The sequence below is a fragment of the Battus philenor genome, unplaced genomic scaffold (genome assembly GCF_028537555.1).
Source record: "Battus philenor isolate CCGP_79_NKW_IND1 unplaced genomic scaffold, ilBatPhil1.0.hap1 SCAF_30, whole genome shotgun sequence".
In the NCBI taxonomy this organism is placed as follows: domain Eukaryota; kingdom Metazoa; phylum Arthropoda; class Insecta; order Lepidoptera; family Papilionidae; genus Battus; species Battus philenor.
Genome location: NW_027181694.1, coordinates 1,548,624 through 1,676,585, shown reverse-complemented (window position 1 = coordinate 1,676,585; position 127,962 = coordinate 1,548,624). Strand labels below are relative to the sequence as shown.

Here is a 127,962-nt window from a genome sequence, read left to right as displayed (position 1 = left end):
TAAATAATAAAGTAAGGAAATAATCAAATGATGATGAAATGCTAAAATCAAATAAAAAATAATAATTATAATAAAATATTTAAATAATCAAGGTCGCAAATAATTAAATAATTATGAAATGATTAAATAAAAAAATAATAATCTCGCAAGTAATGATAATAAAAATTAAAATGTATCTACCGTCTACACCGGACTGCTCTGTGCGAGAAATTTGCACAGCAGACCAGCTATTGCAACAGTTTCAAATTCACAACCGCAATACGTTCAGACATTTCCATAAATTATACATATTCTATATATGTTTTTGTGTGTCTATTCTAACATATGTTTTTTTAATAAGAAATCCATATAAATAAGATGTTTTACAAATATGATACAGTACGTAAAACTGAGTGAACAAACAACTCTTTCTCCTATTCTTCGCAATTCACTCTGGTCTGGGTGAAGTAAGAACATTTAAGATAGCGATGAATATTTTTATTTTGCATTTTCAGGGTCTTTATCCTTTATGAGGATTTTAGTCTCCCACCACAAGGACCTTTCAAATATTAATGATAAAATAATCAATAGAAATAAACTATTACAATAATCATTAACTAATTATTGTCTTATATAAATCCAAAGATCTCAAATGGTTGTGGTCATTGTGAAATTCCTTACTCTCTCTCTCACTCTTGATCTCTTCCACACTCTCTATTTTACCCTTTCTCTATCCCTCTCACTTTCTATTTTCACTCTTTCTCTCTCTCTCTTTATCTTTATTCAGCCAGGACATCGCGAGATATCATATATTATAGTGAAACCGAGCGTGTCATATAAAATTTCACATTAAATAATAATTTCATCAAATGGTCTTTTACTATTTAGTTCTTCTCATAAATATCAAATTTAAAATCAATATTAAAATTATATTATTGTATCCAAGAATACTATACTGATGTTAATGCGTGGAATTAAATGTTGTCGATGCTTCAGGAAGCTAATTATTGTCGCGCGCTCTTTATAAAACTATATTTGTAAAGAGCAACTGTTGAGTTTCTCGCCGGCGCTCAGCAGAACTGCCTTCTGTGCTGATGATAGCTTCTACATATAGGGATAATTAATTTTTACTTTCTTTATACCATGTACTTCCAGAAGTACTTGGCCTATGGCATTATAATTGAAATAATAAATTAATGTAACATATTTCAGAGCAGTCACTTTATATACCAATAAGCATAAGTAACCTTTTTTTATATTTTTTTTTACAATTATCTTGAATTATAATTTTGAATTTCTTATAGAAACTTTTTATACAATAATAAAATACAATTGGGATAGTACTTTTTGTTTTGCACGCCTTTCTAAGGATCTGTAAAGTATTTTCTTTGACAAAGAGGTGAATGTAGTGTACAATATAATTGGGGGTGATGGAAAGGTGGTCTATGTTCAACAGGCGTCGTCCAGGTGAAGAAGATAAACGACTTTTGTTTGTGTATGTTATGAAGAAACAAGGAAGAACTGGCAGTTTAGTGTAATTAATTTCGGAAAAAGGAAAAAAATAAATAAAACCCAATAAATTTTATTTTAAATTTTTATTTCTCATATCATCCTTAATTACTATATGTCATATGTATGTTTTATAACTATATTAAATGCTATAGGTAGGTACAGGGTATATCATTTATGCCTAGGTATAATTTCATTTCATTGATAACTTTTTTTTATTATTATTATTTTAAAATATGTTCAAATTAACGTTCCTAATGATAGACGTTTTGGAGGGTAATCACATAATTTCGCATCAATTTAAGACGTTCTTTGAAAAAAGAAAAACAAATTTTTCAAAGCGATGATTCGAATTGCGAATGAGTTTATGTTATTTGCGATAAAAGTTTTCGAACGCAACTGACAGCGGCTGTCAATGTCAACGTCATACCAAATGTCATTTCCCTCCAAAACCCCGTATCCCGACCGACACCGGTCAACGGAAACGTGTGATAAAAAACCGATACAGATAACAACAGATCAAACTCAACAGACAAGCGAAGACCTTACAACTTTAATATTCTTAAAACACTATTTCATTTAATTCTATGTCTTCCTACTAAATTTATGCGAGCATACTAACGAAAAAAATCAAATCAAAATCTAACGGGGGTTTTAAAAAAAATTGGACTTAACGCTCGGCCGCCATGTTCAGGAAGATATTTAAAAAAAAAAACAAGTGACAGACAGAAACGTCATCCACGGCCAGTCTAATAGTATGAAATAGTTCTCGACATCTTAAATATATCACATCATGATGTTATATATACCAAGTAAGGTAAGGGATAGTCATTAATTTTCAATAGAAATACAAAAAATGGTGGTATTACCATTAAATCACTAACACTTTGTGGTCGATTTGTAAGTTCGTAACATCACATTGTTTGTTTTAAAAATAAAAGCTCCGATTTTGTGTGTAAGCGCTGAGACCGGAAGGGTGCGGCGCCAGAACAGATATGACGTCTTACCTACGACTACGTGTTGACAACATTCATGGACGGTAGAAAAAAGGAATGGGAACACTGCATGAACATAATTCGATTATCTGTGGACTCGGCGGGAACTGTCACTGTCACTGTCACTGTCACCTTGACATTTACATATCGACAGCACAGATAATCTATGTCTCGACGCGCAGCTAAAATGGGAGAAATCGGATGTAAACATAACAAAGCGAGATGTATATGCGACAAAAATTAAAAATAAATTTTTCTAATGTTAGTGTCACTATTATATGGACCACTAGCCCGTTTACGTCTTCGTACCTATCCGATAAACTAAAACGAAATACATCAAACTAGCGGTACGAGAAAATAAAATTCATCTACACATCTCTATTGCATAATTATTGCTGTGTTTCTGCGATCTACGAAATAGAAATCACACTTTGTATTGAATACAACCGATAATCGAAATAAAAAATAATTACACTTTAACAACCGAAAGTTTATTGTAACATCCTGTAACTGTACGACAAGTGTCATTATTCGTAACAGAATGTAACATTCGGATGTCAAACCATGCCCGTCGTAGAAATGAACATTAAGTTGATTGTAACACCAATAAGCATAATGTAACACCCATAAATAGAATGTAACCTGAAATAAAACAACGAGTAAAATTAAACACACGTAAGTAAAATACATCAATCGTAAGCCGAATGTAACATACATAAGTAGAATGTAACATCAATAATGCAATATCCGATGTCAAATGTAATATCGATATGTACAAAATCGGTAAGTCAAATGTAACAATGATATTAGAATATCGGTGATCACAAAGGCGATTTCTATTTCGTTAACGATCGCAGTGTTATAAAGATATATCTATCGAACGAAACGGTCATCTAAGGAGACATAACACGAGGGCCGTACGACACTCCACAACACTAACACACTCACGAACACAACGCGAAGTAATCGGATTCTCTATAAGATACCGTGGAAAGACTTCCACGCTTTTACACCTCTCAAAAAATATGTCGTTTAATATTTTTTTTTCTCATCCGTTTTACAAAAAACAAAGGTCACATCTAGCACATCGGCTTCATCGATCTACTACAAAACATCAAAAATCTAGCTTTCTTCTATAAACAAAAAATATTTCTACTAGACGATCTGAACATAAAACACATTTAATACAACACGCATACTACAGTTTACAGTTTCACGGCCCTGAAAGTATACACATCACATGAATATTTTACATATATTTATCGGTTATTTATATACGGGTGCAACACTATCGCACGATGCACCGCACTATTATAAAAAAAAATTGTGTCAAACTGACAGATGTCATCGTGTACGCGGCCATCTTGTCATTCAATCAACTTGTACAGAAATAAACCACATTATATGTGTGCTAAACATAAAAGTAATCTTATGTATCTCAGAGGCAAATATGGTCATAGATGAAGGAATAAAAAATTCCGGAATTACACCACATTATAATATACATTATAATTAGTCGTGGCAATATAGGCATGTATTGAATTATATTTGTCAATTTAGCAATGTAACTATATATGGAGCAGTAACTGCATTGCAAAATCGCATTATTATCGAAATACCTTCCACCGGTTTTGCTTCCACTTTTACAGTGCAAACATTCAAGGAGTGGAACAACGTGGTGTTAATGTTTCAGGCGAGAAAGAGGTCCAAAACTTCGCCTGTACACGATAAAAAAATGTTGTACACAAATATTTTGTAAACATCAAAATTATTGAGGGTAGATTTATTTTAGACGAATATAATGGGATTCCCCGTAACTTTGTTCTAATGACAAAAATAAATATGTAATGAATGTATTTCAGTACATCTCTGATACGTTTAATCTACTTTATGTGTAAGTATCAGTTTAGGATACATTAAGCCAGGGGTATCAAACTAAAAGGATAACTTGGATCAAATAAAGAACACTTATCTTTAGGTGGAACGTAAAAAGATCAATGTTTATTGCAACCAATACTTTTATTTTACTCTGAGACTTGACATCTTGGAGAAATTTGGTGAAGAATTTTGACTGAAATTTCTTTTAAAATTTAAATCGATTTAAAAAATTCTGAAACGAATATAATTGTTATCCTAAACGCATGCATGAAATTTATGTATCTTTGAAGACTTGTGAAAAAATTTTCAAAAAAGAAATCCAAATTAAAATAGCACAGATTCACAATATCTGTTAATGTTGTTTTAAATAAAAAAAAGTATATGAATAATGACCGGGCCGCGAGTTCGACACACCTGCTTCAATTATTTAGCAAAACAACCTGTTATAGCCGCTGAGATATGCAATATACATATTTTTATTTATACAATGACATTTTAAAATTACTTCTCGTGTACTCGGGTTAAATTTTTGCTTTCCTATGATTTCTCTACTGAACTTTGTTGACCCAATTCCAACATGCTTAGAGATTTAAAACCTCATACTCGCGGACTGGGTCAGTGGGGCAGCTACTAAACAACATTCAGGGCCGAAAAACCTAATTTAGAATCGCTCTTAGAGGATTATATTCTTAATTCTGAACAATTGGTGTTATTGTTTACATCAGAAAGTCTGTACATACTGTACGATATATACTGAAACAACTAAACACTTTGGCACGCTTATACTCAAAATGGAACATTCGAATTTATGTAAAACGTTTTCATATTTAGGCGTGGTACACATTAGCGATAAATTTTGAAGGCCGGTTGAAATTTGACAAAATAATCAAGAACGTTTTACTAATGTAATCAATAAGTAATCTGTCTTTAAATTTCCGGGCGTTAGGAAGGCAGGTAAATTTTTTCCTAGGTTGGTAGAACTGTCTATAACATTTGACAAGCGTCTGTTTGATCTCTGAATTAGAAAAAAGTGACTTCGCACGGTAGAATCGATACATTGACAAATATAATCGACAACCACACGACATATATACACTATGGTGTACATATATGTTACTGTGTTCAAAAAGTAAGATGAAATTGTCATTTAAAATTCCCGGGCATTAGGAAGGCAGGTAAATTTTTTCCTAGGTTGGTAGAACTGTCTATAATATTTGACAAGCGTCTGTTTGATCTCTGAATTAGAAAAAAGAGACATCGCACGGTAGAATCGATACATTGACAAATATAATCGATAACCACACGACATATATATACACTATGATGTACATATATGTTACTGTGTTCAAAAAGTAAATTGAAATTGTCATTTAAAACTCTCGGGCATTAGGAAGGCAGGTAAATTTTTTCCTTGTCTGGTAGGACTGTCTAAAACATTTGGCAAGTGTGTATTTGATCTTCAAATTAGAAAAAAGAGACATCGCACAGTAGAATCGATACATTGACAAATATAATCGATAACCACACGACCTATATATACACTATGATGTACATATATGTTACTGTGTTCAAAAAGTAAGATGAAATTGTCATTTAAAACTCTCGGGCATTAGGAAGGCAGGTAAATTTTTTCCTAAAGGTTTGTCAAATGGTTTAACTATCACAGAGTTAGTTGTTCAACCATCGTATTCGTCTGATTTGATTCTGCGCTACTTCTGGATATTCAGCAAACTCAAAAAACCATATTGAGGTGATAAAAACCGTTTCTAAGGCCTTGAAGGTTATACCGGAAAAAGACTATTCCGAATGTTTCCAGGACTGAAAAAAACTTTGGTTAACGTGCGTTTTATAAACGAGGGTTACTTTTAAGGTGATGAAATTGATTTAGGAGAATAAATAAAGAATTTACAACTTATTGATCACAGTAAAATATTTCAGAATGCGAAATGTTTTAGGCTCTCTTTGCTGACGAATAAATGTTTGGTTTAAACTAACAGTTTTTAACTGTACTTCTATGCCAGTTAAAACAATTCTTCGTCTTTAGAAAGAGTTCAAAAATCATCATTGTTACTTTAATATGGTAAAAATGAGAAACCACGTAATCAGACAGACACATTATCCATTTGATTATAGTTTTCCGATAGATCGCATTTGATATTATAACAAATAAATAATTATATTCCTTCGGAAGATCACTTAGTTTTACTTAATTGACTTTCGATGCTACAATATAGGCACAAGTGCTAAAACTCGCCCCGAAACGGCCAATCAAAATTATGTTTTTAATTTTTTTTCTAAATAATCGAATGTACCATTTTGAACACTACGATATAGAGAAAAATCTTAAATAAAAATATAACGAGTATAACTTTGGCGTTGTACAACGCTATGTCTTGCTGGCCACGATCATTTTCGCGCTAATTCAAATATCGAACGCCGCATTCGGACGCCATCTTTGTTTCAAAACGCAATGACAGCGATGACATTACTGGCTGCGTTCGAATTTAATTCGTCGTTCGATATTTGAATTCGTGCGGGAATGATTTAAAAATAAAAGTCAAAATTTTCCGTAACCATTATCGACAAGGCATATAGAAATCGTGTATAGAAAAAAGTATCTTCCGTCATCCGTCGAATCTTATAATTATTTTCAAGGATTAATACATTTGGTGTTTTCGTTATAAGGACCTTTTTATTTAAAAATTATCTTTACACATACCAATGGGTCGAAATGACACAAAAACAAAACGAACAACGGACTTAAAATATATAAAATGAAAAACACCCAAAAATTCAATAACCTACCTATCTAAACGATGCACGTTATTTTGCACAATATTTTTTTGTTATTAATTGTATATATAATTTTAATTTTAAATATATCTCGTAATTTATCTAACTAATACGTACAACCATTTTATAATGGCCGACGTTAAAAACTAGCCTGTGTTTTATATCTAAACAGCAGAACTGTATTTTTCTTTAGTCTAAAATGTCGCGTCTATGTATATATGAAGGAAGATAGCAATGTTAAAAGTCTCTTTCGACTTCTGGGTCGCCACGGCGATGAATATCTCGCGTGTCCGTTGAAATCAACGCCGGCTTATCTCTAAACGTGTACATAACTTATTGTATCTATTACAAGCAATACAGGCATTAATAATTAATAATTCTAATTCTATATTTAATGTCGCCTATAATTAAATTTGACTATCTAGACACTGTCGTACATGTTTCTGTGATATTCCGACGATGGGTGGTGCTATCTTGGATTTCGTTCAAATCGATATGGAAGTTAATCCCGTCGTTCAATAGAATCTTATCGAGCCGAGAGAACCGCTCAGCTTCCAAAAATCTTCACCAGAATACCCTTCGCTATTGACTCGATGACCAAAATTGACTTATCAATTCGATTCCTTACACGAAAATCAAATAGTATGTAGTCGTTATATATATATATATATATAAATATCTTATAATAATCTCTAACGATATGTCTCACAAGTTTTTTTCACATCTACCTGCCGAAAATAAATCCGCTAAAGAGAAACGAACGCACTACAACAGACAAACAATAATTTAGTTTTTCACAATATAACATATAAAATACATCATTTACAAAATATATAGAGCAATAGACACGAAAGCGTATAAACGCTTCGACGTGAAAAAGTTTTCAAAAAAGACGGTCTAGAGCGACACCATCGCATTTAGATTACATCCGGCGACCGCGGCCTCGAAGTAAACGCGTTGTTACAATACGCTTACATGTAACAAGAACGTTACAATCCACCAAATAAAGAAATAAGTACGTTGTAACATAACAGAAGAATTACACACACATTCGTATTTCGACTAGCTACAGTAAAAGATTATATGCTTCCTTAATATCTATGCAATAAATATTTTTTCTTTTCACTTACACCATAAATATATCTAATATTTTACTAAGTTTTTTGGTAATTATTTTTTTTTATTTGCCGCGAATTTCCATTTTAAGTGTTCTTTTACATTTAGACACAACCATTTTTTTTGTTATATAACAGTATTTAATAAGTGATTTGTGAGTTTTTTTTTTAAAATGTCATTCAGGCGTCTGATTTTGGCATTTTCTCGTCACTGGAAACTTAAACGTATATAGAGAGAGAGGTGAAACAGAAATTCCGGTGATCTAGAAATTTCATTGTATATTTTGCATTTTGCACTATACTTATAATTAATGTATTATACGTACCTAGCATTCTCTTCGGATATAAAATTGTCTTAAAAAAACATCTCACTCAGTGATGTCACCCATCCTAATTGTCGTCTAGGGCTACTAAACATGTTTCCAAAATACTACATTTTTTTTCCCCCACTAAACTTATTCTACACTTGTGCTTTCTGATGTTTTTGGTACGATCACGGTAACCTTACCCGTCTAACTCAATCCGCCAAAGCCTTCGCTTAAATATCCTTAACCTATTCGCTTATTCTTTTATTAACCTTACATCGAATAACTATATATGTTCTAAAAGTTACTTTTCTTATCTGAATCGCATATATTCTCGTAAGCGGCGGTAGAAATAAATATTTACTTCGTTCAGAATGACTCACATTTTGCTTCTTCCTCCGAAAAGATACAATGACCTAGTTGTGGTCGACAGAAGCCTACGATAAGTTATCTATACTTAGCTAACACCGCGCCCGATACGTGGCCCAACGTCTCAGCTTTTCAACAAAAAATATCTCACATGTATTTGTCAATTAATAATATATAATTAAAAACAATATTTAAAAAAAGTAAATTAAAAATTAATTCTCCGATTAAAATTATTTGTAAATTATAAGCAATGTGTAACCAAACATAAGTTCAATGTTTGTTACATAAAAATAACATTAAAATATTAATAACATTATAAAAAAACATCATGGCAATAGCCCGAACAACGATCACAAGTAAGGAGATTGAAGCAAAAGTGTGAATAAGTCAAATGTAACAAAAGAAACAAGTAGAAGAATGATATTGTAACCAAAAAAAAGGGTAGAAAGTAAGTCAAGTGTAACAGAGAGAATAGTTAGTAGAAAATTGTGCGGGAATGTGAAAAGGCTTTAAGAACACTTCAGATCCACTCCTTTTGCAGACAGCAGCAGGGGAGCTCGGGCGGGGGGGCGCGTTGCCCTCACACCAGGAGGCTTGGAGTCAACCACTCATCCTCTGCGATCTATAAACAGAAAGACAATTTAAAATACAATCGAACAAGATAGAATACACAACTCAACGGACAATGGTGGAGTATATATTAGAGATTTGTCTATTGGATCCTTGAGTTGCTTATAAGTTCCATTGGCGGTCGCTCAGTGACCCATAGAAAAATCAGAGATAAGTAAATCCTTGGACGAATGGAATTAACCAAGAATGCAAGTTGAAATTGCTGTTGGTAGGCCATAAAAGCTGAACAGATAACCGCTTGGTGCTTAGGATTTTGGAGAGGAGACCATGGATTGGCAAGTGCAGTGTAAAATGTCCATACACAGTGTAGACTTCATTCAGCTTCTAGCAGCTTCCAATTTATCCTATTGAAAATCCATAGATAAAACCCATGTCCACCTGTGGACCAATAGCTAAAATGAAGATGACTGATCATCAATATATTAAAAAAAGAGTGTTTGTTTGATGATAAACAGATCATGGTAAACGTTAAGGTAATTTAGAGAGTAGAAGAGTATCTTCTTTAAATTCTCATTCGAAGAAAAGATGTACATTAGTTTTATACTCACTTGTAACACAAAGATGTTACAAGAGAGTAACGTACAGTAGACTATACTTACAGGTTGCACTTGGAAATGCTGAACGGGGTAGTGGAGGACTTGCGGGGGCTGGGACATCGCGGCCACACCGCCCACGGATCCCACGCCGCCTACGCCTCCGCCCAGCGCCCACGGCAGCTGCACGCCGCCCATGCTGAAACATCACGAATCAAAGGAATTAAATTTCTTCGTAAAGTTAAAGGTGCTGGATCCTGCGCTGCTTGCATCCAATGAGTTCTCCCAACCTTAACTATATCATCGGTCTACCCAGGGGTAATAATCAGGGACATTTCTGGGACGGGCCTTCAAAGGAGGATCGATAGAATCAATTAAAATTTGGTTAGGTAGGAATAGGTTGCAATTAGATCGGACTGCCCGGCGTGGCAGTCGGAGCGGCGGATCCTGGCGGACGAGATCGGGCAGGACCTTTCCTTGTCAGCAGTCGTGTCGGCGATGCTAAGCGGGTCATCGGCGTGGAGAGCCGTGGCCTCTTTCTGTGAGACCGTCATGGTCCAGAAGGAGGCAGCCGAACGGGATCGGCAGAGGTCGGCGAAGCTAGTGGGAGTTTAGGGTGGGGGCCCTAAACTCCCACTAGCTTCGGCGACTCTGAGGCGGACGATGGTTCGACGTGGTCTCGAACCATCGTGATAGCACCACGAGGGTTTCGGGGGTAGCGTATCCACGTATACCCCGGGACGGGCTTTCGAAAAATAGCACGGCGCGAGGGAAGACCGCGTGGCGATCCCTTATCGGGAGATACCGCGGTCCCCCCTATAGCGCAAAGGGCAACCGGGGGAGGTTTTAGTGGGTAGGAATCCCACATACCCCTGTCCTCTCCCCAGAGGCGGGGCATCTTGAACGTCCGGAAGATTTCCGCCCCCGGATAAAAAAGGTAACAAACAATGTACTAGCGATACTTCTCAACATTGCATGGATTCACAATGCGGGTGCTGGAACTATTGCAGGGAGAGACACCGGGTACGATGTTATTGATGAGTGTATATTCGGGTATAAAAGTAATTATCATTTTACCCCATGTATTGTTGCTGGTAGCCGGCGAACTGTCCGGCGTACGAGTATCCCTGAACACCCTGAACTCCTTGGAGAAACCCTCCGAGCTGCTGAGGGTAGGTGTTGTACCAGTAAGACGCTGGTGGTACTCCTCCTGCAGTGTAGGCGGCGCCAAATGGACTGTAGGCTGTTCCTCCGAGCTGGAATAGAACCATCTTGGTTATAAAATGCGAACATATTTACTGAAAAAAAAAATTTAGTATATTGTTACAAAGCACGAGTTATAGAACCTTCTAAACAATAAACACTGAACCCTAGGATCAAGAAGTGCCGTAAACACGCGTGACCTTGAAGTCATTTATAGATTTTTGTGTACGGTTCTCGGAAATTCTAACCGAGTACTATCTCTAACTTACTAGAACCTTCTCTGTAGTACTTGCACGTGTAATCCCCATGTCATCGGTTCAGTGTTGTTTTCCTAGTTATAAGATTAAGCATAAGTCATAATAAATAAATATATTCTTTAAAAACGTAATCAACTTATTTACTATGTAAACCTAACAGGTAACTTAAATATTTAAACAATGCTTTTCTTGAAGCGGAGCGTAGAATGTCTTCCTACAAGATCAACGATTTATGGAACAACATGTTCACTGTTGGACATAATTTCCAGTGGGACTGTTCTCCTACCAGTCCCTGATATACTCGTATAGATACTAGCTGATCCCGCAAACGTTGTTTTGCAAAAAAAATAAAGTTTTTAATTAACAAATGTAAGATAAGGGTTGATCGTAGAGGGATGAAAATTTTAGGGTATTTTTGTATGCTGTATCATAATAAAATAAAAACCAAAAAAATTGTCTAAAAAATTAAAAATAAAATTTAGGGGTGGACCTCCCTTATCACTTAGGGGTATGGAAAATAGATAGTAGCCGATTCTCAGACATACTGAATACGCATGTAAAATTTAGTAAAAATCGGTCAAGCCGTTTCGGAAGAGTTCAAGTTCGAACACCGTGACACAAGAATTTTATATATTAGAAGATTCAAGGCTCCAACGGATATTTGTTCAGCTTCCTATGTAGCCTTCACACTGTCACTTCAACTTACTAATCCAGAGGCTCTATCAGTTTCTTTCCTTTGCCTATCACCTTATTACTGATTAGACTCCGAGAACTCGCGATCATATCCCATATTGATTTAATTTGTAGAATGCCACAATAAGAAAGTTCACTTTGATTCAAGTTTCTATTAAAATCGGCATCTTTCTATAAATGGATATTTTATGCTAACTATATTTATAATAACACAAATACATAAATTATCTAAATAAATAAAATACAAAATAATGTTTTTGAACTTTAATTATAAATTAATTAAATACAAAGTAACAAGCAAATGAAAACAAATTCTAGAATTAAAATCGTAAATGAGAACACACTGAATAATTATGACGTAATTAATTTGATCAAGTCAAAAGTAGCAGAGTCATTGTAAAAGCAAATTTAACATTTCAAAGTGATTTCTTTCAGATGCTAATTATTATGGTTCCTCCGGCGATGTTTATAAAGGAAAATAAATAATTCCATTAGATAATACGATGTAAAATCAAACTTAATTAACTGTTATCTTTAGATATGATAAAGGCATCTTGATAAAATGGAACGTTTGAAGAGGTTTATTAACTTTAATTATAAATCGTTTTCTACAAGTATCAAGATGTTTTAGGAAGTTTCATTCTCATGTTCTCTCACGGTTAGGTAACTTCTTGGTCTTCCCCGTTCCCTAAATACCATACGTATAAAACAGAGTAGGAACAGAAACAAGAAATGAAATAAAAAAGCATGTAAACGATTAAAAAAAAAAAGAAATGTATGACAAATTATGTATAGAATTGTTATGTATTAATAATGATAAAAATAAAATAAATAAATAAAATAATATAATAAAATAAACGTACCTAGCCACCTTAGAGTAAGAAGATGACGGAAGAAAGGCGAGGAAAGAAAGAAGGTATAAAAGAGTAAAACGAAAGATTTTGTGAAGGACGAAACTAAAGAATGGAAGATATTGTGACGCGTGAAAGAGAGTGATAAATAAAGAAAATACTGAAAAAGGTATTGAATAATAAAGTCCCTGATCCCAATAAGTTAGGGGTACGAGAGGCCCCCAATAGCGGGGGCCATAAAAAGAATACCGCTGACGGGTAATTTCTAGACGGTTCGACGCCTGGTGGGGAAGTGAGGTAGACAAACAATAAGGGAATATAAAGGACAAGTCTTTATTGTAGTCTGCGAGCTGAGGTTAGGTTTTTTCTTGTTTAGGTTAAGTCAGGTTTTAACTATTCAGCTGGTTGCGTTCTACGAGAGCGTGGTGAAGAAGGCCGCCAAGCGGGATCAGAGAGGAATGATCCTGCTCATAGACATCTCCTGGTATCCCCTGCCTGTTGGATCGCAGGATTTGACAGTGGGGGCCTTCGTCCAGTCAATGTAAACCTGTCAAGAGCAGCAATAAATGATCCCATGTTGCTGTGGTACTGCGAGGATGCCGGGGGAGGTTCGACTTCCCCCTGGGATGTCTTGACATACAGCAGATGACCACCAATGGGGTTTCAGTGGGTAGGAATCTAACTTTACCCTTACCTCCCCCCTGAAGCAGGGTTTCTTGAACATCGAGAAGATTTCCCCCTGGACATCATAAAAAAGGTTCCAACTCTTGCAACTTACTTGTCCTTGAGCTTGTGCGTTGTTCGGATCCCCTGACTCCTTACCCCAGGAGCACTTCACCAGCTGTCCATTCACATCCGTGTTGTGGACAGCCACTATAGCATGAGTGGCGCTCTCCTTGGTGGAGAATCTGAAACATGTTTGTATGTTAACATAAATACAATGTAGGTTGTAGCGTTCTAGTTAGAACACTACGTATTTTTGGCCCCTAGATCTTTAACACTTTTTCATCATTGTATCGGCATATAGATGCCCACTGCTGGGCATAGGCTTCCAGCAAAGATTGCCATAACGATCGGTATTCCCCGTATCCAGCGTCTTTACACAGCCTTGACTAGGCAGTAAGATAAAGCCTTCTGGATAAAGCCAAATTTTCAAGACCCTATGAAACAACAGAGAAGAATCGTCGCGATGGCGATGGTCATTACACTCATAGTTCAGGAGATGTGATTAGACCCTGGTCCAGCTCTGGAGATGATTCGTCTGGTTGACCAGGATGGCCGTGTGGATTGAAGATAAAATAATTTTTCACTAATCACTTTAGTTATGTTTGATGTTTAACCGTCAATTCGATGTAATGTCACGAGAAATTAAGAACGAAAAGATTGTTTTGTTACGTTGCTTATAATAAAATATATACATTTAAAAAACTTTAAGTTAAACGGTTTTTTGATACCCATATTGTGGTGGCTGTGGAAAAATATGTACCTAGTCCGCCATATTGAAACGGCGTCCATCTTGAATTTTAAATTTTGACATAATCATCGTGTTTTACTAGTGTAGCCCTTTCATTTGATACCAATATTGAGGGGGTTAAAGAAAAATACGTGATCCGCCATTATGTATCGGCGGCCATCTTAGATTTATAATGTTATTGATTTTATTATATTGTATTGTCATCTAAATTAAATGTGTGTACCAAATTACAGATCAATCTGACGACGGGAAGGTGCTTAAATTTCAATTTCTAATTTTGATCCAAATAAATTCCGTACGGGACGAACTAAATAAAACTGTTTAATAATGAACACATGTGTCCGGAAACGTCGCCATTATAGTTACATATATATATCAGGAAGTATACTTAGAGGTATCTATGTATATATATCTCTAAAATATGCCGAAGTTATGTAACTTATTGTAATATCAACATCAACGTTTCGGGAGTAAGATGTCCACTATTGGACAACCCCCCCCCCCCCCCCCTACATTACCACTAGGACCGCTTGAAAACAGGCTCCAGTGTCTTTCGATAACTGTAACAATGTAATGTATATTACCTGATGAAAGCATATCCTTTATCCTTGAAGACCCTTATCTCCTGGATGGTGCCGAAGGGCTGGAAGGTCTTCTGCATGAGCTCTTCGGTGAGTCCAGTGGTGAGGCCGCCGCAGTACACGGTGCAGTTGGTTGGAGAGCTCTGGTTGTACACTTCATCGAAGGTCAAGGGCTTGGAGTTCACTGGAATTGGAGTAATGATTGTTATTTTAAACATCTGTACAGTACCCGGATATAAATATTGTACATCGACATCTGGAAAGAGATAATATGCTAATTTCGGCTTGGTAGAGCATCTATCTCTGTCCCACACTACCTATGTGACGTTTTGTCAGTCGTATTTCGTGCAACAGAGATAACGGACATTACAACTTTAACATGGACTTAACACGTTTAAGTTTGAGGTTGCTAAACCATGTAAACCTGTCTTTATCAAAATGTGTTTTAACATATGTGGGACGGAAATATTTTACAAAATTACGTATATACAAAGTAATTAAAAATTATATAAAATCAATTTCAATGATAGGCAACAACACCTAAAGAGTTTTTATAATAAATATTACAACATTAAGTAAACTATTTATCCTGTATTCCTTAATCTAAATTTTAATAAGTGAATATTTATTCAACTGGACTGTCAGTTGGATGCAGGTACAGATCTGGCATTCATTACACGCCTAACGACTCCCATTTGTCATTTAAAAATAGAAAAATTGGGCTTTTTGCTTTTCATTGGCTTGGCGTTTAAAAAACTAACAAACGTGTGGAACGTTTGTTAAGTTTTTTAAATACCAAGCGTCCTACAGTTTAAAAATATATTTTTTATATTATTTTCTATACACCTAATGATACCGTGCATGATTGTTTAGTGCTTATAACGTTCTCTATTGGTAGTATAATACAACTAACACTGATAATCACTGTGTATATGTGATAGCCTACTACTAGATGGCGCTATTATAAAATAGTGTCATGTTATATTTACAATGAAACATTTTAACAACCAAAATATTTGCACCTTTACTTACAAGTCGACATTTATATTATTGTTATGAACTTGAATTTTTATTGATATTTCATTTCAAGAAACCTTCCGGACTATAAATGAAATAAACTTGGAAAAAAACTTAATTATACTAGTGGTACCGGAAAGTAATGTCGCTTTTCTAAGTTAAATTCACACGACTGCATTTTTAACAAGTATTTATTTCCAATCAACAATATATTCACCTTCGTTATGAACAACCTTCTGCTGTCTAGTATACAAATCAATGCCGGAGCGTTCAATCAATCGGTTTTTCTGTAAAATACGTCGACAAAGACGACATTACTTTCCGGTCTCACTGATAGATTGCTAATTACAAGATTCCATTGTTATATTATTTACGCAATACTTTTACAGATTTTTATTATTAAGTTTATAAAAATAAAGAAGAAATGTGACAAAACTAGACAAGTCACAGCTATATCTATCGATTCATTTTCATAATTGTTTTGGTAAGATCCATTACCGCACTCGTTATAATGTATATTATATTAACATACACCAATACCTCACTTTGCGTCGTGGTTATGTTTCAAAAAAACACGACGCAAATTGAAACGCCGCAAAGTGAATTAAGATTTTCTATAGTAAACCATGTAAACATCGAAGATAGCTTCCAGGGTTGCGAAAATATATCTTTTTGAAAAGAAAATTGACCAAAGTAAACATTTAAAAAACAAAAATAATATAACTCTGCCAATAAATAAATAAGAAAAATATATACCTTTTTTGTAACCAGGAAAAACACGTAAATATTTGTATAAATTTATTATTCTCTCTTTTAAAAAAAAGCACAAAACACTACATTACAACACACTACGTAATTGAAACTGAACTCTAAAATTAACAAAACAAAGTGAAAATAAAACTGTATTAAAATTGCGTTGATTTTTAGTTAGAAAGGGAATCCTTGAGTTTTGATGTCATGGCGCAATTAGAAACAAGTGTTGCCATCTTTAAAAAAAAAAAGAAAATTTCCAACAAAAAATTAAAGACTCGAACCCAAAACAACGCAACCTCGAAAATCTAACGACGCACAGTGAAAATTAGTACTAATTAAGCAGCGACGCAACAAAGCGAGGTATTGGTGTACAAGTTATAAGAAGGTTCATTAAATGCTTTCTCACAACGCAATAATTAATTATTCCAGCATTTTTAATTCTTAGTGTACTTTTAGTGTTGGTCATTGCATAAAATAATTTAAATTAGTTCCTAAATTTTGCAACAACTCGGAACTGTCAATGACGCCATTTGCAATTTGCAAGAAAAGTTTTATAATATGTCATATGCTTGATTACTTTTTTAAGTGTGTAATAATCTTAAACAGATGAAGAAATTAAATAAAAATACACCAATCCCCCGATTTACACGGTACTCGTTTTACACGGTTTTACAAATAAGTTTTTTTTTTGTTTTAATAACCGATTTTATTACCATCTCTCACAATGTAAATATTTCTGCTTCAAACATCGAATCGGCACAAATAACTTCGAGTGATGAAAGTGAAATCGGACCTCGAAGTGATTCGAATCGAATCCGAAAAAAAGAATGAGAGTAATTTCTTTTTTGTTCTTCTGTTTAATGTATTGCAAATAAATAAAAAAAACAGTGTCTCCGTAATATATTTAATATTTTAACTTGTCAATGCATTTTTTTTATTTCTGTGTACACTTAAAATAATTGAAAAAAATCATAACTATTAAATAGCAAAATCATACATTATCTGCAAGTTTTTCGATTTACATGGTTTTGACATAAAAAATATAATTTTCGATTTACACGTTTTTCTCAGGAACGTATCTACCGTGTAAATTAGGGGATAGGTGTATATACTATAGTTATTTGTGAATATAATACCGTTTCATCTTATAGGCGCGAAAGTGTGTTGTAAAAATTTAATTTAATAATAAATCCAGTTTTTCGGCATAGCCGTTATGTTGGTATAAACTAAATCTTTTTTTAACCTTAAATAGCATTATATATAGCAGTATAACAGCAATATAGCTAATTTTGACCAACCGAGCGTTACGTATAATACGAAAAATAGAACCTAAAAAATTTCGCTTCATTTTATTAAATATTAAATTAAACACTGCTCGCGCCATGGATCATACATTTCGTAATAAGCTATAGTTCTTCTGTGGTATTCTATATATCCCGTAACAAGATATCCATTGTTGAAGTTCTCTTTGAAACTGTTTAAATTTAACTACATTACCCGGCGATAAATATTGCACATCGACTTTTGGAAAGAGACAATCGGCTAATTTCGGTTCTGGTTATCCTCTACTATGGTAAAACGGGTACCATTTATATATTTAATTATTTTTCACTGAAGTATTGTCACTATCTCTCATCCTTCTAAATATCTTCTATTCATTTCTCTTTTTTTCTCTACACGATATCTTGTATTCTTTCTCTTACGTTTCGTTTTGTACATCGCCTTTTTTGCAGGATACTACATTTACATATTAACTTCTTTTTACTTTTTACATTTATTTATTTGCCTTAGTTTAATATTGTTTTGTTTTCTTATTATCTATATCACAGTTTATTTTTATTCGACTTTCGAAATTATAACAGTATATTATCACTTTCATTTCATTTTTTGTTTTATTTAAATTATTTCAATTATATCCAATGCAGCTATGCTCTATGGCTCGGAATGCTGGACTGTAAGTCAGAGACACGAGCAAACACTTCATGTCAATGAGATGAAGATGCTTAGATGGTCGCGTGGCGTCACTAGAATGGACAGAATACGGAACGAATATATCAGAGGTTCGTTTAAGGTAGCTCCGATCTCCAGCAAATTACAGGAAAATAGATTGCGATGGTATGGCCACATTCAACGAAAACCAGATGACCAAAAACTGCCTGAAGCCTCCCAGAATTCCCAAGAGGGAGAGGGCGTCCAAAAGCTACGTGGTGGTCTAATATCGGAAAGGAACTGTAAACCCTTCAACTTGATGCAGAGACAACCCAGGATAGAGTGGCCTGGCGCAAATTGATAAGGAGACCCGATCCCAAATAAAGGGAAAAGGGAAGGTAGAAGAAGATTTCAATTATACCCCATGTTTATTATCTTTTCCTGTGACCTTCATACAGATGTTTAAGAAGATCTGGTGACTTTCCTTACTGTTCACAAGTGAGGCTATGGTTACCTTCTCGACCCTTCTTTGCAACCGAAACTGGTAATCCGTTCTTTTCGCGCTAAATATGGTATCTCCACATAAATTACCACTAGGACTCTAAGGACGTCTTTTACAAGGACTATTCTTCAATTTATGACTGGATTTCTTACACCGTGCTTGTCGGTCTGTGAACCTTAGGTAGCGTTAAAAATCAGGGAGGAGACAATAGCCTCCCTGATAGGCGAAAAAGAAACTAGGAAAGAATTCCTCGCATGTTGCAAGAAAACAGTTAAAAACGTTATACGAAAAAATAAAAATCCAAATATACAATAAGAAATGTGATAAATTAAAACTCAAATGTGATATATAATGTATTATAGAAAATAAGTAAAAATGTAAAATAAAAATGTAAAAAGAAAAGAGGAAAGAATGATAGATGAACAGAGCAAAAGGGTAAGAAAGTAGAAATATAGCATGAAAGATAGATAATAGACCGAAAGAGAAAGTAAAATATGAAAGAAGAGAGAGAAAATAAAAAATCATGTGAAAAATTAAATTGCAAATAAAGTCCCTGTCCCACCATAAATAGGGGTACGAGAGGCCCCCAATAGCGGGGGTCATAAAAAAAAGAACCTTAAGTAGCTGCAGGTAGCTAGACCTTGGCGACCACATAGGCTTATTAATATGGACTGCCACTGCTGCCCAAATGACATTAGATTTCGTAGGTTTAAGGTGGCAGGGGACTTAGTGTGTCTAGTTTAAATCCTTTTTTAAAATGGCGAAATTCGAGGAGTCCTGGAGAAGCATTGACTCGTACCGAAAACTACTATTCTACTAGATTGAGAGCATCTCAATGTCTGATTAAATTGTCAATTTAATTCCTTTCCTTTTTGATTTGACGTCTTTGAATCTATTGTAACTTACGCCTGTGTTGAGCGATTTTTTAAATCCGCCCATTTTAATAGAGCTTTATCTAATATATAAAATTCTCGTGTCACGGTGTTCGAACTTGAACTCCTCCGAAACGGCTTGACCGATTTTTACCAAATTTTACATGCGTGTTCAGTATGTCTGAGAATCGGCTACTATCTATTTTCTATACCCCTAAGTGATAAAGGTTGTTCACACTTAAAATTTTTTTTTATTTTTTTAACGAAATTTTTTGTTTTTATTTTTTTATGATACAGCATACAAGAATACATACAATCATAAATTTTCACTCCTCTACGATCAACCCTTATTTTTAAATTGAAAATTAAAAATATTTTTTTTGCAAAACAACGTTTGCGGGATCAGCTAGTGTTTCTATATAATTTAACTAAACCATTCTAGATATACAATTGGTGACCGTACTATGCAGTTAAGAACAAGGTCGGCTGCAGCTCGTGTAGCGCCCGTGTGCAATGAAACCCTGGCGCCACCTAGCCCTGACCCTCCCCCCCCTCCCGTGGCTATAACTATCAACTTTGCCGTCGTAACAAGAAAGTTTTTTATATCCCAACAAGCTATTTTATAAGTATGTATAGCTTACAGTATGGTATTAGTTACGGCCTTGCTTCTTATGACGGCAGAATGACACTCATTGTTTTTATGCCTGTAGCACATCTCTGTTGCGAAACTAAGCGGCGAACCGCGATTGTTCATGTTTCTTGTGTTTTAAGTTTTATGGACAGCGAAATAGAAGTGAAATGTATCGAATTTCTATTTCGCTGCGATCAAATAAGGTTTATTTCGAGATGAAACAAAATGTTCGAAAAAGAAGCCGCTGCTGCCTTGGCTGGCTACTTCTGTCATATCATTGTTGTACTACGCTAGTATAGTTTCTCTATAGTTGTACCATGATGGTGCAAGACGATGCTCTGAGCGCCGCGGCGCCCCCTGAGATGGCGCCTGTGTGCATTGCACACCCTGCACTATATGTTAAGCCGCCTCTGGTTAAGAATATAAAAACCTATTTAATATAAAAACCAGTGGCGTAGCTAGGGGGTGGCGAGCGGGGCGGCCGCACCAGGCACCACAAGTAGGGGGGGCACCAAAGTAGAAAATAATTTTTTTGATTTTTTTTTGGAATGATGAATAATGAAATGTTTATTTTTGTGCTAAAAAAGTTGTAAATTAAAATGAACATTTAAAAAAAGTAAACGGTTACAAATTATAATACACACAGTGTTTAAGCCTTTCATTCGCAAAACACATAAAGCGTTTTTTAAAAGGGCCTAAATGACAAAATAATAAATTATTACACTATTGCAAGATTATTTAATGATAAATAGATTAAATAATCTTGCAATAATGTCAATAGAACATGAAGTAGTCGACACTATTGATATGTGATTAATGACTTTGCAAGCCAAAAAGCGAGGAATGTTCGTTTTTAAATTTTCCCAATAAATTTTATTAAGATCTAATGTTATTTTATATATATTTATTATTATTTTGAACCAAAAAAATATATTAACTACATTCTGTTTTGAATTTTGAAATTATTTAGACTCTTTATGAGGGGGGGGGGGGGGCGTCACCAAGCCCCAATCTGCCCCAGGCCCCAAATACCATAGCTACGCCACTGATAAAAACCTACCTATTTTCAAGAAAAAGGTTAAGAACCATTTACTAGACCTATAATTATCTATCTCTTAGTTCATTTCTTTTTCTTCTTGCTTCTTTCTGAGGCAAGTGCGATCGAACCAATACTGATCGAAGTCAGTTAGATGTTTTTATTTATTATTGTATTATATTTATAACATGTATTAAACCTTTTTTATTATAAGTATATATGTTATATACGTTTGTATGTATGACTATGTATGTTTATGTATATTTATTTGTTTGTGAACATGTATTTTTTTTGTACACGTGAACTACCCTTTATAAGTACTATTATCTTTTCCTTACTATGGTTGTCTGTAAGAGATTGCCTTGTGTGATAAGACCGCCCATTGTACTTTTCTGTTTATTATTGTATCTGTATATTATGTATCTTATCGTGTACAATAAAGAATATTAAATAAATAAATAAAAATGAAAAAAGAAAATGTATAAAAATATAGAAGTGCAATTCATATATACGCAAATATATAAATAACTGGACTCGTCGACTGAAATGAAAAACATAACGGCGTGGGATTACAACTCAATGAATATATCGCGTCGTGTTCAGGGTTGTCGCGCGCTAGATTGAAAATATGTAATCGCGTTTTTAAAAATTTATTTATATATGATATAACCTGATTAATTATCATCATCTCAGCTGTAAAACGTCTGTGGTGGTGAAATTAAATAAACGAATGCGATTGAGAAGATCCTAATTTATTGTTCACACAACCACTATACAAAGGTAGGCGCGTCGAAGCGAGAGTTTATTAGGGCGTGCTTGCGTGTGCGCAGATGTGCCGTCGAACCCAGAGTGCGCACGCGCCGAGCGACCGTGGATCCGGGCTGCTAGCTTACGTCAATGCGCTAGGGCGCGCATGTTGCCGCCGCGGACAGGACAGTCCGATATAGTGGGACTGTCCGCCATACGTCCATCACTGCACACCGATTGGAATGTACATCCATCATCTTCTGTCTTCACCAGATTGACTTCCCAAGCGGTTGTCTGTACGTTGCGACTTGATTATTGTCACTTCAACTTGTACCGGACTATTCTTGTTACTTTCTTTTACTAACCTAACCATTATTATATCTATCAGGGTATCTAATATCAGTCATATAGAACCACAATGAAACCTTAGAGGCAACTTTAAAGTAGCAGGATCATTAATTCGCAGCACAGACACAAAACGCACACGAGATCTATAAGAACAGATGGCTTGACTTTTGTCTAACTCACCGCGTTCTGCGTGTCATATAGTTAAACAGATATCTAGAAGCTAATGTAGACATATGTTCATAACAAAACGGAATATATATATATATATATATATACACACACATAATTATATATATACATATATATATATATATAACAAAGCAACCAATATATATATATATATATATATTGGTTGCACGCTCAAAGACACTTTGAGAATTTTTTTTTGTAATTTATTATTTCTTACCTCCACCAAATTAAACTTCGGTTAAATTTAAACCATAAAATAAACAAAAACAGTAAAACAACTTAGAGAGTTCTGTTATAACAAAGTTTCGTTTGAGTTATTTGTTGTTCTCAATGTAATGCTTTTACTTGCGAAATTATTTAGAATTGTTACTTGATAGTTTTTAAAGTCGATTTCCTAGATTTTATAATTTCTACTGGTGTGATACGCGCTTACACAGAATTGTGTATACATACACACAGACACACACATATATATATATATATACGTATGTATATATGTGTGTGTACACATATATAATGGATTCAGGCGTTACTTTGCGGAAGTCTATCCTAAGTAAGAAAAGGACCAATATATAGTTACTTCCACTATGTAGCAGTAGTCGTACAGTAAAGTGGACATATAAGCAAAAATTTGATTACTTAATTCACGAGATAAAATGAAATTAAAAATATTTAACGATCTTCAAAAACTTATATGATATAAAACTTAACAAAAAGGTAACTTAGACCAAAAAAAATTAACAAAAAATGGTGAAACGTAATCAAATTTTGGCTTCATCAAAGTTCATTCTATTAACTTCTTAAAATAATCTTGATTTAACTTGTTTCATTCACACACTAATAACTGCTGTAAATGTTCAATGGCTAATAACAGATGTGGTTCCAAACTTTTGGAATATATATATATATATATATATATATATATAAACATACACACTTAAAATAAGTGAACAACAAGTAGAATACACCATATACAAAAATCAATTGTTTCAGAAATAATAAACAACTTAATGATAATATAACAAAAAACTTATAAAATTTATATTTCTATTAGGACCTTGAATAAGTTCTCGCTGTTTTTTGAAAGATGGCGTTGCGGCACTCTGTGCCTGGAATTTCGTACGGTAACAAATCACCAAAGTAGTGCTATATGTAACCTTATATAATATATATTTTACTATACTTATATAATATACTTTATATAATATATATTAAGATTAATCATTGTTTACAACACATTGATCTGTCGCATTCCAATAGGAAATAATGTCATATATTACAGATTGATAAATTTATACAGGGTGATCGGAAATAAGTGAAAAATATTTTCGCCGGCAAATGATCTATACATTCATTTAAAGCATATATCACATTTGATATTTATTGAATTTTACGACCATTTATTTAGATTTATGGGAAAGTTATCACAAATTTTGCTAACTAAACCAACCGTATTTTATATATAAATTAAAACTAAAAATAAGATTTTAAAAGTACTTTAGCTGTGATGGATTGTGGTTGTGGGGTTTATTGACTAGAATAGTTTGTGTAACTTTTAGCTAAATAAATATAAATAATACAAACACACTAGTACAGTGATTCCCAAAGTGGTCTATATCGACCCCTAGGGGTCTATGACAACCTGCGAAGGGTCTACGTCAGCAAAAAAAAATTTGGGGGTCCATGAAATGAAAATGGGGGTCCACAGACTGGACATCATTAACCGAGGAGGTTTAAAATTAACCCTTACAAAATTGACGCCAAATGTTGATAATTTATTATTAAAGCATCAGGTTCATCGTCGCTAAAATATTGAATTATTGCTTATGTTATTTTATTTATAGTTTATTTTATATTTATTTAATGTTACGTATATTTTACATAACAGATACAAAATTTTATTTTGAGTAGTTTTAATTTAAGTTCAATCAATAAATATATAAATTAACATGTTTTTTTACTTTAAGTTTTTAACACTAAACTTCACTACAGTTAGAAGTTTACAGGAAATCAATATCAGGTAAGTAGGGGGTCTACCCAACACGGAAAAACATGGCAAGGGGTCTACGACACAAAAAAGTTTGGGGAACTCTGCACTAGTATGTTTATAACTGGCAACCCTAACACATGCAGCTCGTAAAAAATAATTATATGCTTACATTGAAATATCCAGAGCGGCATTTAATCTTTTAATTACGCAGTCATTAATTTGCTGTTAATTAGCAGGGTTCGGAGAGAAGTGGGTCTGTTTTCCAGTGGGCGAGTGGGGGGAGTCAGAGGGGGAGAGTGGGAGTAAGTGGAAGGGGGATACGTGGCCGTGCGTATCGCACTACAATAATAAACCATTACGGTGGTTAAGTTTATTCAACAATAAATTTATTTTCAAACACATATACAGGGTGATTATTTGTCAGAAAAAGTTTTGAAAAAAAAATGTAAATAATAAAATAATAATAATAAAAAAAAATGTAGGAAGGCGATGAAAGCAAGAAGGAATGAAAGAACAAAATGAAAGATTGTGAAGGAAATGAGGTAAGAATAAAAGAAATTGAGAAGTATGACAGTGAGTGAAGAATAAAGATGAAAAATGAAAAACTTATTTGCAAACAAAGACCCTGATCCCAACTAATTAGGGGTACGAGAGGCCTCCAATAGCGGGGGCCATTTAAAAAGAAAAAACTTTTACTCCTACTTACAATCACCCTGTATAATTTATCGACGAGTGATAGCCCAAGTCGAGGTCCTCTCGTGAAGGTCCAAGAAATCACTCTATGGTACGTCTAATGAAGTGATATGAGAGCTTGAGGGCCTGAACCAAGGCACCTTCAAGGAGTTCTTTTTTTTATGGCTCCCGTTATTGGGAGCCTCTCGTACCCCCTATCTGGTGTGGGACAGGGTCTTTTTGTTTACATTTATTTTATTTTTTCACATACATTTTTTTTATTTTCTTTCTCTTCTTTCATACTTCATGTTATCTGTCGTTCATTTCTCTCTTTCCATAATTCCACTATCTTTCTCTTTCGCTCTGTATCGCCTTTCATTCATTCCTCATTAGTTTTACATTTTCTTATATTCTATCCTTCAAGGAGTTCTGTGTTACACAGTAAACCGTTAGTGGTGGGGAGCCGGTCTAAGCCTCTGTCAGAATATGTTGCCTTCAAGTCTTCATGTGTGGGTCATAATGAACCAAGGCTCTTTCAGGAACTTTGCTACCTTACCGCCTTGAATTAGCAAAATCTTATATGCTCCTTATTCATTATCACATGCCAAGATTAGATTTGTATAAACAGATTAAAGATGACGAAGAACTTTACATTTATTGTCGTTTTTGGAATATGGTATAAATGTACCAGGGGGTTTAGCTGAACTAAATTTTCCTTGCGGTCTTTTATAAGAAAACATCAGAGAACTTTTTATTTAATGTGGTCAATTATGTACGAAAATCAAATAAAGTTATGTAAAAAATTGTTAAAGACATCTTTGAATATGTGAGAATACATTTTGAAATGCGTCGGAAATACACCAAATATTTTGACTCTCGGTGGTTTCTCACCCAAATCCTCTCGTAGCGGGTGCTTTTGTTACTCCCCCTGTACCTCAGTAACGGACAAGAGAACGTTCCCAAGACGAACACACACCACACCACACCTGTTGCAGACACTCACAACATTGCAATTGCTGATCACACACCACCAGCAACCACTTCACCTGCGACATTTCATCACCCACCGTTACTCAACACGCCACAACACCCGTTCTTAAGGGGCTGGCTGCCCGCTCTATGACCGCGAGCTGCATGGGCGGGGGGTCCCAGGTCTCGGGGTAAATCCAGTCTGGCTAAGCTGATCTAAGTTGGCGTCATGTCCAATACAAACAAGACTGATCAAACCGAACTGCATGGGCGAACCAAGTTTGGATCCGGATCTATCCTTGGCCCGCCTGTGATCCACGCTGCCGTCCCAAGCATATATACAACATCAACACTTAGCTCTACTATCCTTAGATTGCCGAGTGGTCCACGCTGCCGTCAACACTTAACTCCTCATTCAGTACACTTCAGTAACACTGACCAGAGTAAGACCTCGTAAGTTCTGCCGGCCAGCTGGGTCGCGCTGGGTTTGTGTCCTCGTGGGCTGCCTGGGTTGGCCTTGCGGCCACTACCTTTGTGACTACCTCGTCTCCCCGCCGAGTACTGATACGGGTTCGGAAACTCGAATCTTGTAAATTTTATATAGTTCACGGATCCCTTCGTTTCGTGAACTCACCGATGAAGCTGTAAAAGCCGGCCTAACAGCACAAACTTCACACGAGACTATAGACAGCTCTACTCGGGTAGAGCGGTTCATTACGTGCATCATCTTACAACTGAAACGCGTCTCTCCAGCTTAAGTTTTATTTTAAGTTCACGGACCCTTTTAGTTCCGATGAAGCTGTAAAAGCCGCAAGGCTAACAGCACAAACTTCACACGAGACTATAGACAGCTCTACTCGGGTAGAGCGGTTCATTACGTGCATCATCTTACAACTGAAACGCGTCTCTCCAGCTTAAGTTTTATTTTAAGTTCACGGACCCTTTTAGTTCCGATGAAGCTGTAAAAGCCGCAAGGCTAACAGCACAAACTTCACACGAGACTATAGACAGCTCTACTCGGGTAGAGCGGTTCATTACGTGCATCATCTTACAACTGAAACGCGTCTCTCCAGCTTAAGTTTTATTTTAAGTTCACGGACCCTTTTAGTTCCGATGAAGCTGTAAAAGCCGCAAGGCTAACAGCACAAACTTCACACGAGACTATAGACAGCTCTACTCGGGTAGAGCGGTTCATTACGTGCATCATCTTACAACTGAAACGCGTCTCTCCAGCTTAAGTTTTATTTTAAGTTCACGGACCCTTTTAGTTCCGATGAAGCTGTAAAAGCCGCAAGGCTAACAGCACAAACTTCACACGAGACTATAGACAGCTCTACTCGGGTAGAGCGGTTCATTACGTGCATCATCTTACAACTGAAACGCGTCTCTCCAGCTTAAGTTTTATTTTAAGTTCACGGACCCTTTTAGTTCCGATGAAGCTGTAAAAGCCGCAAGGCTAACAGCACAAACTTCACACGAGACTATAGACAGCTCTACTCGGGTAGAGCGGTTCATTACGTGCATCATCTTACAACTGAAACGCGTCTCTCCAGCTTAAGTTTTATTTTAAGTTCACGGACCCTTTTAGTTCCGATGAAGCTGTAAAAGCCGCAAGGCTAACAGCACAAACTTCACACGAGACTATAGACAGCTCTACTCGGGTAGAGCGGTTCATTACGTGCATCATCTTACAACTGAAACGCGTCTCTCCAGCTTAAGTTTTATTTTAAGTTCACGGACCCTTTTAGTTCCGATGAAGCTGTAAAAGCCGCAAGGCTAACAGCACAAACTTCACACGAGACTATAGACAGCTCTACTCGGGTAGAGCGGTTCATTACGTGCATCATCTTACAACTGAAACGCGTCTCTCCAGCTTAAGTTTTATTTTAAGTTCACGGACCCTTTTAGTTCCGATGAAGCTGTAAAAGCCGCAAGGCTAACAGCACAAACTTCACACGAGACTATAGACAGCTCTACTCGGGTAGAGCGGTTCATTACGTGCATCATCTTACAACTGAAACGCGTCTCTCCAGCTTAAGTTTTATTTTAAGTTCACGGACCCTTTTAGTTCCGATGAAGCTGTAAAAGCCGCAAGGCTAACAGCACAAACTTCACACGAGACTATAGACAGCTCTACTCGGGTAGAGCGGTTCACTACGTGCGTCATCTTACAACTGAAACGCGTCTCTCCAGCTTAAGTTTTATTTTTAAGTTCACGGACCCTTTTAGTTCCGATGAAGCTGTAAAAGCCGCAAGGCTAACAGCACAAACTTCACACGAGACTATAGACAGCTCTACTCGGGTAGAGCGGTTCATTACGTGCATCATCTTACAACTGAAACGCGTCTCTCCAGCTTAAGTTTTATTTTAAGTTCACGGACCCTTTTAGTTCCGATGAAGCTGTAAAAGCCGCAAGGCTAACAGCACAAACTTCACACGAGACTATAGACAGCTCTACTCGGGTAGAGCGGTTCATTACGTGCATCATCTTACAACTGAAACGCGTCTCTCCAGCTTAAGTTTTATTTTAAGTTCACGGACCCTTTTAGTTCCGATGAAGCTGTAAAAGCCGCAAGGCTAACAGCACAAACTTCACACGAGACTATAGACAGCTCTACTCGGGTAGAGCGGTTCATTACGTGCATCATCTTACAACTGAAACGCGTCTCTCCAGCTTAAGTTTTATTTTAAGTTCACGGACCCTTTTAGTTCCGATGAAGCTGTAAAAGCCGCAAGGCTAACAGCACAAACTTCACACGAGACTATAGACAGCTCTACTCGGGTAGAGCGGTTCACTACGTGCGTCATCTTACAACTGAAACGCGTCTCTCCAGCTTAAGTTTTATTTTTAAGTTCACGGACACTTTAAGTTCCGATTAAGCTGTAAAAGCCGCAAGGCTAACAGCACAAACTTCACACGAGACTAAAGACAGCTCTACTCGGGTAGAGCGGTTCACTACGTGCATCATCTTACAACTGAAACGCGTCTCTCCAGCTTAAGTTTTGTTTTTAAGTTCACGGACTCTTTAAGTTCCGATTAAGCTGTAAAAGCCGCAAGGCTAACAGCACAAACTTCACAAGAGACTAAAGACAGCTCTACTCGGGTAGAGCGGTTCACTACGTGCATCATCTTACAACTGAAACGCGTCTCTCCAGCTTAAGTTTTATTTTTAAGTTCACGGACTCCTTAAGTTCCGATTAAGCTGTAAAAGCGCCCGGGCTAACAGCATCAACTTCAATCGAAACAAACAAACAAACAACAACAAATAATTCCTGCTATTGACAATAAAAAAAAAATTAAAAAATTATTTATGATGTCTGTTATATGTCCATTGCTGAATATCTTACCTTAAGTCAAAGTTAAAATGTTTTTATTATACGCGATCATTACAATAATTTATAATCTTCAGTTTAAAATTAAAATTTATGTTGGCATGTAGCGCCATCTATTGGGAACAACTGACAACAAACTCGCAAAGGTTTGCTATTTTTTTTAAGATTAAGGCATTACTTAATTTTTTATTGTAAAAATAAAGCCTCTGATATTGATTCTATCTTTATTGATCTATGGTCGTAAAAATAAACATTATTTTTTTATTACAAATTTAAAAATTACAATAATTTGGCAGTACACATGTACGTTTTTAAACTATTTAATTATTGTAAAACTTTTATGTTAATTTTGATTTTATTATTTTATATTGTTTGAAAATATTAACAATAATTTTTGTGTCTTATTATAATTTAATAATTCTAATTATAATTTTTAAATGAATTATTTATTACACCAACATACAACAAAATATATAGATACGTCATGTTATATAGTAGTGATCATAAAGAATAAGGTTACATAATATAAGTCGGTAGGTTATATTATTAGTTAAGTAATAAAAAATTATACTGTTGAGATGTTATAATATAAGCAAGAAGAAAAGTCAGTATACAGAATACCACCTATATCTCAGAACAGATAGGTCATAGACCATCATGCGAGTCAATTGAAAAAAAAAAAAAAATAAACAAAGTAAAAATGTTTAACGTTTTTTGTCTAAAGCGAAATGGGAAAAATGACTAGAATTTTTTTATGTATACATATAAATATATATTTAAGTTATGGTATTATTCCCTTGAAACACCTGATTACACGTAAAAACTAATAAATTTCATTACTAAATTCTAACATATACTTTCTACATTAATTTAACTAAAAGATCTTATAATTAAAAAAAAGTCTTACTGGCTACACCCCAACCGTAACTAGGATTTAAAAAATTATATACAAAAAAGGTTGAGTATATAATGTACACTACACCTCGGTTTAATAAAAAAAAATATGAAAGAATAGGTTTTTTTTCTGTTAGAGAATAACAAATACAGACACCAGACTTCTGGTTTTTTAATTATAAATTTCATAATTATATAAGTACATTATTAGAAAATTCTACCAAATAATTATAATGTGTACCACCTATTTATCAACATTTAATTTAACCCTTAAATTGATGAATTTTATTTAAAAATATATCACTTGCAGATAAGTACACTACAATGCAGGGAAAATCGTAATTATATATATATATATATGTATATATAAATGTGTAATATTTTTATACATACTTATTAAAAAAAACCTTATGTTACAGATATACAAATACAACACTGCATTTACAGTTCACTATTGTATTCAAAATGGTACATTGAAGTTTTTCATCATTATGATTTGATCATGATTAAATGAAGAATAGAGTACACTATGACTAGAGAGTATATTATAATCTGCTAGAAGCATATAGTATTGGGCACCGTTCAGCACATATGAGTGCGAACAGTAAGCAAAAATTTATATGCGGGTGCTGTTAGACTCGAAAGTCCACAGCTTTAGACAAACTACCCGCCTGCGTCGCCGACTATGCCATTCCGCTCCGGCTATCAAACGATAGCATGTTTTAATATACAACTAGCGCCACCTATTAACAGACGATTGTAGTTACGACAATTTAGTGACAATTTTCCCGACAGATGGCGCTTTCTGAAATGCGTTCAAAAATGATTTTATTCAATCTGACCAATATATTTGTAAATGCAAGTATATTAGCGAAGTAATATTTATTGATTTTTTTAAATATATATTTCAACACATATCATTTACAGTAGTCAATGAATGCATTTCCTAATTTAATATAATTATTAAAATATTTTAACATAAAGCTGCGATCATTATAAATAAAACTATTCTAATAAGAACTTACAATAAACATAAACGTTTTTTTCGGTACCCCTTTCACAAATATCTATTGTTATTATTATCTATATTGATTTTCATTACTTACCTAACCTAAAAAGAATTATACGATGTAAAGTTTTTTAACAAATTTACTGTTTTTTTTTAAAGTTATTCGTATAATTACTAACATTGACACTCACAATTCTAAATAAATATATTAATTTTGAACATAAATATTCCTGGTTTATTGTTAGTTTTTTTACAGATTAATTGTCTGTCAAAAGCCCTTTGTCAATAACTTTAAAGTTTTTTTACCTATTTACAATTAGCTTGTATAGTGATCACTTTAGAAAATGTTACATTAATTTATTATTTAAATTGTAATGCAACTGGCTAATTATTTCTGACAGTACAGTCTGTAACGACAGGTAATTATTTTATACATCAATACCTCGCTTTGCGTCGTTTCCTTTTGTGTTTTACACAAGATAAAATATTTAATTTAACAAGATAAAATATTTAATATATTACGGAAACACTATTTATTTATTTATAGTAATCAAAATTATGCACTCATTTATAATTTTCGAATATGTAAAATTAAATCTTTCTGAAACTGTGAAACTTTCACTCATATACAATTTTCCGTAGATAAAACTTTAATTTTATACAAAGAAATACAGACACAGTGTGCGTGTGCAGCAAGTCAGCACATAAGCTCGGGATTCCCCGTGAAATGTGTACACAGCACACGTGTTCAATCACAGTAGCATTTAGAGTGCGATTAAAATAATAAAAAAACTTATTTGGAAAACCGTGTAAAAGCGAAAACGTGTAAAACAAGTACCGTGTCAATCGAGGGATAGGTATATATATATATATATATATATATATATATATATATATATATATATATAAATATATATATATATATATATATATTTATATAGATATCTTTGATATATACTAAAGCGATGAACATATAAATGTGATTAATCGTATCAATTTAAAGACAACAATGTTTGACGTAGAGAGTTAGTCCAAATGACTTATATATTCTTCTTATATGAATCATTAGGTAACTAGTAAGGCTCCCACGGCTGGACATAGAAGTTCAAAATTAATTTAAAAAATATATATATATATAAATATTTATAGATTTATACCACCTACCACATATGTATATGACATGTAACAGTTGATTTAAAATTTACTATAATTAAGATTGAATTGGTCCCTGATGAGGTAAGAGGTATGGGTGTAAGTGTTGTAGAGGGAATTAGGAGGCAAGAGGGGATATCTTCGCAACGAATAACGCGGGAAGGTATTAGACCCGAGGTGGAATTTATGATTGAAGAATTAAAGCCTCAAGGGATATCCCGTACGCTGTTATAACGTTTAATATCAGACGAACTGTTTAGACGTTATTCGGTAAATTCTAGAATCTAATACAGAGTTCCCCAAACTTTTTTGTGTCGTAGACCCCTTGCCGTATTTTTCCGTGTTGGGTAGACCCCCTACTTACCTGATATTGATTTCCTGTAAATTTCTAACTGTAGTGAAGTTTAATGTTAAAAACTTAAAGTAAAAACACATGTTAGGTTATGAAAATGTATTGCGACCACAAAGCGAATACCAACATCCTACAACTTACACAATTTTATAAACATATATAATAATTTTTTTACTTCATAGGTACTTTTATAAATAATGTAAATGTTTTGATATTATAATATAGTATGATGTAAGTAAATAGGTACTATCAGTGTATGTGTTGACTCCCATTTTCATTTCATGGATCCCTAAAATTTTTTTCGCTGACGTAGACCCCTTGCAGGTTGTCATAGACCCCTAGGGGTGAATATAGACCACTTTGGGAATCACTGATCTACTAGAAGGTATCATGATATGAACGAAGGCATCTTTAGAGGCTTTTGTTAACTTTGACAATAAACAAACAAAAAACCAATGATTAAAAAAATCATAATAATTAGTTGATTTCAAAACCGTTTTAACCCTTTCATTACCGCAGTACGTTCCGCCGAAGTGACGCTACTGAACCGTGCATGTGCGCCGCGAATTGCACATTGCATGGCGGTAGGCTGATGTTAGAATTTTCTCATTTGTGTTACATATTTAAAGATTTCACTGGTATATTAATTAAAAAAACAAGTTAGGATAATTCTTAGTAATTTATTTGGCCGTGATAAATCTTAAAACAGGGATCATACACATAAGCCCGCATTATAAGGTGGATGCAAGCTAACTCCGGCGCTGGTAACGAAAGGGTCAAATCAGTGATTCCCAAAGTAATCTATATCGACCCCTAGGGTCTATGACAACCTGCAAGGGGTCTACGTCAGCGAAAAAAATTTTAGGGATCCATGAAATGAAAATGGGAGTCAACACATACACTGATAGTACCTATTTACTTACATCATACTATATTATAATATGAAAACATTTACATTATTTATAAAAATACCTATGAAGTAAAAAAATTATTATATATGTTTATAAAATTGTGTAAGTTGTAGGATGTTGGTATTCGCTTTGTGGTCGCAATATATTTTCATAACATAGCATTTGTTTTTACTTTAAGATTTTAACACTAAACTTCACTACAGTTAGAAATTTACAGGAAATCAATATCAGGTAAGTAGGGGGTCTACCCAACACGGAAAAACATGGCAAGGGGTCTACGACACAAAAAAGTTTAAGGAACTCTGGGTTAAATAGTTTATGATAGTTAAACATTAACATGCAAAAACGTACCAAAATTCGGAATTATAAAACGTAATTGTAAAGGCACGGACGCTAATGTCTGTGGAATATAAATCCTAACATTAAAAAATGATTTTAACAGTATATATATGTGTTAAGACAAGGTTGAAACTAAATGCGATCAATTATTCGTTAAAAAAGTCACTTACGAAATGCAATATATATATATTAATCTTTTTTCTACTGTTTTGAAAACATCTTCAAACTCACCGAGAAATTTAATTTCCTATATTTAAATTAAACATGCATCTCATTGTTATTCTTTTTAGGATTTAAATTCGTAGTCGTTTTTATATTCTGACATTCAGTTTTATTTTAATTCAAGTACAGAAGGTTAGTTTTAAGACAAGTCTAAAACCTATTTTAAAGAAAATAAGGCTTACGTAATATAAAATGCACGCTGTTCAAACTAAAGCCTATCGCTTGTGAAATAGGGGCGTAGTGGCAGTCTGTTTTCAACGCATATATTATTGGTGTATAATGTGGTAAGAAATACATACGAATCTAAGAAATACAGGCCCCAAGCCCATCCTGTATAGATCTGCACACATAAACAAAATATAACTCAACACACATACACATATATGAACGTCATTTCGTACGAAACAATCAAGAATATATACATACACGGCGATATATATTGCACATCGACCTTTGGAAAGAGGCAATCGGCTAATTTCACGTTAAAGACAGCTCTACCAGAGTGGGACAGCAGCGTGGACCATGAACAAAGGAAGGTTCCGGATCTTCTTCGGTTCGCCCAATCTGTATCAATTCAGGGTCAGGAGGTAGCTATCTAATACGGATCGTGTGTTGTGGTGCATAGTTTCTTCTATTGTATATAACACAAAATCCTTTGTTGTTGGCGCTAGCAGTATTGTGTGGCGCGTGTTTTGTGGGAACTCTATGGTGGATGTGAGGAAAACGAAGAAAATTTTGTATTAATACATATTAATACGTAGCTCTACACGCCGCGGGTATATGATTAGAGGCAATATTATGGCACCTTCAGCGGCGCATCGAAAAGGTGAATTCCACTGAAATATAATTATACATTTACTTCAATATAAATACGGGCGAAGCTCGAATGAATGATTCATAAACGTACTGGCCTTGACAGAAATAAAGCCTACTCCATACTAGGCTTTACCCCCTTCTTAGTCAAACAAGTAAGCTGTCTCTCAAACACAAACTCCTGTATAAGAGCTGAGTAAGATCCGTGTTCTCTTACGCAAGTGTCTTCGCCGATGCGCAAGCGCACATACTTCAACCCCTACAGACGTTGCAGAACAGGAAGCAATTTCTAACAGACGACTATATGTAAATAGTAGAGAGATATATAAGACACACACACATACACGCACGCACGTACACGCACACGCCCACGCACACACGCACACACACACGCATAGTTTAGTGTACCTTTTGTTTTTTTGTGAAACTTTCCGCTTAATAATAATAAGCTAATTTGGTGCAATACTTAAAAATAAATGTCTTTTATTGTGATAATTAAATCAATGTAATATTTATATATATATATATATACAAATTCTTACCTCTATATTCATATATAAATACACATATATATATACATATATATTTACATATATATATATATATATATATGTGTGTGTAAGTAGAGGTAAGTATTTGTATCTGTTTCATAACTTTAGGTATCCGGGCACCGTATTCGTTCGTCCAAAATTTACTTTGATCCGTTCATCTCCTTGTGAATACTAAATGTAAAAGGATATAGCCGGAAGCATGACGGGTTTAATCTTGACAAATCGATCTTAAAGGTACGAGCGAGAAATACCTTGCACTTACAAAGATCATGAATTTAATTCTAGGTTTTCATTAATACACAAATACCTCACTTTGCGTCGTGGTTACGTTCCAAAAAAACACGACGCAAATTGAAACGACGCAAAGTGAATTAAGATTTTCTATAGCAAACCATGTAAAGATCGAAGATAGGTTCCACTCTGTCAATAAATAAATTTGAATAATATGTGCCTTTTTGTAACCAGAAACAACACGTAAAAATTTATATAAACTTATTATTCTCTTTTAAAAAAAGCACAACACACTACATTTCAACACTACGTAATTGAAACTGAACTCCAAAATTAACAAAACAAAGTGAATATAAAACTGAATTCAAATTGCGTTGATTTTTAGTTAGAAAGGGAATCCCCGAGTTTTGATGGCATGGCGCAATTAGAAATAAAAGTGTTGCCATCTTTCAGAAATTTTCAAAAAAAATTAATGATTTGAGCCCAAAACAACGCAACCTCTAAAATCTAACGACGCACAGTGAAAATTAGTACTAATTAAGCAGCGACGCAACTTCGAAAAAAAATGCAAAATGAAACGACGCAAAGCGAGGTATTGATGTATTCAAATTTAGGACAATATTTTGTACATTTATAATAATCATAATAAATTTTTAAAAAAAGTGTCGTTCATAGTTTATTTACAAGACATCGTGACAAATTGTCTGTATCAAAATTTTGACTGCAAAAAATCTCTGATTCATTTATAATAAACCGAGTCAGATTTATTAATAAAACTTCGCAAAATATTATTGGACTATCATTTACAAAATTCAAAACGCATTAAAAATAAATTGATGCAAAAGTCTTATTATTCAATAAACGAATATTTAAATGACAAGAATCCTTGGCAGTGATGTCGCTTGTTTAGATTTCATTTAGGCTATATCTAAGTGTATATGTATATATATACATCTGTGTTAAACTTTATTATTAGACGTGTTGTTGTGGAGTTTCTTCCTGCTTCTTCTCCACAACTATAACACCTTACAAAGCAGAGAAGAATCAATAATAAAATACATAATAAGTTGACGAACAATTAGGGTTCTGTTAAAAGTTCCAAATTTGAATAATTTAATTTAATTTTATTTTAATGATATTTATCATATAATTAAAGAATTAAAAGAAATCTATTTTATTACACTTGGATCTTTTAAATGATTTTAACTAGACCAGTGACTCCCAAAGTGGTCTATATCGGTCTATGGCCTATACCTGCAAGGGGTCTACGTCAGCGAAAAAAAATTTAGGGGTCCACGATAGTGGATCTCTACACATACACTGATAGTACCTATTTACTTACATCAGACTATCTTATAATACCAAAACATTTACATTATTTATAAAAGTACCTATGACGTATATATTTTATTTTTAGATTATGTTTATTTAATGTTACGTATATTTTACATAAGGGATACAAAATTTTATTTTGAGTAGTTTTAATTTAAATTCAATTAATAAATGTCTAAATTAACATGTGTTTTTACTTTAAGTTTTTAACACTAAACTTCACTACAGTTCGAAATTTACAGGAAATCAATATCAGGTAAGTAGGGGGCTACCCAACACGAAAAACCATGGCAAGGGGTCTACGACACAAAAAAGTTTGAGGAACTCTGAACTAGACAATGAAACTCTTAGCCACAGTATAAACGATATTATAAAAGTGATCATAAAAGATCATCTGTGTTTGCTTGGCTCTTGTTAGATCAGGTTTTTTTTTTGTATGGCTCATTCAATTCTTAACTTTTGTGAATTCGAATTATAAATTTAAATATTTTCGAAACCGTTACGCAATAGAATAAGAAAGGGACAGCATTAGCTTTCTTATTCATGCGGGTATCACATGAGATAGAAGAATAAGGCGCTTTCTCAATCAAAGCGTATTTAAATGTCAATAATTCGCCTGCACTTGCACGTTGGATGCTCTAGATACAATACTCGAAGGTTACATGATCGACGGTTTAAAATTCAAAAGTACATTTGATTTATTGTCTAAATCAGGGCTTCTTAAACTTTTGTCATTCACGACCCCATATATGATTGCTAGTTTCTTGACGACCCCCTACAAATATAAAAAAAAATAAGTTAATATTTTTCCATGATTTATTTATTAGGTAACAATAAACATATACATATGAAAATATATAGTTAAAGAATTAGTTTTGAAACATACAAAATTCTAAAATTAAAAATTGCACAAAAAATTATAAAATTGTATTTATATTAGTTTAAAAACCTTCAACAAATGCGCGTGTTTAGACGCTGCATGTCCACTGTATTCCACCAACTCTAGTGATGTTATAAAATGGTATATATAATCATTTGACATTAAAATCTCTCGACCCCAGAATTTTGCCTCGCGACCCATAGTTTAAGAAGCCCTGGTCTAAATATATAACACTAGCACATCGTATTGTACGTGGAACAATTAGCAAATGTTCAACAAGGTACATCTTATTGAAGCTATTGACCTATGCGTATCAATACCGGATTGCAATTCGACTTATGAACCTAATACAATCACCTGAGCATGCCACAGATCGGAACCGAACCTGAGATTAGTATCAGCTTATTGTTACACAGCATCAAGTGAATCGGAAATGCCTGTGTTAGCAACAGTAATTTGATTGAAACACTATTTATTGCACACGTTAGGATATATGTATATTTACATATATATATACACAGACACATATATATGTCCCTGTTGAGTCTTTATTAATGCTTACGAACAACTAGCGCCATCTTATATGTTTATAAAATGTTTAATGTAATCAGGCGTTATCTTGCAGAAGTCCATCCTAAGTAAGAAAAGTACCAATATTTAGCCACTTCCGCACATGCAGTTAACATTTATCAGCGGGCTGGCGGGCGGTGCACTTTGTTGCATGACTACCACTGCATGTGCGGAAGTGGCAAAATATTGGTCCTTTTCTTATTTATCAGATGTGTTTATATATATATGAAGCGCAATGTAGAAGTAATTGAATGGGGCCTACGGATTAGTGATGCTCATTTGTCACGGTTATATGCGAACCGAATGCCGCGCAAGACTATGGACTGAATCTAGGGGATTTCCCTACAAGCATTCCATTTTTAAAATGTCTCAATCGTAGACAATTGATATGCTTTCTGACTTTTGGCCATTTTTTCATTGGCTTTTCTTTAATGCTTAAATGCACTATTATATATATACACACACATATATATATATATATATATATATATATATATATATATATAATAGTGTAGTTTTATTTTTTATAGGGGTCAATGCTACTTCAACTCTCTTCTTTGAAAACGTCACGTCTCTCTTTTGATGACTTAAACAAATCCTTCACATGTGTATGTCTATATATAGTTACATAACATATCTCGGACGTTCCTTTTCTTAATTTTAAAATTAAAATTTAAAAACAAAATAATAGATGAATCTTATTAAAATTCAATACATTCAATAGTTTTTAGTTGATCAAAATATAACTTGTTGATATTATAATGTACACATCAAACATTGCCAAATTTATTATATATATATATATATATATAGCTTTACAGCTTTTATATCTATTTGCAGTCATCCTGTATAAAGTGATCAGTATGAAATTTGTTATATTCATTTACTTCTTCCATTGAAATGTGACAGGCTGCTGAGTTTTGGTAGTACAAAGTCTGTAAGAACAGATAATAAACAATAGTTAATATGTAGTTATATGATTTATGACACGACCCCTTCTAACTATATATTACATTTAAATTATTATCTGTTTTATATTCCAGTAACAAATACTTTGTAGGTAATTGTCAGCAAATTTATAGCATAGTATAGTTTTAATATTTATTAATAGTTTGAAAGCCTTAAATTTGTGTAGATATAAAATAAATAAATGTTTATCACATCAGCCGAAACACCCGTTGCTTATCTTCCAAAGATCGCCACGACGACATTTTTTGCGGTTTATTTAATTATAATCTAAGTTATTCTATTCTATACCGATATCACATTGACTTAGAAAATGAATGAAAAAAGAAGATTACCATAAATGAAGTTATACTTCTAGAGCAGTGATTCCCAAAGTGGTCTATATCGACCCCTAGGGGTCTATGACAACCTGCAAGAGGTCTACGTCAGCGAAAAAAAATTTGGGGGTCCATGAAATGAAAATAGGGGTCCACGATAGTGGATCTCAACACATACACTGATAGTACCTATTTACTTACATCATACTATCTTATAATATCAAAACATTTACATTATTTATAAAAGTACCTATGAAGTAAAAAAATTATTATATATGTTTATAAAATTGTGTTGTAGGATGTCGGTATTCGCTTTGTGATCGCAATACATTTTGAACTTGTAAAAACCTGAGAGTCGCAGTCTCAGAGCTTCGCTACCTTGCACTGACTTGTTCAATTCGACACTATATAAATACGAATGTGGGACCAACAAATAAATTTACAGGAAATCAATATCAGGTAAGTAGGGGGTCTACCGAACACGGAAAAACATGACAAGGTGTCTACGACACAAAAAAGTTTGGGGAACTCTGGTGTAATGTCATATTTAAATACATATATATAAAAGAAACACATCTCATATTGTCAGACTCTTAAATATAACCTCTCATTTAAAATAAATTACAATATGTATTTACAAAGTTACAGAAATATTGATTTTTTTAAATTTAATTCTACCGATCAATATTTATCATTTCAGCTGTAAAATACGACACATAAAAGTTTGGGGAACTCTGTTCTAGAGTTTCCTAGATACTTACGTTCGTTCTTGGGCGCCGGAGGTTTCCTCGTCGCCCAATTAGTGCGGATGGAACGAGACCCCAGCCACTGGCCATTCATGGCTGTAATTGCAGATTCAGCCTCCTGAAACAAGACTTCTGTTTAGTGAAAGGATACATCCTGCAATACATACATTATTAACACGTTGAACGCCAGACTAAAAACCATGTTTAGTTCAGTGGGCCGCGACGGACACCATGTGACTGCCATCATGTTGGGTCCGAGAGGCCGCGTCGGACACCATTTGACTGCCATCATGTTAGGTCCAAGAGGCCGCGTCGGACACCATGTGACTGCCATCATGCTGGGTCCAAGAGGTCGCGTCGGACACCATGTGACTGCCATCATGTTGGGTCCAAGAGGCCGCGTCGTACACCATGTGACTGCCATCATGCTGGGTCCAAGAGGTCGCGTCGGACACCATGTGACTGCCATCATGTTGGGTCCAAGAGGCCGCGTCGGACACCATGTGACTGCCATCATGTTGGGTCCAAGAGGCCGCGTCGGACACCATGTGACTGCCATCATGTTAGGTCCAAGAGGCCGCGTCGGACACCATGTGACTGCCATCATGTTGGGTCCAAGAGGCCGTGTCGGACACCATGTGACTGCCATCATCTTGGGTCCAAGAGGCCGCGTCGGACACCATGTGACTGCCATCATGCTGGGTCCAAGAGGTCGCGTCGGACACCATGTGACTGCCATCATGGTGGGTCCAAGAGGCCGCGTCGGACACCATGTGACTGCCATCATGGTGGGTCCAAGAGGCCGCGTCGGACACCATGTGACTGCCATCATGTTGGGTCCAAGAGGCCGCGTCGGACACCATGTGACTGCCATCATGTTGGGTCCAAGAGGCCGCGTCGGACACCATGTGACTGCCATCATGTTGGGTCCAAGAGGCCGCGTCGGACACCATGTGACTGCCATCATGTTGGGTCCAAGAGGCCGCGTCGGACACCATGTGACTGCCATCATGTTGGGTCCAAGAGGCCGTGTCGGACACCATGTGACTGCCATCATGTTGGGTCCAAGAGGCCGCGTCGGACACCATGTGACTGCCATCATGTTGGGTCCAAGAGGCCGCGTCGGACACCATGTGACTGCCATCATGTTGGGTCCAAGAGGCCGCGTCGGACACCATGTGACTGCCATCATGTTAGGTCCAAGAGGCCGCGTCGGACACCATGTGACTGCCATCATGTTGGGTCCAAGAGGCCGTGTCGGACACCATGTGACTGCCATCATCTTGGGTCTAAGAGGCCGCGTCGGACACCATGTGACTGCCATCATGCTGGGTCCAAGAGGTCGCGTCGGACACCATGTGACTGCCATCATGGTGGGTCCAAGAGGCCGCGTCGGACACCATGTGACTGCCATCATGTTGGGTCCAAGAGGCCGCGTCGGACACCATGTGACTGCCATCATGTTGGGTCCAAGAGGCCGCGTCGGACACCATGTGACTGCCATCATGCTGGGTCCAAGAGGTCGCGTCGGACACCATGTGACTGCCATCATGTTGGGTCCAAGAGGCCGCGTCGGACACCATGTGACTGCCATCATGTTGGGTCCAAGAGGCCGCGTCGGACACCATGTGACTGCCATCATGTTGGGTCCAAGAGGCCGCGTCGGACACCATGTGACTGCCATCATGTTGGGTCCAAGAGGCCGCGTCGGACACCATGTGACTGCCATCATGTTGGGTCCAAGAGGCCGCGTCGGACACCATGTGACTGCCATCATGTTGGGTCCAAGAGGCCGCGTCGGACACCATGTGACTGCCATCATGTTGGGTCCAAGAGGCCGCGTCGGACACCATGTGACTGCTATCATGTTAGGTCCAAGAGGCCGCGTCGGACACCATGTGACTGCCATCATGCTGGGTCCAAGAGGTCGCGTCGGACACCATGTGACTGCCATCATGTTGGGTCCAAGAGGCCGCGTCGGACACCATGTGACTGCCATCATGTTGGGTCCAAGAGGCCGCGTCGGACACCATGTGACTGCCATCATGTTGGGTCCAAGAGGCCGCGTCGGACACCATGTGACTGCCATCATGTTGGGTCCAAGAGGCCGCGTCGGACACCATGTGACTGCCATCATGTTGGGTCCAAGAGGCCGCGTCGGACACCATGTGACTGCCATCATGTTGGGTCCAAGAGGCCGCGTCGGACACCATGTGACTGCCATCATGTTGGGTCCAAGAGGCCGCGTCGGACACCATGTGACTGCTATCATGTTGGGTCCAAGAGGCCGCGTCGGACACCATGTGACTGCCATCATGTTAGGTCCAAGAGGCCGCGTCGGACACCATGTGACTGCCATCATGTTGGGTCCAAGAGGCCGCGTCGGACACCATGTGACTGCCATCATGTTGGGTCCAAGAGGCCGCGTCGGACACCATGTGACTGCCATCATGCTGGGTCCAAGAGGTCGCGTCGGACACCATGTGACTGCCATCATGGTGGGTCCAAGAGGCCGCGTCGGACACCATGTGACTGCCATCATGTTGGGTCCAAGAGGCCGCGTCGGACACCATGTGACTGCCATCATGTTGGGTCCAAGAGGCCGTGTCGGACACCATGTGACTGCCATCATGTTGGGTCCAAGAGGCCGCGTCGGACACCATGTGACTGCCATCATGTTGGGTCCAAGAGGCCGCGTCGGACACCATGTGACTGCCATCATGTTGGGTCCAAGAGGCCGCGTCGGACACCATGTGTCCGCATGCCCTCGATCACTTCAGAACCCTCTAGGGAGCCAACGGACAATGTTTCGACTGTTCATACCAAGGCATGTGACCCGCGCAGCCCCGCAGGAAAATAATGGGTAAATCGCTGTTTCCGTAAGTCGCCCATTATTTTAATGGTTTTACTGACAATATTTGCAAAAAAACACCCTGGCGATTTTTTGACGATTCTCGATTTAATGGTGTGGCCCCAGGGGACAGTATGCTGTAGGACACATGGTGTCCGCCATGGCGTTCAACGTGTTAAAGCGAATGACGTCATCTATATCGATCTTTCTAGAACGTTAAAAGTGTTTCCAATTTATATAATAAACATTACAACAGTATAAATAAATATACATAATATATATAAAACAAAGCCTATACGAAAGAGTAAATATATGTTTCATTAAAACGTGTCATGCAAACACAATTTACTGTTCCCTGGAGAAACAAACATACTTAAAGACCGCAGAATTCACGTGTACACATATATAATAAAGTTCCACGAAATATCTCAGACGTTTCTTTTCTTACTTATTATTAAATAAATATTATTAAAGCATTCAACAGTTTTTAGTTATGGGATCGTGAACACGCGTCCCGTTAGAAGTTATTAATAAATATTTGTGTACGGTTCTCGGAAATTCTAACCGAGTACTATCTCGAACTTACTAGAACCTTATCCGTAGTATAAATAGGTGTACTCCCCACGTCGACAGTTCAGTGTTGTTTTTCGAGTTATAAGATTAAGATCTACGATCAGTGATACAAAGTGACTATTTGTTAAGTTATTTGAACAGTGATTTCTTGAGCGATTTGGAAGCGAAGTTTGGACTGAGCGAAAGTATATTTTGTGCTGAAGAAGGGTGACCATGTGATTTGTGAATAAAGGACTCCTTGTGAACCAGTGGTGTTTCATTTCGAGTCAGAACCCACAGTATGTAACAATATTAAAAATTGTTAAATTTCATATAAAAAGAGCGACTGTAGTTTCTGGTCAGCTAACATACCTTCTTGTAATGATAAAACAATTTTCAATTTAAAAGTGCGTGTTAGTGTCTATTAAACATGTTTTATATTTTAATGTAATCCAGTCAACGAAGTAATTAGGAATAAATTCTTAGAGAAGAGCAGCGGTAGAGTATTGAGACATGTGATCGTAGGTAGCGGATTCGATTACTGAGATATCTTAAATAATATTAACAGCATTTATATAGGATTGCCACAGCTCTTGTCTTGTCTCTGCGGGCAAGTTTCCGCAACTAAAGAAGGAACACCAGGAACATCACAATGAAATCAGGCGTTACCTTGGGGAAGTCCAACCTAAGTAAGAAAAGGACCAATATTTAGCCACTTCTGCACATGCAGTGGTAGTCGTGCAACAAAGTGCACCGCCCGCCAGCCCGCTGATAAATGCGTATGCGGCAAACAATGCAAATTACACAACTGCCACCGTTAAATCATTTAACACGTGTTTCACCCCTCCACGGGGCATCTTCATGAGTTATGTTACACCGATTAGTGCCAAACACCGTGTGAGATATTAATTATATATGTCGGAGTGATATATTAAAACTGTGATACATATATCTACAAGAAAAAAATCGTACAAAAATCTGTGATAAATTGTAATAAAATAGACCAAACTGCAGCGATTGAGGGTTGATGAATAGAATAGAATAGAAGAAAAAGACAGATACAATTGTAGAGTGAAACAACGTTAAGACAGATAATGTGATGTATGATAGAAGAGTATGGAAATATAAACTGAAATGTGAAAAAAACAGAAAAAAAACACAACAAAAATATTTCTTACAAAGTCCACAGGGACATATAGCAAACAATATTTTTTTGTGTTTTTATCTGTGTGAAAACTTTCCGAAACATCTTAAATTTATTTTTTGTCTATTTTGGAATGCAACAGGCCATTAACTTCTGATATAAATAAAAATAAATAATTTTATTTAGCAATCCGAGTTTTGAAAACGATTTTTCTTATTATATTATCATAATGTTATTTATTATTTCTGAAATCATTGATCTTTGGATAGTGTGTTCACCCCTTTAAAGCTGTTACACCTAAAACCTCGTGCTGTCGTTATGGGGGATATACCGTAATCGCCACGATTGGTAGGCAGGTTGGCGATTAGTGTGGTATTATGGTACGCAGAGAACTCTGTTGCCCTTCCTATGGAAACTTGGCATTGGCAATTATATATTAGGGGGACCGGAAAGTAATGTTAACGGCAAAAGGTTGTTGATGAAGGTGAATATATTGTTGATTAGAAATAAAAACTTGTTAAAAATGTAGTCGTGTGAATTTAACTTGAGAAAGCGACATTACTTTCCGATCCTCGTAATGTAATAATTGTACAAAGTGTGAATTATATATAAGACTGTAACCAAAAATGGATTGTTGGACATTCCCCTGTACAGGGTGTGTCAGAGAGAGGACGAGACCGCTGCCTATGTACTATAGTGTATTGGGGTAGCACACTATAGGGCATGGTTGCACAGACTTATTAAGACTAGGGGCCACTCGGGCAAATCATGAACTGATGGCGGGCCGGCCGCCAGAAGTATAGGTAATTAAGAAAAAAAATTATAATAATATAATTCAATATTTTTCAAATGTACGAGAGTATTATTTTTGCCGTCGGCGGGCCACCAGTATTCGACCAGCGGGCCGCGGTCTGTGCATCCATGCTATAGACATTAAGGAGCTGCTAGGATTTCTCAAGGAGTTGGGTTGGCGTGAGTGCAATGGTTGGATGGATAAGACAAAAATCCCAGAATTAAAATCGCGACCTACGATCTTAAGTCCCGCTGCTTACACCTATATTATATAGTTAAATGTAAATAAGATTATATTACAAATATAAGTCACAAGGTTTCATATCAAAATGCGATGGACCTTTTTCTTCGACCTATTTCGGTAGTTGGCCGTTGATAAAGAAAATCGAGATTTATTTAAAAATGAACGCATCCGTAATCGTGTTCGATTTTTAAATTTGAAAATGTACTGCGAATGTTTCGGATTATTGACATAGGTGTCAAATCTTTAGGTTTGAATGTGTATATCAGTGATTCCCAAAGTGGTCTATGTCGACCCCTAGGGGTCTATGACAACCTGCAAGGGGTTTACGTCAGCGAAAAAAAAATTTGGGGGTCTAAGAAATGCAAATGGGGGTCTACGATAGTGGATCTCAACACATACACTGATAGTACCTATTTACTTACATCATACTATTTTATAATATCAAAACATTTACATTATTTATAAAAGTACCTATGACGTATATATTTTATGTTATTTTATTTATAGTTTATTTTATGTTCATTTGATGTTATGTATATTTTACATAACAGATACTAAATTTTATTTTGAGTAGTTTTAATTTAAATTCAATTAATAAATGTATAAATAAACATGTGTTTTTACTTTAAGTTTTTAACACTAAACTTCGCTACAGTTAGAAATTTACAGGAAATCAATATCAGGTAAGTAGGGGGTCTAACCAACACGGAAAAACATGGCAAGGGGTCTACGACACAAAAAAGTTTGGGGAACTCTGAACACTGTATATATATGTATATGTAAATCTGTCAGCAGTAGTAAAATTGAAGACATAAAATCAAATTACAGTTTACTTAGTCGTCTCAACTGTCGAAACTTTTAGTTTGCAAACAATTTCAATGAGTCGAACAGCTGTCTGGATCTAAAACCGAAATTCCGGTCTCCGGAGACCGCAGACCGCAGACCGCGACCACCAATTACGCCAGACTAAGTCGACAGTGACAGAAATCACTCTCATATATAATGAAATGTGAAAGTTAGTGAAACTTTTTTTTTTTGGAAGACATCTTTTTTTAATAATAAACTGTCAATTTATTTGTCAAGAAGTTATTCATTGATTTATTTGGGCTATTTTTTAACTTCATCATTATCAATATGAAGAAGAAATATGGGCAAGACATATATACTGTAATAAAAAAGTAAATTCAAATTATAGATTCAAATTAGATAGGCAGATATCTTTTTGCTAGGTTGGTACTACTGTCTATATCAGGGGTGGCTAGGTTTTCTAACAGTTCGAGCCATTGTTCGAAATTTGAAATTTTTTTTCAAGCCGCAATATAATACGCATTTAAAACACGCAAACGAATATTTGTATTACAAAAATCATATTTATTGAAATTATATGGCACAAGTACAAAATATGTGCATTGTTGGATATATGCACGCGTATATGACAGCACTCCTAACAATACTTAAGACGCCGGTTAGTTAATTACGATCGGTGTTTGGATTTCGCTAATTCTATGCTGGAATAATAATAATAATTATTCACGCCAATAATTTGTTTCGATTTCCCAGCAGCTGACATGGGTTATATAAATGTAAATATTGAAATAATTCGACAATCAATCGGAGCCAAAAATAGTCGTGAAAAAGCCGCATTTGACTCGCGAGCCGGAGTTTGGCCACCCCTGGTCTGTAACATTTTTTCACGCGTCTTTTTCTCAAGATTTGGAATATCATTTCTTTGTCGATGGTTTTAAACGCGTCAAGATTATAACAATGGGTGTCTTTATGCTGATATGATGGTTGTTCAACGCAGAGCTCCTCACTTGGCATCCAATCGAGCACAGATAATCACCAAAGCAATCACTCCCGGTGATAAAAAGTGGAAGCAATAATTGACAGTCGCCTCCCTGATGGAAGATAAAAATCGCCGTCATACCTTCTTAAAATATCATCACAGAATTGTACGTAATTGGTGATTAATAAAAATAAAAATTAATAATAAGTTTGTTAAAACGAAACACTAATAAATGTAATTAAAAAGATAAACAACAAAAAAAGAAATAGGTATAGGAACAAATTGTCACCAACTATGATATCAAAGAAAGTGAAGAAAGATAGGCGACGTGTGTAAGAAAGAGAATGTAAAAAATGGTACACTTTGAAAGAGTATACAGTGAATGTACAGTATCCGGCGATAAATATTGCACATCGACATTTGGAAAGAGACAATCGGTTAATTTCGGCTTTGTAGAGCACTATCTCTGTCCATCACTACTTATGTGACGTTTTGTCAGTCGTTGTATTTCGTGCGACAGAGATAACGCTCTATGAAGCCGAAATTAGCCGATTGTCTCTTTCCAAAAGTCGATGCGCAATATTTATCGCCGGGTATTGTACACTGCCGTTCAAAAGTATGTAAGCACATTTGGTTTTGGCCAAAACGAAACAACACCAGCTATAGGTAAATATTTGTAATTAATGTTATCTTTGCAGCTTTTTACTGTTACATATTAATATGTTTAAACATGTTATAATTTTTTTTAGATTTTGACGAAACAGGTGTTCAATGACCTAGAACTGCGGTTACATTATTTTGTGGTTTTAAGTGCTGCTGTCGGTGTTATCTTTTATATTTAACTTCTTTGGGTTCTGTTTAATCGCACTTGAGTATTGGCAAGCAAGTTGTGTTACATTATCTGTATTCTGAAACTATTGACTACGGCTTTTTCCGCAAATTTTCTTCTGAAAATGGCAAAACGCAAGCAAATCACGCTTGAACAGCGAAGTTCTATTTATATGCTTCGAGAGGAAGTAAATAAAGAAGGATGATTTAAATGTAAAATGCTTCCTTGTACAATAAGACAGAAACAACAGAGGGTCCCAAAAAGGAGGATATATTGTCACAAAGCACGAGTTCAGAACGTTCTAAACAATAAACACGGAACCCTAGGACCAAGAAGTGCCGTAAACACGTGTGATCTTGAAGTTATTTATAGATTTTTGTGTAAAGTTCTCGGAAATTCTGACCAAGTACTATCTCGAACTTACTAGAACCTTATCCCTAGTATAAATAGGTGTACTCCCCATGTCGACAGTTCAGTGTTGTTTTTCAAGTTCTAAGATTAAGATTTACGATCAGAGATACAAAGTGACTATTTAGTAAGTTATTTGAATAGTGATTTCTTGAGCGATTTGGAAGCGAAGTTTGGATTAAGCGGAAGTATACTTTGTGTTGAAGTAGGGTAACCATCTGATTTGTGAATAAAGTACTCCTTTTGAACCAGTGGTGTTTCATTTCGAGTCAGAACCCACAGTACGTAACAAAATTAAAAAACAGTGTAAGTTTTAAAAAGAGCCTTCCGTTGCTACATTCAGTGCTTATAGTACTTAAGTAACTTCGCATTTCTTTTCTGCAACACGTTGCAATTGTGTTCTTTCACGCCTCATGTTTTCAAATCTTGAACTTTAAGCTTTTGGTATTATATTGTTTTTTTTTTTAAATTAATTAAAACAAATGCATTCCATTTTCAATTTCTCAAAACATCGTATGTCCTTTTTTTCTTTTATTCTCTCGAGGAAAAGGAAATTAATATAACGCAGGTTCTAATGGTCGCTCCCCGGGGGAATTTCCGATTAGCATTAACGTTCTTTAAGCTGCGAAAGCTCTTTCAGTATCTCTATAAAGATTCCGTGAGAATTTTGTTAGAGGCGCTTTTGAAAGGTTTTTGTATTTTTAGTCTCTCATAACAAAGGTGTGAATTAGGAGAATGTACATTTTATATTTTCGATATCACCTTATTTAATTTTGCTATTTATATTCACATTCCTCTAGCTTCACCCAACGATCTTTAAAAAGACCGGTGTTCAATAATCCATGTGTGAGCAGGGATCTTTTTTACAATATATCTCATTTTCTTTTAATTTTTATTTTCAGCTGATGAACACCCACTGCAAGGCATGACCAATTTAAATGAGTGGGGTTCTTTTTGAAGTTGTTAAGATATGATGGATCTTGTCTACCATCTCATGTTCGTCACTCGAGAATCTTTCGGTCCCTATTTACTTCTTTATTTCAGCCGGTGGACTCCCACTGCATGGCATAGGCAATTTAAATGAGTGGATTTGTTTTAAATTGTAAAGATACAATGGATCTTGTCTACCATCTCGTGGTCGGCACTCGAGAATCTTTCGGCTCCCATTTACTTCTTTATTTCAGCCGGTGGACGCTCATTGTAAGGCATAGGCAATTTAAATGAATGGATTTGTTTTGAAGTTGTTAAGATATAATGAATCTTGTCTACCATCTCGTGGTCACCACTCGAGAATCTTTCGGATCCAATTTACTTCTGTATTTCAGCCGGTGGACGCCCACCGCGAGGCATAGGCAATTTAAATGAGTGGGGTTTTTTTGAAGTTGTTAAGATATAATGAATCTTGTCTACCATCTCGTGGTCACCACTCGAGAATCTTTCGGATCCTATTTACTTCTGTATTTCAGCCGGTGGACGCCCACTGCAAGGCATAGCCAATTTAAATGAGTGGATTTGTTTTAAATTGTAAAGATACAATGGATCTTGTCTACCATCTCGTGGTCGGCACTCGAGAATCTTTCGGCTCCCATTTACTTCTTTATTTCAGCCGGTGGACGCTCATTGTAAGGCATAGGCAATTTAAATGAATGGATTTGTTTTGAAGTTGTTAAGATATAATGAATCTTGTCTACCATCTCGTGGTCACCACTCGAGAATCTTTCGGATCCAATTTACTTCTGTATTTCAGCCGGTGGACGCCCACCGCGAGGCATAGGCAATTTAAATGAGTGGGGTTTTTTTGAAGTTGTTAAGATATAATGAATCTTGTCTACCATCTCGTGGTCACCACTCGAGAATCTTTCGGATCCTATTTACTTCTGTATTTCAGCCGGTGGACGCCCACTGCAAGGCATAGCCAATTTAAATGAGTGGGTTTTTTTTTTGTAGTTGTTAAGATATAATGGATCTTGTCTACCATCTCGTGGTCGTCACTCGAGAATCTTTCGGTCCCTATTTACTTCTTTATTTCAGCCGGTGGACGCCCACTGCAAGGCATAGCCAATTTAAATGAGTGGGTTTTTTTTTTGAAGTTGTTAAGATATAATGGATCTTGTCTACCATCTCGTGGTCGTCACTCGAGAATCTTTCGGTCCCTATTTACTTCTTCTTTTCAGCCGGTGGACGACCACTGCAAGGCATAGTCAATTTAAATGAGTGGGGTTTTTTTTGAAGTTGTTAAGATATAATGGATCTTGTCTACCATCTCGTGGTCGTCACTCGAGAATCTTTCGGTCCCTATTTACTTCTTCTTTTCAGCTGGTGGACGCTCCTTGCAAGGCATAGTCAATTTAAATGAGTGGGTTTTTTTTTGAAGTTGTTAAGATATAATGGATCTTGTCTACCATCTCGTGGTCGCCACTCGAGAATCTTTCGGATCCTATTTACTTCTTCTTTTCAGCCGGTGGACGACCACTGCAAGGCATAGTCAATTTAAATGAGTAGGGTTTTTTTTGAAGTTGTTAAGATATAATGGATCTTGTCTACCATCTCGTGGTCGTCACTCGAGAATCTTTCGGTCCCTATTTACTTCTTCTTTTCAGCTGGTGGACGCTCCTTGCAAGGCATAGTCAATTTAAATGAGTGGGTTTTTTTTGAAGTTGTTAAGATATAATGGATCTTGTCTACCATCTCGTGGTCGTCACTCGAGAATCTTTCGGTCCCTATTTACTTCTTCTTTTCAGCTGGTGGACGCTCCTTGCAAGGCATAGTCAATTTAAATGAGTGGGTTTTTTTTTGAAGTTGTTAAGATATAATGGATCTTGTCTACCATCTCGTGGTCGTCACTCAAGAATCTTTCGGTCCCTATTTACTTCTTCTTTTCAGCTGGTGGACGCTCCTTGCAAGGCATAGTCAATTTAAATGAGTGGGGTTTTTTTTGAAGTTGTTAAGATATAATGGATCTTGTCTACCATCTCGTGGTTACCACTCGAGAATTTTTCGGATCCTATTTACTTCTTCTTTTCAGCCGGTGGACGACCACTGCAAGGCATAGTCAATTTAAATGAGTGGGGTTTTTTTTGAAGTTGTTAAGATATAATGGATCTTGTCTACCATCTCGTGGTCGTCACTCGAGAATCTTTCGGTCCCTATTTACTTCTTCTTTTCAGCTGGTGGACGCTCCTTGCAAGGCATAGTCAATTTAAATGAGTGGGTTTTTTTTTGAAGTTGTTAAGATATAATGGATCTTGTCTACCATCTCGTGGTCGCCACTCGAGAATCTTTCGGATCCTATTTACTTCTTCTTTTCAGCCGGTGGACGACCACTGCAAGGCATAGTCAATTTAAATGAGTAGGGTTTTTTTTGAAGTTGTTAAGATATAATGGATCTTGTCTACCATCTCGTGGTCGTCACTCGAGAATCTTTCGGTCCCTATTTACTTCTTCTTTTCAGCTGGTGGACGCTCCTTGCAAGGCATAGTCAATTTAAATGAGTGGGTTTTTTTTGAAGTTGTTAAGATATAATGGATCTTGTCTACCATCTCGTGGTCGTCACTCGAGAATCTTTCGGTCCCTATTTACTTCTTCTTTTCAGCTGGTGGACGCTCCTTGCAAGGCATAGTCAATTTAAATGAGTGGGTTTTTTTTTGAAGTTGTTAAGATATAATGGATCTTGTCTACCATCTCGTGGTCGTCACTCAAGAATCTTTCGGTCCCTATTTACTTCTTCTTTTCAGCTGGTGGACGCTCCTTGCAAGGCATAGTCAATTTAAATGAGTGGGGTTTTTTTTGAAGTTGTTAAGATATAATGGATCTTGTCTACCATCTCGTGGTTACCACTCGAGAATTTTTCGGATCCTATTTACTTCTTCTTTTCAGCCGGTGGACGACCACTGCAAGGCATAGTCAATTTAAATGAGTGGGGTTTTTTTTGAAGTTGTTAAGATATAATGGATCTTGTCTACCATCTCGTGGTCGTCACTCGAGAATCTTTCGGTCCCTATTTACTTCTTCTTTTCAGCTGGTGGACGCTCCTTGCAAGGCATAGTCAATTTAAATGAGTGGGTTTTTTTTTGAAGTTGTTAAGATATAATGGATCTTGTCTACCATCTCGTGGTCGTCACTCGAGAATCTTTCGGTCCCTATTTACTTCTTCTTTTCAGCTGGTGGACGCTCCTTGCAAGGCATAGTCAATTTAAATGAGTGGGTTTTTTTTTGAAGTTGTTAAGATATAATGGATCTTGTCTACCATCTCGTGGTCGCCACTCGAGAATCTTTCGGATCCTATTTACTTCTTCTTTTCAGCCGGTGGACGCCCACTGCTTCATCATCATCGCCATGGTAACCGGTCTCGTGCTGTCCACATCCATTGACTTCCTGTAACTTACTTGTGTTGTCGGTCTTAGTGGGGGGCCGACCCATGCCACGTCTGCTAGGTCGTGGTCGCTACATGAGAACCTTTATCTCCAACGCCCATCAGTTACAAGACTTCAGACGAGCAATTCTTCGAGCTACGACGGTGATATTGGTTCTTCTGCGGAACACCTCATTTCTGATTCAATCTCCCGTCGAAGCTCCGAGCATACTATATTTTTAAATACATCATTCTTATTGTTCGTTCGTTCGTTCTTTTTTCTTTCTATTCACATCATCTTACATTCCTTCTCATTCTTTTCTCTGTATTCCTCATCTCACTTTTTTCGTCTCGTATTTATTATATTAATTTATTACCTAATGTTTTATTAATTCTCATTTCTTTTTCTATTTCTTACTTAGTTTAAGTTAGCCGTAATCACAGATTAAAAAAATATCTCGTTAATAATTGTATTTATAATATTTTAACAGAAACCGAGAAAGGCATGATGACAATCCTCATTGTTTCGCAATTCCCTGCTAGCTGAGATAAGATAAGATAAGGTAAAGTTTACTTGCTTTCATAACATCTAGTAACAATGGTATCCAAATTACAATACAACACAATAGTCTTGAATTAAAATAATAAAATTAATAAATAAGCCAAATTATATATATTGCAATAGTATTGTAATACACATATTTAAATATACATTTATGACATATATATCTATCTACATATACTATTTATAAATAAATAATAAAATCCAAATTATTACCGGAAGGTATATCAGATATGTAACATATAGTGTACTTAATACAGTCAATTGTTTCAATAATGATATAGAACCTCTTTACTATTAAGGCTGTTCATTTATATATATTTTAACCAATGAAGGTACTTACAGATTTCTTCAGGAACGACACGAAACCGTAGCCCTTGGATTTGAGTGTTTGTGGATCACGAACGACACGACAGTCTCTGAAACAATATTAAACTTGAATTAATATATACATATATGTTAATAAATACAAATCAAGTATACAGGATGTTTAGATATAAGTGTAAAAACTTTAAAACGGTTAATACATATCTCATTATAATACATATCGCATCATATCATATCACGACTACCACTGCATGTGCGGAAGTGGCTAAATATTTGTCCTTTTCTTGCATAACAATATTAAAATATAAATTAATTTAGCATATTTTAGAGGGAACATTATATATAAATGTGTGGAAATATGTACAAAGGGTTTAAAACTGATAAATGAGCTATACATTCACCAATTTAAAGATTTTACACATATAAACAATCATACTGTATAAAAAAATGTTTGACGAGATTATATTTCATATAATATTTACATGAAAAATGTTTTAAACTCATATAAATAAATTCATTTCACTTGAGCTTCTAGGTGGAGTAATTAGGTTAGTTATCGACGATAAAATAATTTCATTACATTTTTAATATGCTAAGGCGATGGTTATAGGAGTAAAGCGTAGCGGGAGCGGGAGCGTTTTTTAATAATCTCTTAAAGAGAATTAGTAATAGGTACTTTAAAACTTTTGCACCTATTTTAACTATTATACAGTAAGTGATAATTTTATATTAAAATGTGACCAATAACTTCTGGCACTACAAAGTCTGCACAGACATATAGAAAACAATATATATATATATATATATATATATATATATATATATATATATATATTGTGTTTATGAAACTAGTCTGTAAAAGATTGTTTTGCTTATGTAAATCTACATATAGTATATTTGAGTTATATCGTAAACGCATATAAAAGTTAAATGATAAATAAAAACAAAAAAATCTTTCGAATACGTTTTTTACGTAATACGTTATCATTTCTGTATCCATTGATTTGATTATACTGGAAGGCTGTTATGTTAAAGTTGAAGCCTTAAAAAGCTATGGGGTATTGTCGTTTCAGTCCTAAGACAAACACTGGAAGGTAAAGGTATTTACTAAGATATGGGATATACCATAATCGCCATCGCTTGGCAGACGGGTTGGCGATTGCAGTGTGGTATTATGGTACGCAGAGAACGCTGCTGTCTATCCTTTGAAAACTTTTATTGTGCAGTGGCAATCCTATACAAATATTGCACAAAGTTTGAATTATACAAGGTTGTATTTCGGGAATCGAATACGTGACCACCGATCGCAAGTCTCATTCCTTTATTGCCGGACTAACACTACTCTATTGATAAAGTACAAATATTTAATGAGTTTAATATCTATTAATAATCATCCTGTAGATTATAGTTGTATTTACGACTGGTAATTTTTCTCTCAATAGGAACATTTCAAGTGGTTTATAGATAAAATGGTTTAGTTTAGATTAATTTTAACATATATATATATATATATATATACAGATATATATATATATATATATATATATATATATATATATATATATATTTTAATATGAAAGCCTATCTATGTGCGCAATTATCTGTGCATTCACTGTTGGACATGGGCCTTCTCCATATATATTTATAGCGCATGTAAGACTTACGTCACGCTTCCTGGACCGTGGTCTCTAGCCAAATACATTTGGTACACGCACATCCAAGAGTAACCTGTTCACTTTACTCTTAAAGGCTCCAGAGTTTAACTCATCAGGAAAAATAGACCCAGACAGGTTCCAACCCTTGGCAACTCTCACCAAAAACGAGCTGTGAAATCGTTTAGTTCGATTTTTGGGTATGTCGACAACGTATTGATAAAACTTTTGCCTGCGCCTAGTAGTCCGATAAAGGAATGGAGATGGCTTAATTAGGTCGAAAAGAGCCTTCGGGCAGTATCTAAAGTGTATCCTATAAAAAACCGATAAGATGGCAACTCGATAACGATGTAAGAAAAGGACCAATATTAAGCCACTTCCGCACATGCAGTGGTAGTCGTGCAATAAAGTTCACCGCCCGCCAGCCCGCTGATAAATGCGTATGCGGCAAACAATGCGAATCACACAACCGCCAAATTACTCAATACGTGTTTCACCCCTCCACGGGGCATCTTTAGGAGTTATGTTACACCGATTAGTGCCAAACACAGAGACTCTGTGCGGAAGTGGCTAAATATTGGTCCTTTTCTTACTTTGGATGGTCTTCCGCGAGGTAACCATGACTCCATTAAAAATCGATAACTATGCTCAAAGGTGTATATATACTATGGGTGAAATAATGATGGTAATGATTTATCCATCAAGCAAGTCTTGGATATTAATGTTTAATTGTAAAAAAATAAATCACTTTTCAAATAGGAAGGGTAAGTAAGGCGCTAAAATGTCGCTCCGAGAAAATTCATGAGAAACATTTTAGGCGCTGCGAAGTGGGTGTTCTTATCACAGAGTAATTTTAAGGCATCGAGGACTGCATTAAGTTTTATGTTGGTTATTAAAAATTCACTTGTCTTCCATTAGAGAGAGAGTTCTGAAGTAGAGTGAGATGGAAGTCCGGAGATTTTTTATTATGTAATTGTTTTTAAAATAAAAAATGGACCATCTTTACGTAATATCTCTGCATTATGTATACAAATTTATTTTAATGCTTCCATTGTATTATTCGCAGAAGTAAATTTTATGTTATATCGATTTTCTTTATTAGTTTCACTATTTTTGAAACAAAGAAAAACCGCACAAAAAAATTGCTGTCTCATTGCTTTTTTTTAAATGTAACTTTATTTATAACCAGTCATACACAAATAATACAGCCGAAAATATTTAATAATAAGATATGTGCTATTTCAGAAAACACTTCTGCCTCTCTCTTTATCGATGTAACATTGAAAGTTATGGATTTTCATGTAAAGACAGGTTCAATGTTTTCAGGAGCCCTTGAAGATCGACTGACCCCTGGCTTATATCCACGCTCTTCTTTTGTCTTCCATAAGATCTTGCATTCATCCCTCCTATGTCCTTCTCATTCTCTTTCTATCGTTACCTTTCATACTTCGCTTCTCTTTGCACTACCTCCGAAACACTGTAAAAATTAAAAATTTTTATTTGATCTTTATTTTACAATTTATTTATTTACATTTAGTTTCACATCCACTATTTTTACACACTTTTATTTATTTATTTATCATACATGTTTGTTTCCCAATATTCATTTCTCTTTTATTATCTTCTTATAGTACTCCAGAATGATATGGCTTCTTCCTTCTTGACTAACTAAGCTAGGCGATTTTCTTTCCTCCGCTTATGTGTACAACGACCTGGTCCACACTTGGGTTACAGATCCACCAGGTACTCTCCTTGAACTTAAACCTATGAAGGTTTGAGAATCCTCCGTGCGTTGTGAAGACAAGAACTGCGTCCACTTCCGATAAACAAGTTCTTATTAACCAAGGCAATAAGACAGGTTCAAGAACGTTCACCAGTCACGAGGCTCAGGGGCTAAAGAGCGAGGTGATCATCATTCCAACAACAAGAACAGTGTTCAGTTCCGATAAACAAGTTCTCAATAACCAAAGAAATAAGACAGGTTCAAGAACGTTCACCATTCACGAAGCTCAGGGGCTAAAGATGATGATCATCATTCGAACAACAGACGCCCGAGGGCTGTACAACAGTGTCACGCGATAGCAATATCACGTCACACACGTGCGTGCATTACACGGATGAGACTCAAGATGCGATCGCAAGATTCATAAATGTGAAGATACTGGCGCACAACCTGAGGATTTTTTTTATGGCCCCCGATATTAGGGGCCTCTCGTACCCCTAACTTTTTGGGATCAGAGACTTTGTTGTTCAATAATTTTTTCAGTCTTTTCTTTATTTATCACTCTCTTTCAAGCGTCACAATATCTTTCATTCTTTACTTTTGTCCTTCACAATATCTTTCGTTTTGCTCTTTTATACCTTCTTTCTTTCCTCGCCTTTCTTCCATCATTTTACTCTAAGGTGGCTAGGTACATTTTATTTATTTATATTCTTTAATTTTATCTTACATTTATTTTATCTTTATTTACACATTTATTTTACTTTCTTAATTCTTCATTACACATTTCTTTTTCTATTTCTTATTATTAGTTAACAATTTATTTTGTGCAGAGTTTATTAAGTACCTTATTCTATACAGTTTTATTTCTTTCAACCGTATCACTCGCCACCCCACGAGCGAAAGATAGAAATGATGGGCGAAGGTTGTCGTCGCCCATCATAACGGCGATGCTCTCTATGTCTATCTTTAGCTTTGTTTCAGTCTCTAGGGCAATGCGCATCCGTGCATGTGCACGTGCGTGTATTACACGGACGAGACTCAAGATACCAACCCAAGGTTCTGCACCGTAGATACTGGCGCACAACCTGAGGATCGCAATATGGAGTAGGCATGAGGAAGTGGTTGCACGAAGCGTAATCAAACATAAAAAATAAGGAAAACCGTGTTCAGTTCTACCTGGCGACGCATGTGGTTGGCCGGGACGATGTCCGAGAAATCGAAGAAGAGGTCACAGTGTTTCGAGAAATATGTTTTTTTTAGCCCCCGCTGTTGGGGACCTCTCCTTCCACCCCATATTTAATTGGGAACATGGTTTTATATTTCTTAATTTATATTATAAATTAATAACTTTTTTTTTACTAGAATTTTTATTTTCGTTCTCGTCTTCCATAGTACACTATCTTTTTTTTCTTCTTCTATCATTCTACAATTCCATCTTCCTTTCTCAAGAGAAATATGCTTTTAACTTTTGTAATAGTTCAGGTCGTATCTCCTCTGGCCTCTCGCCAAATGATGTCTTGTCATGATCATATATTTTTATCGGGCATATTAAAATGTCTTATTTATAACTTGTAATTTGTTTTGCTATTAAGTAAATATAGGCATTATGGATTTATAAATAAGTGGCAATTTAAGTTGTACCTTTGAATCACATATAGTTTGATTGGTTTTAGGAGTAAAAACTTTAGGAGTACGAATGTACAGTTCATTTGCTGTCAATTGATGTATGATTGTTAAAAAATTAATCGATTTTTAAATAATAAATAATATAAAGATGATATAGTAAGAAAATATATGACGGTGCAGTCGCGTCATCTTGTTGTTAAAGTCAGGAGTGACTTGTCAGTTGCTAGCGGGGCGGCCATCCTGGATCGAGGCGGTTTTTGAACGAATGGCCGCTAGCGCACCGCGTGAGACGAATCGCTCAACATCGTAGGAATCATTCTGATTTCCTACTTTATTATTATCTGATTGTGTAAAGAAAGTGATTATAAACAAAATACAGCAATTATTTTGAATCATACGCAAGATTATTTTAATTTTCACATTTTCATAATCTCAGACGACCACGCCCCCCTGACATGGTTTCTGATGAAGGCTCCTGCGCTTTCAGGTATTATTTATTATATATTAAAATTAATAAAATAGCCAACATCGCTGACGTCTGAATTCAAATGGGTGTTCTAAAGAGTCTAACCCTTAAATGCATGATGATCAAAAACTGCAGCCATTTAAACATAAAATGAATACTACACTTGTATATTTTTCTTGCTACACTTGTATATCTGCTACATATGCATAAAAACTGTTACACATTTTTTCAATTTTTCTCTGCATTATAGTGTACTTATATGGAAGATATATATTTTTAAAAGTATAAATAAAAGTCATGCATTTAAGGGTTAAAAAAAAGTTTTCTAATCGTGTGTTGTCAATTTGAAATTCGAATTAAGAGTTCTTTTTTCAAAATGAACAGCGTTCTTTATTTCTTTATGAATGATCTGTTTCGAAAACAATGTACATTCGAATGCCGAACACAACCCCCGGGCGAATTGAAACTTACGTACTGCCAATTACGGCACACCGGTGCCTCAGGAGAAATCTAGTTCGATGAAAGGTTCCGCATAATTCTCGAAGAGCAATTTTAACCCTTCTTTGCATGGTGATGGAAATTTCCATCATAACATTTAGTCAAAAAAAAAAGATACTCAAAACCCTTGTAACGTAAATTTGTTGTTGCTCGCAACTTTTTAAGCGACTATTGCGTACAACAAAACGCGGTTGTCGAAAAATAGCAAAGGTCACTGTGAATTACCAGACCTAGAACTTGTTATGCTGCTGTTTGTTGAGACTGGAAGAAAGGAGCGAGATTTTAAATTGTTTTATGGAAATAAACGGAGATATAAAATACAATAAAAAATGAAAATGAGTGGAAAAAAGGTTTGTTTTCATGTTTTTGTTATTTTATGTACAATTTAAATCAAAAAACTATAAATGAATTTCTTAAAACGTTGTGATAGAAATTTACATCACTATGCAGTAACTTCACTTGTAATGTATGGGAATTTTTTTTTGTAAATGTTTATTTTATGTTGTTTTTTGGGGAAACTTGAATGAAAGAGATATTGCAGATTATCTTTGTAAGTTATAAGGCGGTTGGCTCTCAGAAGATGGTCTTAATGACCAAGATTCCGATGATGAAAACCACGATGCTGATGAAATTATAAGTGTTGCAGGAGGAGAATGATGATGACGATGTGGATGAAACTGCTGATGTTGAACCTCCTCTTGTAAAACCAGACGATCAAGAACCCTCTCACACATCAAATTCATCTAATTTGCAGTCTTCATCCAGTTTTCCATTTGACAAAAGAAACTTGATTTGGAAAAAAAGGAATCTGGTGTGTGACACAGATAAAATTACTTTCTTGGGGAGTTCTGCTGCTTCAGGTGGTCTATCACACCTAGAAACTCCATATCAATGTTTTAACCATTTTATCTCTAAATTTATATAAAAAACAGAGTAATCCCAGTTCATCTATATCATATACAGAATATGATTTGTATAAGTTCTTTGGTATATTATTATACATGCCAGTAATCAAATTTCCTAGCACAAGATCATACTGGTATACATACTGATATTACTTGTCCGTTTATTGTCCAAGAACACAATAAACATATGGGAGGAGTAGATCTTATGGATAGCTTTTTGGGCAGAAATCATATTAAAATGGGGTCTAAAAAGTGGTATTTGCGTATTTTTTTTAATCTATTTGATCTTGCTATTATAAACTCTTGGATTGTTTATAAAAAAAATGCTCAAGAAAGTGATGAACCTAAAAAGAGTCTGCTTACAATGGGCCAATTCAGAAATGAATTGTCCTTTGTGCTATGCAACAAAGGAACCACCAAAGCAGCTAAAAGAGGGCGTCCTGGTACCAGTGTACTAGAAGAAGAATTACAATCAAAAAAAGAAAAGGTTCTCCAGCTCCACCACCTCCAAAAGACATAAGAAAAGATGGTGCTGAACATTGACCAAAAGTAGGTGGGTCACCCCGGTGCAAATTTCCCAAATGTAAAGGCTATTCTACAATTTCGTGTAATAAATGTGGCGTCAATTGGTGCTTAAATAAAATAATTATTGTTTTTTGAATTATCACTAAGAATGAAGAAGACTAAGTAAACAACTTTTTTTATTTATTTAGTACCGGGCTAAATATGTGAAACTGCATGATGATGTAAATTTCCATCATATTGTTTTTTACATAATACATATTTTTATTCACACTAGGATTTTTTTAAATATTTTTCCTTTAATCTAGAGCATTAATTACATCACCATGATTTATTTTAAAAAAATAGTAAAAATCATGCAAAGAAGGGTTAAAGTCTTATTTATAGATTTTTTTTAACAAAGGCTTTGTTTTTCAATGTTGATATACATGCTGAATTTCTTAATCCTTTCAGCCGATGATAGACATCTGAAAGATCGCCACGACGAAAGGCAACTTCAGACAAGAAATTCGGGCAACGCTGGTAATCTTGGTCGTTCAGCAGATCCCACCATTATTCATTTAAATTTAATTTTAACTAATAATGAATCGTGTCTGTGTGTTGAGGATTGTCAAATAATTAAAAGAAGTAAAAGAGACTATTAACTATATATATATATTAACTACTATCAAGCCATTGCACATGGCAACACCTTTATCGACGCACAACCATGGCAACATATTGTGTTGGCTGACCAGGTCACATATATCCATTTCGTTATGTTCTTGGCGCTGACCACGTTTGAGAATGTCTTCCCGGACGCCGGAACAATTCCTTTACTCTTCACTGCCCTGGCGTATGTACATTGACATTTCGGTGGATATTTTGGTTTTGGTTCTTCTGTGCATTTATCTATTTATGATTCGATATCGCAGTGAAACTCGGAGTATAGCCCTCTCCATTGCTCTGAGGGGTGGTCTTGAGCCTTCTTCTCAGGCTTAGATCTATCGCTAGCTATCCGATATTTAAATCTACTGGGGCCTGAGCGCTGGTGGAGAGATGGCCACCTGATCATTTTGGCGAATCTCACGAGATGAGAGACGCGAGGGTGGAGTTCCGTATATACCAGCGTTGACGGCTTACACTCCGTTTGCTTCGCCAGGGGCGGCTCTAGCTCGTGTAGCGCCCGTGTGCAATGAAACCCTGGCGCCCCCTAGGCCTAACCCTGCCCCCCCCTCCGCCGACTATAACTATTAACATTGCCGTCGTAACAAGAAAGTGTTTTCATATTCCAACAAGCTATTTTATAAGTAGGTATAGCTTATAGTGTGGTATTAGTTACAGCCTTTCTTCTTGTGACGGCAGAATAACACTCATTGTTTTTTGCTTGTAGCACATCTGTGTTGCGAAACTACCGCTTAATTTGGAACCTTGGTTACCTTTTTATGCTTAGTTTAGAATTCGAACTGCGATAGATTCCAAGACGATGCTCTTAGCTGTCTCAAGGAGCGCACCTGAGACGGCGCCGTCCGTGTGCATTGCACACCCTGCACTATAGGTTTTTTTTTTCTTTTCTTTTTTTTGGCCCCCGCTGTTGGGGACCTCTCCTTCCACTCGTTCGTGACGGCTTTCCTTATCTATCCACCACTTAATTATTGTATTTTTGAAGATAAATTCTCGGCGGCTACCTTCTTAATCCTATGTCCCAAGGTAGCTCCTGGCTGCTCCCTTCGTCAACCACGGAACCAAAATGACTCCTGGTACTAGCAAATTGCAACTGTCGCAATTCCAATTAGACTTTGTTGATTTTTGCAATTGGATTTTACTTATCTTGGCTGCAGCTCCTCCAGTCCTGGCCTTAAAAATACGTTCGATAGGTCAAACGATAAGCCTTGAGTAGGCCCACGTCGCCACAGTTCCTGTGCAGAGTTTTCACTTGTTTGTTTTAGCGTTTAAGCACTGTATTCACTAATTTCACATAAATCCAGATTTTGTATGATTTTTAAATTTCTAGTTTCAGTGCGTTCGGGGTAAGAGCGCGCTTTTTTTGGTGTAAAAAGCTCTTTTCTCTCGGGAGCTGCGGTAGGACCCGAACTATTGGTTAAGCCGCCCCTGCTGTGAGCTATGTGACCAAGTTGCTGCCACTTCAACCTGTCAATCTGGTAGGCTATATAGGTTACTTTAAGCTAAGGATATTTTTCTTCTTAACACGTTCACTGCGGCTTGAGGTCGATTCAACCTCATGGTAGACTTTGCACTGGCGCGGCGCGTAAAACTCGTGTTTTCTCTCTAGTGCGGCGGCTGTTTACACTCAACCGTATGAGGTATGACAAAGACAAATATAGCTTTCTTTATGTCTGCGAAGCATTGACTCAATATTGTAAAAAAATATTGATGAACATGAGGCAGAAAAGGCCTCAACCGCACTACTAGGAAGTTCAGCTTGAGGCTGATTCGACCTCAGCCGCACCAGCTGAAAGTTCTTCAAAATTGGGCCCGCAGTGAACGTGTTAACTTAGTTCATACTTCGTTAAGCGACAGTTTGACTACATACACACGTGTATTCTTAGAACTCTTCATAGCGGGATATTTAAAAGCATAAAAAATCGCTAATAAAAATTCTTTTATCACACTTCAATTGTACTTTTAAAACAGTCGATATTAAAATTCGAATTTATCTCGATATGAATATTCATATATACTCGATATCGTTCGAATGTTAATATTCTTTTTGAATTTTAAAATAGAGTGGAACTGTGAAGAGTTACATTTGTACATTTTGTTACAGAATTTTTTATAGGCACATTTATCCGCGATGTCGTATCAGGAATAGGAATATCCGGAGACGGATGAAAGTAACCGTAATAGTCCAGCAGGTAAGAGAACAGTGACAGGGGGAAGATAGAGAGCAGAACAGATGTCGAAGCCTTAAGGTTCCGGAGGTATATATGAACTTGTTAAATTCGGAAGACACTGGATGTAGACAGTCATAAACCGGAATTTTACAATTTAGGGGGGGGGGGGGGGATGTAATTTGAGCGACGCAACATGACATTGCAAAAAAGTAAACTCTTAACATATAAATAAACATATATATTTATGTATAGTAGTAATAAATAATCACATATACATATATGTATTAATTACTACATTAGTATGTTTAGATTTTAACTAGATATAAGTGTAAATAAAGGATACAAAATGAATTGTTTTCTGAAAATTTAATGCGACATCTAGCAATTCATTTACACAGGGTAGGTCTAACATAAAAAAACTATTTAATATGTTTTAAAATTTACTTTACTATATATGGATATTTACCAGGATTTAATTTAAAAAAATATATCATTGCTATATATTTCTTGGTATTACTTCACCAATTTCTTTATTTAAGAAACACTGGCACTACCGTGAATTGCATAAATCGTATTTAACACGCAATAAGCGTTTTACAGTAATAAAAAAAAAATAATTTAAAACAATAAACGCATCGCCATCCGCTAAGCGATCCAATGCGAATAAATTTCTGAGAAACGACCGCGCGGCATAACCCCTCCTCGCGTCCCGCGCGGTTTGTGTTTGCTCGGGTTGTCAGTTTTAAATTTTAACGAATTGGCGTACTCTGTAGAAACAGACATACCGCAGATAATTATATATATAATATGTATAACAACATAGATAATGACATTTAAATATATATACAGATAATTATATATATACACTAGCTAATCCCGCAAACGATGTTTTGCAAAAAAAATGATATTTAAATTTACAAATAAAAAATAAGGGTTGATCGTAGAGGGGTGAAAATTTATGGTTGTATGTATTCTTGTATGCTGTATCATAAAAAAATAAAAACAAAAAATTTCGTTAAAAAAAATTTTAAGTGTGAACAACCTTTATCACTTAGGGGTATAGAAAATAGATAGTAGCCGATTCTCAGACCTACTGAATACGCATAATAAATTTGGTAAAAATCAGTCAAGCCGTTTCAGAGGAGTTCAAGTTCGAACACCGTGACACGAGAATTTTATATATTAGATATAGACATAAACAAAATTTTATAAAATTCTGATATAAATTAATAATATATTATCTGTTGACATTTTTGTTCACACACACGCCGCGCAAATGTTTGAACAAAGGGTGGCCAAGCTCCTTGACAGTTCGAGCCATTGTTCGAAATTTGAAATTTTTCAGCCGCAATTTATTACGCATTTAAAACATACAAACGAATATTTTTATTTACAAAAATCATATTTATTGAAATTATACGACAAAAGTACAAAATATGTCTATTGAAGTTAGATATATGCACACGTATATGACAGCACTCCTAACAATACTTAAGACGCCGGTTAGTTAATTACGATCGGTGTTTGGATTTCGCTAATTCTATACTGGAATAATAATAATAATTATTCACGCTAGTAATGTTTCGATTTCCCAGCAGCTGACATGGGTTATATAATTTTAAATATTAAAATAATTCGACAATCAATCGGAGCCAAAAATAATCGTTCAAAGACCCGCAGTTTGGTTACCCCTGGTCTATATTATTCCAACAGATGTTGTGTTCATATAATTCCGTTAAATGATTTGAAGAAATATAAAAATTTTGTAATATTTAAAAACATGTGTGTATTCTTTTATGAAGAGTATTCCTCCGTTCGATTTTAAAAATAAATACAATGTAACATATTTTATATAATTTTCAATAACTTAGCATAAGTTTTATATGAATAAATTCTTTAAATCCAATAGGGTTCCGTATTGAATTGTCATTTGGTTCAATTTGAACATCGTTGATTTATTTTATCTACGACTAGCAGTGCTCGCGACTTCGTTCGCGTAGAATTTAAGTAAAAAAAAAAATATTTCAATTTTTTTCTGTAAGAAAATCTCTAAAATATAAGCCTAAGTTACTTCTTATTACATCATCTAACTGCCAGTATAAGGTTCGTCAAAATCGGTCTAGCCATTTCAGAGATTAATCCGAAAAACAGATATACAGACAAAAATTAAAAAAATATTTTTATGGTATACTTACCGTACATATATATATACATATGCGTAGTTTAAAAAGCGGTTATTTTAATATTATAAACAGGCACTCAAATTGTATTTATTTGTATATATAACATTTGTTCACAATTAATTGTCAGTATATAAAAAAAATAATGTCATAATAAAAGTATAAAATTAACTTACGATATTTCTCCAAAAGGAGCGAAAGCATCTCGAAGGCTTTGTGTTTCAATTTCTGGACTTAGGTCTCCGACGAAGATGTGGTAGTGTTCTGAAAAAAAAAACGGAAATTGTAGTGAAAAATAAATAAATAAATAACAATTGCATCAGACTAAAGACGACCACTGGAAAGCTTCCTCCCCCAAAGATATATATGGAGTGATATACCATAATCACCAGGCTGTGCATGGTGGTGATCGCAGTGTGGTATTATGGTACGCAGAGGACGCTGCTGCCCATCTTCTGGGTACTTCTTTATGAGCAGAGGATGTCGGAGTACGTATCTGCACTTTCTTCGATGAAGTATATATAGATTTATTACCAAAGCACATTGTCGAGGAAAAATATAGCCAAGAGTTTTTGACAAGAGTATTTAAAGTTAACACGACCTAACACAACGACTGCAAGCGCATCACTGATGGCGTCCGAATTCAAATCGGCGTTCGAAATTTGAATTCGAACGCGCGAGAATCGTTTTTCATTAATATTGTAATCGTAGTGGCCAGTGATGAAAAAAGTGTGAATTATATAAGGTTGTATCCTAGGAATCGAACATATGATCCTCCACCGCTGGGCTACCACGATAAACCTTTTTAATTTACTTTTATCAACATTTTACAATTGTCAGCAACATTTGAAGTTCATGTTTATGTCACTAGATGGCGCTGATTGCATTATAAGCAAACAGCAGTACTGTTTGACAGACATACAGTTTGTACGTACGAATTATATATATCAACTGTTGTTTATTATAATTTCAGCTATAATATGCTCACAGCTGGACGTATGATGTACTCATATATTTTTAATTTAACCAATTAGAAGCGGACTGCTGTTTATAATGACTTTAACGAAGTTCGTCTGTCAACTATATGGAATCTTTCTACATTGATTTTGCAGATACGTGGTTTTGGCAATAATATGTTGACGTTTTAGGGCCTTAGTCGTGATATATTCTGCCAATTAACATGCCAAACCTCTGTTGCAAGTTTCTCCTTTTCTCCTTCATTTCATCCAGTCAAAATGGTCAGGTACATAAGAAATAGGTCCAAAATAATTGTAAAAAAATTAGTTTTGACACAAACTAAAAATATGTTAAACGAAATTTTTATTTTAAAAGTTCAAAAAGCAGATGTTTTTTTGTTGGTAAAGTCAATTTTTATTTTTATTAATACGCTATCATACTGCGGTTTTCAAATTCTATTTTCAATGTATCATATAATATTTCTATAACATCGAAGCTTCAAATTAAAAAGAGCCTTTATTCACCCCTATACCGATTATTGAATTTTAACTGTCATCTTGCGTTTTGTTGAAGAAAAATACGATATACACCCCCTATACAGGGAGGGGGGTTGACATAAAATATACAGGATAATTGTGATGAAGGGAGGTTTTGCACACTTGTTGTCAATAAATGATACAACCTTACAAAAAAATCATTAGTTTCAGAAGTATTAAAAATCGTAACGAAAATAAATTAATAAAATCATTTACAGAATTAATTATTGTTAAGTAAGAATGCGAATTACCATTACCGTCGCATTGTTTGCCGCATGCGCATTTATCAGCGGGCTGGCGGGTGGTGCACTTTGTTGCACGACTACGACCGCATGTGCGAAAGTGGCTAAATATTGGTCCTTTTCTACTTAGGATGGACTTCCGCAAAATAACGCCTGATTCCATGAAATATATTAGTTATTGTTGATCTATGCCTGTATCTTATATACAGACATAAATTATTGCCGCATTACAATTTGAGAAATAAATTAATGTAACATATTTCAGAGTGATCACATTAAACAGTGTGATTGGAAATAGGTGATTTACACTTATAAATCATCCTGTATACAATGATGTTGGCATCGAAAGACAAGCTATATATTTCGCCACTTCAACCCCCTTAAACAGATCTGTGTCAATTAAACTCGAGTGATAAAATATTCAGACAGGTGAGATCCGGGGGACGATAGAGGGCGTTGTAAGGTATGAATTCTCCCCTCTTTATATTTCGAAAAAAGTCAAAATCCTGCTATGTATCGTTTTAAAAGTAAGCGGTTTGTTGGTAGCTTCACGTTTCTCTGAGTGATTATGGATGAAAATGTAACAAATTTAATTGCATATAAGAACATAAAGAATTGTACATTTCAGATTTATTGAATTATATATGGATTTATAATACGATCATATAAAGTTCAGAAAGCTTCTATTGATTAAAAAAAATGTTAAATAAAGTTTACTTGTTCTCGGTTTACTTGTACTTGGTCTCGGTTGAAATTGATGCTGTCAGCCCGGAGGCTTTTATGGTTTCATTGGAACTGAGTTCACGGAGAAAGGTTCCTTGAACTTAAACAGAAGCTGGACAGACGCGTTCCAGTTGATGACATTCGCACGTAGTGAACCGCTCTACCAGAGTAGAGCTGTGTAGTGTTGATGTTGTGCATTCTTGGGACGACAGCGTTGATCACAGGCGAGCCAAGGATGGATCCGGATCCAACCTCAGTTCGCCCACGATGTTCGTGGTTAGAGAGCTGGCGGCTGCCCCCTAAGAACGGGTGTTTTTTTTTATTTTTCTTATTTGTCCCTCGCTATTGGGGGCCTCTCGTACCCCCTATTGTGGGACAGGGACTTTACGGGCAATTTTAATTATTCACATAACTTTTCATTATTTACTTTCTCTTCTTTCATACTTCACATTGTCTTTCGGTCTATTCTTTCATGCCACAATTCTGCTGTCTTTCCCTTTGCTCTGTATCACCTTTCATTCATTCCTCTTTTCTTTTTATATTTTCATAACGAACGGGTGTTGTGGCGTGATGAGTAGCTGCGTTCTGTGGGGAATGTGGCAGGTGCAGTGGTTGCTGGTGCTGTCTGGTTAGCGCATGCATTGTTACAGTGAGAACCCTGTGATGTGAGCAGTAAGTCTTTGGGACGCCTCTTGGCTTTTATTGAGGTACAAGGGGAGTAGCGACAAGCACTCGTTATGCTTGGTTATGGCGGTGCACTTTGTTGCACGACTACCCCTGCATGTGCGGAAGTGGCTAAATATTGGTCCTTTTCTTACTAAAGATATAACAACACTATACAGATAGTATCTTACTAAAGATATAACAAGCTTTACACTATATATCGTATCGATAGTATCGTTACCGATCCGTAGACATAAGGTTGATTTTTGCGTGGACAACAGAAAATTAATAAAAAAATTGTAAGCTCGTATCGTGTAGGAAGTAGGTCGCTACGGGATACATAATGCAGGCCCCGGATCTACGCGTGATGAGGTCAGGTACCGTGCTCATTAGGCTAGTTATTGCTGCGGGCTAATCTACAACTAAAATAAAGCCTGCACAGCCTTATTATGCTACGCCGTAGCATGTGTTTTTATTTATGTAACAATTTTATTTTCGTTTCATTCAATATTTGCAAAAAAACACCTTGGCGATTTTTTGACGATTTTAGATTTAATGGTGTGACCCCAGGGGACAGTATGCTGTAGGACACATGGTGTCCGCCATGGCGTTCAACGTGTTAAAGCGAATGACGTCATTTAGATCGAACTTTCTAGAAATCGTGCTTCTGTGAACCGGGCGTGGACCAGACCGTGATCCACCTTGTGGCCCAGTGTCCCCTATTCGGGGGACTCCGGCTCGAATTCGAGTGTCGGTCTGGTGTTAAAATCAGGGAGGAGTCAATAGCCTCCCTGATAGGCGGAAAAGATAAACAGTCATTCGTATCCCTCTGCAAAAAAATCTCAAAAAGTGCGATAGAAATAAACAAAAAGCAAACACAGTAAATAAATAGATAAAAAAAAGACAAAATAGAACCAAAATGATACATAAAATTGTGTTAGAAAATAATTATAGGATATAAGTAATAAAAATGTAAAAAGAAAAAGGGAAAGAATGTTAGATGAATAGAGCAAAAGGGAAAGAAAGCAGAAATGTAACATGAAAGATAGATAATACCGAAAGAGAAAATAAAGTATGAAAGAAGAGAGAGAAAATTAAAAATTATGTGAAAAAATTAAATTGCCAATAAAGTCCCTGTCCCACCAAAGATATGGGTACGAGAGGCCCCCAATAGCGGGGGCCATAAAAAAAATCTTGTGTCTTGTAAGAAGAATTTGTGTATATATATATACATATATATACTACGACTAAATGTATATAATATATGCATACAGTGATTTTGAATATATTTAAAAATTAATATGTATGTATATGATTAATAAAATATCTGTAAATACTTTAAATGCGTCAATGTATCTCATTTATAAGGTATAATGCTTATACATCTATTTACAATCATCCTGTATAAAATAATCACTATGAAAAATTTTACATTAATTAATTTTATGTGCTAGAAAACGATAGGCCAGTTACTCTTGGCAGAACAAACTCTGCAGGTATAGATAGTAAACAATAAGTCATTTAAATATGTGACGAAATACATTTTTAATTATTAAACGCTTTTTGTTACTATATTATCATTACGTTTATATTTCTAAAACCATTGATTGAAAGCAATAAAAATATGATATAATAATATTTTAAAAAACAATTTACCATATTTAGATTTATTACTGCAAGAAATTATTACCCAGTCGCATTATTAGAGAGAATATATATTATTGTGATATTTTATAAACATTCTTTTATATAGGATGATTAAAAATAGTTTTAATGCATTTTACTAACTAATAAGCTTTACATTTATATCTTAAAAGCTTTTATACCAATTATCTTTTAATGTAGTATATATTAGTGAAGATTGAGTTATGATTTATGAAAGCATATGTCCAGCCGTGGGCATCCTATGGCTACAACGATTTCCCACATTCGGAGGTCTACGGGTCGACTCTGAATGCCGGTTAGGCAATTAGAATAGAGATGACTCTATGATTTCGCTAATCAACAACGAGAAAGCAAGACCAGCGTTCCTAAAATGTGCAGACCCTTGTGGAAAAAGTGACAAATAGAAACAAGAGTTTAGCTGAAATTAAAAAAATGTAAATAAAAGGGTTAAAATAGATGAATAAATAAGTACATAAAATCTTCGGCTACTATTTTCCATACCCCTTAGTGATAAGGGTGGTCCACCCTTATATATTTTTTTTTAAATTTTAGACAAAATTTTTTGTTTTTATTTTTTTATGATACAACATACAAAAATACACACAACCTTAAATTTTTACCCCTCTACGATCAACCCTTATTTTTAATGTGTTAATTAAAAACTTTAGTTTTTGTTTGCAAAACAACGTTTGCGGGATCAGCTAGTAATATATAATAATGTATACTTTTTTTTTAATGGCCACCGCTATTGTAGGCCTCTCGTACCCCTAATTAGTTGGGATCAGGGTCTTTGTTTACAAATAAGTTTTTCAGATTTTTCATCTTTATTCTTCACTCACTGTCATACTTCTTAATTATTCTTACCTTATTTCCATCACAATATCTTTCATTTTGTTCTTTCATTCCTTCTTGCTTTCATCGCCTTCCTTCCATCATCTTATTACTCTTAGGTGGCTAGGTACATTTTTTTTTATTATTTACATATTCTATTTATTTCATTTTTATCACAGTTTTCTTTGGGTTGTGCTTTCTTAATACATTACTACATTTTTCTTATTCTATTTTTAGTCCTACAAATGTATACTTAGAATAGATCAAAAATGTAATAGTTAAGGTATGAGGAGAAAGAATGGTATCGGATAAAAGTGAAAATAGATATGAAAGAGAAAGAAAGGAAATAAAAGAATGAAAGATCATAGGAGGAACGATAGAAGAGAGTGAAAATAAAAATATTACATGAAAAAACTATTAAATAAAAATAAGGCCCATGTCATACAATAGATAGGGGTATGAGGGATCCTCATAGCATAGAATAGAAGACATCCGGAAGAAAAAACGATGAGCAACGACGGGGAAACGACATATAGTTTTTTTAAAACATAACTGAACATCTAACAGAAACATTTTATAGTTCTCTTTGAACAGTGTTTGTTACATTCCTTTTTATATTTTTTAGATTCATTATATATGAAAGACATTTCCCGACTTTTGTCAATTTTGGTCCACATAAAAAACAATATGAACTCTACTCAAAAAGCTTGATTTATTGATCAGAAACATTCGTGCGTGTTCATATCGAATATATAAAATAAAACTTTTAAAACCGATTCGAAATCGACCGTGCGTGAAAGGGATGTAAAAAAAAAATTTCCTTCAAACGTTTTTCCAAATAGAAAACCGAACACCCTTATAACGATATGTAAACTTTGGCGAACGGAAAAAAATTAAAAAAAAAAACAATACGATAGCTCGACCAATGGCGGTGCTCCACGCTTGGGAAATTTCACGGTTCGCTTGTCAATTTTATTACGAAAATTTCCGACCGACGGTTTTGCACCTCTGGGAGATTAAATTACAAAGGAATTTCAACTTTATCGGTTAACATTGAGAGTTTGTTTTCTATTTGGCCACGTTAAAGGTTTTCAGTTAAAGTTCGCTTATTGTGCTTATAGCGACTTAAAGTACACCTGAGATATGTAATAGTGATGTTACCAATATCGGATATGTAACGGATATCGGATATTGAATTAATTGAGATAGAAATCCAATATATTTTGACATCTCTAGCATATAGTATGAGTACATTATTGAATATATACGTCATTCATTGTCACAATGGCGTTTCCAAAATTATGTTATTTTAGTTACATAAAAAAATAATTTAAAATATTTCACAACCTTCACTATATATAGAATGATTGGAAATAGATGTGAAAACTTTTTGCTGACAACTAAACTATACATTCATTCGTCTAAAAGTTTTACACTTATAAGCGAACATCCTGTATATCTACTTAGTCTTTCCAGTGATAAATAAGGTAAGAAAGGTCCTATATTTTTATTCCGGAGCGTTCTGAAATATCGTCGTCGTTTTAGACCAAAGCCCTCTGTAAGATATATGCCTCCCCAGAAAATATCTATGGAAGGATATACCATTAACGCCACGTTGGGCAGGCGGGTTGGCAATGGCAATGTGGTATTATGGTACGCAAAAAACTCTGCTGTCAATACTATGAAAACTTATTTTGTGATCAGTGGCAATCCTATATAATTAAAGCACCAAAAGTATATTACACGTCAAAACTCTGTAGTTTCAATTGGTGCCAATAGATGGCGCTAGTAGTTTGACAATATAAACACATTAAAAATAGGTAACGCGCAATAGCATCGACACCTTCACAAAGAACATATATATATGTATATATATATAGCCAAGTGTCTTCTGGCTATTTAGCAAACTGAAAAGGCTGATGCAGGGACGCCGTTTTCACACGATTGAGGTTTTACCGAAAAAACACTATTCTGCCTACTACGAGGACTGGAAGAAGCGTTGGCAAAAGTATATTTCATCAGACGGTGATTACTTTGTAGGTGATGAAATCTATTTGGAAGATTACATGAAGAATTTAGAGTTTATAAACAAATTCACCTCACTTGTTGTTACACCTATGATTACAATAAAAGAATAAAAAATAAATAAAATCATCGTTAAACTTTATACAGCGTGTTTTAAAAATGTTTCTAATTGAATAACACCATGAACAAATTAATGCCAGTTACGAGACGAACACTCTACTACTCCCCAGTCACTGTTACGTAATAAAAAAAAAACATTCATTTTCAATTACTTAATACTGGCAGCTAAGAACAACAATAAGCGCACCATTTCCGCTCTCCCAAAGTTTTTATATCCCCCCCGCTCTTTTGCCAGGGCGGAACTGGGGCGACGTTAAAATTGTACGCATTTGAACGCGGGCCGCGAATGAAAACACTTCAAAGAACGACCGCTCGAGTGGAAAATAAAAGAGAAAAAAAAAACTTCGCCATTCCGTCCATTTCCGAGATTTAAAAACGCAATAACTTTAACCCCTGAGTACGTCCCTGGTAATTCGTTAAGAGGATTGTTCGGGGCCGTATTGGCTCAACTCGAAGGCTCGCAGGAAGTGTGGAGATGTAAAATCAGCAACATTTCCGTTGCATCTGCACAGTTAGTTCTGCGTCTTGTTATTGTACACAACTGTTCATCATTTTCATCATCATATCAGTTGACAAACACCCAAATGAAAGGTATTAATTTGCTCGTAGAGTGGTAAATGACACTGTTAATATAAACAAAAGAGTATAGATAAATAGGTACCTAATAAACTGCACATAAAATAACAAGTCAATTAATAATAGGAAGAATTGAATAAGAAAAGTGTAGTAATGTATTAAGAAAGCACAACCCAAAGAAAACTGTGATAAAAAAAATAGAATAAGTCAATAATAAAATAAAGTATAAAAAATGTACCTAGCCATCTAAGAGTAATAATATGATGGAAGGAAGGCGATGAAAGCAAGAAGGAATGAAAGAACAAAATGAACGATATTATGATGGAAATAAGATAAGAATAAAATAAATTGCGAAGAATGACAGTGAGTGAAGAATAAAGATGAAAAATCTGAAAAACTCAATTGTAAACAAAGACCCTGATCACAACTAATTAGGGGTACGAGAGGCCTCCAATAGCGGGGGCCATTAAAAAAAATGAAAGGTATTTGACTCCCACAAAGACTGCCACAATTAAAGAACACACGACATTTATAACAGACGGCTTAAAGTGTCTCTATCCCCGGTCCTGATCATCACCGATATCACCACCACGTCAACCTAAGCGCTCATAGACATAGGCCTAATCCAAAAATCTCTCCAGCGACTTCCTTCACTATATCTACCGGCATGTTGTCTTCACAAGAGAACCTCACAATTCAGACGAGCAATTCTTCAAGCTGCTTCGTTGACTTTTAATTCAATCCCAGCGAAACTTCGAGAATATTCTTCATCCTTATACTCTAGCTGACTTCTAGAAATCTCTAGAAGATTAATTACCTATGTACTTAAAGCAAATATTAATGAGATATGTAATCTATTTGAAATGATATTTACCATGAATAATATATTCACCCGAGCGTGATATATGTAAGTCTCCTTTAGGTGGATATACGATATAGTTAAGGTTTCGGGAAGCCGTCAAAGCCTGGCAACGCAAGAACAGTAACAGTAGCAGCCTTTGGAGTAGGTCCTGTACCTAGTAGTGGGTGCCAAAGTATAAGTAACGAGCGCTAGGATTGGAGATAGACACACTTCAAGCCATCTGTTCTTAAATGTCTCATGTGCGTCTTGCTAATTGCGCCCTTCTGTCTTATAAATCACATGCTTTAGATCAGAGTTCCCCAAACTTTTTTGTGTCGTAGACCCCTTGCCATGTTTTTCCGTGTTGGGTAGACCCCCTACTTACCTGATATTGATTTCCTGTAAATTTTTAACTGTAGTGAAGTTTAGTGTTAAAAACTTAAAGTAAAAACACATGTTAATTTATACATTTATTAATTGAATTTAAATTAAAACTTCTCAAAATAAAATTTTGTATCTGTTTTGTAAAATATACGTAGCATAAAATAAACTATAAATAAAATAACATAAGCAATAAGTCAATTTTTTAGTGAGAAGGATGAACCTGATGCTTTAATAATAAATTATCAACATTTGGCGTCAATTTTGTAAGGGTTAATCTTAAATCTCCTCGGCTAATGATGTCCAGTCTGTTGACCCCCATTTTCATTTCAGGGACCCCCAATTTTTTTCTCGCTGGCGTAGACCCCTTGCAGGTTGTCATAGACCCCTAGGGGTCGATATAGACCACTTTGGTAATCACTGCTTTAGATGGTGGCATGACGAGAAAGATAGGCAAACATCAAAACTTCTGTTTTAAAATACCTTGTGCGTTTTGTTAATCATGCCCTCACAGCCACATTTTTTGTATATTTCAATAAATGACAGGAGAAGAAAAGTAGATAAATGTGGAGTTCTTATCAATGTCTCTTGTGCGTCTTATTAATTGCGCTATCCCGTCTCATCAATCACATACTTTAGATGGTGGCAAAAGAAAGATAGGCAAACGTCAATACTTCTGTTCTTAAATACCTTGTGCGTTTTGCTAATCTTGTCCTCACAGCCTCATTTCTTGTATATTTCAATCAACGCTAGAAGAAAGAAAGTAGTCAAATGTAGAGTTGTTCTTAATGTCTCCTGTGCGTCTTATTAATTGTGCCCTTCCGTCATATAAATCACATATTTTAGATGGTGGCATGACGAGAAAGATAGGCAAACGTCAAAGCTTCTGTTCTAAAATACCTTGTGCGTTTTGTTAATCATGCCCTCACAGCCTCTTTTCTTACATATCTTAGTCAATGACAGAAGAAAGAAAGTAGTCAAACGTAGAGTTGTTCTTAATGTCTCATGTGCGTCTTATTAATTGCGCTATTCCGTCTCATCAATCACATGCTTTAGATGGTGACATGACGAGAAAGATAGGCAAACGTCAAAGCTTCTGTTCTAAAATACCCTGTGCGTTTTGTTAATCATGTCCTCGCAGCTTCATTTCTTGCATATCTCAGTCAATGACAGGAGATGAAAAGTAGATAAATGTAGAGTTGTTATTAATATCTCTTGTGCGTCTTATTAATTTCGCTATCCCGTCTCATTAATCACATACTTTAGATGGTGGCATGACGAGAAAGATAGGCAAACGTCAAAACTTCTGTTTTAAAATACCTTGTGCGTTTTGTTAATCATGCCCTCGCAGTCTTATTTCTTGTATATTTCAATCAATGACAGGAGAAAGAAAGTAGTCAAACGTAGAGTGGTTCTTAATGTCCTTTTAATTGCTCCCTTCCGTCTCATCAATCACATACTTTAGATGGTGGCATGACGAGAAAGATAGGCAAACGTCAAAGCTTCTGTTCTAAAATATCTTGTGCGTTTTGTTAATCATGCCCTCACAGCCTCATTTCTTGTATATTTCAATCAATGACAGGAGAAGAAATGTAGATAAATGTAGAGTTGTTCTTAATGTCTCCTGTGCGTCTTATTAATTGCACTATTCCGTCTCATGAATCACATACTTTAGATTGTGGCATGACGAGAAAGATAAGCAAACGTCAAAGCTTCTGTTCTAAAATACCTTGTGCGTTTTGTTAATCATGCTCTGACAGCCTCATTTCTTGTATATTTCAATCAATGACAGGAGAAGAAAAGTAGATAAATGTAGAGTTGTTATCAATGTCTCTTGTGCGTCTTGTCACACAACCTGTCCCGTCTCACCTATCATACATTAATGGCAGAAGCAGAATGGAAGAGATAGACAAAAGTCAAGCTGTCTGTCTTAAAATATATCTTGTGCGTTTTGTTAATTACGATGTGTATATCAAGTTATCTGTCCTCAAATACCACGTGTACGTCAAGCACTATCGTGCACACTATAACTGCGAGGAAATTTCAGTTTAAAATATTTTTTTTTGAAAAAAATTTCGAATTCCTTAGAGAATTACCTAATGTAACCTTTTTAATTTTATATTAAACTCTCTGAAATTCCCATAGAAATAATAAATGTATTTAATCTTCATAGAAAGAGCCGTCAGGGGATTCAAGTCTCATTCCGTACTTTTATCTTAAGTAAACACTTAGTTTTACTTATATTTTTATGCTCAAGAGATTCTCTGAGATGGTTTTACTAATCTTTTCTGTGAAAAGTGTTTCATAAGTAATTTAAATGGATTATTAAACAGATATATAACACTGAGTTAGTGGTGAATAAACTGGAATTAGGAAGAAGTTTGGTTAGATTGAAAACTATATATATATATGATATTTGTAAATGGTGAAGGACATCACTGTACCAAGGTACAGGTACAGATTAGAACTGCATAAGATTTCCCAAAGATATATAGGGGATGTACCATAATCGCCACGCGTCAGGCAGGTTGGCGATAGCAGTATATTATGGTATGCAGTTGACGCAGCTGATCTTGATACTTGTTTGTAACACAAACAAGTATCAAGATCAGCTACAAACCCAAATAATTAATGCAAAAACTGTGACTCATATAAGAGTCACACACACTCTCCTCAAGCATGGAGTAATCTCCACAAATATGAATTCTTTCTTTTTTTAAATAAAAATAATATTTTTCGATTAGGCATCGCTAAATGCATTTGAATATTTTTTTTTATTTTTACTTGTTCAGGAAACTTAAAAACTAGTTACATTTTAACAAGCGACTTATATCAAGGAGTCGTTACAAGTTTCCGCCTTTAGCATTGTTACATACATTGTGAGGACGTGCAAAAGGATCATAATCCTACATAGAAAAAAGTTACTCAATAAACTCTATAGCATATATAGGATAAAGAACAAAGTTTTACAAGATACATATAAACATATACTCATATATTCATGCATGTATATATAAATGCATGTGAATGTACACACACATATGCATACAATGTATAAAGATATACAAAAGTATATATAAAACATTGTTATAACAAACATTTAAATATATGTTTATAATATACTAAAGCGTGCGTGCGTGGGTACGTAGCAAGCTTTTTTGAATAATAGAAGGTGCGAGGGCAGAATGGGAAAACTTGTACTAAAACCAACGTATTTTTGCGAGAAAGTTGAGGGGCAAACTGTCATGCGCTCCGCGTCAAAATCATACCGAGACTGGATTCCGCGCCGGCGCAGCCGCTGCACTGCGTGAGCGGGGGTTGCGCGGGCGCGGCGGGCCGTGACCTACATAGCCGGCCGGCAAGCATATGTCGCAGCTAGACTGCTAAAATAAGTGTTGCGTACAATGTCAGTTTGACCCTAGAATATTTATTTATTGAATACATATAAACACTTGCAAGTAGATATAATTTAAATTAATTTAGGTGTTTAGGTTTATGTAAATAAAATTTTTTTTAAAAAAATAAATGTAAATAAAAATTTTGACAAATAACAATTTAAATAAAGTGACTAGTGGTAGTGAGATCACTACATCAGCCCCCCCTTGAGACCGTCAAGGGCGATAATAGTTAGGAAACCTTACTTTTCGTCCAGATCGCGTAGTGTGAGTATTTTTCTCAGGATCTGGTGAGCTCTGGTTTCCTGAGCGTGTCACATGTGTTTTTGTATCGTGTTTGCGTGTGTCATGTGATTGTGTCTGTGTTGTAAGAGTGGAATTAGTTGAATGTGTTGCTGTGTGTGTTGTGTGTTTAGTAGGTGTGCATGGAGTGGTGTCTGTGTCACGTAGTATGTAAGCGGGCTTAACTCGGTCTACCGATACTGTGACTTTTTTACCATTGACCAGGATAGCGAAAACTTTATCGTCACGCTGAAGCACCTCGTACGGTCCGGTATACGCGGGTTTTAAGGTACCGCCGACAGTACAGTCACGCAAGAATACGTGACTGCAAGTGGCTAACTCCTTAAAAACGAACGTCGGACGCGTACCACTATGGCGAGCTGCAGGTGAAGGCTTCAAGCTCTGAATTATACTCCGTAGTCTTGACGTAAACTCCATCAAGTCTAGGGTATAGTCTGCCCTTGAGTCAAAAAATTCACCTGGCAGGCGTAGTGGTTCGCCATATACTAGCTCGGCTGAGGTAGCGTGCAGGTCTTCCTTGTAGGCACTTCGAACACCCAACAAAACAAGCGGGAGAGATTCTACCCAATTCCCATCACCGTGACAGACTATGGCAGACTTCAACTGTCGATGGAATCTTTCCACGAGACCATTGCAGGCCGGATGATAAGCTGTGGTGCGGCGGTGGTTGAATCCAGAAATGCGTGAAAGATTCTTAAATAACGCGGATTCAAACTGCCTGCCACGATCGGTAACGATGTCAGCAGGACAACCAAATCGGGATATCCAGCCACTGAGTAGGGCTCGTGCCACTGTCTCGGCTGAAATATCTGCCAAAGGAATTGCCTCAGGCCAACGCGTAAAGCGGTCGATGGCGGTGAGACAATACCTAAAACCTTGTGACAGAGGCAATGGTCCTACCAGGTCGATATGGACGAACTTGAAACGAGCTGCAGGAAGTTTGAAGGTGCCAACGGGAGCGCTTGTGTGGCGTGTAATTTTCGAACGCTGACACGCTAAACACGTTCGCACCCAGCTCCTGCAATCTTTTTTTTACCTCTGGCCACACGTAACGCTCGGAGACTAGTTTGGTTGTTGCATTAGCCCCGGGGTGACTGAGAGAATGAAGGCTCTCAAATACCCGTCTCCGTAGCATCTTGGGGACGAAGGGCCGTACCACGTTGGTACTGACGTCGCAGAACAGCTCCGTGTTGCAGTCTGGAACCTTAAGTTTTTTCAGGCACAGTGACATGGAGCCTACTGCGAATTGAGTGAGCTCTGGATCGGAGTGCTGAGCGACTGCCAGCTGCTCCGGATCTACTGGCTGGGAAATTTCTGCAACTCGCGAGAGGGTATCGGCCACCACATTGTCTTTACCGGATATGTGCTGTATATCGGTGGTAAACTGCGCGATCAGATCCAGGTGCCGGAACTGTCTGGGCGAGCAGTTTTCTTTCCTATTGTGAAAAGCGTAAATCAGCGGCTTATGGTCTGTATAGACCGTGAAGACTCGAGCCTCGAGCATGTGGCGAAAGTATTTTATACTTTCATATACGGCGAGCAGCTCTCGGTCGTAGGGCGAGTATTTTTGCTGAGAAGAACTCAGCCCACGAGAGAAAAATGCTAGTGGCTCCCACGACCTATCGTTCCTCGACTGCTGCTGCAAGACGGCGCCAATAGCCTTATCGGACGCGTCGGTGACAAGCGCTAATCTAGCGTCACAGCTGGGATGAGCCAGCAAGGCGGCCTGACATAGGCCTTCTTTACATGTCTCAAAAGCCTCGAGCGACTGTCCAGTGATATCAACAGGATGTGAGCCTTTCACTGATCCTGTGAGAAGCGCGTTGAGAGGAGCTTGTTGTGAAGCTGCACTTGGGATGAACCTTCTGTAAAAGTTTACCATCCCGAGGAACCTACGAAGTTCTTTCACTGTTTTAGGGACAGGGAAAACCTTGATCGCCTCAACCTTCGCCGGCAGCGGTGTGGTACCTTTACCTGAAATGCGATAGCCCAAAAAAGTGACTTCCGGCGCGCCAAACACACATTTGGCCGTATTGACGACCATGCCGTACTGCTTCAGCCTAGCGAAAAGTTGTCGCAAGTGATCTTCGTGCGTCTTCTGGTCCCTAGAAAAGACAAGAAAATCGTCTAGGTAAGCGTAGGTGAAATCCAGGCCCCGTAGCATCTCATCGACGAAGCGCTGAAACGTCTGTCCGGCATTACGAAGTCCGAACGTCATATAAGGAAATTCGTACAGACCGAACGGCGTCGTGATGGCTGTCTTCGCGATGTCATCCGGATGCACGGGGATCTGGTTGTAGGCTTTTACCAGGTCAATGGTAGAAAAGATTGTGCAACCTGACAAACAATGGGAAAAGTCGTGTATGTGTTTGATAGGGTACCTGTCGGGTACAGTTCGGGCATTCAGCATGCGGTAATCCCCACAAGGACGCCACCCGTTGTCCTTCTTGGGGGCTAGGTGGAGGGGTGAAGCCCATGCAGACTCCGAAGGACGGCAGGTACCGTTCTGCAACATAGCCTCAAACTCCGACTTGGCAATCTTAAGTTTATCAGGCGCAAGCCTGCGTGGTGTGCAAGAGACCGGTGGCCCAGGTGTAGTGCGGATGTGGTGAACTGTGTTGTGAGTCAGTGTGCGATGAACGCCGTGTGGGCGAGTGACTTCAGGGAATTTGGCAAGTATGTCGTGATACACCGAGTGACCAGATATCACCTTCACCGAAGAAATATTCTCGTTAGTATTCGCGAGTGACGCTACAGTCGCGAGCGTTGTGACGCCGTTGATGAGTCGCTGGTTTCGTACATCTACCATAATATTGTAGTGTGAAAGGAAATCAACGCCTATTATCGCCCTCGTAACGTCAGCTACAATAAAATTCCAAGGAAAGTCACGGCGCAAGCCTAGATTAAGCACTAAGTTGTAAAAACCGTAAGTGTGAATAATTGAGCCATTCGCAGCACACAACTCGAAATTTGTTTTTGAGCGATATTGTTTTAAATATTTACGGGGAAACACACACAAGTCACTTCCTGTATCGACTAATAACTGTAGTTTAGTTCGTTTATCCGTGACGAATAGGCGACCGGTAGTCGGGCAGTCGTCGGTCGCCATCACCGACTGCCTTTTGCGTTTCCCGTAAAATCGCAGGGCTTGACACACTTATTTGCTGAGTCCGCGAACTTGCTATGGTACCAACAGATTGGGAACTTTCCATAGTTTGAGTGAGACCTAGTGGATGATGCTGATGAACGACCTCGACGTTTTGAGAAATTCCGATTTTTTGACTTTGACCGCGACATACGGTAGACTTTTTCCGTCAATGCTTGTATTTGTCGGGTCAATGCGGCTATCTCACTAGATCCACCAGAAGACGTACCCGAAATTCCGTGTTCATCCGATCCTTTGTTCTTGTTCTCCTCATTCGCCATTTTATCACGTCGGGGTCACCACTAAAGCGTGCGTGCGTGGGTACGTAGCAAGCTTTTTTGAATAATAGAAGGTGCGAGGGCAGAATGGGAAAACTTGTACTAAAACCAACGTATTTTTGCGAGAAAGTTGAGGGGCAAACTGTCATGCGCTCCGCGTCAAAATCATACCGAGACTGGATTCCGCGCCGGCGCAGCCGCTGCACTGCGTGAGCGGGGGTTGCGCGGGCGCGGCGGGCCGTGACCTACATAGCCGGCCGGCAAGCATATGTCGCAGCTAGACTGCTAAAATAAGTGTTGCGTACAATGTCAGTTTGACCCTAGAATATTTATTTATTGAATACATATAAACACTTGCAAGTAGATATAATTTAAATTAATTTAGGTGTTTAGGTTTATGTAAATAAATTTTTTTTTAAAAAAATAAATGTAAATAAAAATTTTGACAAATAACAATTTAAATAAAGTGACTAGTGGTAGTGAGATCACTACATGTTTGTATATAAATTACTAATAGATTCGTAATAATTACTTTTGAGAAAAACGTGCCGAGAAAGTTGAAAGGTATTATTAGAATCTGAATTTTAAAAATGCTTTTAGGCTATATTATAATTACGTTAGTTTTTTTTTAGAAACCATTAATTTTTACATAGTGTATATTATATCGTGCAACGGTGATCGAAAGATTCCCGAGTGTCGGCCACAAGATGGTAGATGTGGTGGTTAGGTCGCCCATTAGAAGGACCCATGACATCAGAGAAGCCTCTCCCTTATGGTGGTTGAAAAGAGTAATATATGTATTATATATGAATTAACAGCAAATTAATTGTACACCATTTTATTTAAATTTTTTACATACACTGTTTATTTAATATCGGTATTAAATACGAAAATAAAGGATATAATAACTGAAGGTCTATAAAAGCCTAAATATTCTGTACAGTCGGAGGTGTGGGGGCGGACCGAGATGAAAGAGAACCGGGGTTGGTAAATGACCCGATTTTTCCGCTTGCTTTGTCACTTCTTTGTCTGTGTTAGTCAATGAAAAGCGAATAGAATAGTGATGTTCCTTGTACAATACATATATATATATATACATATATAGCTCGGTATTTTAATCGATTATTTATTTATATATACATGACTACTGTACTTGTTTACAATAAAGAATATTATTTTAATAATTAATGTCGAATTAAATAGATTTTATAACATATCAATGCGTAATGTTTTATGCGACAATACCTTTTCTAAAAAACTTTTAATCGGGCGCCCTGAACTGCGAGACCTATTTCTGAACACTCTCATTTGTCTCTACTCCGAAAGATTCACCTCATTCACCCCCCGTACCATAGAACGACATATTCAGCAGTAATCAGCGAATATAAAGTCAAATTCAATTTCATTGCCGCTTCAATGAGAACTCCTCCATCGGCTGTTCGTGAATGAAGCGCAATGTAGGAGTAATTGAATGGGGCCTACGGATTAGTGATGCTCATTTGTCACGGTTATATACGAGCCGAATGCCGCGCAAGACTACGGTCTGAATCTAGGGGATTTCCCTAAAAGCATTCCATTTTTAAAATGTCTCAATCGAAGACAATTGATATGCATTCTGACTTTTGGCCATTTTTTCATTGGCTTCTCTTTAATGTTCTTATTAAATGTATATTTATACACACATATTTATACATATATATATATAGTATAGTTTTATTTGATATAAGGTAAAATAACATTGAGGTAGTTGTCAATGCTCATTCTACTCTCTTATTTAAAAACGTCATCACTCTCTTTTGGTGACTTTAACAAACACCTTCATATGTCTGTGTGCACGCATATATAAAGATCCAAGAGATATCTCAGAACTTTCTTTTATTAGTTTTAAATCTAAAATTAAAAGGTATTTTATTAAATAAATCTTATTATAGCATTCAATAGTTTTTAGTTGATCGAAATATAACTTGGTTTGTTGACTTACATTGTTGATATGTACATATTAAACATTGTCAAATTTAATTTAAATAAATACATTTAAAAAACTTTTAAGTTAAACGGTTTTTTGATACCCATATTGTGGTGGTTGTGGAAAAATATGTACCTAGTCCGCCATATTGGAAAGGCGTCCATTTTGAATTTTAAATTTTGCCATAATGATCGTGTTTTACTAGTGTAGCCCTTTCATTTGATACCCATATTGAGGGGGTTAAGAAAAAATACGTAATCTGCCATTTTGTATCGGCGGCCATTTTAGATTTATAATGTTATTGATTTTATTATATTGTTTTGTCATCTAAATTAAATGTGTGTACCAAATTTCAGATCAATCTGACAACGGGAAGGTGCATAAATTTCAATTTATAATTTTGATCCAAATAAATTCCGTACGGGTCGAACTAAATAAAACCGTTTAAAATAGCAACTGTTGAGTTTCTGTATGTGGTTAAATCAGCGTTAACAGCCAGTGGTAGCTTGCTGCTTATATATTAAAATAATTAACAATTTAAAAGTGTGTGTAAATGCCTATTTTAATATCTTGACTTTGAATTTATATGAAAAAAATTTCATGAAAAGTCTTGAAAAAAATCGAAAAATTTGTGATGACAGTTCATACTTTTCTTTTATCATCAGCATATCATCATATAAACCGATTGATGCCCACTGTAAGGCATAGGGCTCCCCTAAAAAGCCTTCGCTGTCTTCATCTACCGACTTTCTGTGACTTTAACAATGCCTTCGATCTACCTAATGGGAGGTTTTTCGTTCGTATTTTTTAATTAAAAAATTTATTGTTAAAAATTTTATATAAAAAATTCTGTACTTTTATATGGTAGTCATATATACATGAATAGTAAATTAGTGACCATGTTATAGTCATATTAAAGGACATATTTATTCCTGAATAATCACCCACCATGCATGGTCAACACGCTTGAAGGAATATTAGTTCCAAGTATAAAAGATGCCCTTTACGCAAACCTAATGGATCGAAGTATCTCTGAGAGAAATATTTATATATGTCGGAGATATAGTGTAGTGTTTTATTATGACGACATTGCTAACTTTGCCGATATAACTAACATTTTTTTATGGCCCCCGCTATTGGGAGCCTCTCGTACCCCCTATCTTGTGTGGGACGGGGAATATTCAACATTATTTAATTTTGTCACATATTTTTTTATTTTTATTATCGTCTTTCATACATCGTATGATCTTACGTCCTTTTCATTCTTGCCACAATTCTTCTGTCTTTCCCTTTCGCTCTGTAACGCCTTTCATACATCCCTCATTACTCTTTTACATTTTTATTATTTTATTTCTATATAGGATTATTACAATATCAGTTTTACATTTTTTTTTGATATTTGTTGTTTATATTTTTATTAGCTTTTATTTCTATCTGTTACTATACGTATTATTTTAAAAAAGAGTAGTAGGAACTGTTCTTTGGTTTTTTCTTCTCTTTTCAGGGAGGATATTGATTCCTTCCTGATTTTCACACCAGACTGGCACTCGAAGTAGAACCGGAGTCCCCCGAATGCGGGACACCGGGCCACAAGGTGGATCACGGTCTGGTCCACGCCCGGTTCACAGAAGCACGAGGGGTCCTCCTTGAGTTTGAACCTGTGGAGGTACTCAGAGAACCCCCCGTGTCCCGTGAAGAGCTGGGCCGAGACCGCGTCCACCTCGACACTGCGGAGCTCGCATTGGCTGAAATGGCGTCCGGGAAAAATATCCTCAGCTAACATTATTTAGGTATAAATATTATACAGTACGATAAAGTTTGCTGAACTCAAAGGTGTACAAGATTAAAAAAAAAAACTCTGGTATATCCAGCTAGACCCTTGTCTGATCCAGATGTTCACGAAAAATGGAAGATCCTCTGAGTACCTGTATAGGTTTAAGCACAAGTAGAATCCCTCCTGCATCTGTGAGCTGAAGGTAGACCACACCGTGGTGCGCATCTTTACCCGCTATACTCTGTTTGGATGGAGAGAAAGAGACAGCAAACATCTCCTCCTTCTCCTACCGAATGGGCAACGATAGTCTACGCCCTATATTCCTTGATCGTTGTAAAAAACGTGGTGCAGATTATAATAAATAGGAAGAAAACGTAACTCTAGATACTAAGGGCCAATAAACTCCCAGTAAACAAACAAAACTGTGATACAAACCATAAAAAGCAATACAGAAAAAATATTGAAAATTTATAAAAAGAATGGTCACTCAAATTACAAATAAAATCTTAAAAATATGTTATATGTAAAATAAAATTGTGATCAAGGAATGTAGGTGAGGCAAGAAAGGCGATAGAACATGTAAAAGATAAAAGTTATAAAAGATATTGTTAAGGAAGTATGTAAATAAAAATTCAAACATATGAAAAAAACCCATTAAACCGAAATGTAATATCCTTACCCCATATAGCACGGGGAATGAGAGGTCCAAAATATAGGGGCCATAAAAAACCTTAAAGGGGTGAACGTACAGCTGTCAACTAAAGCCTTTAAAATTTTTACACCCATTTTCAAATAACCTGCATAAAAATATCACTCTGAAATATCTGCCAACAACTTCTGGAGGTAAGCATGCAGGAATAAATAGTTAAAAATAATTAATTTTAATATTTCTAAAACCAATGTTTTTTGGACAGTGTGTAGCATTATTGACAGAAAATGAGCTATAAACATATTTAAAGCCTTATAATCTATTATCCTGTATAATATGATCTTTATAAATAAAAACTATAGTTGGAAATTCATTATCAATTTTAAAAGAAAAACATAAATATGACAATTTAAGTCGATAATAGTGAGTTGAGTTATTCTGTGTCTCCATCTCTATCTCTATCTTTATCTTACAGGGTCGGGTCGAGGTGGCCAACATCTAGCATCGTCAGAGCTTTACCAGGTCTACTTCACCTTGTAGATGTACCTTCAAGGTCTTTGGCAACCCGTGGTGTCTACTCCAACCTTGAACTGTTCGCAATGATCGCACGTCTACGAATCAAATCAGGGAGGAGTCTCCCTGATAAGCCTCCCTGATAAGCGGAATAGATAAAAACTCATTCATAGCCCTCTGCAAAACAATTGCAAAATATGCCATTGAAAGGAACAAAACGCAAACACAATAAATAAATAGAAAATAGATGAAAAAAAGATAAAATAGAACCAAAGTGATACATAAAACTGTGATAGAGAATAATTATAGGATAAGTAATAATAATGTAAAATGAAAAATGTAATAACAAAAGTGGAAAGAATGAAAGATTGAACAGAGCAAAAGAGAAAGATAGAAGAACTGTAGCATGAACGATAGATAATAGACCGAAAGAGACAATAAAGTACGAAAGAAGAGAAAGAAAAAAAAACTATGTAAAAAAATAAATTGCAAATAAAGTCCCTGTCCCACCATAAATAGGGGTACGAGAGGCCCCCAATAGCGGGGGTCATATAAAAAAACGTCTACTAATCTCCTTATTGGTATATATATACATATATATACGTACATATCGCATATAGATAGAATAAATTCATTATCAGTTTAAAAAGAAAACATATATATGACAATATTAGGTAATAGTGGGCCGAGTTAGCCTTCGAGACAACACGCCCTATGATATCACGTTTTAATTAAATAAAGGATAATTTGTAACTAATTAGCAAATGGCGTGAATAGTGCGGTATAAAGTTTGTAACTAGGTTTTACTTTGCACGGCGTGTTTCATTTGTGCTATATCTATCAATTTACATGTTCAAATATTTACTTATATACTCGTTATTGATTTTTATTTTATATGTTCATCATATTTGTCATGACGGCAGTTGTGGATGAAAGATTCTGGAGTGGCGATCACGTGCCGGTAGACGCAGCGTGGGTTGGCTGCCCACTAGTGGGACCGACGACATAATTAAGGGAAACGCAAGACTGGTCTGGTGGACACCTATGTCTTACGTATGTTGGCGTTTACCTTGTATACAACAATATTTCTTAAACATTTATATCTTAAAGCTTTCACCTGATTATAACACAAAATATTCACGGTGATTATAAGTGGAAATTTAAACAAGTGAATATATATCTAATTTATCAGTTAACAGAAATAAAACTATTCCACCTATTTCCGATCTGTCTGTATAAATTATCACTCTGAAATATTTTACATTGATTTTTTTATTATAACGCATTCGTTCAATAACTTCTGGATGAACAAAGTCACAGTCACACAAAGAGTATATATACATATATATATATATATATATATATTGACAGTAAATTAGCTATATATACACTGGTTTTAAAGATATTACACTTATAGCGAAACATACTGTATATATTTAAAACTTTTTTGAAAGAGTTGAGGTGATCTATTGTCGAATGATGTGTTCAATACACTATTGAAGTCCATCTACGCCCACAGCTGGACATAGTTCTCCTCTGTGAGTTTATTATAGGATCACTTGGATGTGGTCTGCATCTAGCGTCTTCCGAGGACTTTAAAGAGTAAGAAAAGGACCAATATTTAGCCACTTTCGCACATGCAGTGGTAGTCGTGCAATAAAGTGCACCGCCCGCCAGTCCGCTGACAACATATTTATCAGCGGGCTGGCGGGCTGCATGTGCGGAAGTGGCTAAATATTGGTCTTTTTCTTTCTTAGGATGAACTTCCGCGAGGTAACGCCTGATTCCATTAAAGACTTTAAACAGGTCATATATCCTTGAGCTACGAACATTCCAGTTTAACAAACCGAAGTTAAAATTGTAATTTAAGTAAAGTTATAAATTGAAAGCTATAGATTCGTCGAAATCTACAAGAGCACGCGAAATAGAGGTTTCGGTTAACCTTACCCCTCCACCCGACTCTCCCCCTATCCACCCCCAATCCCCCTCCTGAAACGTCCGTCTCCGCTAACGCATTTATCCAATGTATCACATTTGTTCACAATACACTCGAAATGGTAATGGTAAATGAGGTGAAAAACACAAGCTAAACTGCACTTTATTCCATAGACACATGGTTTATATTTCAATAAAACGTACACCCTTTTAAAATTCAAACGCGCAACAGAATCCCCTTTCTAAATTCAAACATGTAAAGTTCAAAATTGTTCGTTATATAGCATAAAGTTCCTTTCAAAGGATTCTCGCACCTGTGTGCAGAGCGATAGGGTTGGTTTTACGTTTGCGCTGGGAACTGTACAATTTTGGTTAAGCGGTGGTATACGGGATGGTTTGAATTTTTCATTTTATTACTCGAGTCATATTTTTTTTTCGGAGTCAGTGAACCTTTTCTTTTTTTTTTTTACTTTGAAACTTTTTTCGATACGGCTAAGGAGTGAGCATAGGCTTCGTTTTAAGCAGAGGTTTCTGCTTCTATAGGTACAGTTCTACTTTATTCTTCTCGATAAAAAATTTGAGTGAAATTCATTTATTTATTTATTTTACAACCTATGTAATTGTGTACTTAAAGTTACATATTACCTTATTATAACCTTTCCATACTAGTGTACACTTATCACCCGATTTACACGGTACTTGTTTTACACGTTTTCGCTTTTACACGGTTTTTGAAATAAGGTTCTTTTTGTTTTTATCGCACTCTACTAAATGCTATTTTGATTGAACACGTGTATTGTGTACACATTTCACGGGGAATCCCAAGCTTATGTGCTGACTTGCTGCACACACACTGTCTATATTTATTCGCATAAAATTAAAGTTTTATCTACGGAAAATATAATAGTATTTGAATGAAAGTTTCACAGTTTCAGATAGATTTAATTTTCCATATTCGTAAATTACAAGTGAGTGCATAATTAAGATTATTATAAATTAACAGCTGTGATTGAAATTAAATTCAGAGGGTATTAATGCAGAAAATTTTGGAGGGAAATGATGGCTGGTAAAATATTTTAACTAGTCAATGCATTTTATTTTTATTTCTGTGTACACGTAAAAATATTGAAAAAAAAATGTCAACTGTTGAATAGCAAAATTATGCATTTTCTGCAAGCTTTTCGATTTACACGGTTTTGATTTGAAAATTTTTAATTTTCGATTTACACGTTTTTCTCAGGAACGTATCTACCGTGTAAATGGGGAGATAGGTGTTTTCAATTATGACTGGCATTCGTATAGAATACACATCACATGTCGTATTTCTTCGCTTTGCAAGGATCAATATGGCTGCTCTGTGTACACTTGGGGTTACTTTGTTCACCACTAATTCAAATGATATATTTATTTTTATTATAATAACATATTGTTGATCAAAAAGTAACACGAAATTGTCATTTAAAACTCCTGCGCATTAGAAATGCAGGTAATTTTTTTTTGTAGGTTGGTAGGATTGTATATGCCATCTGCTAAGCGTGTACTTGCTATGCACGTAACTTCGTGCGTGATATTTAACAAACAAAATATTTAGTATAGTTTTTTTGGTTTAATTTTTTTTCTAAATTAAAAGCGACCAAGTTACTCCTTATTACACCAGCTATCTGCCAGTGTAAGTCCCGTCAAAATCGGTTCAGCCATTTCAGAGATTAGCCAGAACAAACTGACAGACAAATGTTTAAAAAAATGTAATTTTGGGATACATACCATATTTATACTCATGTGAATGTGGTAAAAGGCAGCTATGTTAGTATTACAAACACGAAGACAAAGAAAACAAGACACTCCAGTTATATTTATTTGTATAAATATATAAAGCATTGGTAGCACAGCGCCGATACAATTCCCGATATATAATCTTATATAATAATAAATATAATCTTTTATAATTCACAGTTTGTGCATTAATTATATGGAAATACCACTGAATAGACAAGTTTCTAAATGATGGGCACCAAAGTAATAATATTGTATTTAGTTAAAAGTTACTGCAACCACAAAGTTCCCGATATATCTAATATATAAAATTCTCGTGTCACGGTGTTCGAACTTGAACTACTCCGAAACGGCTTGACCGATTTTTACCAAATTTTACATGCGTATTCAGTATATCTGAAAATCGGCTACTATCTATTTTCTATACCCCTAAGTGATAAAGGTTGTTCACACTTAAATTTTTTTTTTAATTTTTTTAACGAAATTTTTTGTTTTTATTTTTTTTATGATACAGCATACAAGAATACATACAACCATAAATTTTCACCCCTCTACGATCAACCCTTATTTTTTATTTGTAAATTAAAATATCAATTTTTTTTTGCTAAACAACGTTTGCGGGATCAGCTAGTAATCTTATATAATAATAAATATAATCTTATATAATTCACAGTTTGTGCATTAATTATACAAGAATACCACTGAATAGACAAGTTTCTAAATGATCGGCAGCAACGTGATATATTATATTTAGTTAAAAGTTACTGCAACCACAAAGTCTTGTAATTATTGGAAGGCTGTCCAACTTTATTATGTTACAAAGCAACGGGCGCATATGTGGCGATGCCAAGTTTATTTAAAAAAAATAATTAAAGACACGTTGTTATATACGTTACAAGATTTTGGACAACAAAGATGATCCTAAAATTCACCCAGAATAGCGCCAAAATAATGTATCTCAGTTTTTAAAGTAAATACAGCAAAAACATTATGTATTTTCGGTATTGCTAAATTTACATGCTGCCATATTTTTTGACCCGTTGAATTTTCATAGGCGCTCTGTATAAAAAATATATTTTTCAGTGTAATATCATTATTTGTTTTACATTAATTAACATTTTAATAAATGATGATATTGTATATATTTCACATGCAGTTATTTTTTATTTAGAAAAAAATACTATAAATAAATAATCTAGAAGATACTATGAAGTTTTAATGGAATCAGGCGTTACATTGCGGAAGTCTATTCTAAGTAAGAAAAGGACCAATATTTAGCCACTTCCGCACATGCAGTGGTAATCGTGCAACAAAGTGCACCGCCCGCCAGCCCGCCGATAAATGCGTATGCGGCAAACAATGCGAATTACACAACTGCCACCGTCAAATCACTCAACACGTGTTTCACCCCTCCCCGGGGCATCTTTAGGAGTTATGTTACACCGATTAGTGCCAAGGAAAAATAGGAAAAATAAGTATGTATTCAAAGTAAATTTTCTAAATAAATTAATATAAAATCTATTCCCAGAGCTGGGCGGTCTAATTCACGTTCGTTGCTTTTAGTCCAAACCAAACAACATACGACGCTTCCCAGTGTTCTTTTGTTCGTTCCCATAATAACAGGAACAATACTGTTCTTTACTATTTTAAACTTTACTTATTATTTTAAGAAACATTTCTAAATAAAAATTAACTGCAAATGAAATATATATAATATGACATACATGCTTATATGCCATAATTACTTATTACAATGTCAATGTACAATGAATAATGACGTTACTGTAAAAAAAAATATTTTTTACATAGAGCGCCTGTGACAGCATGTAAATTTAGCAATAACGAAAATATATAAAATTTTTGCGATATTAACTTTAAAATCTGTGATACATTGCTTCTGCGCCGGGCCTGGGTGAATTTTATATAAGATTTGGCGGATTTCCCTTGCGTTTTGCATGTACTTTTTTTACTAAATTAGTATAATTTTCAACAGATGGCGTTACTGTCAATTCAATAAATTTCATATATTGCCGCAACACGAAAACAGAGTCATGTCTTTACTTCAAATTTATTTTAGTTAGTGGCATATCAACAGCTTGTTTTGTTTAAATATCAGCCTAATGAAAGGCAGAAGCATCTCCCAAAGATCGTCATGATAACAGGACACCTAGCGAATCAGAGTTAAAAGTTCTCTGTTTGTATCTCTATCTATCTTCCTATCTATCTCTAACCCCATATTCATTTCTATCTCTATCTCCATCTATTTATGTATCTTTACTTCTATCTCCATCTCCATATCTATCTGTGTCTACATCTCTATCTCTATTTTTATGTTTATCTTTATTTTTGTCTTTATCTCTATCTTTATCTTACAGGATCGATTCGAGGTGGCCAACATCTAGCATCGTCAAAGAGATTTACCAGGTCGACTTCACCTTGTAGATGTACCTCCTACGTGGTCTTTGCCAGTCTGTGGTGTCTACTCCAATCTTGGCCTGTTCACTGCAATGGTTGCACGTCTACGAATCTCCTTATTCCTTATGTATATATATATATTTATATATATATATATATACATATATATATATATATATTTATATATAAGTTTAGTTTGGTTTGTTTTTTTGAGATCAGATAAAAGAATATACTATAGTTTTTCAAAATTTAATCATGTTTTATGTACATATAATATTATATTTAATATGTAATGCACATCTACAAAAACCTTCGGTGTAAAAGGTATGTAAATCACACATTTACAACACAAACAGATGACTTTACACAAATTTACTCGACTATATATGAAAATGTGAGGAGAAATTTAAAATTTAAATTCGTTAAATAGCTCATCCTGTGTATGTAAATTATGCTTTATATATATACGAATGCGTTTCGGTTCGTTAACTTGCTTTTTGCTTTGTAGTTAACTCTGTGCGATAAGCGGTTGCAGGTCTTTAAAGACTGGAGTGCTTTTATGAGTTCACCTAATATAGCCTTTTTGGATCTGAACTGGTTTTTGTGATAGATCACTCTTAACTACGTGATTTATTTTTCAAACAAAATGGTGTTGGAGCGATGAAGGCTTTTAACATAGGCTTTTTAGATAGACTATAGGTGCGACCCAAATAGCTTGGTATGTTATGGACGTGTTCTGAAATTAGACTGTCAAGTTTTCAGGCTTTTATGGGTAGTATTTATAATTCAATGCATACACCGACAGAACCTAGCGAACTAGATATGACCACTGGAGCCTTATGGTTCCGGAGTGGAAAATACGAACCAGCCAGTGTAAGATATATTGGACATTCAACCTCGTTAAGGTGTAACGTTGCATGTCAGCGTCCCATATATTTTAGTTAAAATTTTAACCAAAAAAAATATAAACACGAGAAATATTACATATATCGCAATACAGCAAAAAATTGTTAGACCCTTGGCGGGGAACGGTACATCTCAAGTGGCGTGGGGTCGTGGAAGCGTGCTATTGGTTCAGCGGATCTTTGTTCTTATAACAAACATTTCAATGCGCCCGCGCACCAGCCACATGAGTTTACATCCATCGCCCGGGAGAAGGACCCTGGCCTCGGTCGCTTTCACTAGCTAGGTGTCGTCTCACGCACCGACGCACACTCTTTGTGTCGGTTGCGTTCACCAGCTATGTGACATCTCATGCGCTGGACCAATTCGAATTTACGTTGTAAATTCTCGTCTTGGTTCTTTCGACTCTCGGAGCTTAAAATCGCGCCACAACCTTTATATAGCCTCGCACCCCAAAGTGACGTGAGTTTTATACTAAAAATAACCTACGGTCAGTGAGGTTGAATCTATTCGTACCTCGTACCAGAACGAATACATCCTGTAAACTACCGGCGCTCCTCGTATCGACCTGCTGCCGTCTGACCAGTCCTGGAAGTTCGTGCAGCTGCTTACCACCACCATCAGGGCAGTACCGAGCTGCTACGTAAAATCAGACCAGGTCTTCTGCCCACTTCACCTTTTCATTTTAAATATGTTTTTAAAAAAAAAAAAAAACGGTACTAAGGGCCCTAGTAGACGCTGTATGTTGGTCGCTTTAAACTGGTCATTTTAAAAATATGAGAGAGAGAGAGATATGCCCAGAGTACATCCTGTGACAGAAATGATGAGGATAGCAAGATTTGTCATATTTAAGTGATCACTAATATAGTGGGAGGGGGATAAATATCTCCATCCCTGTTCTTAAGAAAAAGAACGCCAGAACTAAAAAGAGAATTAAGAGATCTAATACTGGCAAATTCAGTCCTTATTGGACTCTCAACCTCAATCTTTGGTTCTACCGTTAATCATGATTCGGCTATGTAAGGTTGTACTCCCCCTAAAAATAAGATACAGGATAGAGTTTGGAGAGCGTTTTAAACTGATTTTATTTTTATTATTAGGAGGGAAATGTCCAATAGACATCTTGCTTCAAATTATGATTATGGCTGTGATTATTTATTTGTAAAAGAACACATTTTACTGTAATATTAATGTATTTCTTCTAATAAGTTTATACGTAATATACGTGGTAAAAGTAATAAGCTTGTCGTCATCTGAGAAAAGCCTGCATTAAGACGGAGTTTTTTGTAATCACATTCAAAATATACTAAACATGGTAGCAAAGCAATATTATTGTTAATATAATACTTAATTTAAAAATCTTTCTTACTGTTTACAAAACTAATTGTCCATGTCAAATTTCTAATTCTAAATTCAAATTAATTTGTATTTTATGAGTAATGAAAAACTCAATAGTTTTTTTTTTTATATATGATCAAAAGTTATCAATAGCACAGATTTGAAGTGGCGAGTATCAATCGTCTTACTATGAATCTTAACATTTGCCCCCCGTGTCGTAGATCTTTTACGCTGCTCTTGCCAGTCTGTATTCCTCTAGATCAGAGTTCCCCAAACTTTTATGTGTCGTAGACCCCTTGCCATGATTTCCTGTAAATTTCTAACTGTAGTGAAGTTTAGTGTTAAAAACTTAAAGTAAAAACACATGTTAATTTATACATTTATTAAATGAATTTAAATTAAAACTGCTCAAAATAAAATTTTTGTATCTGTTATGTAAAATATACGTAACATTAAATAAACATAAAATAAACTATAAATAAAATAACATAAGCAATAAGTCAATATTTTTAGTGAGAAGGATGAACCTGATGCTTTAATTACAAAATCTCAACATTTGGCGTCAATTCAATCTGTTTTAATATTATAAGATAGTATGATGTAAGTGAATAGGTACTATCAGTGTATGTGTTGAGATCTACTATCGTGGACCTCCATTTTCATTTCATGGACACCCAAATTGTTTTTCGCTGACGTAGACCCCTTACAGGTTATCATAGACCCCTATGGGTCGATATAGACCACTTTGGGAATCACTGTTCTAGATCTTTCGTTAAATGTACACATAAAAATTCGTCATATTAAAAAATAAAATAAAAATAAAATTTAACAAATCTATCAATAAATTATTTTAAAATAATTTCTCAGAGACCTATCTCTTATATCGAGGTGAGGTTGTTATGAAGCATTTATACACGGGGCGCGCATCTCGATAGCATTGACACAGTTCTCAACGCTTGTATGAATATTGCCTATACAGCTACGAACGCTACGAGTGCTACGGTGCTACGGCGCTACGGTGCTACGAAATAATTGACTAAAATGAAGCATTTTTATTCAAATTAAATAACTAAATATATGTAAAACTATCATTTCATCACCATCATCACCATTTCCGCAATAGGATACACTGCTGGCTTTCCAATATAATTTCAATACGACCGGTTGGAAGCTTGCATCTAGTGTTCTCCGATGACTTTCACAAAGTTTAATGTAATCAGGCGTTACATGGCGGAAGTCCATCCTAAGGAGGAAAAGGACCAATATGTAGCCACTTCCGCATGCAGTTGTAGTCGTGCAAACAAAGTGCACCGCCCGCCAACCCGCTGATAAATGCGTATGCGGCAAACAATGCGAATTATACAACTGCCACCGTCAAATTACTCAACACGTGTTTTACCCCTCCACGAGGCATCTTCAGGAGTTATGTTACACCGATTAGTTCCACTCTATGTTTGGCACTAATTTTTTTGGGCGTTCACTAATGTGTTTGGGCGGTGCACTTTGTTGCACGACAACGACTGCATGTGCGGAAGTGGCTGAATATTGGTCCTTACGGTTCTTACGGTAACTTTGGTTCTTCTGCGTATCATGTTTAGCTCCTATATAACCTATATATGTAAAAATGTATTGGGAAGGAATGTAAGGAATTTTATTAAAAAAGCGTTTACCTTGTCCGAAAATGGTTGGACCTTTATGTGCATGAAAACTTGGCGTTATGTTAAAAACTAGACATTGTTTTGTGAACAAACAAACAAGACAACAGTAAAGAATTAAAAAAGCCTGAAAGAAATAGTTTAGTTGAATTATATTTAAGTAAGGAAAAAGCTTAAAAAGAGAACAGAAAACTTGAGTAAAAAACGGAAATATAAACTGTTGTTGTAAAAACAAAAGCACGGATGTTAAGGTCTGTAGTATATTGATTCAATAAATAAATAAAAGAAGAGAACTTGTTGATAAGAGTTTATTTATTTATTTTTCTTTGTTTTCTTTGTTTTTTGAAATTATCTATATTATTATAAATATATATTATACTACCTGATCCCGCAAACGTTGTTTTGCAAAAAAAATTGATATTTTAATTTACAAATAAAAAATAAGGATTGATCGTAGAGGGGTGAAAATTTATGGTTGTATGTATTCTTGTATGCTGTATCATAAAAAAATAAAAACAAAAAATTTCGTTAAAAAAAATAATTTTTTTTTTAAGTATGAACAACCTTTATCACTTAGGGGTATAGAAAATAGATAGTAGCCGATTCTCAGACCTACTGAATACGCATATTAAATTTGGTAAAAATCAGTCAAGCCGTTTCAGAGGAGTTCAAGTTTGAACATCGTGACACGAGAATTTTATATATTAGATATAAAATAATAGATAGATAAGATTTCATATCAAATATAATAAGAAAGTAGTTCAAATTCTTTTTAACCATAAGCGCGTATAAACGTGATAGGCTGTTCGCTCACGCCGCAACACGCTAAATCGCGTGATCGTCGGGACGCATTAATAAAAAACATATTTTTTTTTATCAACGACTTTTAGCCCAATTAAAATTAATTTATTTGCTCAAAATGAGACAGCTTACATTGCCGTGTTAAAAGATTTAAAAGTTATATATATATGTATATATATCTTTAATATATACTAAAGCGATGAACAAATATGTGATTAATCGTAACAATCCTAAAACAACGATGCTTGACGTAGAGAGACCTAGAGAGTGTCAAAATGACTTATATGTTCTTCTTATATGAATCTTTAGCTAACTAGTAGGGCTGTAGTTCAAATTTAGTTAAAACAAATTCTTATTCTTTTATACATATATATATATATATATATATATATTTATATATATACATATATATATATATATATATATATATACATATACATATATATATTCACTTATAACTAACCAACCTGTATACGTAAGAAAAGGACCAATATTTAGCCACTTCCGCATATACAGTGGTAGTCGTGCAACAAAGTGCACCGCCCCCCAGCCCGCTGATAAATGCGTATGCGGCAAACAATGCGAACTACACAACCGCCACCGTTAAATCACTCAACACGTGTTTCACCACTCCACGGGGCATCTTCAAGAGCCATGTTACACCGATTAGTGCCAAATACAAAGAGAGAGATAAGATAACACTTAATTATCGTTGATGTTTTTTATTCATTAAAATGACGAAAATTATTTTGATAAGATTGTATTTTGCAAGTGTGTTGGCGTTAAAAAATTCCATCCTGTATATTGTTGATTAGAAATAAAAACTTTTTAATAATCGTGTGAATTTAACTTTAGAAATCGACATTACTTTCCGGTCGCCCTAATATTTATAAACAAAAGCCTCCGTAGCAGTTTCAAACAGTGTGACGGTTTTCTATTTAAGCATTCCTTAGCAGCTGTTAACCTATTTAAAAACCTTCCGTCTGCGCCCGAGCCTTCGTGTCACAAAGAGATTTTTGTGTACAATTATATTACACACTACAACACGACTAGCGGTACAGTCGAGCACAAAATTTTTGTAAAATCCAAGTCAAGAGTTTTTAAGATCGCAATACGAAACGGTCTTTGCATTATAAATATTTTAAATGACAGTGACTGTACTCCAAATAAAAGGTATACAGGTTGTATTTAATGGAATCAGGCGTTACCTTGCGGAAGTCCATCCTAAGTAAGAAAATGACAAAGACAGTGCACTAATCGGTGTAACATAACTCCTGAATGCCTCGTGGAGGGGTGAAACACGTATCGTGTGATTTGACGGTGGCAGTTGTGTATTTCGCATTGTTTGCCGCACGCGCATTTGTCAGCGGGTTGGCGGGCGGTGTACTTTGTTGCACGACTACCACTGCATGTGCGGAAGTGGCTAAATATTGGTCCTTTTCTTACGTATACAGGTTGATTAGTTATAAGTGAAAAGTTTTTGGTTTTAGGTATAGCACATTAAGTTATTCTATGGTACCTTAACCAGATGACTGGTGATAGCCCATCGGTAAGGACTATAATTTGAGATCGTAGATCACGGGATCGATTCCCTGTATATAATTCACTCAACAAGTTTCCACAGGATGGGCAGCAGCATCCTTTGCGTACTATAATACCACATACTATGATCGCTAATCACCCTTCCAAGCATGGCAATTATGGTATATATCCAGATTATGGTATATATATGGATTATGGTATATATGGTAGATATCTATGGTTTAAATGAGGAGAGAAAAATGCGCCTGCTTTAGTACTCTAGCTGTGGTAAATAAACTCCTGCAAAGCCTTTATCTTAGTAGAGTAAAACCTGAGTTTAATGTGCCTCGCACAGCAACGAATGTATACAAACATGAATATGGGGGAGTTTACAGGAGCCCTAGTTAGCAGATAACATTTCTATAAAGCTGATATACAGGGTGAATGATTATTTAAAGATTTAAAGGAGTTGTGGAGAATGCGGGAGTGCTCTAATTAATATTTAATAATAATCACAGAACGAAATTCCACCGATGCTTATTACGTCGTTGTCGTACTGATGTTCTTATGTCATTTGTATTACCCATAAATTTATTTGTCATATGTGGCGTTGCTCACATCACAGAGTCACTCTGTGTTTGACACTAATCGGAGTAACATAACTCCTGAAGATGCCCCGTGGAGGGGTGAAACACGTGTTGAGTAATTTGACGGTGGCAGTTGTGTAGTTCGCATTGTTTGCTGCATGCGCATTTGTCAGTGGGCTGGCGGGCGGTGCACTTTGTTGCACGACTACCACAGCATGTGCGGAAGTGGCTAAAAATTGGTCCTTTTCTTACTTAGTTTCATGGTCTGTTTGATCTGGTCTGCCTTAGTTCCTCTAAATTACAGGATGTGGACCGGATTGATTCCATATTCTCTCCAGGGTAGATATATCTCTCATTTATTGTCAATAAATGTATGGTAACCTTTAACCAAAATCAATGATTTCATAAATAATGATTATATAGTAATAAAACGATTTTAAAATTCGAATCATAAAAAAATATTAATAATAATAAAATGATTTTTATTACATTCGGTTTTGTATTTAGTTATGACTGTAGGTGAAGGTATTTATTATATTATTTTTATATATTAAAATTAATTATTTTTACTTTCTCTCCCTACATTCGCTTACTTCGGTAGAGCAGTGTCGAAATCAGGTGGGACCGAAGAGGACATTGCTTCGAGAATCTCCAAGAAAAAAGCAGCTTTCGCACGGCTGCTTCTGTATGGCAATCACGGAAACTGACTAGGAGAGTTAAGCTCAAAATATTCCGGTCCAATGTGAAAGCCGTGTTGCTATATGGATGCGAGACGTAAGTCACCAAAGATATCTCGCGTCGGCTCCAAGTCTTCGTTAACAACTGTCTTCGACGTATTCTCGGTGTATACTGGCCTGAGAAAGTCTCCAACGTAGATCTCTGGAAACGCTGCGGTGAGATGCCGATCGACCAGCAGATCAAACGGCGCAAGTGGAACTGGATAAGCCACACGAAGGGACCCTGATCACATACCGAGGCAAGACTTAGAATAGAATCCTCGAGGAAAGCGAAGACGTGGCCGCCCAAAGCAAACCTGGCGGATGATTACTGCAGAAGTGAAGGCAGTTGGAATGACGCGGAGCGAAGTAAAGCGCGAGGCTCAAGACCGCTCGGGATGGCGACGTACTGTGGACGCTCTTTGAGCCATCTTGGGGACATTGGAATAAATGATGATCTATCCATGCAGACTTTGTATTGCTAGAATCAATTGTCTTGTCTTATTTTGATTGAAAAAAAAATGTTATTAAGAATAAGTATAGAAACTTCAAAGTTTTTTGATGAATAAATAAGCTATACATTAATCACTTTAAGGCTTTTATTCATATAAGAAATCACCCTGTATACAAGGATTTTGTCAACAAAAGATCAGCTATCTATTTCTCCACTTTAACTACACGTTTTAACAGATCTGTGTTAATTAAATTCGAGTGTTGGAACATGAGATTCTGTAAGGGCTTTAAAAGGGATACAGGGGTTTACTCGTTACACCAAAACATCTTCAAAAAGTCAACAAAGCCTTCAAGGTGTATATGTACGCATATATAAAGTTCCAATATATATATATATATCTTAGTACTTTACTTATTTTTATAAGTAAAATTAAAAGTATATTATGAGATAAATCTTATTATAGCATTCAATAGTTTCTATTTGATCTAAATGTGTACAATTTGGTTTGTTTAATCATTTACATGGTTCATATTATAATGTAGAAATAAAATAAATTTTATTTAAAATGAGCAGCTGTTGTGTGTCTGGCATGTTCTTCTCAGCAGATCATTGCAAGCTAGTGATGGATTACTGCTTAAAATAGCTAAATAAATGCCGATATAAATGTGCATGGAAATGCATAGTTAAATAAAGATATTGTGAATTTTAATAAATATATTTATTCTTTATAAACTTCTACTTCTGCGTGTGGTATTTGTGACAGGAACTTTATTTAGCAATAGCCTTCTTTCTTTTTTCTCATGCTACATTCTTCTTCATTCATCACGGTTACTTTTGTTTTCTTCCTTTCATTATTAATACTTACACGCATCTCATATCTTCCTTCGATACATTCTTTGATTTTTTTACAATTTAAAATTCCCTATTCCTTTTTTATTTTATATTAAATACTTTTTTTTTCTAAATATAACCTCCTTGGTAAACTTTTTGCAGTAATCTAGGATGTTGCGGCGGGGTTTTGAATATATATCTTTAATGGAATTCTTTGTAAACAGTGGGAGGCTAAGGGTGGGGGGAGGTTATATATACATATATATACGTGCAATATGTATATATATATATAGCACGTAATACCGTAACAAGCGATGATTACGTGGTCGCATCACGCGGCCCTTAGCAATTTTAATTTTAACCCTCCGTTGGGTTATTCTCATGTTTAAATATCGAACACCCTTTTTTTAACCGTTTCTTTTATGCCTGACTTGTTTTAATATTTTTTAAAATAATTCAAACGGTTTTGATTTTATCATATTTAGCCACGCTAATTCTTGAAGTGGCAGTTGGCAGGCGACGATGTGATGATGATGATGATGAAAACATGGTACAGTGTTTTAAAAATCAAAAGTTTCAGAAATAGCGTGATGATGATGACAGTGATGGTTGTGACGACGATGATGATGCCGATAACGAACCATGATGATGATAGTGACGGTGACGGTGATGATGATGATTATATGGTATAAGATTTTAAAAAACGATAGTTTCACAAAGGACGTGTAAATGCTGATGATGGCGATGGTAGTGATGATGATGATGATGATGATGAAATTATAGTATAGTGTTTTATAAATCAATAGTTTAAAAAATAGCGTGATGATGATGATGACAGTGATGGTAGTGACGACGATGATAATGGTGATGATGGTAAATATATCGTATAATGTTTTTAAAACAACAAACAAACAAATCACTGCTTTTAGAAATAATAAGACCATGACGATGATGGTGACGGTGACGATGATAATGATGAATATATGGTATAAGATTTTAAAGTAATGGTTTCAGAAATAAAGTAATGTTGATGATCACGGTGATGTTGATGATCATGGTGACGGTGATGATGATGCCGATGGTGATGATGATGAAAATGATGAATATTCGTCTATTTGGTATAATGTTTTAACAATCACTAGTTTTTTAAATAACCTAATAATAATAAATGAAAATTAATATTTGTTTAAAATCTGTCCTTGCAGATTTAATCTGCTTGAAGCCAGGCCTTTCGTATTACATTATAAGAACATTGATTTACAATATTTAAGAGTAATTGATTCATACAGGATGATTAGAAATGTCAGTAAAACTTTTAAAGTTATATATTAACCTCTTTAACCTCTTTATATCAATAACCAAACACCATGTATATCTCGTTTTGAACCAAATACAATCTTATTTGTCTCTCCCCTTCATTCATAATCATTTGTTACAATAACAGTTGTACATACAAAAGGCTATAGCAGAGCTATTGCGAATTAATATAGCATGCGATATTAAGACGCCTTGATAGCTTTAACATCTGTACTTATGTGCCTTTGGAAGCCTTTGCAAGTTACGTGAACAGTTTGTTTTTAGTGCGAACGCAGTTGGAACAAAGCCTTAAATATCGTTTAAGTAACCCATTTCCTTGACGGTTGGGGTGGGTAAGGCTGTATTGTGGCGATACCATCAACTTAAATTTGGGGCTACGATCTGATATATCAAATGTTAATATAGCACCTAGTAAACTTTTTAATAATTAAATACAATATATTTATATATATATATATATATATATATATATATATATATATATAACTCTTTATAAAACTATGTTTGTAAAGAACAACTGTTGAGTTTCTAGCTCAGGAAGTTATTTATGGTCGCGCATCCTTTATGAAAGTATATTTGTAAAGAGCAATTGTTGAATTTCTAGCTCAGGAAGCTATTTATTGTCCTGCACTCTTTATAAAAGCTATATTTGTAAAGAGCAACTGTTGAGTTTCTAGCTCGGGAAGCTAATTATAGTCGCGCACTCTTTATATAGCTATATTTATAAAGAGCAATAGCTGAGTTTTTAGCTCAGGAAGCTAATTATTGTCGCACACTCTTTATTAAGCTATATTTATAAAGAGCAACTGTTCAGTTTCTAGCTCAGGAAGTTAATTATTGTTGCACACTCTTTGTATAGCTATATTTGTAAAGAGCAACTGTTAAGTTTCAGGCTCAGGAAGCTAATTATTGTCGTGCGCTCTTTTTAAAAGTATATGTGTAAAAAGCAACTGTTGAGTTTCTAGCTCAGGAAGCTAATTATTGTAGCGCAGTTTTTAAAATCCTATGATTGTTAAGAGCAACTGTGGAGTTTCTAGCTCAGAAGCTAATTATTGTCGCGCATTCTTCATAAAACTGTGTTTGTAAAGAGCAACTGTTGAGTTCCTAGCTCAGGAAACTAATTATTGTCACGCACTCTTTATAAAACTATATTTGTAAAGAGGAACTGTTGAGTTTCTTGCCAGCTCTCAGCAGAACTGCCTTCCGAGCTGGTGGTCGCTTCCTGTAGAGACAATAATGTCTAAATTTATGTTGATTGACGAAAGTGCCTGTAATAGCCTACTCTAATAAATAATATATTGATTTTGATAAAAATAAATAAAATAGAGTCCAGGGTAATAAATTTGTATATCGACAATCGGACCCAATAAACCTTTTTTTGGTATATAATTTTATTGTAGTAAATATCTGTGGAAAGTAAATATAGAACGTTTGGAGATTCGCTACCAAATGAGGTCAGCACGGATGTAGAAGAATTGCTCGTCTGAATTGGGAATGGGAGGAGTACATTGCTCGTGAAGCAGATGATCGTTGGGGCTGAAAGGTGGCAGCCAGCTATAGAACGATGACATTGATAAGTTTGCGGGGAGTTTGCTGAATACAGGTAGCGGAAAACTGGTCGTCGTAGCAATTTGAAACAGACTGATACCTTCCAGTAGGGATCTTTTAAATTTAAATTATTTAAATAAAACATAAGTTAATGACAACATACGTTTCAAATAGTTTTATTAAACTTCATCGGTAAATCACATAACGAAATTCGTATTTATTTTGTACAAGTTACATATATTTTTTTTAATTATTTTAGCTGATAATGATACAAGCTAACTCTTGTTATATGTACGTACATGGTTAAAACATTTGGAAAATCAAAAAATTAATTAATTTTTATTTAACACTAACCGTGCTCCGCGACTTCGTCCGCGTGGAATGTAACCAAAAAAAGTATTAAGTTAATTAAGTTTTTATTTTATTTATGTGAGCCGGATATAAATTTCACAATTTACATACATTCTTACGTCACATACAACTCGAAACATCGTCATGCCTTTGCTGTTTTCGTTTCAATTCAAACCACCATTAACTGTCATAACTCTATATGAAATTTAGAATGATAGTGGCGCCATCTGTCGAAACTGGTCATACTTACTTAATAACTTAGCTAGAAACTTTTAGAAGCTGATGTCCAACAACTTTGTTGAAGATCACCACATGATCAAATGCATAGTTTACCATTCTATAAAGGACATACAGACAAACATTTATTTCGTCGTATTGTAATATATAAATATATATATATATGTATACATATATTACAATACTTATAACCGTCAAAGAGTTTAACATCTGTTCGAAATTTAATGAAAAATTCAGTCGGTTAATACATTTATTTTTACATAACATTAAATTATTTATTTAATTAAAATTGAAGTAGACTGGATAGTCAGTGAAACATTGTACAGTGTAGTGAACTTTGTAACAAATAAGTCTTTCAACTTTTAAAATCTAGCTATAGAACCTTTGTTAACATTATCAAGGCTCCTATTGATTTTGTTTTATATTTCTTTACTTTTTTTCTATACTATATCTAATTATTACTACCTTATTATAATAAGAATAGGTAACGTATCAAAAATTGTTTAAAAAATCAGAATTATTATATTAATAGTGCGCCACAATGTATTATGTACCGAATATTTATAAACACAAGACATGCACACATTGTACATATATAGAATTGTTAGATAATTTAAGACATATATTGTAAACCATTTTAGTAATAATATAAAATAATTATTACTAAAATGGTTTATAATCTGTGTAAAGATATACTTATTATGAATAATCAAATGAATTTCTTAAAAACTGTATTAAACATATTTTGAAAGTCGGTGCGCTTGGAACTCACTTAGCTTAAAGTTGAACTATCCCTTACAGGAGAGTTCAATCTGATTCTGGTTTCTAAAGAAGAAGTACAATTCCATCACTCAATGTGTACACAATTGGTGAATATAATACTGTGATCAAAAAGTTGGATTTGTTAATAAAATGTAAATTATTTATTTATTCATCTAAATCAGAGTTCCTCAAACTTTTTTGTGTCGTAGACCCCTTGCCGTGTTTTTCCGTGTTGGGTAGACCCTCTACTTATCTGAAATTGATTTCCTGTAAATTTCTAACTGTAGCGAAGTTTATTGTTAAAAACTTAAAGTAAAAATACATGTTATGTTATGAAAATGTATTGCGACCACAAAGCGAATACCAACATTCTACAACTTACACAATTTTATAATCATAAATAATAATTTATTTACTTCATAGGTACTTTTATAAATAATGTAAATGTTTTGATATTATAAGATAGTATGATGTAAGTAAATAGGTACTGTCAGTGTATGTGTTGAGATCCACTATCGTGGACCCCCATTTTCATTTCATGGATCCCCAAATTTTTTTCGCTGACGTCCCCTTGCAGGTTGTCATAGACCCCTAGGAGTCGATATAGACCACTTTGGGAATCACTGATCTAAATCAATTTCATTCACTTTAAAGTAATCCCCGTCCGATATAACGCACTTATGCCAACTCTTTTTCAAGTCCTCGAAATAGTAGGAATTGTCTTTTTCCAGTACAGCCTTCAAGATCTTCGATTCAGATTTTATCGCGTCAAACGTGTCAAAAAGTCGCACAGGTTGCGAACCATATGAGTCAAGATTTTGACAAAAAAAGTCGCAAAGAACCAATGACATCGATCAATAGAGACTTGAAGTATTTGAGACAAAAAACATTCTTTAAAATGATTTGAACTGAAATGATATTACAACTTTTGAAATACAGACCCTTGGTAAATGTTATAGACAGTTCTACCAACTTAAAAATAAATTACCTATCTAATTCCCGGGAGTTTTAAACGTCAGTTTAAATTTACTTTTCGATCACAGAATAAGTGATTTTAAGTTGAAAAAAAAATGTGATTCTTTATTGACATCGAACACTGCAAGATAAACTTCTCCCATGTTTCTAATAAGACTGGTTGGAACAACTGTGATCCAAGGTTTTCTCTAAAACTTAACCAGGTGGTAACCTTGTAAATCCTACTCTGTTTCTGCTGATCTATGTTCTCTATTCCAGAACCTTAAAGTTATTGCCAATTCACTAGTCGATATCTATTAATTTCGGCTATATATCTCCGACATGTCGAAGAAATTCGAGTATAATTCTCTCTATGGTTCAAGCCTGCTAATAATGTTAATATATGTTTATAATTACTATTATCTTTTTCTTTACTATGGTTATCTGTATGAGATTGCCTTGTATGATAAGACCGCCCATTATACTTTTTTGTATATTATTGTATCTGTATATTATGTATGTTATCGTGTACAATAAAGAATATTAAATAAATAAATAAAATAAATATCAATAAAAAATAAATAAACGTTTCGATTTAGATTTAATTTAATAATGTTTTTATTCAAGTATTTACACGCATATTTGTATTGTCAATTATTGAAATAATGAGAATTTTTATTAAATTAAAAAAATTAAACGTAAAAAAAAAATAAAGTGGATATAATTATTTGAGAAGTTGCGTTGCAGAATGGCCCATGTTTAACCAAGGTACGTGTTCAAGCTATGTAGGTCATAGCCAGTGAGTTATAATTAGTGAAATTTATGATGCGGGCCATCCCCAGGGCGGGGGCGGGCGGGCGCCGCCGCGAGTAGGGTTGCCCCCTTAAAGTGTGTCCGCCTTGCCAAAACGTACAAGTTGCCAATGCTAACTCAACCGTGACTTAGTTTTTACTTGCATTACTTGGTATAAACGGAAAAAACTTGTTTTTGTGTTCATTTTATATTTCAGTTTTTATATTTCATATACCTCAAAACATATCTTCTTTTCAGCCGATGACTTGTCATGCGAAATTTTTTTGATGGCATTGAAAATTAAAATTGTATCCTGGGAAATGAACCTGTGATATACAATCGCAAGTATCATGCCTATACTGCTTGGCTACCACTGTTCTATATGTGCAATAGTTTCAAAGGCTTTTCTGTTAATTAATGTATGGAATGCAATAATATAGTAAGAAAAAGCGTTTCCATACATAAGAATATAACATACTAAAATTAAATATCATACACTATCTAAGTTACTGCACTGTCACATTAGAAAAAGTTAATTAATGTAACACGTGAGAGTGTTATAAATGTGTACAGGGTGAATTAAAATAGATGTGAAAGCTTTTTAGTCTCTCTGACCAATGAGTTATATATATACACCTTTTTAAAAAAATTACCTATATATCCAAAATACATGTATATTTTTATATAATCATTTTCCAAAAAAATATTTCTATTTGAGTTAATTGTTATTTGGATTTTATTTCATAATTTTACTGTACATTTTTTATATTTTTTATTATATATATTAATAACTGAAATAATTCTGCCTATTTAAATCATATTTTAGAATTATCTACAAATATTTATATGTATATTTAAAAGAATTATAGCGTTCATAATATTTATTTAATATTTTTTTAGATTAAAATGAATTATAAAGTTTTTCTTCTCCTTTATATTATATATAAACTTGTATACCGAGAATTGAACTCGCGACCTAAGATCACAAGTCACAGTTCTCTGCCACTGGTCTACACTGGTCACACTGCCCATATATGTCATGTATACCATATATTTTATAGTAATATATAAAATTTTATAATAAAATTTTAATTATTTTTCCATTTACTTACTAGGTTACTGCTAAATGTTAAGGCTTTAATGGCATAAATATACCTCATTTGATGTCAATTATGAACTATTTGAGGATCAACTATTTTTTTATTAACATATCTTTTTTAATTAAGCATCTTTTTAAATTAAATATCTTTTTTAATTAAAAATAATATAAATTAAAAAATCAAATCAAATCATAAATAATCAAAAAATGTTTATTAAAATATCTTTTAAATAATATACCTTTTTTAATCAAATATATTTGTAACATTTCCATTGTGTGTATATTGTTAAAACATAAACATTGCTTATAGGTGTATATCATTTTTACACTATAAGAGGTATATTTTTGTTAATCAATATATTAAGTGTAGAGATATATGTTGAACGATTATGTCGAACATTGTTCGAAGGATTGCTCATGGTAGTGCGAATGGTACATCGCCCGTACAACTGATGGCCGTTGGAGCTGAAAGGATTTCGGGGGGTGTCTTCGAGCCAATAGACGTGGATTGTCCCCCCACTGGGAGGAGAGAAGTCTCCGTATGCGAGCGCAAGAGCGGTCATTATGGCGATATTATACATCTAATGGTACACTAGGCGACGCTTCTATCGTCTTCAAAGTATTAACAACAAAAATATACTTTCTGTTTCATATACCACAAGATAGGTAAACTAATACTAACAAACTTTTTTCCTGTTTGACATATTTTGATACATTCAGCTGATATACACCCATTGTAAAGAAAAGGCCTCACTCAAAGATATCTATGGCGATATATACCATAATCGCAACTATTTACAGGCAGGTGTGCGATCGCCCGACTTTTGAAAACTTATTTGTGTGCAGTAATCCTATATAATTAATGCACGAAGTATGAATTATTTATAATTGTATTAGGAAGTTTCTGTTCTGTACCTTTGGACTACCACTGCTTACATGTTACAATAATATAAAAAGACTAGCTGATCCCGCAAACGTTGTTTTGCAAAGAAATAATGTTTTAAATTTACAAATAAAAAATAAGGGATGATCATAGAGGGGTGAAAATTTAGGGTTGTATGTGTTTTTTTATGTTGTATCATAAAAAAAATTAAAACAAAAAATTTCGTCAAGAAATTAAAAAAAAAAATTTAGGGGTGGACTACCCTTATCACTAAGGGGTATGGAAAATAGATAGTAGCCGATTCTCAGACATACTGAATACGCATATGAAATTTGGTAAAAATCGGTCAAGCCGTTTCGGAGGAGTTCAAGTTCGAACACCGTGACACGAGAATTTTATATATTAGATATACAAAAAAATTGATATGTGTATATTTATATTTATGTTTCACAATTCTTAAGGCAGTATTTAAACAGATATATATTAAAATTAAAAAGATTTATCGTCTCTATGAGAGTGAAAGAATAATTTGAATCTAAGAATTTACATTTAAAAACCAACCCTCATAATAAAATGTCGTTAAAATATAACCCTATATCAACTATATTTAAGTGGCTGTAACGTTTTTATGTCACGCCATAATCCAGGTGGAAAGCCGATATTACTTCATAGAAACTGTAATAATATAATAAGATATATTTTTTTCTCTGTCGTTTTTAGTGTCGTATTATTTATTTTGACATTTATAACGCAGGTGAACGAATGAAACCTTCTTTTTATATCCTGTACGTATATATTATATATATGTTATAATCTCTCACGTTAATATATCTGTTATATGTTAACATGAGATTCGATATTCGTGCATGGGTAAGTTGCAAGTTTATTAATATCCTACAGATTGAATTTTGGAAAGTGTTCAGCGGAATTACGTCTAATGATTCTCCTATCGTCTTATTACAAGATTTAAATTCAATAAACGAATATTTAAATGACAAGAATCCATGGCAGCGATGTCGCCTGATTATTTAGATTTCGTTTAGGCTATATGTAAACTGTATGTGTTTAAATCTGTGTTAAACTTTAAAAAGATATGCTGTTGTGGAGTTTATTGTTAATTTATATATATATTCATTTATTGATAAAGGAAATCTACGAAAACGAAATAACTTGAACACTGAATACTCCCAAGTAATGCCCAGTACACAAAACAGTCTTTTCTAACCAAATATGTTATTAAATCAAATGTCTTATTTAATCCACAATCTTATTTAATCAAAATTAATTTTACTCAAATTTCCTATTAATCGAAAATATATTAATATCAAATCAATTTTTAAATTAAAAAATGTTTAATCAAAGGTCTTTTAATCACTTATCTTTTTTTAATCAAATATCTTTTCAAAACATATCTGTTTTAATCAAAACTTTAAAAAAATATGTTGTGTGTATTTATATATATATATAAATAAATATATATATATATATATATACATAAAAAAGATAATAGATATAGAAATAAAATAGATATAGAAAATAAAAAGAACACGGGTATATATATACATATATATGTATATATATTCATTTCACACTATAAATGTATTAGCAAAATGCTTAATGTGGGTGGAAGAAATTTTAACCGTGTACGGATGTCGTGAATCCGTGCGTCTCTTATATATATATACATATATATATATATATATATATATATCTATATCTTATATATATATACTTTGTCTATATGATCTATATATTGTCTATATATCTGACAAAGTGTGGAACAACTTATCGGTGTCATTGTTTCCAGAAAGTTATAACTTAGGAGTCTTCAAGTCAAGAGTAAATTCTAGTTTTTTTTTTATTTATTTTGATTTATTTATTGCTTTTTATTGTTTTCTCTATTACCTTTTTGCAGAACTTCATAAGAGTGGGCGATACTTCTCTTTCTTCACCAGTGAGGTGATGTTCTTCTTGTATATTCTCTACCCGTGTTCTTTTGATTAAGGGTAAACTTGGTTTGTCGTAAAAGGCGACTACGTTCTGATCTCGTGTTGATGCGTCATAGAAAGGATACCCGGGTAGGTTTAGCTACCTCCCAGGATGTGCCTTGGCAGAGTACTCAAGGACAACTGGGAGTTCCAATGAAGAGGAGAGAGGATGCATCCTCAGCTACTGCCAAGATGTAATTAAAAATGCTAGAAATAAAAATAAAACGAAGTAGATGATTCAGATATTGTAAGAAATTAAATTATAAAGACAGCAACAAAATAGTAAAAGAATAAATTAATTTGTAAAATAAAAATGGGTAACAAATAAAATGGTGCAAAATTGTAATAAATAATAAATAAAATAAAATTTTAAACTAGAATTAGCATGTAGTGGCTGAGGATGGATGTAAGGATAGCGGAATGGAAGTTAAAGACTGGGAAAATTGTAGAAAGAATAAAGAAGAAATAGAGATAATAAGAAATATGCAAGAAGAGAATGGAAATAAATAGAAGTGTGTGAATAAATTAATAAAAAATTTAAAGGCCCAGTCCCACACTAGATAGGGGAACGAGAGGTCCCCAATAAGGGGGCCAAAAAAAACAAAAAACAAAAAAACTGGGAGTTCCCTAAGAAATTTAGTAGGTAGGAATCTTATATAACCTTATGTGCCCAGTGCAGGGTATCAGAATTAAAAAATTATACACTGATTTCCAAACACCTGTATAAAGTGATCTAAAATATAAATATGCACAAGCATATAAATATGCATAAATCCATTTCATTTGAATTTCGAAGTTGAGTAATTAGGTTAGTTATTGACGATTAAATAATTTTATTACATTTTTAATAAGCTAAGGCGATGGTTATAGGAGTAAAGTGTAGCGGGAGCGGAAGCGTTTTTCAATAATCTTTACATCAGAGTTCCCCAAACTTTTTTGTGTCGTAGACCCCTTGCCATGTTTTTCCGTGTTGGACAGACCCCCTACTTACCTGATATTGATTTCCTGTAAATTTCTAAGTGTAGTGAAGTTTAGTGTTAAAAACTTAAAGTAAAAACACATGTTAATTTATACATATATTAATTGAATTTAAATTAAAACTACTCAAAATAAAATTTCACATTTGTTATGTAAAATATACGTAACATTAAATAAGCTATAAATAAAATAACATTAGCAATAAGTCAATATTTTTAGTGAAAAGGATGAACCTGATGCTTTAATAATAAATTATCAACATTTGGCGTCAATTTTGTAAGGGTTAATCTTAAATCTCCTCGGCTAATGATGTCCAGTCTGTGGACCCCCATTTTCGTTTCATAGACCTCCAAATTTTTTTTCGCTGATGTAGACCCCTTACAGGTTGTCATAGACCTCTAGGGGTCGATATAGACCATTTTGGGAATCACTGCTTTACAAGATGATTGGTAATAGATATAAAAGGTTTAAAGGATTATAGTTATTTACAATCAATATGTATAACGTTATCCTTTTGCACTGTTATGTTAATGTTTTATTGAATTGCCACAGGTCTATGACTTCTAAAGTCTGTAAGGATAGATAGTACACATTAATAATTTTAATATGTAGTAATTAAGCATTATTCCTCGTTTATAGTCAAATCTTTCACCACACAGGCCGTTCGTTTGTGAAATGATTTACCGCTGAATATAAGACGTGCTAACTCACTACTTATTTTAAAGAAAACTGTTAAGAAATATTTACTAGACCTATGATTACCTATCTGTTAATTCATTTCTTTTTTTCCCCTGTTTCTTAATTTTTTCTGAGGCAAGTACGATCGAAATCAGTTTGATGTTTTTATTTATTATTGTATTATATATTATAGTGTATTATACCTTATTTATTATAAATATATGTGTTACATGCATGTCTATGTATGTTTATGTACCATTGTTTGTAAATTTAGTACACGTATCTACCCATTAAAAATGCTTCTTCCTTTTTTATGCTATGGTTATCTGTAAGAGATTGCCTTGTGTGATAAGACCGCCCTTCGTACTTTTTTGTATATTATTGTGAAACTATTTAAATGTATCCTAATGTGTACAATAAAGAATATTAAATAAATAAGTGAATACAATTTTGAAATAGCGTTTTTTTCATATATTATTTGACAGCTAATGAGATATACATTGACATGTATGAATTATTCTATTTCAAAGTATCTTTATTCAAGTAGATATTTACATGCGCCTTCGAATTGTTTATTTTAACATTATAAGCAGTAAGTTACCATCGGCTTAGAACGCTGATCTAACAGACAGAAGCTTTTTAAAAACATTTTTGATGTGTAAATTGAATTTTTGATGTGTAAATGAGTCAACAAATCAAGTGCCACGCATTTAAATCAGCTAATAAATACATTAAAAAAACTTTTAAGTTAAACGGTTTTTTGATACCTATATTGTGGTGGTTGTGGAAAAATATGTACCTAGTCCGCCATATTGGAACGGCGTCTATCTTGAATTTTAAATTTTGACATAATCATCGTGTTTCACTAGTGTAGCCCTTTCATTTGATACCCATATTGAGGGGGTTAAGGAAAAATACGTAATCCGCCATTTTGTGTCGGCGGCCATCTTAGATTAATAATGTTATTGATTTTATTATATTGTATTGTCATCTAAATTAAATGTGTGTACCAAATTTCAGATCAATCTGATAACGGGGAGGTGCTTAAATTTCAATTTCTTATTTTGTTCCAAACAAATAAATTCCATACGGGTCGAACTAAATAAAACCGTTTAAAAACTCTTAAACGCTGTAATAAAATTTTATTAAAACTAAATAATAAATCATCCTGTATACATATATGTATTTAAAAAAAACTATTAATGTAGTCAAAAGAGTGGTTTATTACAGGTTTAAAACCACCCTAAACATTGTTTCTAAGTAAACGAATCTAAATTTTGTGAACAGTGAAATACGTGAAACATTATTGTGGCGTTCACAAAGGGATGTTTCAGATCGACGCTTTCAAGTTCCCGTTCGGAGCCTTTTGACCTGAATGCATGAAGCTCTTTGAGTGATACCGCATTACACTTCTGCAATCCGGCTTCCGGCTTACGTATCACACGGACACATAAGAGAAAATAAATCAACACGTACACATCTATTTTGTATACATTGGTTTTAGTAAGAAAAAGACCAATAGAATTATCCCACATGCAGTGGTAGTCGTGCAACAAAGTGCACTGCCCGCCAGCCCGCTGATAAATGCGACACTGTGTTTGGCACTAATCGGTGTAACATAACTCCTGAAGAAGCCCCGTGGAGAGGTGAAACACGTGTTGAGTGATTTGATGGTGGCAGTTGTGTAATTCGCATTGCTTGCCGCATACGCATTTATCAGCAGGCTAGCGGGCGGTGCACTTTGTTGCACGAGTACCACTGCATGTGCGCAAGTGGCTTAATATTGTTTTTTTTCTTACTTAGGATGGACTTCCGCAGGGTAATGCCTGGTTCCATTAAAAATTGGTTTTAGTCTTTAGACCTCCACTGTAAGGAATAGGCCTCCACCAAGGAAATCTACGTAGGGTTATACAGTAATCGCCACGCTTGATAGGGAGGTTGGCGATCGCAGTGTGGTATTATGGTACGCAGAACACGCTGCTATCCATCTTCTGGATACTTCTTCAGTGGCAATTCTATATAATTAATTCACAAAGTATCGACCCTATGATCGCAACCCTAAATAATCCACCGCTAGGCTATATTCTTTTTACTTTTTATCGATTTCTTCTTTTATAGTATTTTCTATAGTGCTACCGAAACTTCTGTACCACGCCTTAGGTAAGCTAAGCGAGGTAGGAGGTGGAGAGAAGAACATGATGGTATGTTGTCGGCGGGCAGATAGAACGGAACGACCCATATTCCCCCTCCTCTGTTGCGGAGTATACCTAAGACGCGGTACAGCGGTATCGGTAACACTATTATTATACGCACTTTCTCAGTGGAATGTTATGTCCACAAAACACACAAGTTAATTGCTTATATTTTTTTATGGTGTCTGTTATAGAGGATCTATCGTTTCTCTGTCTTATTTTTTAAACAGGGATTTATTTTTTAATATTTCTTTCAAATACTATTTTTTTCTCCCTCATACTTAACAATTTCTTCCATTTCCTTCTCTTTCGTTCATCACAGTGTCTTTCTCTAATGTGGCATATTATCTCATACCATTTTTGTTTTATCATTCATCCTTCTCAACCACTATTATACATTTTACACTTTTAATTTTTATAATTTTTCAAAAAAATTTCTTTGTTTAAAAACTTTTTTTTTACATAATTCAAGCTTATATCAGGTAATAATTTTACCTTATTATACCTGTCATAGTTATTTTTGACCTCTGTTTTGTTTTGTTACATCTTCCATTAAATTCTTGCAAAAATGCAGAAAAATGTTTCGATTCCCATCGTCTTTGACGAGCGATGCTTTACTACGGCTGGTGACCTTTTATCCTCATCTCTGATTTAGGTCGTATTCCTCAGTATACGGGACAGCTTGTTATAGCACGTAGCTTTTACTTGAAGGATGCCATTAAAGAGTTCATTCTTTTCATGAGGAACACGAGAAACAAATCCTTAAGCTGTTATACCTGAAGGATAAATTTCGTAGAAAAGGCTTTTTTTATGGCCCCTGCTATGCGGACCTCTCGTTCTCCCCTATCGTATTTATGGGACAGGGCATTACAATCTTATTTATAATATACAGTATCCTTAATTAAGATACTTATTTATTTCAAAATTACACAATTTTTGCTTATTTACATTAGCTACTATTTTGTTTATTTTCGCTACATTTATTTCACAATAGTTTTTTGCTATAGTTAATTTCTATTAGATAAAATACTATGATACGTTATTAAAAATCAATATTACGGGGTCCGCGAAACTGCTACGAGGTCTACGAAATCGCTACGAAGTCTACGAAACTGCTACGAGGTCTACGAAATAGCTACGAATATGATACGTAACAATTACTCATATAATTCCACATATCATTATTTAATGTAATTTAAATAATTACCCCTATTTGTGTTGTATGTTAATTAGGGTAATAATTATTGTAATGGCCTTTCAAAATAGAAAATATTGTTTCACTAATTTGCATGAGCATTATAAATGTTTTAACATGATATTCAAGTATATTAAATGTGTGGTGTGCTTAAAAAGCTTAATACCGTTGTTACTAGGGTTGGTACTGACAATATAGATACAATTTTCAATTTACATTTCATATATAATACTAGAACTAGAGAAATTCTTAGATAAAAGTTTCGTGGTCAAAAATTGAAAATATGCTATAGATGTATATAGTATATAAGTTATAGGCTTTTAAGGTGTGAATGTATAGCTTATTTGCCTCTTAATGTATAGTACATCCTATTCAAAAATAATTGACATCAGAAATAATTTATAACAATAAAAGACACCATAAAATTAGTTTATTCAAAATAAGAATTTTTAACAGAACAGTTATTGATAGTCAACTTATTATATATGCATTTTTAAAACTATTTTAATTTTGACTTTTGTTGTTAAGTAAGATATTAGAGTTTTGGAGAAGAAGCAGGAAGAAACTCCTCAACGACACATCTTTTAATAAATTTTTACACAGATTAATACATATACACTTAGAATATATACCAAAATGAAAACATAACATTCAAGCGACATCACTGCCAAGGATTCTTGTCATTTAAATATTAGTTTATAGAATAATAAGCTTTTTCCGACAATTTATTTTTAGTATACCTTTTGAAAGTTGTTAGTGATAGTAAAAAAAAAACATACAATAGTAGACGAAATGTAGTTTTAAATTATAGTTTAAAAATACACCAATACCTCGCTTTGCGTCGTTTCGTTTTGCGTTTTTTTCGAAGTTGCGTCGCTGCTTAATTAGTATTAATTTTCACTGCGCGTCGTTAAATTTTCGAGGTTGCGTTGTTTTGGGTTCGCGTTTTTAATTTTTTCTGAAATTTTCTTTTTTTTTCTAATAGATGTCAACACTTTAGTTTCTAATTGCGCCATGCCATCAAAACTCGGGGATTCCATTTCTAACTAAAAATCAACGCAATTTGGATACAGTTTTATTTTCACTTTGTTTTGCTAATTTTAGAGTTCAATTTCAATTACGTAGTGTGTTGTGCTTTTATTTTAATAATAATTTATTTATTGGCAGAGTTATATGATTTTTGTTTTTCAAATATGTACTTTGTTCAATTTTCTTATTAAAAAATAGTATTTTCGTGACCCTGGAACCTATCATCGATCTTTAAATGGTTCGCTATAGAAAATCTTAATTCACTTTGCGGCGTTTAAATTTGCGTCGTGTTTTTTTGGAACGTAACCACGACGCAAAGAGAGGTATGGGTGTATTGTGTTTATATGCAGCTCGGGTAGGCTTTCTAGGACACAACGTCAAAGTTAAGGTCGCACGAAGCCTCGATGCAGGTAGCGTAAGTTCCTCTGGTCTTTGGGGGAGACATAAGCCTTACAGCGGGTATTCACCAGCTGAAAAGAAGAAGTAAATAGGAGCCGAAAGATTCTCAAATAAGATCACGAACCAGGAGACGTGATGTATGTAGATCTCCTATTAGAAAAGTCGACGATATAGTTACGGTAGCGGGTATTCGTTGGATGCTAGCAGTGTTTTTTTTAATGGCCCCTGGTATTGGTGGCCTCTCGTACCCCTAACTTTTTGGGATCAGGGACTTTATTGTTCAATAATTTTTTTTTTAGTCTTTTCTTTATTTATCACTCTCTTTCACGCGTCACAATATCTTTCATTCTTTACTTTTGTCCTTCACAATAATTTCCGTTTTGCTCTTTTATACCTGCTTTCTTTCCTCGCCTTTCTTCCATCATCTTCTTACTTTAAGGTGGCTAGGTACATATTATTTATTTTTATTCTTTAATTTTATCTTACTTTTATTTTATCTTTATTTACACATTTATTTTACTTTCTTAATTCTTTATTACACATTTCTTTTTCCTATTTCTTATTATTAGTTAACAATTTATTTTGTGCAGAGTTTATTAAGTACCTTATTCTATAGAGTTTTATTTCTTTCAACCGTATCACTCGCCACCCCACGAGCGAAAGGTGGGAATGATGGGCGAAGGTTGTCGTCGCCCATCATAACGGCGATGCTCTCTATGTCTATCTTTAGCTTTGTTTCAGTCTCTAGGGCACTACGCATCCGTGCATGTGCGGGACAGTAGGCCACAAGGTGGGCCAGCTAGTAGTGTTTTTTTTTTTAATGGCCCCCGCTATTGGGGGCCTCTCGTACCCCTATCTTTGTTGGGTCAGGGACTTTACAGGCAATTTATTTTTTCACATAGTTATTTATTATTTCCATTCTCTCCTTTCGTTCTTCACATATTCTTTCAATCTATTCTTTCATGCCACATTTCTGCTATCTTTCCCTTTTACTCTGTGACCTTTCATTCCTCCCTCATTACATGTTACATTTTATCTTTATTTCTTTTCGTTTACATTTTTTTTGTATCACTTTTTAATTATTTCCTTGCAGTATGAGAGGAATTCTTCCCTAGTTTCCTTTCCGCCTATCAGGGAGGCTATTGACTCCTCCCTGATTTTAACGCGAGACCGGCACTCGAATTCGAGCCGGATTGCCCTAGCTAGTAGTGTTACATCGGTGGTGATGATCTTTGAGAGCAACCTATGTCTTAAAGAGGGTACTTACCCACTTATTTGATAATTATAAATGAGGAATAAGCAACAATTTAACTGACTATATAAATCCGTTATATCTTAACAAGTTAAAAAGAAACCTCACTCATTTAAATTTCCCGACGAACCTTAACTTATCAGCGTCTAACAAATCGCCTGTAAAACAGAGAGCCTGCAATAAAAATGTCATGAAACCCACCAGACTCATTTGCATACGTTAACAAGCGTTCTCGTGCTCGAGAGGTTTTGATTGTTAAACTCTTTTTAGTATATACAGGGTGATTGTTGTAAAAGATCTATAAGGTTGAATATAAAGTGCATATACTCTTAATAATGTATGGTATACTCTATCGAAGAATAAATGGTGTCATAAATGAAAGTGTTTTCAAAATTCACTTTACTATATATGTGTATATATATATGTATATATTTTCTCTGTCGTTTTTAGAGTCGTATTATTTATTTTGACATTTATGATGCAGGTAAACAAAGGAAACTTCTATTTATATCCTGTAGGTATTATATATTCACATGATAGTCAATATTCGTGCATCGGTAAAAAGTTGCAAGCAAAAATATCCTACAGACTGAATTTTGGAAAGTGTTCAGCGGAATTACGTCGAATAATTCTTCTATCGTCTTATTACAAGACTTAAATTCAATAAACGAATATTTAAATGACAAGAATCCTTGGCAGCGATGTCGCCTGATTATTATCTAAATAAGCTACCTTGCTATATCTAAACTGTATGTGTTTAAATCTGTGTTAAACTTTAATAAAAAAATATGTTGTTGTGGAGTTTATTGCTTCTTCTTCACAACTATAACACCTTGCGAAGCAGTGTTAAAAAAAATTAAATATATGCGAAAGTGGCTAAATATTGGTTCTTTTTTTACTTAGGATGGACTTCCGCAAAGTAACGCCTGATAACATTAAATATTATATCTAGTGTTTGAATTTATAAATGTCAAACATTTTTTTATTTATTAAAATTTTGTTATATTTTGTTATCGACAATATGTTTCATATTGATTTGAATATAAAGTTGTACACCTTGTTGTGCAACTTAATAAATTTTAATAATTACAATCCCTTACTGTAACAATGGTTTAAAAATACCGAAAGTTCTATTTTAAGTGTACATACACCGCACATGCAGTGGTAGTCGTGCAACAAAGTGCACCGCTCGCCAGCCTGCTGATAAATGCATATGCAGCAAACAATGCGACAACAACACGTGTTTCACCCCTCCACGGGGCATCCTCAGGAGTTAGGTTACACCGATTAGTACCAAACAGTCTGTGTTGTTGCATGACTAGTACTGCATGTGCGGAAGTGACTAAATATTGATCCTTTTCTTACTTAGGATGGACTTCCGCAAGGTAACGCCTGATTCCATTAAATACACATCTTTGTTCTTAATTAGATTAAGAGAAATACCAGGCTTAACCCTCTTCAGCATCATATCATCGATAGATATTCACCGGGTCAAGGTTTACCCATAGATCGTAATGATGACCAGGGACCATGTCTTTGTGTTCTGTTCACCAGGGGTTGCGTGGGTCAACCAGTTCATGGGCTTACGAATTCGCAAGAATATAGACTTGATGTTTAAAAGGACTTACCGAGTTTATTGTTGCCATGTTGGTGTTGATGGTGATGCGGCTGGGGTTGCTGTGGTATCTGCTGCATGAGAGCTGGGTGTGGGAGCTGCAGAAGCTTTGGTTCCAGCTTGGTTGCCGCGGCCACGGGTATCGGCCCCGCGTTCGTCATTGTGGTCATCGTCGCCGCTGGCATCATCAGTGTGGACATGGTTAGCATCTTGTGTATCGCCTCCCTTTTCTCTACCATTTGTTTAGATCAACGCCATCTTGCGTCGAGTAGGTGCAGCTTACAAAATTTTCACTATCACGTTTTGAATTACGTTTATTTTATATCACTATATCACGTATTACACTAGCGTTTAGAAGACTTTTGTTTTTGTTTTTGGTTTGTTTATTTTTTTTAATATATTTTAAAATATAATTTAAAATTTTCTATTCTAAGTCTGGAATTGAATGCGAATTTAATATTTATGTATGAAATATTTCAAATAAAATATTATATGGCCTTTTTAATTTTCACGCGATTAGATTGATTATAAAAAAAAATTACCGATTTGATACCTGTTTCGAAATATGTTTCTTTATTTATTTATATAACTCTTTACTTACTTTTTTACGTTTTAATTGTACGTGCTAGAAAATAATTAAATATTTTCATAATAATAAATAAATAAGTACAATGGGTTTCATAACACGTGGCAATCTCTTACAGACAACCACAGTATGGAAACAGTATTGGTATAAATAATAGGTAGTAAACGTGTATAAACATGTATATGTATATAGTTACACATGCTATATATATACGCTGAATATAGCAGGCAGTTATCAAATATAGATATGTATATCAAAAAGAAAGGTTAATGTGTTTATAAAATGTAAATTCTCTATTTATTCTCCTAAATCAATTTCATCACCTACACTAGTAGCTAAAAGTCGCATGGAGGCAAATCAAACGAATACGTTAGTTGCTGAGGAATATGAGTCAAGTTTTTGGCAAAAAAATTCGCGAAAAATCAATGCAATATGACATCTACTAATCGAGACGACGCGTTTATAATATAAAACCTGCTTCAAATCATCATCAGAAGGTTTAGGATAGGCAAAATGTTAGCTTTCCTTATTTCCGGGACTTCGAAATGACAATTTCAACTTACATTTTTACACTAAATATCAGGGGTAGCCAATTTGTGGCTCGCGAGTCACATGTGACTCTTTGTACCATTATTTTTGGCTCCGAGTGATTTGTCGAAATATTTCAATATTTAAATTTATATAACCCATCTCAGCTGCTGGGAAATCGAAACAAATTACTGATGTGAATAGTAATTATTGTTATTATTCCAGCATAGAATTAGCGAAATCCAAACACCGATCGTAATTAACTAACCGGCGTCTTAAGTATTGTTAGTATTGCTGTCATATACGTGTGCATATATCTAACTTCGATGCACATATTTTGTGCTTTAGTCATATGGTTTTTATAAATATAATTTTTGTAAATAAAACATTAGATTGCGTGTTTTAAATGCGTATTTAATTGCGGCTGGTTTCAAATTTCGAACAATGGCTCGAACTGTCACGGAGTCTTAAAAGCCTTAATTTTTGTATGTTTATGTTTATTTTTGTACTGTTAATTATGTTTTCTTTTATGTACAGTAAAATTTACACAATTATCAATTGTTTGATTAAACCAAAACGTCATACATCTATTGTTGATATTTCTTACAATTGTTTAATATTAACCTTTGTTTTAACAATTACTTTTAATATTTACGTAAATTTTTTTTGGTCATGTTACAGTGTTTACTAAGTTACTTGATCTATATTAACAAAGCCTTAAAATGTTCAGTTTTTTAATTATTTTAATTTGGAAAAGGTCGAAGAGTGTGCCTATGAAAAATGTTTTTAATTCCACTTGACCTTTAAATGACATTGGCTTTCATCTATTAATATATCGAGTGTGGAGAGTAAAAAACATCTGTTCAATATATTTACATGTATTATTATTTCGGTCATAATATGTTCATTACTGGACATATCCTGGATCGGCTAGAATTAGCCAGCATTTAGCCATACAACCTTAAAAAGGTAGTATGTATGTATATATATATATATATATATATATATATATATATATATATATATATATATATATATATATATGTGTATAATAGTTTTGTAGCGAAATAATGACAGTTGTCAAAATGCTTTCGCTTATCTGTCAATCCATCGGTCTGCGCATGCGCAAAATGTAAGGACGCGCGGCGTATGAAATATAATAATGGCGAACGGCGTCAAGTGACATATGTGTGGCTGTTTGTGAAATTGTATTTAATCTTTACTGCTGCGATGGAATATGGAATTAAAGATTATCTCATATCAATTTTGAATCAATGTTTAATATTTACAAATGAGTGGTGAAAGTTTAATGTAAAAATTATTTCATTCGCATGACAAATAACTGCATCGGTGTATCTGAAGTTGTAGGCGGATGACTTTTAAAATAAACTGTGTCTATCTTATATCCAAGCGTTTTAATTTTTGTGCCCCAGCTCGTTAGGTGTTGTCTCTAACATTGCCTACCTAACCTGTTAAACTTCCAACACAACTGGTGACCCCGACGTGATTTGAACACGCAACCTTCTGATCTGGATACATGTTACAGTGTTACCGAAACCGCTGTACCGCGTGTAAGGTATACTCTGTATTTAATGGAATCAGGCGTTACTTTGCGGAAGTCCATCATAAGTAAGAAAAAGACCAATATTTAGCCACTTCCGCGCATGCAGTAGTAGTGCGTTTGGCACTAATCGGTGAAACATCTCTTGAAGATGCCCCGTGGAGGTGTGAACACGTGTTGGTGATTTGACGGGGGCAGTTGTGTAATTCGCATTGTTTGCCGCATGCGCATTTATCAACGGGCTGGCGGGCGGTGCACTTTGTTGCACGACTGCCACTGCATGTGCGGAAGTGGCTAAATATTGGTCTTTTTCTTATTTAGGTATACTCTGTAACAAGGGGGAGGGAGGGGAAGTATCTGCCGCTACATTCTATCAGTCCGCCAATTTGCTTCATCTCTACTTTCCCCAGCTCCCACTTCATCGAGTTTACCTAAAGCCTGAGGCCCACTCGTGAACCTCGTGAAGCTTTCAACACCAATATTCGTTGATACAAATAGGGTCTACCATATATTAATTTAGCAAATGAACTATACATTGAGTAGTGGTAGCGGTGGATGACTGAAATATGCGATAGAAGGTCGCGGATTCGATTCCTGTGATTAAATCTTATAATATTCACACTAGTAGGTACAGCAGCTTGTTCTGCGTACCATAATACCATACTGCGATAGTCAATAGCTTTCCAAGCGTGGCGATTATAGTATATATATCTTACACCCCCATAGATATCTTTTGGGGAGGCTTTTACCTAGTAGTAAGCATCTATAGACATAGACTATGAAGACGAAATACAGTACCCGGCGATAAATGTTGCCCATCGACCTTTGGAAAGAGACAATCGGCTAATTTCGGCTTCGTAGAGCGTTATCTCTGTCCCACACTACCTATGTGATGTTTTGTTCGTCGTGCGTGTAAAAGCAGCCCGTTAAAAATTTTAGATCTTTAAACGATCATCCTGCATATATAACTTTGTTGTATGTGTATAAAAATATTATTGAATAAAACAAAAATAGGTGTACGTAAAAGGTAAGTAGTAGATATAATGATATGTTTATTATATCTTTATGTAACCTTTATGAAACTGTAACACTTTTCTCAGCAACTGTTAACCGAAAAAACAACCGAAAAAAATTAAAAATTTAAATTGGATTTTTGATAAAAAGGTTGTGCATCCCTGGATAAGATGTTCGCTCGGTATCAACCTCGAGGAAGGTGTCCAAAAACCGTTTTGTGTGGATCAAATCTGATACAGCTACGAAAAATAACTTCTCTCCTAAAGTGGAGACATCTAAGTGATTTAACCACGCAGCCTTTTCATCTAGAGCAGTGATTCCCAAAGTGGTCTATATCGACCCTTAGGGGTCTATAACAACCTGCAAGGGGTCTACGTCAGCGAAAAAAAATTTAGGGGTCCATGAAATGAAAATGGGGGTCCACGATAGTGGATCTCAATAAATACACTGATAGTACCTATTTACTTACATCATACTATCAAAACATTTACATTATTTATAAAAGTACATATGAAGTATATATTTTATGTTATTTTATTTATAGTTTATTTCATGTTTATTTAATACTAATGTTACGTATATTTTACATAACAAATAAAAGAAATTGTTTTGAGTAGTTTTAATTTAAATTCAATTAATAAATATAAATAAACATATGTTTTTAAGTTTTTAACACTAAACTTCGCTACAGTTAGAAATTTACAGGAAATCAATATCAGGTAAGTAGGGGGTCTACCCAACACGGAAAAATATGGTAAGGGGTCTACGACACAAAAAAATTTGGGCAACTCTGATATAGAGG

General features: G+C 35.0%; 1 protein-coding gene across 1 annotated transcript; it reads right to left on the bottom strand.

The window, feature by feature from the left end:
• Positions 1-9,484: 9,484 nt before the first annotated feature.
• Positions 9,485-123,710, bottom strand: LOC137927405 (cytotoxic granule associated RNA binding protein TIA1). Its single transcript, XM_068771203.1, has 9 exons — positions 123,485-123,710; positions 67,867-67,954; positions 55,301-55,376; positions 41,454-41,556; positions 15,169-15,349; positions 13,889-14,018; positions 11,184-11,362; positions 10,173-10,305; positions 9,485-9,565 (listed from the first exon to the last, which is right to left on the bottom strand). The coding sequence occupies exons 1-9, from the start codon at positions 123,708-123,710 to the stop codon at positions 9,524-9,526; spliced, it is 1,158 nt and encodes a 385-aa protein (XP_068627304.1). The 3' UTR covers positions 9,485-9,523.
• Positions 123,711-127,962: the final 4,252 nt, after the last annotated feature.

Coding starts and splice junctions, on each gene's coding strand:
- LOC137927405 (XM_068771203.1), bottom strand. CDS start 123,710: ATGGTAGAGAAAAGGGAGGCGATACACAAGATGCTAACCATGTCCACA. Junction 15,350..41,453: donor TCCGGCGCCCAAGAACGAAC/GTAAGTATCTAG, acceptor CTCCAATTCCAG/TGAACTCCAAGCCCTTGACC. Junction 9,566..10,172: donor AGCATTTCCAAGTGCAACCT/GTAAGTATAGTC, acceptor TTCTGTTTATAG/ATCGCAGAGGATGAGTGGTT.